This window comes from Pseudophryne corroboree, chromosome 5 (assembly GCF_028390025.1).
Source record: "Pseudophryne corroboree isolate aPseCor3 chromosome 5, aPseCor3.hap2, whole genome shotgun sequence".
NCBI lineage: Eukaryota > Metazoa > Chordata > Amphibia > Anura > Myobatrachidae > Pseudophryne > Pseudophryne corroboree.
The window spans coordinates 639,919,541-640,063,719 of NC_086448.1; the positions used below are offsets into that span (position 1 = coordinate 639,919,541).

The 144,179-nt window shown below is 45.1% G+C and overlaps 1 long non-coding RNA gene across 1 annotated transcript; it reads left to right on the plus strand.

Moving 5' to 3' along the window:
• Positions 1-10,276: 10,276 nt before the first annotated feature.
• Positions 10,277-71,766, plus strand: LOC134929285 (uncharacterized). The gene is made up of 4 exons (XR_010178443.1): positions 10,277-10,363; positions 10,638-10,736; positions 71,419-71,479; positions 71,572-71,766. It is a non-coding gene; the product is annotated as an uncharacterized LOC134929285 (long non-coding RNA).
• The last annotated feature ends 72,413 nt before the right edge of the window (positions 71,767-144,179 follow it).

Consider the following 144,179-nt stretch of genomic DNA (forward strand, 5'->3'; position numbering starts at 1 on the left):
CCAGGAGTACAATTATATTAATTAACAGTGCACACTTTTGCTGCAGGAGTGGTGACCAGTGCCTGACCACCAGTATAGTATTGTTGTATACTACTAATATCTCTTTAAATATCAACCAGTCTATATTAGCAGCAGACACAGTACAGTGCGGTAGTTCACGGCTGTGGCTACCTCTGTGTCGGCACACGGCAGGCAGTCCGTCCGACCAGAATTGTATTATTTATTATTATATACCTACCACCTAACCGTGGTTTTTTTTTTCATTCTTTATACCGTCATAGTGTCATCCTAATTGTTACGAGTATACTACTATCTCTTTATCAACCAGTGTACAGTGCGGTAGTTCACGGCTGTGGCTACCTCTGTGTCGGCACACGGCAGGCAGTCCGTCCGACCAGAATTGTATTATTTATTATTATATACCTACCACCTAACCGTGGTTTTTTTTTTCATTCTTTATACCGTCATAGTGTCATCCTAATTGTTACGAGTATACTACTATCTCTTTATCAACCAGTGTACAGTGCGGTAGTTCACGGCTGTGGCTACCTCTGTGTCGGCACACGGCAGGCAGTCCGTCCGACCAGAATTGTATTATTTATTATTATATACCTACCACCTAACCGTGGTTTTTTTTTCATTCTTTATACCGTCATAGTGTCATCCTAATTGTTACGAGTATACTACTATCTCTTTATCAACCAGTGTACAGTGCGGTAGTTCACGGCTGTGGCTACCTCTGTGTCGGCACACGGCAGGCAGTCCGTCCGACCAGAATTGTATTATTTATTATTATATACCTACCACCTAACCGTGGTTTTTTTTTCATTCTTTATACCGTCATAGTGTCATCCTAATTGTTACGAGTATACTACTATCTCTTTATCAACCAGTGTACAGTGCGGTAGTTCACGGCTGTGGCTACCTCTGTGTCGGCACACGGCAGGCAGTCCGTCCGACCAGAATTGTATTATTTATTATTATATACCTACCACCTAACCGTGGTTTTTTTTTTCATTCTTTATACCGTCATAGTGTCATCCTAATTGTTACGAGTATACTACTATCTCTTTATCAACCAGTGTACAGTGCGGTAGTTCACGGCTGTGGCTACCTCTGTGTCGGCACACGGCAGGCAGTCCGTCCGACCAGAATTGTATTATTTATTATTATATACCTACCACCTAACCGTGGTTTTTTTTTTCATTCTTTATACCGTCATAGTGTCATCCTAATTGTTACGAGTATACTACTATCTCTTTATCAACCAGTGTACAGTGCGGTAGTTCACGGCTGTGGCTACCTCTGTGTCGGCACACGGCAGGCAGTCCGTCCGACCAGAATTGTATTATTTATTATTATATACCTACCACCTAACCGTGGTTTTTTTTTTCATTCTTTATACCGTCATAGTGTCATCCTAATTGTTACGAGTATACTACTATCTCTTTATCAACCAGTGTACAGTGCGGTAGTTCACGGCTGTGGCTACCTCTGTGTCGGCACACGGCAGGCAGTCCGTCCGACCAGAATTGTATTATTTATTATTATATACCTACCACCTAACCGTGGTTTTTTTTTTCATTCTTTATACCGTCATAGTGTCATCCTAATTGTTACGAGTATACTACTATCTCTTTATCAACCAGTGTACAGTGCGGTAGTTCACGGCTGTGGCTACCTCTGTGTCGGCAGTCGGCAGGCAGTCCGTCCATCCATAATTGTATTATTATTATAATATATACCACCTAACCGTGGTTTTTTTTTCATTCTTTATACCGTCGTCATAGTGTCATACTAGTTGTTACGAGTATACTACTATCTCTTTATCAACCAGTGTACAGTGCGGTAGTTCACGGCTGTGGCTACCTCTGTGTCGGCAGTCGGCAGGCAGTCCGTCCATCCATAATTGTATTATTATTATAATATATACCACCTAACCGTGGTTTTTTTTTCATTCTTTATACCGTCGTCATAGTGTCATACTAGTTGTTACGAGTATACTACTATCTCTTTATCAACCAGTGTACAGTGCGGTAGTTCACGGCTGTGGCTACCTCTGTGTCGGCAGTCGGCAGGCAGTCCGTCCATCCATAATTGTATTATTATTATAATATATACCACCTAACCGTGGTTTTTTTTCCATTCTTTATACCGTCGTCATAGTGTCATACTAGTTGTTACGAGTATACTACTATCTCTTTATCAACCAGTGTACAGTGCGGTAGTTCACGGCTGTGGCTACCTCTGTGTCGGCAGTCGGCAGGCAGTCCGTCCATCCATAATTGTATTATTATTATAATATATACCACCTAACCGTGGTTTTTTTATACCACCTAACCGTGGCAGTCCGTCCATAATTGTATACTAGTATCCAATCCATCCATCTCCATTGTTTACCTGAGGTGCCTTTTAGTTCTGCCTATAAAATATGGAGAACAAAAAAGTTGAGGTTCCAAAATTAGGGAAAGATCAAGATCCACTTCCACCTCGTGCTGAAGCTGCTGCCACTAGTCATGGCCGAGACGATGAAATGCCAGCAACGTCGTCTGCCAAGGCCGATGCCCAATGTCATAGTACAGAGCATGTCAAATCCAAAACACCAAATATAAGAAAAAAAAGGACTCCAAAACCTAAAATAAAATTGTCGGAGGAGAAGCGTAAACTTGCCAATATGCCATTTACCACACGGAGTGGCAAGGAACGGCTGAGGCCCTGGCCTATGTTCATGGCTAGTGGTTCAGCTTCACATGAGGATGGAAGCACTCAGCCTCTCGCTAGAAAACTGAAAAGACTCAAGCTGGCAAAAGCACCGCAAAGAACTGTGCGTTCTTTGAAATCCCAAATCCACAAGGAGAGTCCAATTGTGTCGTTTGCGATGCCTGACCTTCCCAACACTGGACGTGAAGAGCATGCGCCTTCCACTATTTGCATGCCCCCTGCAAGTGCTGGAAGGAGCACCCGCAGTCCAGTTCCTGATAGTCAGATTGAAGATGTCAGTGTTGAAGTACACCAGGATGAGGAGGATATGGGTGTTGCTGGCGCTGGGGAGGAAATTGACCAGGAGGATTCTGATGGTGAGGTGGTTTGTTTAAGTCAGGCACCCGGGGAGACACCTGTTGTCCGTGGGAGGAATATAGCCGTTGACATGCCAGGTGAAAATACCAAAAAAATCAGCTCTTCGGTGTGGAGGTATTTCACCAGAAATGCGGACAACAGGTGTCAAGCCGTGTGTTCCCTTTGTCAAGCTGTAATAAGTAGGGGTAAGGACGTTAACCACCTCGGAACATCCTCCCTTATACGTCACCTGCAGCGCATTCATAATAAGTCAGTGACAAGTTCAAAAACTTTGGGTGACAGCGGAAGCAGTCCACTGACCAGTAAATCCCTTCCTCTTGTAACCAAGCTCACGCAAACCACCCCACCAACTCCCTCAGTGTCAATTTCCTCCTTCCCCAGGAATGCCAATAGTCCTGCAGGCCATGTCACTGGCAAGTCTGACGAGTCCTTTCCTGCCTGGGATTCCTCCGATGCATCCTTGCGTGTAACGCCTACTGCTGCTGGCGCTGCTGTTGTTGCCGCTGGGAGTCGATGGTCATCCCAGAGGGGAAGTCGTAAGCCCACTTGTACTACTTCCAGTAAGCAATTGACTGTTCAACAGTCCTTTGCGAGGAAGATGAAATATCACAGCAGTCATCCTACTGCAAAGCGGATAACTGAGTCCTTGACAACTATGTTGGTGTTAGACGTGCGTCCGGTATCCGCCGTTAGTTCACAGGGAACTAGACAATTTATTGAGGCAGTGTGCCCCCGTTACCAAATACCATCTAGGTTCCACTTCTCTAGGCAGGCGATACCGAGAATGTACACGGACGTCAGAAAAAGACTCACCAGTGTCCTAAAAAATGCAGTTGTACCCAATGTCCACTTAACCACGGACATGTGGACAAGTGGAGCAGGGCAGGGTCAGGACTATATGACTGTGACAGCCCACTGGGTAGATGTATGGACTCCCGCCGCAAGAACAGCAGCGGCGGCACCAGTAGCAGCATCTCGCAAACGCCAACTCTTTCCTAGGCAGGCTACGCTTTGTATCACCGCTTTCCAGAATACGCACACAGCTGAAAACCTCTTACGGCAACTGAGGAAGATCATCGCGGAATGGCTTACCCCAATTGGACTCTCCTGTGGATTTGTGGCATCGGACAACGCCAGCAATATTGTGTGTGCATTAAATATGGGCAAATTCCAGCACGTCCCATGTTTTGCACATACCTTGAATTTGGTGGTGCAGAATTTTTTAAAAAACGACAGGGGCGTGCAAGAGATGCTGTCGGTGGCCAGAAAAATTGCGGGACACTTTCGGCGTACAGGCACCACGTACAGAAGACTGGAGCACCACCAAAAACTACTGAACCTGCCCTGCCATCATCTGAAGCAAGAAGTGGTAACGAGGTGGAATTCAACCCTCTATATGCTTCAGAGGTTGGAGGAGCAGCAAAAGGCCATTCAAGCCTATACAATTGAGCACGATATAGGAGATGGAATGCACCTGTCTCAAGTGCAGTGGAGAATGATTTCAACGTTGTGCAAGGTTCTGATGCCCTTTGAACTTGCCACACGTGAAGTCAGTTCAGACACTGCCAGCCTGAGTCAGGTCATTCCCCTCATCAGGCTTTTGCAGAAGAAGCTGGAGGCATTGAAGAAGGAGCTAACACGGAGCGATTCCGCTAGGCATGTGGGACTTGTGGATGCAGCCCTTAATTCGCTTAACAAGGATTCACGGGTGGTCAATCTGTTGAAATCAGAGCACTACATTTTGGCCACCGTGCTCGATCCTAGATTTAAAGCCTACCTTGGATCTCTCTTTCCGGCAGACACAGGTCTGCTGGGGTTGAAAGACCTGCTGGTGACAAAATTGTCAAGTCAAGCGGAACGCGACCTGTCAACATCTCCTCCTTCACATTCTCCCGCAACTGGGGGTGCGAGGAAAAGGCTCAGAATTCCGAGCCCACCCGCTGGCGGTGATGCAGGGCAGTCTGGAGCGACTGCTGATGCTGACATCTGGTCCGGACTGAAGGACCTGACAACGATTACGGACATGTCGTCTACTGTCACTGCATATGATTCTCTCAACATTGATAGAATGGTAGAGGATTATATGAGTGACCGCATCCAAGTAGGCACGTCACACAGTCCGTACTTATACTGGCAGGAAAAAGAGGCAATTTGGAGGCCCTTGCACAAACTGGCTTTATTCTACCTAAGTTGCCCTCCCACAAGTGTGTACTCCGAAAGAGTGTTTAGTGCCGCCGCTCACCTTGTCAGCAATCGGCGTACGAGGTTACATCCAGAAAATGTGGAGAAGATGATGTTCATTAAAATGAATTATAATCAATTCCTCCGCGGAGACATTGACCAGCAGCAATTGCCTCCACAAAGTACACAGGGAGCTGAGATGGTGGATTCCAGTGGGGACGAATTGATAATCTGTGAGGAGGGGGATGTACACGGTGATATATCGGAGGGTGAAGATGAGGTGGACATCTTGCCTCTGTAGAGCCAGTTTGTGCAAGGAGAGATTAATTGCTTCTTTTTTGGGGGGGGTCCAAACCAACCCGTCATATCAGTCACAGTCGTGTGGCAGACCCTGTCACTGAAATGATGGGTTGGTTAAAGTGTGCATGTCCTGTTTTGTTTATACAACATAAGGGTGGGTGGGAGGGCCCAAGGATAATTCCATCTTGCACCTCTTTTTTCTTTTCTTTTTCTTTGCATCATGTGCTGATTGGGGAGGGTTTTTTGGAAGGGACATCCTGCGTGACACTGCAGTGCCACTCCTAGATGGGCCCGGTGTTTGTGTCGGCCACTAGGGTCGCTAATCTTACTCACACAGTCAGCTACCTCATTGCGCCTCTTTTTTTCTTTGCGTCATGTGCTGTTTGGGGAGGGTTTTTTGGAAGGGACATCCTGCGTGACACTGCAGTGCCACTCCTAGATGGGCCCGGTGTTTGTGTCGGCCACTAGGGTCGCTAATCTTACTCACACAGTCAGCTACCTCATTGCGCCTCTTTTTTTCTTTGCGTCATGTGCTGTTTGGGGAGGGTTTTTTGGAAGGGACATCCTGCGTGACACTGCAGTGCCACTCCTAGATGTGCCCGGTGTTTGTGTCGGCCACTAGGGTCGCTAATCTTACTCACACAGTCAGCTACCTCATTGCGCCTCTTTTTTTCTTTGCGTCATGTGCTGTTTGGGGAGGGTTTTTTGGAAGGGCCATCCTGCGTGACACTGCAGTGCCACTCCTAGATGGGCCCGGTGTTTGTGTCGGCCACTAGGGTCGCTTATCTTACTCACACAGCGACCTCGGTGCAAATTTTAGGACTAAAAATAATATTGTGAGGTGTGATGTGTTCAGAATAGGCTGAAAATGAGTGTAAATTATGTTTTTTGAGGTTAATAATACTTTGGGATCAAAATTACCCCCAAATTCTATGATTTAAGCTGTTTTTTAGGGTTTTTTGAAAAAAACACCCGAATCCAAAACACACCCGAATCCGACAAAAAAAATTCGGTGAGGTTTTGCCAAAACGCGGTCGAACCCAAAACACGGCCGCGGAACCGAACCCAAAACCAAAACACAAAACCCGAAAAATTTCCGGCGCTCATCTCTAGTTAAAACCCTTGGTATATTTGAAAGTTTCTATCATGTCCCCCTTTTCCCTTCTCTCCTCCAAACTATACATGTTAAGATCTTTTAGCCTTTCTGGGTAAGTTTTGTGATGTAGGCCATGCACCATTTTAGTTGCCCTTCTTTGTACACTCTCTAATGTATTCATATCCTTCTGGAGATATGGGGGGGGTCATTCCGAGTTGATCGCTAGCTGCCGTTCATCTCAGCGCATCGATCAGGCTAAAAATTGGCACCTCTGCGCATGCGTATGGTGCGCACGCGCGATGTACTTTCACATAAGCCGATGCAGTTTCACACAAGGTCTAGCGACGCTTTTCAGTCGCACTGCTGATCGTTGAGTGATTGACAGGAAGTGGGTATTTCTGGGTGGTAACGGACCGTTTTCGGGGAGTGTGTGAAAAAACGCAAGCGTGCCAGATAAAAACGCAGGCGTGCCTGGAAAAATGTAGGCATGGTTGGCCGAACGCAGGGCGTGTTTGTGACGTCAAAACAGGTACGAAATAGTCTGAAGTGATCGCAAGGTAGGAGTAGGTCTGGAGCTACTCTGAAACTGCACAATCTTTTTTTTGTAGCAGCGCTACGATCCTTTCGTTTGCACTTCTGCTAAGCTAAGATACACTCCTAGAGGGCGGCGGCTTAGCATTTGCACTGCTGCTAAAAGCAGCTAGCGAGCTAACAACTCGGAATGAGGGCCAAGGTCTCCAAATGAGGCTGCACCAATGACCTATACAGTGGCATTATTACTTCTTTTTTCCTGCTATTGATTCCTCTCCCTATGCAACCAAGCATCTGACTTGCCTTACTCATTGCTTTGTTGCATTGCTTCCCTGCCTTTAAGTCACTTGAAATAGTGACTTCGAAATCCCTTTCCTCCTCAGTAGTTTCCATTTTAGTATCCTTGATACTATATTTAGCCTGTGGGTTTTGAGACCCAAGTGCATGATTTTGCATTTTTTAGCATTAAACTGTAGTTGCCACATTCTTGACCATTTCTCAAGCTTAGCTAAGTCATCAATCATTTGTTTTACCCCTCCCGGTGTGTCTACCCTATTGCATATCTTTGTATCATCTGGAAAAAGGCATACTTTCCCTTCAATGCCATTTGCAGTGTCACCAACAAAGATATTAAAAAGAACTTGTCCAAGTACAGATCCCTGGGGTACTCCACTGGTAACATTTCCCTCCACAGATTGCACTCCATTTACTACAACTGTCTGTTTCTTATACTGCAACCAGGTTCTTATCCATTTAACTGTTTTATAGTCCACCCCCACGCTTTCAAGTTTATTTAGCAGTCTGCGATGTGGGACAGTGTCAAATGCCTTACTAAAGTCTAGATATGCTGCATCTACAGCTCCCCTTTGGTCTATTATTTTCATCACAGAGTCAAAAAGTCAATAAGATTTGTTTAGCATGATCTCCCACCAGTAAATCCATGCTGTTTTGTATCCTCTAAGTTGTTTGATTTAAGATATTCCACAACTCTTTCTTTTAATAGTTTTTCCATTACTTTCCCTACTACTGATGTAAGGCTTACTGGTCTGTAGTTACTTGCTTCTTCCTTGCTTCCACTTTTGTACAGTGGAACTACATTCGCTCTTTTCCAGTCCTCTGGAATGGCATCTGTATTTAGTGACTGGTTAAATAATTCTGTTAATGGTGCCACCAGAACATCTTTTAGCTCTTATAGTAACCTTGGGTGTATCCCATCTGGGCCCATTGATTTATTCACTTTTAGTTTTGAAAGTTCTGTTAGGACCTTCTTCTCTGTAAATGTACTTTCATCTACTTTATTTTTATAAATGTCCTTCCAACTTAACTGTGGCCCCTCCCCTTCTCATTCTGTAGTAAATACTGAGCAAAAATAATTATTTAGGTGATCTGCTATTGCCTTGTCTCCCTCCACCAAAATTCTCACTCTCTGTCTTAAATCTTATTATTCCTCCATTTGATTTTCTCCTTTCATTTATATACTTGCAAAAAGTTTTGACCCCTTTATCTACTGACTGGGCCAATTTGTCATCAGCTTCTGCCTCTGCACGTCTGATCACTTTCTTAGCTTCCTTCCATCTGTCAAGATACACCTCTTTGTCATAATTATTTTGAGTCTGTTTGTATTTCCTAAAAGTCCTCTTTATTGCTTTCACACTAGTTGATACTTCTTTTGTGAACCACACTGGCTTCCTTTTACTGGTGCTTTTCCTAACCCTTTTGATACAAAGGTCTGTTGCCCTTAGTATTGCACTTTTCAGTTTTTCCCACCTCTCCTGCACTCCTTCAAAGTTCCTCCAGTCCGCCAATGACTCACTTAAACATCTCAGCATTTCTAAACTCCAACACCTTTGTTTTTGTGTGACAGGAGTTGGATCCTGTCTGTATTCTAAACCATACTGCTTGATGATCACTGGATCCCAGGTGCTCACTCACATATATGTCTGATATCCTGTCACCATTTGTGAGAATTAAATCTAATATTGAGTCTTTGCGAGTGGGCTCCCTCACCAATTGCTTGAGAGATGCTCCCTGTAAGGAATTTAGAAATTTGCCACTTGTAGCTGAACTTGCAAAAGACCCCTTCTAATTTACATCAGGTAAATTAAAGTCTCCCATGATTATGACTTCTCCCTTTAAAGTCATTTTAGTGATGTCCATCAATAGGTTCCTGTCCAAATCCTATGCCTGGCCTGGTGGTCTATAGATCACCCCAATGTGAATTATGTCCTTCTCCCCGGTTTCTGTGGTGACCCAAAGGGCCTCAGTTTTGTCATCAATATTTTGTATTAAAGAGTAGCATTTATGCTTTTTTTCCACATACATTGCTACCCTTCCTCCTATTCTTCCCATTCTATCCTTCCTAAATAAATTGTATCCTGCTATAGCTATGTCCCAGTCATGATTCTCATTGCACAATGACTCTGTAATTGCCACAATGTCCAGGTTATCCCTTGACATTATCAGAATTAGCTCTGGAATTTTGTCTCCTAAGCTCCTAGCATTTGCACACATAGGGGGTAATTCCAAGTTGATCACAGCAGGAATTTTGTCAGCAGTTGGGCAAAACCATGTGCACTGCAGGGGAGGCAGATATAACATGTGCAGAAAAAGTTAGATTTGGGTGGGTTATTTTATTTCTGTGCAGGGTAAATACTGGCTGCTTTATTTTTACACTGCAATTTAGATTGCAGATTGAACACACCACACCCAAATCTAACTCTTTCTGCACATGTTAAATCTGCCTCCCCTGAAGTGCACATGGTTTTGCCCAACTGCTAACAAAAATCCTGCTGCGATCAACTTGGAATTACCCCCTTAGCTTTAAGAATTTTGTCTGTGCATCTGTTATTAGTAGCCATGTCCAGACAGTACAAAATAAATGACAAGTTTAAAGTTGAAATTACCTGTTTGGTGATGTTGCTCAGTGTTTGGTATTTTTTTTTTTTTTTACTAATCAGGAATCACACTCTGTCCTTTACACCACGACTACACCTCACTAAATGTAAAGATATAGTACACCTGACCACAATGGCCAAATTATCAAAATGAGGTAAACACCAGATAGCATGCAATAATAAACTATGTTTCACTGAGCAACTTCTCCACACATACAATGCCAATTACAAGCAAATCATTACATCAAAAAAGATTCATGAGTTTGCATAAGAGCGAACTGTAGTGAGTAGATTGGGGAAGTCTTTTCATAGTTTAAAAAGACAGATAATATGCATAAGATGAATTACATACTTTTGAGGCATTAAGGCAGTCCATATGTCATAGGTTTGGTGTGTTGATGTTTTCCTTCTGTTTACCTTTGGTTTAATGCAGGTATAACGCTAATATTATAATAACACTTATGTCAGCACTTCTTTGGAAGCACTACCAGGCGATGGCTACCAGCCTTATACTGAACTTTAAATAGTAAAAGTACCTTTTTAAAACAACCTGACAGGTGTCTACAGTCAGGCTTGCTGTTTCCTAGACTTGACCACACCGAATACCTGGCCTTGATTCTTTGCAATCACACCGTGCTGTTCTATATCCATGTCAGGTATGTTCATGCCAACCCTGTCACACTAGCTTTGTTCATTCTCTGCCTATGTTTATTTGGTTTTGATCTGCATTATCTTCTGTTCCATTAATCTGCAGAAACAATACCTCTATGTTCGGGTAGCAGATTTATTCCTACTAGGTTCAATACTATTGACACTGATTATGTTTCTTGAGTTTGCTTGTCACAACATGGCACATTTCTCTTCAAAGGCCTTTGAATTGTTTTGCATGTGGGTATTGCTTAAAGCCTTATTCATTTTCACTTATTCAACCTTCTGCTCCGTACACTGATACCAAATCACGACCTCCCATTCTACTCTGCCTTAAGGGGGGTACACACGGAGAGATCTGTGTTTAAAATGTAAGCAATATGACTTGATTGCTTAGATTTTAAGCACAGATCTGTCGTGTGTATGCCCCCCAGCGATAGCAATGCACGGCCCCGCGCATCACTATTGCCGGTGCTAGATTGAGCCTGCATGCAGGCTCAATCTAGCGGGTTGCTCACTTCAGCGCTGTGTGAAGTGAGCGGCCCCCCGTTCCCCCCCCTCGCTTAGCACACAACTTGATGTGTTGAGCGGGGGGAGAGATGTGTGCTGTGCTGAGCAGTCTGTGTTAAGATCGCTCAGCACACATCTCTCCCGTCAGTACTGGCCTTTACTTACTCTAATGTGACCATCAATGTTCTAGGCCCAGGATTTATGTTTGAATTTATCTTATACTTACCTGCTCTTATCCATCCTCCAGAACATAGTATGCCAAAGAGATTTGTTATATTTCCTCCTTCATTGCTTACTACTGTTACTATAATTGTGTCTCTGCTATTGGTCGTCCAAACTGTAATACATAGTGTCATACTCATTATGTTCACATGAAATCAAGGCTATATAAAGCCTTATTGTTTAGATCTCTGTTTAGATGTTAACCCCTGTATATATGACGTGAATACATTTTCACTGCAATTCAGTGGTGTTTGAAGTGTATACTTATGTTAGTATAGGAACTTGCAGAAAATGAGGAACCTTTAACGCTGGGCTGCAAGCTTAAATGTTTTTAGGCAAAATATGAACAAATTCCTCATGCTTTCATTTGCAAGATACAAACAGATTCCCATTGGTGGCTACAAGCTCTGACATCACTCGTATTTCTGTTTTACATTTACATAGACGTGTCCTTCCTTGATGCGCCTGCTGCATGCGTACACATTGCGGGTGCGATTATTCGTACCTGTGTGCATCTCAGCCGGAGGTCCATATGCATCATGGTTCGTGGGTGCATACGCAGTGCATGAGCGTATCCATGGGCACACTAGTCACGGCAAATGAGCCGCGAATATACGCAATCATTGTAAGATGAGGCATGTTCCATCTGTATATGGCATTACTGACTATGGGCCTGATTCTGAGTTTGTTGCAGCTTTGTCCACAGCTGCATCTTTTGCTGCTGTAATTCCCTTCTATTGTATACACCCATGCGTATGAATGTGAAAGGACTGAGACGCGCAATTTGAGTGTCTGTAGATACTGTCATACTGCTTGGTCTTCAGATGCCACCATCGTTCGCACCATTTAAACTTGCACCAGCCCTGTGGCAGGTGCAGATTTTCCATCTGAGTATGACCTCCAGTCTGAATGATGAAGCATCTGTGTATACCAGTGGTTCCTAAACAGTCCAGGAATTCTGGGGTGCTTTGGGACACTTTCTGGGAGTGCCCCGGACTGGTGGCCCAGAACCAAATCAAATTATTTATGGGCAAAGCAATAGGCAAAACCAGTGCTAATGGCTGCCAATCATAAATAGTTGTGGACAATTAGAACCACAACTACGGTATGTCCACCAGCGGCTATGGGTCGTTGGGTCAACTCAACTTAGGTCGACAGTCATTAGGTCGACCATGGAAGGTTGACATGCATTAGGTCGGCAGGCGCAATAGGTCGACATGGTCATTAGGTCAACATGTACTAGGTCAAAAGGTCGATATGGGTTTTTGGACTTTTTTTGGTGTTGTTTTCTTCGTAAAGTGACGGGAACCCCAATTAGTGCACCGAGTCCCCTCGCATGAACTTCAGGCAGGTTACCATTCCCAATTGTAGTCCACGTGGATCGTCAAGTATGAAAAAGTTCTAAAAATGGAAAAAAGTGAAAAATTCATGTCGACCTTTTGACCCATCGACCTAGTACATGTCGACCTAATGACCATGTCGACCTATTGACCATGTCGACCTAATACATGTCGACCTTCAGAGGTTGACCTAATGACTGTCTACTTAAGCTGTGTCGACCTAACGGCCGTATCCCCCACCAGCAACACCAACACCACATAACTGAACCTAAGCAGGACAGGTAGGCACAATTTTACTTAATTAAAAAAATGTAAAACAAAATTTCAATAAAGAACTTTTGACCTAGGGGTGCTTTGAATAAAATGCTGATACTGTAGGGTGCTGTGGGTCAAGAAAGTTTGTGTAACACTGCCATAATGCCCATAAGATGGACCATTTTCCCAGTCACCACCCAGGAACACTTTGCACTTTTCCAAAACATTTCTGATATCTACTGATACAGTCTCAATAGTAACTGCGCCTTTGTGCCTACAGACTGTGTAATGCATGTGCTGTATGAGTTATTAGGGATTTCCTGCATGTGCAGTAGCAAAACATTACTCAACTATGTAAAAATCGTCATTGCCGAGGAACATCAGCGACTCAGAAACAGGCCAAATAGATTGAATTTAATTCCCTGACACAATGTGCCATTCTGGAATATGCATAGCCAGGCATTATGGTGATGCCTGGTGGCATATCGTAAAATAACTGAGTTCTCCCTATGAGCAATAACTGTGCTTTACTGATAAGAGCGGTGTATTCTACAGCACACTTGTTTATCTTGATTCACTATTTACATATTGCATGCTTAAAAAACCCCCACATAAAATTATAGAATTTCAATTATTAGACAAGTTTTTTACTCTGATTGTCAGTGGAACATAACCTCATCTATACAGTATGTTATGACTGTAATTTATAACTGGCTTCATTTTCAAAGATTTTTAAGTAAATCTTGTTTTATTCTACTAACAGTTTGTGTGTCAAAATTCCATTGTTGATTTTTCCACCCCCAAAATCCATGATCCTCTGTCTACATGTTCCAGGACTGATGATAAAGAACTATGGGCCTAATTCAGACCTGACCGGTGCTGTGCGTTTTCGCACAGCAGCCGATCAGGTCTGAACTGCGCATGCACCGGCTGTCCCAGCCCTGTGATTGCCTCTGCCTGATTGACAGGCAGATGCGTTCGCTGGGCGGTATAAGTGGGCCGACGGCGTTTGGCCGCCGTCTTAAGAGAACGTTCCAGAGCTGCGCAGGTAGGGAGCTACAGTACTATTCAAGCACAAAAGTATCGCCACTGTGCAAAGCTTGTGTATGTACTTATGCGGGGTGGGGGTGGGGGGGGGGGGGGGTCGGGCCTGACATGCAGGGCGGACTAGCCATCCCCCTGCATGTCTGTGTGACTGGTCGTAGATGTGCTAAATTTAGCACATCTACAATCAGGTGTGAATTAGGCCCTGTGCTAACTATTTAGGGAGGTATATTAGCCTAAATCAATATATCGGCTGTAAGCTATCAGTAAAAAACCAACTTGCACCTTCTCACACATAAAGAAGGTGTGAGTTGGTGCCGCAACTTGGGAATGTAATAGCCTGAGAGTTTTTAAGCTGGAGGCCACTACACTGTGCAATGTAGGGTAAGTTTTTTAGTGGTTAACCTCGCACCTTCTAATGAAAATTGCATTACCAGATGCAATTTTTGACAGAAGCATTCACAGATCAGTGAGATGCTGTCTGTGGTCTGAAAAATTTCAGGACATTTTCGGCATTTACCAGCTGCATGCAGACTGCAGCGCCTGCAAGAACAGTTCAATCTTCCCTAACCACCAGCTGAAGCAAGAGGTAGTAATAAGGTGGAATACCACCCTTTACATGCTCCAGCAGATGGAGGAACAGTGGGGGTAATTCCAAGTTGATCGCAGCAGGACATTTTTTTGCAGTTGGGCAAAACCATGTGCACTGCAGGGGAGGCAGATATAACATTTGCAGAGAGAGTTAGATTTTTTTTTAAATTCAATATTTTTTATTGAGATTTTCAATTTTGCTTTAACACTTCACACATACAACACACAAACAGTATCCACACCCAACATGTGTGGAGACAACAGTACATGTATGCAGTTTATAGTATATTTAGTAAACATTATTACCCATAGAGCATAGATTCACATAGCAACGGGGTCTTAGCTCAACACATCCTAAACATAACAGTTCCCTTAAGCTTATAAACACATCAGAATTGTCACATTATGTTACAAATATCATAGCAAGGCAAGACCGGCCGCGGGGACTCCCCGCCCACACAACATCCCATACTGACACCCTGGGAAGAACCCGGGTCTAGCTATATCTCTCTTTGTAATATTTAGAGTCCATCCATCTACCCCATATTGTGGACCATTTCTTCTCCACCTTCCTAGCCAGAAATACAAATTTTTCATGCGCAATTGTTTCATTGACCAAGGATATCCAAGCCCCAGATGTCGGGGCCTCACTGGCCAGCCATAGCCGGGCAATACAGACTCTAGCTAGAGCGCATAGGTTAATAACATATCGCCTACTAGGTGGGTCTAAGGCTTCCTCGTCCACAATCAACAATGTACAAAGCGCAGGAGTACACACGAAGGAGGGAATACCTGTGTCGCACAAGATCCGTATTACCGCCGTCCAAAACACAGACACGCCAGGACACACCCACAGTAAATGCCAGAAGTCGGCATCCACGGCTCCACATCTAGGGCATTGCGAGTTGTGAGCACCCCCGATATGTGCTAATCTCACCGGGGTCATATACACCCTGTGTAGAATGTACAGTTGTATTTGCTGATATCTAACAGAGGAAGTGGAGATCCGATGGGCCCCTATGGCAGTATTCCATGCATCATCTGATAGCATGCCCACATCTGATTCCCACCTACCTCGAAGGGCCGTGAGAGGGTCACTGTGGTGCATTAGCAGGATACGACCATATATTCTAGAGACTAAGTGTCCCGAGTCTAGTGTTTGCAACATTGTTTTAACCGGGGAGTCAACTAAGACTGGAGGGCCATTTGGGAACTGGGCTGCCAGTGCATGTCTCAACCGTAGGAATTGAAAAAAGAACCCTGAGGGAATATTGTGTGCGTGTTGAAATTGTTGGAAAGAATTAAGAATCCCATCACTATATATATGGCCCATAGATGTTACTCCCCATCTTCCCCAAACTTCTCGGACCTGAAGATGACACAGTTCGGGTAACCCATATATGTTATCCAGAGGGGTGTCAGGGTCGACGCCGTGGCCCCGCATCACAGAATGCACCATTTTCCACACCAGGATGGCTTGCTTAATAAGCGGTATTGTGGACATTTTAACACTGCCACAGAGAAGTAGCTGTAATGGGGAGCCCCCCGGGTATTCGTGATGCAACATCAGTGAATGCAAAGCCAGGGGATCGAGATCATTAACCCACTCCCAGACATGTATTAATTGCGCCGCGTAGTAGTAGAAACGGAAATTGGGGAGGGCCAGACCCCCCATTTCACGTGTTCTGGTCATGGTATCTAGTTTTAAGCATGCACGTTTACTGGCCCACACCAGGGAGGAAAGCAACCCGTCTATTTGTTTAAAAATCTTCTGTGGAATATAGACGGGTGATTGCTGCAGGACATAGAGAAACTTGGGCAGGAAGACCATTTTAACCATATTAACCCTCCCCGTGACTGTTAAGGGCAACTTACCCCACGCCTGCACCCGGCCGCGGAGATATACTATTTGAGGAGTAACATTGAGAAGAGAGAATTTTTGAGGGTCATTAGACACCCAAACACCCAAATATTTGAATGATTCCACCCACTTCAATGGAAGAACCATCAACGGGGAGGCAGGGACTTCGCCCTTAAGTGGGATGATAGAGGATTTCTCCCAGTTTATCAGTAAGCCAGAGTATCGCCGAACCCTTCAATAATTTCAAAGATCCTAGGCATAGACTCAGCATAGCGATCCACAAACATCAGGATGTCATCAGCGTATAGGGCCACTCTGTCCTCCCGAGCACCCACTTTAAGTCCATAAATACCCGTATCAGTTCTCAGAAGACATGCAAGGGGTTCAACGGCCATAGCAAACAGGGTAGGGGACAAGGGACAACCCTGTCGCGTGCCTCTAGACAAGGGAAAGGAGTGAGATACGAAACCATTGACCGCCACCCTTGCCGAGGGAGAGGAGTACATCAGTCGGACATATTTAATAAATTTCGGGCCTATGCCAAATCTTCGCATAACTTCCCATAAATATTCCCACTCCACAGAGTCAAAAGCCTTAGCGGCATCCAGCGAAACAACAATGGAGGAGGAAGGGTCCGCCCGGGGGATTTGTAGGTAGGTAAACAAACGTCTGAGATTAATGGAGGTCGATTTATTAGGCATAAATCCCGTCTGATCCGGGTGTATAATGTGGGAAATAACTGTATTTAGTCTACCAGCCAATATCTTAGCCAAAATTTTAATGTCAGTGGGTAGGAGGGATATAGGACGGTAGGACTCCACTTTCTTAGGATCCTTGTCAGGTTTAGGGAGAACCACAATCACTGCCTCCGCCATAGACGGGGGAAGAGAATCCTGTATAAACATCTGGCCATATAACTCAAGTAGGTGGGGGACAAAAAAATCCAAGTTATGCTTATAAACCTCGGATGGTATTCCATCCAAGCCCGGGGCTTTACCACTAGGAGAGGCCTCAATCGCTGCTCTAACTTCATCGGGGGAAATGGGCGCCTCCAAAAGGTCGCAAGCCTCCCCGGACAAGGTGGGGAAGCAGACACCGTCTAAGTAATCATTTAATTGTGATGAGGTACAATCTAATTTAGAATCATATAAGCGACTATAGAAGGATACAAATTCAGCCGTCATCTGTGGAGTCTGGGTCAGGTGGACACCGTCAGCGCTCACAATCTCCACCACCACACTAGTAGGTCTGTCTCCCCGAGCCAGAGAGGCCAGATATGTCCCCGGCCTGTCCCCCGTTGCGTAAAAGGTATGGGATGAGAAAAGGAGTCTATGCTGAGTCTTTTCCATTAGGTTGTCTCTCCATTCCCTCTGAGCCGACAACCAGGCTGACCTGGAACTGATCAAGGAATCCTGCAAGTATTGTAGTTCTGCAGCGACAGTCCGGGCCTCCAACTCAGCCTCCCTTTTCCTATAGAAGGATTTTAGTTCAGACACCCGTTTAATCAAACTCCCCCGTAAAAAGGCCTTAAATGTGTCCCATAGGTTAGAGATAGACTGGTCGGTACTATTCAGCTCGAAGAACTCCCGCCATGCGGCCACCATTTCAGATCCGTCACCCATGTGAACGAGCCAAAATGGGTTAAATTTCCACACAGCTTGACCCCTATCACAATTAAAGTCTAAATTAAAGGTCAAGGGGGAGTGGTCTGATATACCTCTAGTCTCATATCTAATGTTACCGACGCGCGGAACCATGTCATTCGAGAGGAGGGCCAGGTCGATCCTAGAGAACGAAGAATGGGAGTGTGAGAAACACGAGTACTGTTTAAGAGAAGGGTGTCTCAGTCTCCATGGATCGACCAGGCCCAATCCCGACACCACATTTGCAAACCCAGACCGCCCAGGACCCGCAGCAGACGGAGACCTGGATAGCCTATCCATGACCACGTCCAGCACATTATTGAAATCCCCCAAGCAGATAACAGACACCCCGGGGGATAAGGCCATGAACCCAGCAACCCTCTTAAGTACATCGGGAGAGTATGGAGGGGGCACATAGACTGCCAGCCGGAGGACAGGAATATAAAATAACCTACATTTCAAAAACACATATCTCCCCCAGGGATCTGTTTGTATAGATTCCATTACAAAAGGGACGGTCCGTTTAATAAGGACTGAGACCCCGCGTGAGGCGGACGTGTGCATAGAGTGGTATGCCCAACCCACCCAGGGCCTCTTCAGTGAGAGAATCTTACTACCTACCAAATGTGTTTCCATAAGGCAAACAATATCAGCGGCGTAGTGTTTGAGCTGTCGGAGCACAAGAGACCTATTAACTTTATCATTGAGCCCTCTCACATTCCACGATACCACCTTAATCCCCGTCATAGTACAGTAGAGGTATAATCAGTGCATCGCCCCGCGGCCGGTCAGCCCCGTCACATACAAATTCTGTAACCAGACACCATTGCTTATAATGCACAGTTGTAGACCATGTACTTGCACTACATACATTTTCGCTCAAAAAATAAACATAACCCATCCCCCTCCCCTTCCCCCCACCCTGTATACCACCCCCAACATGCAGCATACCTGGATCCCAAAACTGAGTGTTCATACCGAAAGATTAAAATAAACCAAACTGTATTGCACCATCGGCCAGTGCAAACACTCCTTAATCGGGGCTTAGTTGGTGCAACCACACCTCGATCAGGGCCAAGAATATAATGACTCTCGGGAAAATAGAGATAGCCTCCAGCCACCAACCCCCCCCGAAAAAATATAGGAGGGGAAATCATAGACATCCACCCCCTGGGTCCGGTCACACCCACAATAAGCATACATGTATAACAAAGAGCCAATCATATCGACCCACAAACAAACCCCCCCCCCACCCCCCAGAAACAACAGGAGATAATATAAATCCGATAGCCTACCCGAAACATCAACGTAGGCAAACGAGTAGTCACATGCCCTGTCTAACCTGTGAGATCAGAGTAAAATAACTGGGATACAGAGGACATTGACCACAGAATATCACCCCCGCAGCCTATCACCACACATTAATTAACACGCATGTGCAGCCCACATAGTAAATAACAAGAGAAGCACACAAGGAGAGAAAAAAAAAACAACAACAAATAAAGCAAACAGGATAAAGTCAGCGTCAGGGGTAGCTGGAGACTCAGGGGTCTGCAAGGGCACGCCTCGCTGGGAATCGTCTATCCAGCCACGCCGCGGCCTCACGAGGAGTTGTGAAAAACTTTGTTTCCCCATCAGCCACCACTCGCAATCTAGATGGGAAGAGCATGGCATACGGCAGGTCAAGTTCACGGAGCCTCCTCTTAACAGACAGGAACTGAGCCCTATCCTTTTGTACATCCACGGCAAAGTCCAGGAAAACCGATATGGGCGATCCGTTCCATTTCAAAGGTCCTTTGGTGCGGGCCAGCCTTAGAACTGTGTCGCGGTCTCGGAAATGAAGGAATTTAGCAATAAAGGTGCGAGGTGGAGCCCCCGGAGGCAGCGGGCGCATCGGAACTCTATGGGCCCGTTCAACGGTAAAATAAGGCGAGAATTCCTCAGTCCCAAAAGCATCCCGGAGCCACTTTACAAGAAATTCTTCAGGAGTTGAGCCCTCTTCCTTTTCCAGCAGGCCAACGAAACGGACATTATTGCGCCGCAAGCGCCCCTCCATATCCGTCAGTTTTTTGCGCACCTCAGTCATTTGAGATTCCAAAGCATCAGTGCGACGACCCAGCGGCCCGACGGAGTCTTCAACATTGGATATACGGGTCTCAGCCTCTCCCACTCTCTCTCTCACTCGTTGAAGGTCTTGATGGATAATGGAGAGATCAGACTGCACTTGCCCAATCTTGTCCGCCAGACGTGCCTCACTGGCAGTCACCGCCTCTAATACTCTCTGCAGAGCAGCATCCGGATGATCTGAGGAAGCGGAACTATACGCAGGAGATGGCGGTGCTGTTTCAGAACCAGCGCTCTCACCCCCCCGCCGCTGAGAGCCAGGATTCCGGACAAACTTATCCATTGCGCCCGCCGCCGCATTACTTTGGCGGCCGCCGCGCACCATTTTAGACAACACGGTGTCGCTCTACTCAGCCGACCAGGTATATCAAAGCAAATATAGGCAAGCAGGAGGGGGGCGCCCACGCCGACACCCCACAGAAAGGCCAGTGGGTTCAAGGCAGGGTATAAATATATATAGCTAAGCAGCAGGGCCAGAGCCTCCTGATATAATGCAAAGTGACCGCCTGATGGAGCAGGGAATTAGGCAATGTCCCCCCTAATCAGAGCTGTGCGGTAAAGATAAACAGCCCCCAATGTTGACCTCCAGGCAAGGTGAGATCCGGAACGGTCAGCTAGAGATGTGCAGCAGGAGGAGAGGGGGGAAGGGTACAGACCGCCAGCCAGCTCAGTTAGGCCCCCACAGATTAACAATCCGCCCCGTATTAGTAGGTACCGATTTTCAGTCAGGATGGGAGGATGCAGCAGCAGATGGTCAGATCAGTGGACGCAGCGGCCGGCAGCCGAATATGGGCAGGATGAACTTCCAGGCTCCCCAGAGTGTCCAGGCGATACAGCGCCCCAGCCCCGCTCAAAAGTCCCGGTCGGCTGCAGCGGGCGGGGAGAGATCGCGGGAGCCGCACTTCCGGTCCCCCGGGCCCGCGGTGGTGCAGGATGGTGCAGGCAGCCTCAGACGCGCTCCGGGTCCCCCCAGCAGGCACACAGGGTGGCAGTCAAGCTCCCCTCGCTCCCCTCCTCAGAGAAGCGGGCGGCGGTGGAGAGCCGGAGCCGAACTTCCGGTCCTCCGGGCGGCACAGGTACGTGGCGGTGCAGGGCGCAAAGTGCTCCAGGCGCCACAGTCTCATCTCGGGTCCCTCAGCAGGCACACAGGGGCGGCAGACGAGCTTTCCTACTCCCCACCACAGAGACGCGGGTGGCGGCGGTGAGCGGGAGCCGAACTTCCGGTCGGAGGTGAGCGCGAGGCGGCAGCTCCAGCGCCGAGCAGGGCCCGCCGGGTAGATAGGGCTGCAGGAGCCAGAGGGACAACGGGATCCGGCCCAAATTCACACCATGGGGGCAGGAAGCATTCATGCAACGTTGACCCCAATATCAGACCCAGGGGGGGAGTCCAGGATGATGTTTCAGGATATATTGGCTGGAGAGCTGCACAGTACAAGTGCTACTCCATGCCCGTCCAGGCCACGCCCCCCGAGAGAGTTAGATTTGGGTGGGTTATTTTATTTCTGTGCAGGGTAAATACTGGCTGCTTTATTTTTACACTGCAAATTAGATTGCAGATTGAACACACCCCACCCAAATCTAACTCTCTCTGCACATGTTATAACTGCCTCCCCTGCAGTGCACATGGTTTTGCCCAATTGCTAACAGAATTCCTGCTGCGATCAACTTGGAATTACCCCCCGTGTCGGGGCAGGGCCATCTGTTTGTATGGGCTCAATGGGCACTTGCCCAAGGGCCCCAAGAGTATATGAGGGCCCCAGGCTGATAGCTAAGGGTCCCCCCTTTCCAGGGGTACCAGATTTTAAAAAATCGGACCTGAGGAACCAGAGATATCTGACTATGGTGGCCAATCCCGGGATCGGGATCGGCGGGATCCCGGGATTTAGGGCCAAAAATTGGAAGCTCCAATCCCGGGGGTTGAGGGATCAGCATTTAGCGTCCACAGGACGCTCAGACGCTGCCCAGCTTCCTTGTTCCGGCTCCTCAGTGCAGCGTGAGAGGTCATGCTGCGCCGTCAGCAGCTGCTGGGAGCCACCAGCAGCGATTAGAGGATCCGGGGCGGGGTGGGGCGAGGGGGCAGCCACATAGCTAAAAGCCCGGGATTGGCTTTCCTATATCTGACTTCAAAGCAAAAGTCCCTATCCAAGCCTGTTAATTTCTCCTCCCAGCCAGATATCTCAGGGTATGACTGACTTAGAGTTTGTCTGAGGGTATACTCCAAAACTGGAACTATCCCCTTTCGGGCTACACTGGCAGCTTGTCTCTACTCTGCCCAGAACCAGAGATATCATCCTTTCAGCAGCTGGTCCCTGCTCCAGCTCCACGTGCCTGAGATGCAGTTTTATATATTTGTCTAAGGATTACTCTGGCTCCTGAACTCTGATCCCCAAGTCCCCAGTACCTCCTGAAAGGTGAGACTCTCTAGTTTTTTATACTATTGAAAGCTCAAAAAATATATTTCCAGGAACTGGAGATAGCTACAGTCAAGCAAGCTGCCCTCCCATGTAAAATGATGAATAATAAGTCCATTCCACTATCCACCCCTCCCCAGCATATTAAACACCCCCTTCCACCCTGGAAGTCATGTATTGGAGCCCGTTCATTCAGCCTAATGTCCCCTTCTACAGTTTAGTGTTATCCCTCCCTCCCCATCTCCCACCATCTATGAGGTAAAGGTGTAATTAGTCCTACATGCTGAGTGGAAGACAGAACCCCCCTTACCGCCCGTGGGACATCAAAGCTGCTGCTGATAGCACCGCCCACCCCTACCGCTTTAGGATGGGTAGGGGCCCCAGTGCATTGCTTTGCTCAGGGGCCTACACTGCTGTTAAGACGGCCCTGAACGGGGATGCAGTCTGCAACCAGGGGTCACCCGCCGAAGGTGGGACACCGAATTGCCAACTCCTATTCAGTGACAGGAGCTGTGTGCTGCACTGTAATATTATGTGCAGCACCTGGCTCCTGTCACTGTGTAGGAGCCGACACTGCACTTACACTAGTCCCTGGGGGCAGCCTGCACCTCAGGGACCTACGGAGTGGTGAAACGAGGGTTTAGTCTGCGAGGTCATGCCCCGACCCATGAGGCCACATCCCTTACCCATGAGGCTATACCCCCTTTTTCTCAGCTATGCAATTTTACCACGAGCACTGTGTATCCCCTGCACTGGGTGTCACCACCATTAGTGATGCTTCTGCCTGCCAACTAATCACTTCCTCCCATTCCTGCCTCCAAGATTTTGCACGTGTTGCTGCCTATCTCTGGAATTCTCTACCTCTCCCTATCAGACTCTCCACCTCTTTACAGAACTTCAAGCGGACTCTCAGTACTCACTTCTTAATCAAGCCTAGCCATCTCTCGTCCCTTTTACATGTTCACTGTCTACCCCATCTGTGTCACCTTTGTCTGTCTGCCTCTCCAATTTAGAATGTAAGCTCTCATGAGCAGGGCCCTCTCCTCTCATGTGCTTTTCCTTCTCTTCAGGGCCGTAACCATGTGTGTGCTGAGTGGGCATTGCACACAGCGCACTTGTGATGGAGGCACAATGTGTGCTGACCCCCGAATTGGCTGCCCTGTTGTGCATTAAGGTGGCAGCACTGGCGAGTCCCCCCCTGGGCAGACGTGTGTTCCGCTGCGGGTGCGGGCACACCTGTCTGTGGAGTTAGCTGGGGGGGGAGAGGCAGCTGGCAGCAGCTCCGGAGCAGGTGAGCACTCTGGCTGGCCTGTGTCTGCTGTTTCTGTAACAGCGTGGGCAGACTGTAAAGGAGAGGGGGCGGGCTGCAGGAGGGGAAATGCTGCCGGACTCCGGTGTCTCACACCACCCACCAAGCAGACTTGCCTACCCGCGGGAGGCTCCCATATTTTGCCAGAGTGCCGAGCAACCCCCAGATTCCCACTGCACGCGGCTCCCCTCACCGTCCCCCTTCTCCCTTACCGGAATTAATGGAGGAGAAGCCAGCAGGACGGAGGGACCGAATGCTATATGTGGCCCCGCCCCCAGTAGCACGTCAGTCACCATGCTATACAGTATAGGCCGGCAGCTTCCAGAGGCCTGCAGTTTGGACGAATTTGTGGAGCTCCTCCAGTCACCAGTCCCCCCAGCATTGACTCAGAGTTGCCGGCACCACAATCAGTTACAGGCAGCAGAGTCACTGCGGTCCCATCAGCCCAAATTTCGGAAGACCCGCAAATCGCGGCATTTTGGGGTGGAGCCTAATCGAATGGTGCCTTGTCCTGACCTGGACGCAGCTGATCCCCTACTTGGTGAGTGGGGAGGTGTGTGTGTTATATATGTATGTGTGTATGGTATACTGATATGTGTGTGTGTGTGTGTGTGTGTGTGTGTGTGTGTACTATATATATATATATATATTATAAATATGTATATATGTGTGTGTAATCGTATGCACCACCCAAATAAATATCTTCACAGCCCCTAACCCCCCCTTCTCCATCCGTAGCACCCGACCCTCTGTCTCCCACCCAGATTCCCCTCTCCTGCGCTCTCTCTCTTCACATGTCTAATCGCCCCCCCCTTCTCCATCCATAACACCCCTGACCCCCTGTCCCCCACCCAGATTCCTCTCTTCTGCTGGCTCTCTCTCCTCACAGCTCCAACCCCCTCCTCCATCCGCGGCATCCCCACCCCCCTGCCCCCCACCCAGATTCCCCTCTCCTGCTCTCTCTCTTCACAGCTCTAACCCCCCCTTCTCTATTTCTCTATCCGTAGCACCCCCGACCAGTGCCGTAACTAGGTGTGTGCTAGCAGTGCGTTGCACACAGCGAATGTGCACTGGGAGCGCACCCGCTAGCACACACAGGAAGCGGGCAAGCAGGGTATTAGTATTTACCCTGTAGGCACCGCCATCCCCCGTCGCTGTCAGACAAATTTGGAAACAGCAGTGCCGTGCTGCGCTCCCTCCCAGCGTTTCAATCCGGGGATGCGCATGGCATTCTGGGAGCGGCAGCGGGAGAACAGAGAAGAGGAGCAGCCAGCAGCTCACTGCAGCAGCACATCTCGGCGTTGGGAGTGGCCACAAATGCCGCGGCGCTGCATCCCCCCCTTCCTGACTGCGCTCCTGAGAGAACTGCTGTGCGACCTTGCACTTGGCAGTGTCACACACATGGCTTGCCAGAGGAAGAGTCCAGCACAGGAGCGGAGGCAGCATGGGGTGAGTCACAGAGCGGGGTGGGGGTGGGGTGGTTACAGCTGGAAGTTGGGAACAAACACTTTGCTCAGCACCTCAACAGTCCACACTGATGTCCCTCACTGTTCATTACACCCACTCTCTGCTCCCCTCACTACTCCCTACTCTCACCCTCACTGATCCCTACACCCACTCTGTTACCCTCACTCACCCACCAACATTGCTCCCTACTCTGCGCTCTACGCTGTCTGCTGTAATGTGTAAAAAGAGGACTCTACCATAATGTGTAAAAAGGGGACGCTGTCTGCCTTAATGTGTAAAAAGGGGGACACTGTCTGCCGTAATGTGTAAAAAGCGGACGCTGTCTGCCGTAATGTGTAAAAAGGGGGACGCTGCTTGCCATAATGTGTAAAAAGGGGGACGCTGCCTGCCGTAATGTGTAAAAAGGGGGACGCTGCCTGCCGTAATGTGTAAAAAGGGGGACGCTGCTTGCCATAATGTGTAAAAAGGGGACGCTGCCTGCCGTAATGTGTAAAAAGGGGGACGCTGCCTGTGCAGCGTAATTTGAATAATGGAGACAACTGTGCACCGTAGTATGAGTTGGTATTATTTTGTGGCCACGCCCCTTCCCCACGAAGCCACGCCCCTATATATTTTTTGCGCGGCTGCCGCGCGCACTACCCCTGTCTTGCATGGGGGGCGCCAATGTCGTTCCTTGCACACAGCGCTAAAATGCCTAGTTACGGCACTGCTTCTCTTACTTAGACTATCTTTTACGCCATTCACCCTACATCGGCACCACGTCCTCAGCTTCAGTCACACTTTTGCTTTTTTCAGTATCATATCCCCTGATGCAGTAATGGTTATATACCTTGTACTTGTCCTACACTGTCTTGTACTCAAAGTCACTGTTTTCTTATTTTGCTCATTTGTGTTTGTAGTTTGTTAGGCGCTGTGGAACCCTTGTGGCATCATATGAGTTAAGGATAATATTAATAGCCTGTTCCCGCTTCTAGGAGCAGCCCGCCACTGGCTGGTGCCCTGCACTGGTACCTTTCAGGTGTGTTTTTGATGACATATTCCCCATGTAGTCATTGCAGCTCTCACCCACCAATCTCTAGTTGCATACTTCAACAGCCAGGGACAATGCTGTAAGTGCGGCAACGACAGCTGCAGCTGTCGAAATTGATAGCTGCAGTTGTCAAAACAATCTATGCCACTGCCTGTTCATAACTTGCCAAGCCAGATTGGCACCCAATCTAGGTATAGCGGCGCTGATAAAGACAAGGGACGCATGGTGCTCCCATCATCCTGATCATTTCCCTATACTATTACATGCAGGAAGTGATAACTGCAACATATAATGGGGGTCATTCTGAGTTGATCGTAGCTGTGCTAAATTTAGCGCAGCTACGATCGTAAACTCAGACATGCGGGGGGATGCCCAGCACAGGGCTAGTCCGCCCAGCATGTCAGTGCTGGCCCCCCCGCACAAATACAAAAGCATCGCACAGCGGCGATGCCTCTGTATTTGAGGAGTAACTCCTGGCCAGCGCAGCTCCTACGGCTGGCCGGGAGTTGCTCGTCGCTCCCGCTGGCCACAGCGGCTGCGTGACACGTCACGCAGCCGCCGCCCCCCGCCCCCCCAAAGGTACGGCCACGCCTGCGTTGGCCAGACCGCTCCCCCTAAACAGCGGCTTAACACCGCCGTTCAGCCCCCTCCCGCCTAGCGACCGCCTCTGTCTCAGAGGCGATCGCTAGGTAACGAAAGCTGCCATGCACCGGTGCACTGTGGCGCCGGCGCATGCGCAGTTCCGACCCGATCGCTGCGCTGCGAAAAACTGCAGCGAGTGATCGGGTCGCAATGACCCCCAATGTGTACAGTTACCAGACAGACAGGTAACACACCTTCATGCCTCCTGGTGAGCTGCATCCAACTGAACATATGCATGGAAATGTGCTTTTCATGACTCATAAGTAATGAGGTAAACCCTAAAATTGTCGAAATCACCTCCACATTTAGGGGAGTATTTATTAAAGCTTGGAGAGAGAAACAATTTTTAGAGGTAAAGTACCAATCAATCAGCTCCTCACTTTTATTTTTCAAACACAGCCTGCAAAATCTAAAGCGGAAGCTGATTAGTTAGTACTTTATCGCTCACAAATATTATATCTCTCCGAGCTTGGATAAATACCCCTTAGTAGTCTGAAATACCATTTCTTCATCTCCTGGGAGAAACATTCCACTTCCCGTCACTCAAGTCGGGAGGTTAAGATCATATTCAGATTATACCCAGATATTTATGGTATCTGGACTCTAGGTTGACACTGTCTAGGTGGACACACATTAGGTCGACACCTATTGGTCGACATTGAGTATGCAGACACAGGAAATAAGTCGACACATCCATTAGGGCAACATGAACCTTTTTTTTTTTTTAAACATTTTCATACTTTACGATCCACGTGGACTACAACTGGTAACGGTAACCTGTGCCGAGCGCAGCGGTAGTGGAGCGAGACACCTTGCCCGAAGCATGGCGAGTGAAGTGAGCCATGCGAGAAGACACGGTGCACTAATTGGGCTTCCCCGTCACTTTACGAAAAAAACGACACCAACAAAACATAAAAAACTCATGTCAACCTTTTTCCATGTCGACCTTGTTTATGTTGACCTAATTACGGCGTCGACCTATTTCCTATGTCGCCCTAGTCACTGTCGATCAATAGGTGTCAACCTAATGTGTGTCGACCTAGACACTGTCCACCCTGAGTCCCAAACCCATATTTATTGCACTGCCAGGCTTCCATAAGCATACCACCATACTTTGAGAGGTTGAATTAAGCTAATTAAAAAGATCCCTAGCACACCAGGAATTAGCAATGGTGGTGAGATGGACTATGGGGGTCATTCCTACCTGTTCGCACGCTGACGTTTTTTGCAGTGCAGCGATCAGGTCACTACTGTGCATGCGTATGCACCACAATGCGCAGGCGCGTCGTACGGGTACAAAGCGGATCGTTGCTGAGGGATGAATTTTACGAAGAATCCATTCGCACAGCCGATCGCAAGGAGATTGACAGGAAGAAGGCGTTTGTGGGTGTCAACTGACCGTTTTCTGGGAGTGTTTGGGAAAACGCAGGCGTGTCCAAGCGTTTGCAGGGCGGGTGTCTGATGTCAATCCGGGACCAGACAGGGTGAAGTGATCGCAAGGGCTGAGTAAGTTCAGACCTACTCAGAAACTGCACATAATGTTTTTGCAGAGCGCGGTTGCACAGGCGTTTGCACACTTGCAAAGCGAAAATATACTCCCCTAAAGGCGGCGACTATCTGATTGCAGCGCTGAAAAAAGTAGCTAGCGAGCGATCAACTCGGAATGAACCCCTATATCATTAAATCCACCACTCAAACGTGGACTTCAGAACTGGTCAGAAAGTTATTGTATTGTGTCATACATCCTCCTACCAGAACTAGGGGCGTATCTACCCATTGGCCAGGATGGCACTCGCCAGAGGCACCAGCAAAGGAGGGATGCTGCCTGGTGGTGCTACCCCGTGGCCAGGGGGTACATTTTTAGAGGCAGCCCTTGTGTGTGTGCCTCCCCCGACAGTGACACCCGGCAACATGCAGAGCTAGCAGCAGCAGTCACAGTTACTGGTGGCGGTGTCCGGTGTCCATACTGAAATCAAGAAACACTACATAAACTACAGCTCCCAGCAGCCCTTGAGAGCTCGGGTGCTTCCGGCAGCAAGGGCTGCTGGGAGCTGTAGTTTATATAGATTTTCATGATTTTAATGTGTTGCCGTGTCGGACACCTGTGGCTGCTACCAGCTCTACATATTGCCGGGCGACCCTGCGAGTGAGGCACTGCCTTGGGGGGGCATCTGATTTGCCTCCCGCTGTCCGCACTGCACCACACACCTCAAGCCTCCCAGTCCCCGCGTGGTGTCCACCTCCCACACGGCGCTGTCCCACTAGTGACTTTGTCCTGTTGAGTAATAGACACACACACACACACACACACACACACACACACACACACACACACACACACACACACACACACACACACACACACTCTCTCTCTCTCTCTCTCTCTCTCTCTCTCTCTCTTTCCTAAGAGGCTCTACCTGGTGCAGTGTGTATAAGGGGCTACGTGGCACAGTGTGTATAATGGGCTACCTGGCGCAGTGTGTATAATGGGCTACCTTGCACAGTGTGTTTAAGGGGACACCTGGCACCGTGTGTATAATGGTCTACCTGGTGCAGTGTGTATAAGGGGCTACCTGGCACCGTGTGTATAAGTGGCTACCTGGCACCATGTGTATAATGGACTACCTGGCACCGTGTGTATAATGGGATACTTGGTGCAGTGTGTATAAGGGGCTATGTGGCGCCAGTGTGTATAATGGGTTACCTTGCGCAGTGTGTATAAGTGGCTACCTGGCACCATGTGTATAATGGGCTACCTTGTGCAGTGTATAAGGGGCTACCTGGCACCGTGTGTATAATGGGCTACCTGGTGCAGTGTGTATAAGGGGCTATGTGGCACCATGTGTAAAAGGGACTACTTACTGCAGTGTGTATAAGGGGCTTCCTGGCACCATGGGTATAATGGGCTACCTGGTGCAGTGTGTATAAGCGGCTTCCTGGTGCAGTGTGTATAATGGGCTACCTGGCACACTGTGTATAAGGGGCTACCTGGCACTGTGTGTTTAAGTGGCTACCTGGCACCATGTGTATAATGGGCTACCTGGTACAGTGTGTATAAGGGGCTACTTGGCGCAGTGTGTATAAGGGGCTACCTGATGCAGTATGTATAAGGGGTTCTACCTGGTGCAATGTGTATAAGAGGCTACCTGGCGCAGTGTGTATAAGGGTCTCTACCTGGCGTAGTGTGTATAAGGGTCTCTACCCAGCGCAGTGTGTATAAGGGATCTGCTGTACTGTGGTGTAATGCGTGTAATGGGTTCTAGCATGGTATATTGTTTATAATGGTTACTACTGTGTAGCGTAATGTTAATAAGGGGCTCTAGCATGTGGCATAATGTATATAAGGAGTACTACTGTGTAGCATAATGTGAATAATGAACATTACTGTGCGGTGTAATGTGAGTAAGGGAGGCTACTGTGTGATGTAATTTGAATTGGGGGTACTATTGAGTGACCATGCCCCTTTTTACCTCACGTGCCTCACCTATTTCAAGTGTGTGTGTGTGTGTGTGTGTGTGTTAGGGCGTCAGTCCTTTACTTTGCCAGGGGTGCTCGGACACCTAGATACACCCCTGACCAGAACATATACATTATTATTGCATCAACAGAACAAATTATCTGCATTATAGAAGAAGAAAAGTGTCTGTATTTTTGTGTATGTGCGTCTGTTTGTGTTGGTGGGATGAGGTTGTTAATCGATTATACCCCAGCCCACACCAGGAGAAGACAGGTTATGGTTCTTTGCAAGTGGTTTAGGCTGTGGGGCTTTGCTTATACTGTCCCAGTCTTTACGTGGAAACCATTATTGAAATCAGTGTCCATGTTTCTGTAGTTTTAGTCCTATCATGAAAACTAACAAAGCTCACCAACCTATACTAGGTTGTCCCATAATGTAACATCACTGATCACTGCTGCCTGGTAAATGAAGATTGCAGTGTTTGCAGACATTGGCCATCTGAAGCTTTCTAAGAATGACCACCAGAACTCCTCTGCCGGTGTCCATTAATCATAGGCATGCGCAGGAGCCTTCTCGGTTTTGCCACTCTGGAACATCCTCCCCCCCGTGGCGTCACGGACAATCTTCTCCATCTCTTGCTCTGAAATATGGACTGCTCACCTGTTCCACCCATGTAAGCAGTCTATGTCCTGGAGAGGGGAGAGAGAGTACATGCAGCAAAGGGGGTAAGTCCCATAGTGGTATCCCTGTGTTGGCTCCTATGCACGCTTATGCCATTAATTCTACATTGACACGCCTTTGTTTTGTAGAACATTCCCCGTCGCTACCTCCGCCAAATGCTGCAATTATAACTGCGACTGCAAGTGATCTCACAGAAGGAGACCAGCTCATGTGCAGTACAGAGCCTGCGCATGTGTCAATCACTAACACTCGGACATGTTCCTAAACTATTGGGTTTGTGTATACCTGTATGTAACCCCTTCACTCTAAGCTGATAGTTATCTGGGGGTTACCGTTAAGTGAAAATAACTATGAATATCTTGTGCCTCCACCCAAACCAATTTGTAAACCCGGGCTTGTTTGGGTAAGCCCTGCCGTTAGCTAGTGTATGTATGTATGATCAGTATGTTGTGCTATTTATATACACTAGCATACCTTATACCTTTTTCTCCTTTTCCCTCTAGGTTCTTTGGATCCTTCTTTCACTTCGACTCAGTGATGGTAAGTATAACAGGTTTTATTTTGTTGCAAATGAATAGCATATGACCAATAACTCTTATGAAACACTCAATAACATGCAGTAGGGTTTTCCCCGCTAATCCCTCTCTATGGGCCTATACAAACAGATTTGCATGCAATACAAAAAACCAAAATAATAATAATACCATATATATGAGTGACCCGGGTACTCAGAGTTATTTAGTGCACTGGTGGGGCCCTGGTAAAATAGTTCACACTCTAACAGTGTTCTGGTTTACCTGGTAGTCTTGGTTTATTTGTATTATCCATCAGTCTTCTGCTCAACTTAACTATCTCCAGTAGTATAGCTGTGATATTTCCTCTGCGGTACACTAGTAAGCAAAACGATCACCTCTTGTAGTCAGTAGACTGATGATGTAAGTGATTACTTTGTCGCTAAGGCCAATTAAGGACACTCTTTCAGGGAGTACTTCACCACTGGGCTTCCAAGGTCATATAGTTCAAATTGTCTTAGTCAAATGACTACTTGGTGGGTCAGGGGTATAGTGGCGTCTATTCGCTAGAAGGGGATATCAATATAGGTGCGTTGTGATTCTAACTCACGCGGCTCAGAGAGTGGTTTTGCTAAAGTGGCACACCCCTCGTCCATCCATACAATTTCTGGCAGGGGGGGAGGAGATCCTTGTACCCTGAGGGGTTGGTTTCACTGACACTGAGCATTAATGTCCATCATACTCCCTTTCCTATCGACCTGTGACCAGTCGAGAGGGAGTAGTGCTCTCTTTCTACTCTGAGTAGTCAATAACTTATTAACATCTGTATATTTAGGCTGCAGCTCATAAATGACTTAGTCCTCTTCCTCCTGATATGACTTCCAGTAATGCATGTGTGTATACCGCTCAGTCTCCCTGTACTAATAGTATCACATTCAATATGTAAATGTTCAGAGTGCCATATCCAAATACGAGGCAAAACTACTTCTCCACTGCTATCACCGTTAGCAGCCTGTCCCCGTGCATAGAGGGCTATGAATTGGGCTACCAGGTATTAACTATAATCTGGTCCCCTATTGATGTACTTTATCCTTTGATCCTCCCCTCTTCTCCGCCTCTCTCTTTAGTGTCAGTCAATGTGTATATGTAAGTACTCCCCCGACTCTCTTCCTCCACACTAATCCTGACTTATCTGACGTGTTGTTCAGGGACACGGGCACTGAGCACAATCACCTCACCGACCTCCTCTGCAGGTGCGTTGCTACGGGTACCTGTCAGATACCTGACCTCACTGTACCGCTGCTGCCGCTGCCGTTCTCTTCTCCTTCAATACCACCACCGCCGGTGGTGTCTCCACGTATCCCTCTTTCTCTATCCGCCTGATCTGCTGCTGCTGCTGTGCTCTCTCTCAGCACTGCTGCTCACACCAACTGTCTTTTTCAGCCGTTACTTCGGGTCCCGTATGTAGTCCGTTTCTGCTGGCTCACGCTCCCTTCCCAGCAGGGAAAAGTCCCATTCCTCGAGACACCCCCGCTCTAGAAAGTTCTCCTGTTCCCTGCGTTGCATATCCATACTTTCTTGTTCAATATATCTATGCATGCATGTACATTATAACAATATCATATAGCACACTATCATTAAAGTTATATACATATTTGTATTTATAAGTCACACTTGTCTCTATATTTTAATATTGTTTTATTTATCTGGGCTACACTCTCCCCCTGGTGATCTATGCGACTTTGTCAAGCTAGATCACTACACACTAGTATTCTAATATTCCGTTGTCAGCTATATTTCCTTCAAAATACGGCCAAGAGAACACCATACCTAAATGATTAACTCGGGGAATTGTACAAGGGGTTCCTAACTGATCATACATAAATATCAAAGGAGCCCGTCTTTGTCTCTCTGGTCTGCTGTACTCCCCCTCAGTTGTGCTGTTAGAGTCACCTGCAGTATGATGCCTCCAGTTTCCCGGTACCTCCCTATCTTCTTCTACCAGGCCTATTCCCGGGCCATTCTCAATTACATCTTCCTCTATTATTTCCAACCCTTCCCCAGGAAAATCGCCATACTCAATATCAACGTGGTCTTTGTGATTTTCTTCTGCCTCCCTGATTGGATCCTTGTAGTAGTAACCCCCACTTTCTTCTTCTACCTCTGTATCTCCAACTCCATTTAGTTCATCCCTCTTTAGAGACTCTCCTTTTGTGATCCGAACCTCATTCTCCTCTGTTAATGAGTCCAAGCATACTTCCCGCCCAATAGGGAGCAGGTGTTGTCGATGATAAGTTAAAACGGCTCCTGATCCATCTTCCGGTTGTATTTTATATACTGGCAGATTTGGGAGCTTCTCGACCACCACATATGGCTGTTCTTTCCACCTATTGACAATTTTGAATTTCTTTGGTGTCCCTAACCTTCGGAGCAATACTCTGTCTCCCGGTGCTAATACTTGGTCCCTCACTTTCCGATCGTATCGGGTTTTGTTCTTGTTTCCTAGTTTGTTTGCAGTACTCTCGGCTAACTCGTATGCTCTCTTCAATTCTTCCCGTAATTTCTTCACATAACTTGTATGAGAGGAATAGGAACTTTCTCCTGAAGACACACCCATACTTACATCTATCGGGAGTTTAGCTTCCCTCCCAAACATGAGGTAATAAGGTGAATACCGAGTGGCTTCGCTCTGCGTGCAGTTGTACGCGTGTACTAACTGAGTAATATGCCTTTTCCAATGAACCTTACTTAGAGGACTTAAGGTCCCCAGCATATTAAGTAATGTCCTATTAAAACGTTCCGGCTGTGAGTCACCCTGGGGATGATAGGGCGTGGTTCGTGATTTTGTAATACCACAGCTCTTACATAGTTCCTTGATCAACTTGCTCTCAAAATCTCTGCCCTGGTCTGAGTGCAGCCTATTTGGGAGCCCATAGTGGGTAAAGAACTTGTTCCAGAGAGTATTCGCTACAGTGACCGCCTTTTGGTTGGGAGTTATGTATGCCTGGGCATATCGGGTGAAGTGATCTGTCACCACCAGAATATTACATTTGTTTCCCGATTCTACTTCTAGTGTCAAAAATCCATGCATACAAGATCCATAGGACCAGTACTCTTGAATGTCACCAATGGGGCTACTCTGGACGGTAATGTTTATCTCACTACACAGTTCCCACAATTTCTGCAATATCATTGGATCTCCCTGTTCATTCCTGGCCAATAGAATCGATCGGTCACTAGTTTTAGAGTCTTCTCATACCCCAGGTGCCCATGTTTATCATGAAGGGAATGCATGACTTTCAACCGGTGTTTCTTGGGTAGTACCAGTTGGTATCTTTCACTTCCATCATTCTGCTTAATACATCGATGTAATATTTCTCAAATGATAACCAAATTCTTCCTTTGCCTATTCAGGAGTCTAACTTTCTCTTCCACCTCGGGCTCAATAGAAGTGCCTCTACACTTTCCAGGCATTACATGTTTAATACTTGAATCCCTGAATTGGTCCTGTCGAATTTGACATTCTTTCAATTTGGGTAAACCTTCCAGATCCATCAAGCTGACCCAACAATACGATAGGGGTATGGCCTCCGGAGAAGCTCCCAGTGCACTTACTTGCATATTCTTCAGAGTGTTATCCACTCGCAGGATATGACACATACCCCGAATCTCTCCGGCAGGTACTTCAATCCACTCATCACTATCCTTCTTTTCCACTACCTGTCCAGGAATCCTGGATAAAGAATCTGCGTCAATGTTATTCACTCCTGGCCGGTACTTTAGAGATAACTCACACAAGGCCAAAGCTGCCAACCATCGGTGTCCAGTCGTGTCTAATTTCGCCGTGGTGTGTATGTAGGTGAGCGGGATGATATCGGTGTGAACCTCGAATTTTGCTCCATATAAATAATCATGGAACTTGTCCACAATGCACCACTTCAAGGCTAGAAATTCTAACTTATGTGTAGGATATCGCTTCTCACTATCAGACACTCCTCTACTGGCGAAAGACACTGGTTTTAGTTCATTCTGATGTCTCTGATACAGTACACCTCCAAGCCCTTCTATGGAGGCATCAATGTGTAGGACATAGGGCAAGTTAGGGTCCGCATAAGCCAGCACCGGAGCTTTTGTCAATTTCTCCTTTAAGCCTCTAAAAGCTTTCTCACATTCACTCGTCCACCTCTCTCCAAATGGCTCATTAGTCTTATAGACATTCTCTATTATTCCTGTCTTGAGTCTTTTTTTTCCTTTTACAGGTAAGTATCCCTTCGTTAGATCGGTTAGTGGTTTAGCAAGTGCAGAATAGTTTGAGACAAACCTGCGGTAATATCCACAGAATCCCAGAAACGATCTTAGTTCTCTTAGTTTGGTTGGTCGTGGCCAGTTCTCTACCGCTCTAACCTTCTCAGGGTCTGTGGCTACTCCGTCTTTACTCACGATATGCCCCAGATATTTAAAGCTCAGTTGACATAAGTGGCATTTATCTAATGATAGTTTTAGACCACCTTCAATCAATCTCTCTAGGACCTTTATGAGGCGACGGTTGTGTTCTTCAAGTGTGGCTCCAAATACGATTATATCGTCCAGATACACCAACACTTCTCGGTAATTCATATCACCGATAATCTTCTCCATTGTCCTCTGAAAAGTCGCTGGGGCCCCTTTCACTCCCAGTGGCATTTGGAGAAATTCATAAAATCCCAGTGGGCATATAAAAGCGGTTTTATTTCGGTCCTCTGGGCACATTGGTATCTGATAATAAGCATTCCTTAGGTCAAGGACTGAGAATAGAACACTTCCCTGCAAACAGTCTAGAGCCTCATCTATTCGGGGTACCGTATATTGATCGGTCACTGTCCTTTGGTTCAGCGTTCTATAGTCGATACACATCCGAATATTCCCGTTCTTTTTCCTAGCGATGACTATGGGGGAAGCATATGGGCTCTTAGATTCAATTATCACCTGGTTTTCTAATAACCCCTTCAAGTGTCTTCTCACATCCTCAAAGTCAGCTGGCGCTGTTCGTCGTGACCGCTCACGAAAAGGAGTGTCATCCGTTAACTTTATATGGTGTTCCACCCCTTTAGCCATTCCTAGATCCCACTCTCCAGTGGAGAAAGCTTGCCTTCGACAATCCAGTTCCTTGACCAAGCCATTCCTCTCTTCAGCTGTAAGTTCACTTCCAACAAAGCATACATCGAATTCACCAGTACTCTCCATTGGCTTTACCTCGGTATTTACACTGTAAGAATAGGAAGGCAGATCAGCACGTTCACTGTCCTGTTTTAGCCATTCTACTAGAATAGGGTATATTCTAGTGTTAGTCCCAATAATTACGTGGGGTTCGGTTCTTCCTGGGGGGACTTCCGGGCAAACCAGTGCAATCAGGGGCACACATGAACTCTCACTCTCTTCTCCTTCCCTTTGTTGAAGTTCCATTGTTATTTCCACATACCCCAAGTATGGATATTTTTCCACACTAAGGCCCCATATAACCAATCCTGACAATGGTTGGATTGGGACATCAGGGATATTGTTTCGGTACCAGTTCTCAAATATTATAGAGACTTGGGAACCACTATCAATTAGGATCGTACAGTGATGCACATTTATCCTAGCCGCCATAATTGGAGCATTTCCCATTAGTCCTTCGGGTAGGTCCCCGTTCCACCACGTGTTCCCCATTGCACATCATCCGACTTCTAGGAGGCCTGTGTGGTCCGCAGGTCTCCCTTGCCCATTTCCCTGGCTGGTATCTTCTCTATTAGCATTGGTGTTGGTTGTCCGGGATACATTGCGGTTGAGGTTGCACTCGAAAGCTCTATGGCCTGTCCTCCCACACTTAAAACATCCTCTGGTGGTAAAGTTATTTCTCCTTCCCGTATCCCTAATACCCACGTCGGAAGCAGCATTCTATGAAGAGGCGTTGGTACTCTGGGTGGTTATAAACTGGTCTATTTTTTTATTCTGTTCTTCTATCAGTTTTAGGATTTTATCTTCCAATAAATTAGTCTCAGTTGTGGATTGCACTACCTTAACCTTTTTGATGGTCCGCTCCCTCATCTCTATGAGTGCCTCCTCCTGCTTTACTTCTTTCAATAACTCATTAAAAGTTGGTGGGGGTTCTTTTGCCCCAGAACATCTCAGTTTTTGTGCCACCGAATCTGTTGTCAATGCTCCTCGTAAATGTTGTTTCATACGACTCTTGTCTACTTCTTCCTTACTTATTCCTCCTTTATCAACTATTTTATATAGTAATTTATCTACTCTTATTACATACGAGCTCAGTTTCTCTCCAGATTCTTGGAAAGTGTGGTATAGCCTGGACTTAAGGTCTACCACATCTTCCAGGGTGCCATAAGTATAATCTAAGGCATCTAAATAGTTCTCCAGGGTAGCATTTGGATTACTCCATCTAGCCGCCTGGACTATCCCCATGGCCGGCCCTCTTAAGCTCTCTACAACTCGTTGACATTTTATTTGATCAGGACACTGCCACTCCTCAGCCTGTTGCACAGCAGCCTCCTTCCAGTCTTCATAAGTTTCTTCTCCTGTAGGTACAGGCACAATGCCCGAGAAGATCCTTAGCCTCCGATAGCTTCCTTCGTAGTGCCATCGCTCTAACTGTGATACTACCCTATCCACTATTGTCTCAAATTGTCCTCCGGTCATATTAGTGTCCCCATTTCCCTGGCCCGAGGCTACTGGGACTCCTAAAACACGAGTATCCATTACTCCCTCCTCTTTCCTGACCGGCCATACAATACTCCATTTCTTTCCTGTTTCCTCATCAGCCATCATCATTGGTGGGATTAAACTGGTATCTGGTTCCTTCTCCATTTCTATCAATACAGCCACCATTCCTCCCACATCTCCCCTCAGTTTGTCCACTATCTTTGGTCTAGTGACTCCATATAGAGTGCTGATCCGGCTCAGTACCTCTTCTTCTGAATAACCTTCAAAGTCCCCCCATACTCCTATACATCTCCTAGGACTGGTCTCTTTTTTCTGACACCATGTATAAGTGCTATCTCCAGTTAACGTTTCCTTGGCACTTAATAGTTACAGAAGTGATGCTTGATCAACTATCTGGGTTCTAGCAGCGCTGCTCTACCCATCACAGTAGTGCCTCCACTTTGTAACCCCTTCACTCTAAGCTGATATTTATGTGGGGGTTACTGTTAAGTGAAAATAACTATGAATATCTTGTGCCTCCACCCAAACCAATTTGTAAACCCGGGCTTGTTTGGGTAAGCCCTGCCGTTAGCTAGTGTATGTATGTATGATCAGTATGTTGTGCTATTTATATACACTAGCATACCTTATACCTTTTTCTCCTTTTCCCTCTAGGTTCTTTGGATCCTTCTTTCACTTCGACTCAGTGATGGTAAGTATAACAGGTTTTATTTTGTTGCAAATGAATAGCATATGACCAATAACTCTTATGAAACACTCAATAACATGCAGTAGGGTTTTCCCCGCTAATCCCTCTCTATGGGCCTATACAAACAGATTTGCATGCAATACAAAAAACCAAAATAATAATAATACCATATATATGAGTGACCCGGGTACTCAGAGTTATTTAGTGCACTGGTGGGGCCCTGGTAAAATAGTTCACACTCTAACAGTGTTCTGGTTTACCTGGTAGTCTTGGTTTATTTGTATTATCCATCAGTCTTCTGCTCAACTTAACTATCTCCAGTAGTATAGCTGTGATATTTCCTCTGCGGTACACTAGTAAGCAAAACGATCACCTCTTGTAGTCAGTAGACTGATGATGTAAGTGATTACTTTGTCGCTAAGGCCAATTAAGGACACTCTTTCAGGGAGTACGTCACCACTGGGCTACCAAGGTCATATAGTTCAAATTGTCTTAGTCAAATGACTACTTGGTGGGTCAGGGGTATAGTGGCGTCTATTCGCTAGAAGGGGATATCAATATAGGTGCGTTGTGTTTCTACCTCACGCGGCTCGGAGAGTGGTGTTGCTAAAGTGGCACACCCCTCGTCCATCCATACAATTTCTGGCAGGGGGGAGGAGATCCTTGTACCCTGAGGGGTTGGTTTCACTGACACTGAGCATTAATGTCCATCATACTCCCTTTCCTATCGACCTGTGAACAGTCGAGAGGGAGTAGTGCTCTCTTTCTACTCTGAGTAGTCAATAACTTATTAACATCTGTATATTTAGGCTGCAGCTCATAAATGACTTAGTCCTCTTCCTCCTGATATGACTTCCAGTAATGCATGTGTGTATACCGCTCAGTCTCCCTGTACTAATAGTATCACATTCAATATGTAAATGTTCAGAGTGCCATATCCAAATACGAGGCAAAACTACTTCTCCACTGCTATCACCATTAGCAGCCTTTCCCCGTGCATAGAGGGCTATGAATTGGGCTACCAGGTATTAACTATAATCTGGTCCCCTATTGATGTACTTTATCCTTTGATCCTCCCCTCTTCTCCGCCTCTCTCTTTAGTGTCATTCAATGTGTATATGTAAGTACTCCCCCGACTCTCTTCCTCCACACTAGTCCTGACTTATCTGACGTGTAGTTCAGGGACACGGGCACTGAGCACAATCACCTCACCGACCTCCTCTGCAGGTGCGTTGCTACGGGTACCTGTCAGATACCTGACCTCACTGTACCGCTGCTGCCGCTGCCGTTCTCTTCTCCTTCAATACCACCACCGCCGGTGGTGTCTCCACGTATCCCTCTTTCTCTATCCGCCTGATCTGCTGCTGCTGCTGTTCTCTCTCTCAGCACTGCTGCTCGCACCAACTGTCTTTTTCAGCCGTTACTTCGGGTCCCGTATGTAGTCCGTTTCTGCTGGCTCACGCTCCCTTCCCAGCAGGGAAAAGTCCCATTCCTCGAGACACCCCTGCTCTAGAAAGTTCTCCTGTTCCCTGCGTTGCATATCCATACTTTCTTGTTCAATATATCTATGCATGCATGTACATTATAACAATATCATATAGCACACTATCATTAAAGTTATATACATATTTGTATTTATAAGTCACACTTGTCTCTATATTTTAATATTGTTTTATTTATCTGGGCTACATGTATCTTCAAATCAGGCCCATTGTCAGCTTGATTGTTGCCTGTAATTTTAGTACATTTTATAGATATTCTTGCCAAAATCATTATCATTTCCATTTGGCAAATGTGTAATCTAAGAAGTTATACTGTTTGCTGATTTATAATACATTTCCAATTTTGTGGCATGAATCATTTTACCAAATACAAAAACCTTTACCAATTATTCTGAGCTGCATAAAATAATTGATGGTAAAAGCCACAGTTGGAAACACTGCCTTAATTCATTCAGGAATAACTTATTGAAATCGTAAATTAAATGGGAAAAACAAACCATAGTGTCCATGTGAAATGGGCCATGTAAAACAGGTATGCTCAATGTGTATTTTCTAATGCAGGTAAATTTGTGAAGGGGCCATATATAAAGACTGCTCAGCAAGTAAAAAGGGAATTAGCAAATTATCAGAGCATTAAATCACAGTATCCCGCTGTAGATTGGTTTCATTAAGTTTTCCTTTAAAGTTCAAACCACACATTCTGGAAAGTAGATAATTAATATGCTAATTCATGATAAGAGCTTTGTTACTCAAATATATTGTACAAAGAATAAAATAGCAAATCATGATTAATGAAAATGCTGAAGCATTCAGCAACTTGCAGTACAAGATAAGACACATCTGTAGATTTAACTTAAAGGGCCAAAATAAATTTGTACAGACAGTCAGCAGTTAGAGAGAACTGCTGCAGATTAAATTGATTCAGAGTTTCATACTCATTTTCATCATCATCATCATCATCATCATGGTTTTCCATCCCAATCCCCCCCTGGGGCTAAGCACATATACTGTAAACATACATGTGAATATGTATGTAATATATGTGCTGGCAGTGTATCCAGGAGCGTCACTGCCGCTGTGTATCACAACTGCTATGCAGAACCCAGGATTTGCCATTAGTCTTCACTCTCCTAAACCATCCCCCCTGCGAAACTATCCAATGAAAATCTGGGGGTGGGCTTAGAAGAATAGTGAACCCTAATGTTTGTGATATACAGTGCTGCTGACAGATAACTGCCAGCACATTTATTACATACATCTTCACATGTATGTTTATAAGTGCTTAGCACCAGGGGTGAATTGGGATGGAAAACCAGCCGGGGACATTTTTTGGAAACAGTCCTAATAGGGGCAAGGTCTGCTGAGGGAGTAGGGTCTGTTGAGGGGCAAAATCCCTCCTCATAGGGCCTGATTCTTGTTGGAAACACTTGCAGCTTTCATACGACTTTTGCTACAGTTGCTTATTTATCGAAATTATTTTTACTAAAATAATGTAAAAAAGGATGTTTTAGTATCACCAGAATGTGCTAAAGGGCAATTGGAGGAAAATTACCAAAATTCTCATCCAAGCCCTTAAATTCACATTCCAGATTGCATTTCCATAATTGTAAAGGGGAAATGTGAACTGCCTGAATTTACAAAAAAATAAATAAATAAATAAAAACCAGATGGAGCCCTTTGATAACGTTATCTTGAGATATAATTTTCCACTGGTTTCCCTGCTCCTGCACAGCCTTCTCTGTCTACCTGGAAAATTTTGTAGATGTGGCCTGACATGGGCAGCACCAGAGGTATAACATGGCGTGCAGCCATGGCAGCATCACTGGATGGTACAGAGTTGATGTACTACAGAGATGGAATAACAGAATGAATGGGGGCAATGCAGTGTAATGTGTAGCCCACTGGCACACATTACACTGCATTGCCCCCATTCACTCTGTCATGTGGGGGGAGGGACCACATGTCAACAAACAAAACAGGCCTCGCGGACACATCGGCCCACCGGGAATCTTCCCTTGGGGGAGCTATCTGCCCCTGCCTAGCACCCCATCCCTGCACTAGGTAATCGGCGCTGGCCTGCAGCCTCCGCTGGTCATTGCTCATCCCATTTTTTTGATCTGTCATATTTCAACACAAAAGATAAAGGCTTAAACAAGAAGTTAACAATTTCACATCTCTTTTACCATCCTCTGGGAGTTGACTAAAACATATTCAAATCCATAAATTCAATCCTGTGTGTTTTAGGACTTAATTTTGTTTTTAAATAAGAATGGCTATTATTAAGGTTTTGTTTAAATTGTGGATTGGAGTACACCCTCCCTTGGTTTGGTGAAATTGATGCCCCTTGATGGGTTCAGTGTGTGAGGATTTTGGACTATTTCATGCATGTACTAAGTGTTCCTTGTACCTTACCTTCTGTTCTGCACATATTTCAGGATTTCTCTCAGCCTTGCAAGCTCCATGTAGACTTCATTTTCCAAGTTGCAGCATGTGTCTGTGTTACTGTCTCCTGATTAAGCCACCTGTGTAGGTTTCCCTTGTGTGAGACTGTGAGTAATCAGCAGTATTTTCTTCACAGCTTCTGGTATCTGTGTTCATTGTGTTCACAAGAAGTTCCAGCAGCCATGTTTCCTGATCAGCTGATCAGGCTATTCACCAGTAGGAGTGCTGGTTACTCTCAGCTGACTCCTTCCACCAATGGCAGTCTACCTAACGGTATAAAGCAGGCCTCCAGGAACAGGAAGGAGCCTGTGCAACTAGTTACATTGTGTATATGGTAAGTGAATCTCCTGTGCAGCATTACCAGGTCCAGTTTATACTTCAGCCAGTAACCAGTCCGGACCATTTTATGCTTCAGCCAGTAACCAGTCTGGTCTAGCTTTATACTTCAGCCGGTAACCAGTCCAGTCCAGCTTATACTTCAGCAGGTAACCAGTCTGGTCCAGCTTATACTTCACCAGTAACCAGTCCAGCTTATACTTCAGCAGGTAACCAGTCCGATCCAGCTTATGCTTCAGCCGGTAACCAGTCCGGTCCAACTTTAAACTTCAGCCAGTAACCGGTCTGGTCCAGCTTTAACCCTTCAGTCAGTAAACAGTCTGGTCCAGTTTTAACCCTTCAGCCTGTAAACAGTCCGGTTCAGCTTTAACCCTTCAGCCTGTAAACAGTCCGGTTCAGCTTTAACCCTTCAGCCCGTAACCATTCCAGTCCACATTAATTCTTCAGCTGGTAACCAGTCTGGTACAGAATCACTCAGTGGTCTACTACCAAAAATTCATACCAAATGAGAGTGTGCATTTGGTGTTATAGCACACTGGGCGCTGGGTATGGAGTACAAAATGTTTAAGAAAGTACTTGAAATTTTTTATAGCAAAAAAATGACATAGGAGCATAAAAAACATATATATACAACTAGGTGATTCATCGCGCCCAACGGGCGCTCTTCACACCGTCGTTAGGGGCTACGCCTTGTTAACCCCTGCACGCCTTTGAACATATGCAGGCCGGTAGATAACAGATCCAGGGCAGTATAGAGGGCATACAGAAATGGGGTCCGGTTGATAAAAAATAGAGAGGCGTGGGGGGGGGAGAAAGGGAATGTACAGAAACGCTGTGCGATCGGTAAAGGATAGGAAGAGGCAGGGTGGTAGGGAGAGGATAAAGAGAGGCAAGGTGTTAGACAGAAAATACCGTTGCAAGAGTCGTTAACCTCTGCACGGGCTTCAGCTGTGCTATAATTGTTATTATATGGAGTATTACGTGCAAAAAAGTTTATGCTATTGGGTAAATATTGCAAGAGGGAAGGGCATGCGATTGTCAAGGGGGCGTAGCCCTTTGTGAGGGCGTGAAGAGTGGCCATAGGGCACAATGAATAACATAGTGTAGTATATACTGCTAGTGTATGCAGCGCAGCTTATACACACAGTGGCCACAGGTATCAGAGCTGCATATACACACAATGGACACAGGTAGCTGAGCCGCTTATACACATAATGGCCACAGGTAACGGAGCCACGTATCCACACAGTGGCCAGAGGTAGCAGGGCAGCTTATACACACAATACCCACAGGTAGCAGAGCGGCTTATACACATAATACCCACAGGTAGCAGAGCCGCTTATACACACAATACCCACAGGTAGCAGAGCCGCTTATACACACAGGGCCCACAGGTAGCAGCGCAGCTTATACACACAGTGGCCACAGGTATCAGAGTACGTATCCACACAGTGGCCAGAGGTAGCAGGACAGCTTATACACACAATACCCACAGGTAGCAGAGCCGCTTATACACACAGCGCCCACAGGTAGCAGAGCCGCTTATACACACAGGGCCCACAGGTAGCAGAGCCGCTTATACACACAGTGCCCACAGGTAGCAGAGACGTTTGTACACAACGTGCTCACAGGTATCAAAGCAGTTTATACACACAATGACCACAGGTAGCAGTGGTGCTTATACACACAATGGCCCCCGGTAGCAGTGCCACTTCTACACACAATTCCCATAGGTAACAGAAGCGCTTATACACATAGTGGCCACAGGTAGCTGAGCCGCTTATACACACAATGGCCACAGGTAGCAGCACCACTTATACACACAATGGCCTCTTTTAGCAGCAGTGCTTATACACACAATGGCCACTGGTAGCAGTGTCACTTATACACACAATGGCCACAGGTAGCAGCACCACTTATACACACAATGGGGGTAATTCTGAGTTGATCGCAGCAGGAACTTTGTTAGCAGTTGGGCAAAACCATGTGCACTGCAGGGGAGGCAGATATAACATGTGCAGAGAGAGTTAGATTTGGGTGTGGTGAGTTCAATCTGCAATCTAAATTGCAGTGTAAAAATAAAGCAGCCAGTATTTACCCTGCAGAGAAACAAAATAACCCACCCAAATCTAACTCTCTGCAAATGTTATATCTGCCCCCCCCCCCTGCAGTGCACATGGTTTTGCCCAACTGCTAAAAAATTTCCTGCTGCGATCAACTTGGAATTACCCCCAATGGCCACAGGTAGCAGTGGCGCTTATACACACAATGGCCACAGGTAGCAGTGTCACTTATACACACAATGGCCACTGGTAGCAGAGCCGCGTATACACACAGTGCCCACAGGTAGCAGTGCCACTTATACACAATGGCCACAGATAGCAGTGTTGCTTAGACACATAATGGCCACAGTATTAGTTTTTTTATTAATCCAGTGTTCACTGGTAGCAACTATACTCACAGAAGTTCAGTGTGTGTATGTGGTGTTTGGAAAGGGGGTGGGTTCAGTGAGGTAGAGGTATAGACACTGAACCCACCCCGATTCAGGGAATCACTTGTAGCGGCTGCGGATGGTGTCCGAGGTGCTACGTGTGGTGGAGGGGTGGGTGTAGGAGGGGGTCCAGAGGTATTGCGGGTGGTGAAGGGGTGGGTGCAGTGGCATGGATGGCGTAAAGGGTGCAGAGGTGCTGTGGGTAGGGGAGGGGTGGGTGTGGAGGGGATATGGAAGGGGGTTTAGAGGTGCTGCGGGTGGGGGTGGGGGAGGTGCAGGTACGGGAGGGGAGTGTAGATGCTGTTGGTGGAGGAGGGGTGGGTGCGGGGGGCTGTGGATGAAGGAGGGGGTCTGGAGGTGGTGTGCATGGGGGAGGAGCGATGTAGTGGGGGGGTGTTTGGGGAGGTGGGGTTGCAGGGGGGGTGAGGTTGGGTGATAGGTTCTAGAAGTGCTGCGTGTGGAGGAGGGGTGGCTGCAGGGGAGCCGTGGATGAGGTCCGGAGGTGCTGTGGGAGGTGGTCCAGAGGTGCTGCGGGTGGGGGAGGTGTGGTAGGTCCACGAATGGGGGAAGGTGTCTATAGATGATGTGGGTGGGGGCCGGAGGTGCTGTGGTTGGGGGAGTGGCGGCTGCAGGGGTGTGGTGGGGGTCCGGATGCGCTGCAGGCCGGGGAGCGGGCGGGGGATGCTGCGGGTGTGGGTGCTACGGGTGGGGGAGGGAGCGGGAGTGTGGCGGGTGGGAGGGGGATGTGGATGCTGTGGGTGGGAGGGGAGGCGTGTGCCGTGGGTGGGGGGTTAATGTGGTGGATGCTGTTGGTGGCACGGGTGGGGGAGGGGTGGGTGGGGTGGAGGGTGCGGGGGTGTAGTGGGGGGGAGAGGTGGGTATGGGGGTGCTGGGGGTGGGGGAGAGGTGGTGTGTGCTGCGGGTGTGGGTGCTACGGGTGGGTGAGGGGCGTGTGCCGCGGGTGGGGGGCAGATGTGGTGGATGCTGTGGGTGCCGCGGGTGGGGGAGGTGCGGGTGGGGTGGAGAGTGTGGGGGGAGGTTGGTATGGGGGTGGGTTGGGGGAGGGTGCGGGGGTGTAGCGGGGGAGAGGTGGGTATGGGGGTGGGGGAGGTGCGGGGGTGCAGCAGGTGGGGGAGGGGCGGGGGGTTTAGTGGGTTGTGGGTGATACGGGTGGGGGAGGGGGTGGGAGTGCCGCAGGTAGGGGTGGGGATTGTGCCGGGTGTGGAGGACGGATGTGGTGGATGCTGCGGGTGTGGGAGGGGTGGGGGGTACTGCGGGTGGGGGCGGGAGTGCCGTGGGTGGGGGAGGGATGGGGGGAGCTGCGGGTGTGGGTGCTATGGGTTGGATAGGGGGCACGAGGCGGATGTGGTAGATGCCGCTGGTGGACGGCGGATGTGGTGGATACTGTGGGTGCTACGGGTGGGGGAGGTGCGGGGGTGCCGCGGGTGGGGGAGGGGCGGGTGGGGTGGAGGGTGCAGGGGTGTACAGGGGGGGAGTGGTGGTTATGGGGGTGGGGTGGAGGAGGGACGGGGGTGCAGCGGGTGGGGGAGGGGTGGGGGGTGCCGCGGGTTGTGGTTGCTTTGGGTGGGGGAGGGGGCCGTAGTGGATTGGGGACGGATGTGGTGGGTGCTGTGGGTGCCGTGGGTGGGGCAGAGGGTGCGGGGGTGTAGCGGGGGGAGAGGTGGGTATGGGGGTGGGGAGGTGCAGGGGTGCTGCGGGTGGAGGAGGGGCGGGGGGTGCTACGGGTGGGGGAGGGGCAGGAGTGCAGCGCATGGTGGAGGGGCGTGTGCCTTGGGTGGGGCCGGATGTGGTGGATGCTGTGGGTGCCACGGGTGGGGGAGGTGTGGGTGTGGTGGAGGGTGCGAGGGAGGGGGGAGAGGTGGGTATGGGGGTTGGGGAGGTGCGGCTGCAGGGGTGTGGTGGGGGTCTGGATGTGCTGTGGGGAGGGGAGGGGGTGCTGCGGATGTGGGTGCTATGGGTGGGGACGGGAGTACCGCGGGTGGGGGAGGGGCGTGTGCCACGGATGGGGGCAGATGTGGTGGTGCTGTGGGTGCCGCGGGGGAGGGAGGGGCGGTGGGATGGAGGGTGCAGGGCTGTGGGGGGGAGCGGTGGGTATGGGGGTGCGGGGGTGTCACGGGTGGGGGAGGGTGCTACAGGTGGGGGAGGTGCATGTGCCGCGGGGGGGGCAGATGTGATGGATGCTGTGGTTGCCGCGGTTGGGGGAGGGGCGGGCGGGGTGGAGGGTGCGGGGGAAGAGGTGGGTATGGGGGTGGGGTGGGGGAGGTGCGGGGGTGCTGCGGGTGGGGGAATGGGTGGTATGGGTGGGGGAGGGAGTGCAGTGGGCGGGGTAGGGGCATGTGCCGTGAGTGGGGGGCAGATTTGGTGGATGTTGTGGGTGCCGTGGGTGGGGGAGGGGCGGGGTGCTGCGGGTGTGGGTGCTACGGGTGGGGGAGGGGGCAGGAGTGCCGCGGGTGGGGGGCGGATGTGATGGATACTGTGGGTGCCGCGGGTGGGGGACGAACGGGTGGGGTGGAGGGTGCGGGCGTGTAGCGGGGGGAGAGGTGGGTATGGGGGTGGGGGAGGGGGTGCCGTGGGTGGGGGAGGGGTGGGCGGTGACGCGGTTTGTGGGTGCTACAGGTGGGGGATTGGGAGTAGTAGCATGGGTGGGGGAGGGGCATGTACCGTGGGTGGGGGACAGATGTGCTGGGTGCTGTGGGTGCCGCGGGTGGGGGTGGGGGCGGGAGTGCTGCGGGTGGGGAAGGGGGCAGGGGGGCTGCAGATGTGGGTGCTATGGATGGGGGAGGGGGCGGGAGTGCCGTGGGTGGGGGATGGTCGTGTGCCACGGGTGGGGGAGGGATGGGAGTGCCGCAGGTGGGGGTGGGGCAGGAGGTGCTGCAGGTGTGGGTGCAATGGGTGGGGGAGGGAGCGGGAGTGACGTGGGTGGGTGAGGGGCATCTACCGCAGGTGGGGGAGGGGTGGGAGTGCCACGGGTGGGGGGTGCTGCAGATGTGGGTGCTATGGGTGGGGGAGGGGGCGGGAGTGCCGCGGGTGGGGGAGGAATGGGGGGTGCTGCAGATGTGGGTGCGATGGGTGGGAGAGGGGCGGGAGTACCGCGGGTGGGGGAGGGGCAGGAGTGCCGCGGGTGGGGGTTGCTGCAGGTGTGGGTGGGAGGGTGCGGAGAGGAGCGGGGCATGTGCCGCGGGTGGGGGGCGGATGTTGTGAAGGCTGTGGGTGCCGCGGGTGGGAGGGTGGCGGGTGCGGCAGTCAGAGGTCGTCCTCGGCATTCTACTTCGGACTGTGCCGCAGCCGCAAAGACTCACCGGTTGCAGTGTCCACAGGTTGCAGGGAGTGTACGGGGAGGAGGGAAAGAGGGGACTGGGCGGAGATGGGTAGGGGACTGGGTGTGGATGGGCAGACTGAGGGAGGGGACTGTTTTTGGCCTGTATCCAGGCACCCAGATCTGTTACTGTGACTCCGCCCAGCGTTAGAACGCCAGGCACAGAGTCACAAGGCTATTAAATAGGAGATGATTAAAAATAGCAAAATATGTAAGCAAATAGGGTGTTATGCATACATCCAATTAATATTAATAGACATGCAACAAATTATTTTAATGATGCATATCCGGTGTATGGGATTGGAGCCACTGGGTATAAAGAGCGGGGTGTGCCCAAGGTGACACCCTGCTGAGCTCCAAAGTTTTTCACCAGTAGTGCAAAGGGTCCTTCCTGGTTGGTAAAACGTCATTCCTTCCTAGTGGTGCCGCCACCAATAACTCCCTATTTGCTTACATATTCCACTATTTTTTAATCATTGTATATATATATATATATATATATATATATATGTGTAACAGAAGATGATATTGCGCCACTTGTGGGGTAAAATCTCAGTAAAAAAGTGAGTTAAAAGAGCATTAGTATTGAAATTGAGTAAAAACACACACTTCCCTAGCTTAAAGGTGTCTGCCAACCCTTAAAAATGCAGTACCGGCACAATACTGCTAAAAGGATAAAGAACGGGGGGATATGGGTACCGGCGACTGGTGTTGTTTAGCTTTTAAAATAGGCAAGTGGGGTCACTACAGGGAACCCAACGCGTTTCGTCTCAATCAGACTTCTTCTGAAGAAGTCTGATTGAGACGAAACGCGTTGGGTTCCCTGTAGTGACCCCACTTGCCTATTTTAAAAGCTAAGTCCGAATTCCTTACCTTTTACAAAGTTTTTTATGCTTTTATCCTTACTTGTGAAATTTTCTGTATTTTATTCCACTTATATATTAAAAAACTTGTTTGTTGATTTTATATATTTTTTGGCTCATAAATCTTAGTCTTTTATTATTGTTTTGTTTTAAACAACACCAGTCGCCGGTACCCATATCCCCCCATTCTTTATATATATATATATATATATATATATATGTTTTTTATGTTCATATGTCATTAAAAAACTTCAAGTAATTTTTTTAAACATTTTGTACTCCATTCATATCCGGCGCCCAGTGGGCTATAAACACCAAACGCACGCTCTCTTATCTATAAAATAGGGATAACAGGAAAATCCCTTGGTTTTTCAGACCCCAGGCAGCTAAAGGTATGGAGTGCTCCTGGATTCTCACAAACCACATTCCTTGCTTCAATTCATGCCAAAGGCAGTTCTCACTGCTAACCAAATCTTATGTGAAATAGTTAGATTCAGCTCTCTCAATTCCAGCTACGAGTTGCAGCTGTAGGACTCCAGTCATCACCTAAAGCAGGTAACACTGTGACCCAACCCGTGACAGTTTGCACAGTCCAAATGGAAATGCAGGATTCCCAAGGTGCAGGGGCTATTCAAAACTTAACTTCCCGAATTGAGAAACAAAAAGCAACTCAGCAACAGTTGGTTCAACAACTAAAAGATTTTTACGTTCAGCTGCTGACTATCCAGAATACTTTGGCTTCTGTGACTTCATCGCCTCCAGTAGTTAGTTTAAGAAAAAGTTCCAGTTTTTGATTGGGGTCCTGAGACCAGAAGCCCTAAACCCACATCCGGGAACCAAAAGAGATTGTTTAAAGCTCTTATCTCGGGAGAAGCACCTGTTCCTATAGCTTTAAGGAAGTCACTGGTCTCTCTAGCCCCAAGCAAGATATTAGCATCTGAAGCTCAAGCCCAAGAAGGGGTATCTGTGTCTGCAGCCCAAGAAGGGGTGTCTGTCTCTGCAGCTCAAGAAGGGGAGTTTGTCTCTGCAGCCCAAGAAAAGGCGTTTGTCTCTGCAGCCCAAGAAGGGGGTCTGTCTCTGCAGCCCAAGAATGGGTGTCTGTCTATGTAGCCCAAGAAGGGGCAGCTGTCTCCACAGCCCAAGAAGTGGTATTTGATATTATATGATATTATATTATATGAAGGGTAGTCTAATGGTACAATTTCAAGAAAGGCGTTTGACTTGCTAGCCTCAGGTTAGGTAGCTGATGTTTTGACCCCAGGAAGGGTACCCGAAATGTCTTGAACAAACATTAGGAATCCAGTAGGATTCCTAGTGCCACTGATCTGGTTCCCTTTCAGCCACTTCTCAAGGGAGCTTCCATGTTGATTGTCAGCACAGAACAAGTCCAAGAAGGATCATCTGAACCTAAAGTACTATCTTCAATTTCAGAAGAATTTTTTAATCATTGTATATATATATATATATATATATATGTGTAACAGAAGATGATATTGCGCCACTTGTGGGGTAAAATCTCAGTAAAAAAGTGAGTTAAAAGAGCATTAGTATTGAAATTGAGTAAAAACACACACTTCCCTAGCTTAAAGGTATCTGCCAACCCTTAAAAATGCAGTACCGGCACAATACTGCTAAAAGGATAAAGAGTATAATCCAGTATTGATTCCTTCCAGTGATTTCAAAATTAATCCAATTCTATCTGAGGGTTCACCTAATGAACTTATTTCTTCTTGTGTCAGTGAAAGACTTCTGTTAGCTGCTCCAGAAGGGGGTTTCGATTCTACTACTGTAATGCAGTGTCAAGAGATCACAGTCTCAACAAGTGATACAGACATAGTAATTTCAGAGGAGTTACCTGGTGGCTTAAGTGTCTTACCACAGAACAGAGTTCTTAGTGTACTGCCAAAACCAACTGGGGACGTCTGCCAGTCAGTTCCAGAGATGACATCTTCTTATCAATCAGAGGTCTCTCAAACTAACCTTGCTTCCGCTTCTGTATGTCCGCCATCTGTCTCAACTTCAAAGAACTCATCTGAAGTACCAAAGCCTTTAAAAACAGAATTGTCTGTGGTTGTCTAATCCAAGGAAGTTCTAGGTTCAGCGACTTTAATCAAGTAACATTCTCCAGTGATGGGAGAGAATTATACTCAGCCTTCTGAAGTTAATTCAAGTGTTACAGAGCCAACTCTGGTTCCATCTGTTTGTCTGGCTAAAGGACAACCACCTGTCTGTTCCAGTAAAGGACTTCCATCTCCAAGTTCTGAAAATAGACTTCAGACTGCTTCCATTTCTGCTTCCTCATCTTAAATATGCTTGGTTATCACCGGCTTCAACTTATAAGCATTCTACTAAAGCTCTAAAGACTCCAGAATTGATCTTGTCAAAAGTTGACTCTCCAGATGAGGTTCCTGAATTTGCTATATTACCCAAGGTTAAAAGAGGTCTACAAGTAAACAGTAAGTCTGAAGACTTGTCAGTCAAATCTGTTTCCATGACCCTTGGCCGAGTTCTCTCCTGCTTCTGTGAGTTCATCTGTTGCTCCAGCATCCTCTTACTTTGACGGAGATCTAGCGCAATTCCATGCCCTGACACACTAATACCTCACTATTATGAAGGCTGAGACATCCATTGGCATTACTCCTGCTAATATAGTTAAATATATTTTCCTGGCATTCAGAGGGAAAGCCTGAGATTGGGCTAATCTGCTTATTGAGAATAAAGATCCTGTGCTCCAGGATTTACGGATCTTCAATGATGCTGTAATTAAAATATTTAGTCCAAAGACTTTGAATCGAATTCTTCTGAAAACACTTCATCTGTGAGAGCTGCATATACTACCTTGTCTCCATCCAAAAGCAGCTTCTCTGTAGGTACCGATACTCTGGGTTCGTTATTCACTCAATCTTCTGAAGATTCTTCTGATGTTCAATTCTTTGATTCATCGCTTTCTGTACAAGATAATGCTTTGATGAGGCAACTCCTCAGACCAGAGCCGGATTAAGGGGGGTGCCCCGGGGGTCAGTACCCCGGGCCCCCCTGTCTTAAGGGGCCCCCCAGCCAGAGCTCTGCACTGCTCTACAGGTTGCCGGGGCAGGAGGGATCTACGCTGTTCATGCGGCTTCCTCCTCTCGGGCAGCACTATCAGGCAATCTCCAGCCTTCGCTGCTGCCAGGAGAGATGCTGCTGGCGGCAGAGGCTGGAGATTACCCCGGCAGCCTGGTGTCTTCTCTTCTACCTCTGCTGCAGCGCGGCTCCCGTTGCCTGTGACCGCAGGAGGTGAGCAGTGGGGTGGAGGTGGGGGGGGGGTAACTGTGGGGGCTGGTGGGGCCCTGCTGTCTTGGGTGCCCTGGGCCCCCCGAGGGCTTAATCCGGCCCTGCCTCAGACAATGCAAAAATTGGAAAACTTCAAAGTCAATACAAAGACAGCAGACTTTCAATAATGCAGTGGTTAAAAATGTAGTCCAAAACCAAAATCTGACTCTACTAAGAACTCATGTTCCAAAAAGAATTTCAGTTCTTCTTCATTCAAACTACCACAGTCTGTTGGCCTCAGAATTGGCTATGCTTCCTGTAACTATATTTGATTCCTCACATAGTTCCAAACTTATGGAAACACAGGTGAACATGGATGCTATTTCTCCTAAAGGAAACTATTCTTGCTTAGATTTAGATTCAGATTCTGACTTTGATCCAGTTTATGACTCCACTCCCTTCCTAGGAGGGCCTATTTTTTCTGAAAATGTCTTCACCCAGGCATTACATCTGAGATATATGGGTTTCCAAAAGAATAGTCCACATTTTCATACAAGTTATCAATTAAATATTGGTGGATACACAGTTTCACAAACTAAACCTCTTTGTACTACAGTCCCAATGGAGCATTCCTACGCTATTGACTCAATAGACTTTCTAGATTCTACTTGCAGTGGTGATGAATGGTCCACTTGTTCAGAAGACAAAGATCTTTCTTCCGGAGATGAAAGCCGGGAAGACTTTTCAGGATTTTAGGTTGAGAGTGTGTTCCTAGTATTTACGTAAATCCTTCTCCAGTTCTTCTATATGACATTTTTCTTCAAGAATTCCCTAAGGTTTAAGATGGGTGTCTGGAGTTCACCCATGAAGAGGGGGGTACTGTCAGGATTTTGAACTATTTTATGCATATACCAAGTGTTCCATGTACCTTATCTTCTGTTCTGCATGGATATCAGGATTTCTCTCAGTCTTTCAAGCTCCTTCCAAGCTGCAGCATGTGTCTGTGTTACTCTCTCCTGATTAAGCCACCTGTGTAGGTTTCCTTTGTGTTAGTAATCAGCAGGATCTTGTGTACAGCTTCTGGTATCTCTGTTCATTGTGTTCACAAGAAGTTCCAGCAGCCATGTTTCCTGGTCAGCTGATCAGACTATTCATCAATAGGAGTGCTGGTTACTCTCAGCTGACTCCTTCCACCAATGGCAGTCTACCTAAGGGTATAAAACGGATCTCCAGGAACAGGAAGGGGCCTGTGCAACTAGTTACATTGTTTGTGTGACAAGTGAACCTGCATTTAGTCTCCTGTGCAGCAGTATCAGGTCCAGTTTATACTTTAGCCAGTAACCAGTCTGGACCAGCTTCTGTTTCAGCTGGTAACAAGTCCGGTCCAGCTTTATACTTTAGCCGGTAAACAGTCTGGACCATCTTAGACTTCAGCCGGTAACCAGTTTGGTCCAGCTTTTACTTCAGCCTGTAACCAGTCTGGTCCAGCTTTATACTTCAGCCGGTAACCAGTCCAGTCCAGCTTTATACTTCAGTCAGTAACCAGTCCAGTCCAGATTTAACCCTTCAGCTGGAAGCTAGTTCAGTCCAGCTTTAACCCTTCAGTCGGTAAACAGTCCAGTCCAGCTTATGCTTCAGTCAGTAACCAGTCCGGTCAAGCTTTATACTTCAGCTGGTAACCAGTCCGGTCCAGTTTTAACCCTTCAGTCGGTAACCAGTCCAGTCCAGCTTAATTCTTCAGCCAGTAACCACTCCGATACAGACCCACTTAGTGGTCTACTACCAACAATTCATTCCAAAGGCAGTTCTCAATGCTAACCAAATCACATGCAAAAGAATTACATTCAGCTCTCTCGATTCCAGCCATGAGTTGCAGCTGTAGGACTTCAGTTATCAATTGGAGCAGGTAACACTGTGACCTGACCCATGACACAGTGACACTGTCGTTCTGGATGGGTACACTATAAGTCACTTCTAAGGGATTGTTGTTCACCAACTAATCTTTTCATAGGAGTGTGATGTTTGTCACCAATCTTTCATTTGGCACTATACTCTGTTATACTTTTATCCCCTCTTCCATTTTTTGTCATTAAAACCTAGACAGCTTTTTTTCACCAATATCTCTGTGTGTGTATGTATTTCATTAAAGTTTTATGGTAAAGTTTAAGGGTCAAATAGGTATCAGTATGCATGGGTTTGGATAATCGACTGTTAGGGCAGTTACTTCTTTTTGCTAACTATTATTGCCAAGTCATGAAGAATACTCTTTGATGATTGTGGTAACCACTCTGGCAGAAATAGAGTTAACCTTTACAACCCCTCCCCTAAAGCAAAGCTTGCATTCTTCAGCTTCAACTTTCCCTTCCACTTTATTATTACAGCATCCAAATCTAGATTAAGGGGTGAGAATACATGATTGGGTTAAGTTGAAGCAATGCTGATTAGATGCTGAACTGAAAAAAAACACATTATCCTCAGAGAGTCCAATGCCTCCCACCTGCATAACAAGGGGTTTTAAATCAGGGGGAGTGAGTATTGTAAGAAAATCCTAAGGGGATCTCCTTTGTGTCCATACTCTCTGTGATGTGAACAGTGTCACTTATCTCCATGGCTGCTTGCCCTGAGTGTTTTATGTGCACATGTTCAGGACCATATCCCTGATGTCATCGCACCTCTATTTTACCAAGCCTGCATTTTTGGTCAGTGCTTGAGTAGCACAGTCTGATTGTTGGTTGCCTGACCGTATCTACTATTATACTGAACTAGGTGATCATCGTGCCCTACTGGCGCTCTTCATACCGTCGTAAGGAGCTATGCCCCTTTAACTCTTGCATGCCCTTGGGTGCGTAGGCCCTTGCAGTAAACAGGGCATGATGAATCACCTAGTAGGTGCTGTGGTTGGGGGAGTGGCAGGTGTGAGGGAGGGGCAGAGGGGCGGTTGCACGTGAGCTTCAGTTGTTAGGTTGGTTGAGTTGGCATTGCGGTCGGGGTAGGGGTTGAGAAGGCGTTGTGGGTGGGTGTTTGTTGGGAATGGGGCGGGGGATTTGGGTGGGCTGGGATTTGGGTAGGGAGCATGACTGTTTGTGTTGTGGAAGGGGTGGCAGGAGTGGAGCTGCGGATGGGGTGAAGAGGGTGTAGGGGTAGTGTTTGGTGGAGGGGCAGGTGTGAGGGTGTTGCCGCGGTGTGAGGTGCGGGTGCTGTGGGTGGGGTAGGGGTGTGTGGATTGGTGCCTCAGGTGGGTGAGTGATGTGTGGGACAGTGTTGAGGGTGGTGGAGGAGATGGGTAATAGGTGCAGCAGGGTGTGGAAAGTCAAATAGTGTGCTTAGAGGTTCAGAGTCATTGAGACTCTGGCAACAGTGACTTGATGAGTCTGGCGTCCATAGGGCGGGACGCACTAACTTTTTTATGCTGTTGAAATAGTTCTTCTCCTCCTGACCGGTGCAGGTCCTTGCTCCCAGGTCCGGTATTTTGTCCTGTTGCGGCTCCTCTCCGCCGTGGTCACTGTGAGCTGTGCGGTGTCACTGGAGCATGCGCATCTCACCCAACCTCCCTCCAGCGTCTCACAGACCTACATGTGCATGACGGGATCTTGTATGATATGCGCATGCGCCGTAGAGATGAAAGTGGCGATGTGGAGGCAAATCGCGAGAAGGGGAAACGACGTGGACTGTTAGCGAAGGGAAGCGCTGGGCAATCAGAGGTGCAGAGAGGGCAGCAGAAGAGGTTATTACATGTGCACTGGTGACAGGTCCATCCTTGGCGGCCAGCCTCAGCGGTATAAGGGTACATGAGCTAACGTCCCTTGGCCAGCCATGTGCCATGGTTACCTCCCTATCTCCTATATATTCTCCCTGATCTGTCACTCTGTGACTGTGTCTGCTGCTGGCACTGGTGTATCTCCCTGCAGATGCTGTCTCCGCCCATTGCTGTGACTCCCCCCAGCATTAGCCACACAGTCACAGAGTGACAGATCTCGGAGAATATATAGGAGATTACTGTGTACCAGCCTGGCTTTTTTGACTATATATATATTTGCTTATGATCCTGACCCTTGATGATGTTATTTATTAATGATACAATTTTTTAACCAGCACTGTCAGTCCCTGATTTTGGATTATATTCTGTTTATGCACCTGGGCTACAGGACAAACCTTGCATTATAACAATAGATGTATAGATATTCAAGTGCGCTGTCAACAGCAGCTGGTATGGGAATGGGTGTGAGGTCCCCTATAAAGTATTATAGATACACAGACACACAAAAAGAGGGGAATACCAGTGCTGGCTATGAAGAAATGAGTAGGACGGCTTGTATGAATAAAAAGACAATTTATTATTATAAAAATATATCCATTAAAAACAGGTGAAAAGACTTTTGCCACATATTCTATACATAAAGTCAATGATTAGTACAACCACTGAGTTCCATAAAAGATTCAAATTGCTTGGCTAGAACACTCTCAGGATAATAATAATAATAATAATAATAACAACAACACTTAGTAGGCAGAAGTTACCAAGGATAAGTAGCAGTCTCCGTACGATTCGTCCCTTTGAAAGATATTTTGGAGGCCACGTGTTGGTCCTGGCAATAAACGCTGCAGTGGAAAATCCATGAGGATAGCAGTGTCCAAAGGTAGGTTTACCAAGGCTTGATGCAAACAGGCGTTGAGCGGAATGCTGCTCAACACGTTTCGCTAGAAAGAGTCTCCAGCTTTCTCAAGAGCATGTGGTTCCGGTTGTACTGGGGTCTCCTTATATACCCCTATAGAATACTTGAAGTAGTGGCTCAATTAGTGTCACCTGTATTGATCTTTACTTTAAAAAAATACAAACTGTCCTGAAAAACAATATAATAATAAATAGTAGGTATCCTACCTGGTCCCATAGCTGAAGAATTATACTCAATTGAAGAAACAGGTTTAAATAGACATAATATGATTTTATAAAAATATTCAGATGGTCTATATGTTCCGGTCACGTGATTGGGTCCGATCACGTGGTGGGATGTAGTAATAGCCACACAGCAAGCTGATTCGTTGTTTGAGTGACCTCTGATGAAGTAAGGTATCCAGAAGTGTCATGTATATACTCAATCACATGACTCTTGGCAACAGTATGAGACGGATCACGTGGTGCACGCTGATGTCATTGCACTCATCACATTTTTCACTGGCAGGCATCCCAAATGTTCGGGGAAACCCACCAGTTTGCTGTCGTGGAGAGTCTCCTCCCATGGTTGTCATAGTAAAAATAAACAGTATGGCATCCTATAAGAGACTAATCCAATGCATTTTATCACATAGATCACTGTATTTTAAAAGGGGAAATCGCATATAAAGAGACATAAAGTGAGATTAGAAATGTCTAAAAACAAAGTAGCAGAGACAGATTTCATAATCATGTCAGTTCTCTGAGTTTACATTTACAGTATTCCTTTACAGAAATAAGAAACAGAGCATATATAATATCCACAATAATGATAATAATTAAGTATTAGATGGTGATATACTTCTAATTAAACACTAATAATATGGTAGAATGATATATCCCTAATAATTAAAAAAAAATAGAAATTCAGAAGATCCATATTCATACATGAGAGTTACACCTAAAGAGTAATAGGTATGTGACTATACCTCTATTGATGAGGACACTTATTCATATATATGCAACATTATTGAATTACCGAGTTCAGTTCCATAGTTTCATTAAGACAATCATGGTATAATGCATTAAACCTAAACATCCTATATACTTTGCGACTGCAAAGTCTATTGAATCAATCACCACCTCTTGGAGTTGGAGCTATAAATTCCAAACATATTATAGAAAGACAGGAGGGATCACCTGAATGTTTAAGAGAATAGTGTCTGGATACACTATATTTCTGGTATTCATTAAGAAAATTACGTCGGTATTCCATAAAACGAATTAGTAAAGGTCTTATTGTTCTCGACACATATCTTAAGTTGCACCCACAGGTAAGTAGATAAATAACAAAACAAATTTCACAATTTGTGAATGATTTCAAAAAATATTTTTTTTTTGCCATGTGGAATCACATGGTACATCTCGGTTTACCACACTTATAGAAACCTGTAGGTTTTGTAGTCAGACAGTAATGTCCATCAGAAGGTGTATCCTCTTTCAGGACTTTAAGATGGCTGGGAGCTAAGAATGTTTTTAGAGACTGATTTTTCCTATATGTCACCAAGGGTTTCATTGGTAGAAGACCACCAAGAATATTATCCTGTTTTAACACTCTGTAGTTTCTATCAATTATAGATCTAATTTCTTTAGCACAAGAATTATATTTGCAAATAAAAGCAAATTCTCTCCCATTATTCATATTAGTATTAGTGGAGAATCGTTTCTTATGAAGGAGGGTTTGTCTATCCATGATGGAAACTTCATCAAAAGCCCATTTCAGTAGTGTTTCAGGATATCCCCTTTGTCTCAGAGAGTCTAATAGTTCCCTAGCCTGTAGAGAAAACGTCTCAACAACCGTACAGTTACGCCTGAGTCTCATTAATTGGCCCTTAGGGATGTTATGTTTCCATGATGTATGATGGGCACACTTGAAATGTAGGTAAGAATGTGTATTGACCGGTTTTGTATAATTGGAAATAACAATTAGTTTTTCGACAAAGGAAGTCACAGAAGTAAGAGCCCCATCCCCATCCCAAATAATAAAAAGATCATCTATGTAATGGCCATAGAAGACCAGGTTCATCAACCAGTCACCACCCCACACATGCGCATCCTCAAAGTCACCCATGTAGAGGTTGACATAACTGGGGACGAACTTGGTCCCCATAACCACTCCCATCACCTGTAAATAATAAGTGTTATGAAAAAGAAAGTAATTTTATGAAAGAATAAAAAAAAGAAATTAATTGAAGGAGGAAAGAGGTGTGTTCCACATTGAGATCTCCATCCAGATTGAGTCGTCTGGCTATGATATTATGTCTTTTGCAGTGTGGAATATGAGTATATAGCGCTGTAACATATAGCATTAGAAAGGCATATGTTTCCTTCCATTCATTTGAATAAATTGTGGTCACAAAGTCCATGTTATCCCTAAGATGGGATCTCAGTGTGGGAACACAGGGTTAGAGGTAAGTGTCAGTATAATAGGAAAGGTTGGAAGTGAGGGAGATAACACCAGGGGAGATAACACCAGAGATAATTGGACAACAAGGTGGTGAGGTAAAGGATCTGTGAATTTTAGGGAGAAAGTAAAAAGTGGGTGTGGTAGGAAAAAAAATCTGAGTAGGAGCTCTGTCAAGAATTTGATAAAAATTGTTATCTCCCAGCTGTTTATGTGCCTCACTAATGTAGTAGGATCGATTCACAATGACCAGCCCCATCCCCCCTCCTTTTATCGGCCTCTTTTATAATTATAGATGTGTCTTGTGTAAGGTCCTAAGAGCCCTTTTTTCCTGTCTGGTTAGATTGAAGGGAACTTTAGAGTTACTATTGTGGTTCACAACAAGTTCTTTAAAGTCCTCAAGGGTGATTTTATAAAATGACTCTATACAACTACTTTTTGCAGAAATAGGAAAAAACTCTGATTTACGTTTGAATCTGTTTGAGGGCCAAAACCTGTGGATTCCCTGCAGTGAAGACCACCTTTCTCACCATTGGGGATCCTAATTAAATCCTGCGTTCCCACAAAATATCCACCGCGCAGGTTTAGCTTGTGTTGGTTGAAAGTGTGACTTCATAAAATGGATAAAAGTCTGTTTTACAACAGCTCTGAAGCCAAGATTATGGATCACTTAATGTGGCTGAAAGATGACCACACATACAGCATTTCCCAACTGCATTGGGTAACATGTTAATTTGGGGCCAAACACCCCGCAGCTTAATATTACTGTAGGTGGAAAGGGAAGTCTCTAACTGCAGAATAATTATGGTAACTGATGAATCTCATTGTGCTTCATTGGACTGATGAACAGCCAGCTGGATATAATTACTTGCTAAGCAGAAGTCTGAGAATGTGATTCTGCTATAGGAACACATTTAAGGCTAATCATTTGTCTACTGCCTGCATGTACTGGAGGTGAATTGTTCACTGTAACAGCATGATAAATGTTAACTTATTTTTGCCTTGGTTACATTGCTAATCTGGTAGTGTGTTGTTGTAATAAACATTCCTGCAGAGCATTGCAATATATGTTATATATGTTATTTCGTTATAATAATATATAGAAATATATCCTGTTTATAGAGATAATCACTTCAATTAGCAAAACCCCAAAATGAAATTCAGCTGCTATTCCCAATGACAGTGACAATAACTTGCGGGGAAAAAAAGGATATCCCAAAACCAAAATATAAAAGCAAATTTTCAAAATACAAAAATCTAAGATAAGATAAGCACAGTGACTATTATTTCACGTTCATCACAATTCTTTTTATACACATTTATTTGTTTACACTGAGAGCTTTGTGTACAATATCAGTATTCTGTGTTAAACGGGTGCAACAGAAAATGTGTATACTTTTCCAAAGGCATTGTCTACTTTCATAAAGCAGACTGGCTTTACATGTCAGTATATTTCCATGGCAGTTTTGTTGTTTGAGCCATTAACCAGGGACCAGGATGCCCCCCTGGGTATTGCTATAAGAGAAACAGCAGATGTCTAAGCCCTGAGGCAGATTCCCTTTCTGTTACTCACCCTTTGGAATTAACTAAGACATACAGTACAGTTTCTCACTGGCACTCAGTGATCTTTAGCTAGTTGCATGTGTATACACAGCATTGAGATATAGCAACAGAAACCACAATATAACACAGTAATCAAATGCACGTAGAGACACAGTCAAAAGTTTTTCTCATAACATGGAATTTCTGACACATTAGAAATACATAAAATATCATAATGTAGAAATATAAATAGTAGTAATAGCAATAGTAGACGTAACATCACGTTAAATTTGAAAAATAAATTAATTCTGCAACACATAAAAGCGAAGGGCCTTATTCAGATTGGCTGGTACGGCTTTGCGATCACAATGGGATGGAGTTTGCAGCAGTGCGTGCGCTCAGTTCCCGATCTGCATGTGCGCGGTCTATGAATGCCTCTGTCTGATTGACAGGCAGAAGCATTCGAGTGGTGGTCAGGGGCATCGTCACGGCGTTATGGGGGCGGTGATGGAGCATGGGGCGGGTGCAGTGGTGGAAACAGGGGAAACAAGCTACTGGGGGCATTACTACATAGGGCAAACTACTGGGGACAAACTACATGGGGCAAATCTACAGGGGCGCATTACTACTGAGGGCATAACTACAGGGGCACATTACTAGTGTGGGCATAAATACAGGGGCACATTACTACTGGGGGTATAACTACAGGGGCACATTACTAGTGGGTGCATAACTACAGGGGCATTACTACTGGGGGCTAAACTACTGGGGGCAAACTACATGGGGAAAACCTACGGGGGCGCATTACTACTGAGGGCATAACTACAGGGGCACATTACTAGTGGGGGCATAACTACAGGGTCTCATTACTACTGGGGGTATAACTACAGGGGCATTACTACTGGGGGCATTACTACTGGGGGCATTACTACTTGGGGCAAGATACTGGGGGCATTACTACTGGGGGCAAACTACATGGGGCAAACCTACAGGGGCACATTACTACTGGGGGCATAACTACTGGGGCGCATTACTACTGGGGGTATAACTACGGGGACATTACTACTGGGGGCTAAACTACTGGGGGCATTACTACTTGGTGAAAACTACTGGGGGAAAAACTACATGAGGCTAAACTACAGGGACACATTACTACTGGGGTCATAACTACAGGGACACATTACTACTGGGGTCATAACTACAGGGGCACATTACTACTGGTGGCATAACTACAGGGGAATTATTAGGGGCAATCTACTGGGGGCAAACTACATTGGGCTAAACTACAGGGGCGCATTACTACTAGGGGCAAACTACATTGGCTAATCGACTGGGGACATTACTGCAGGCGACATTACTACTGGGGGCAATACTACACAGGGGCATTACCATTAAGGGCATTACTAATGGGGGCACTACTAATGAGGGCATTGTAAAGGGGGCACTTCATAAGGGGCATCACTCCTGGGGACATAAGGGGCACTACTACTGGGGGCATTGCATAAGGGGCACCACTACTATGGGCTCTATATAAGGGGCACTACCACTGTGGGCACTACCAGTACAGCGGACATTGCATAAGAAGCACTAGTAGTGTGGGCATTGCAAAAGGCGCGCTACTGCTGTGGGCATTGTGTATCACGGGGTGCTACTACTGTCGTTATTATGTGCATTGGGGGTGCTACTACTGTGGGCATTATTACTATTGTGTGACCACGCCCCTTTCTTTTTAGACCATGCCCCTTTCTGTAGGCGCGTCCGCAATATCTTTATTGCATGGGCGCCGGGGGGGGGGGATGAGTTTCACCTCCTCTCTACGACCACTTTAAGCACTGCTTATGAGGTGATTTGTGATGTCTGAAATTTTGCTCAGTTATTTAATACAGTATACCTCAATTTATGCTTTTACCCCTGCAAAAGTACAAAATCAATCAAAATTAGTTTATTTGATATAAAAAATATGTGTCCTAGTGCTTTCTATCTAAGAGTCTATGTACTAAGCTTTGGATAGAGATAAAGCAGTGAGATAAAGTACCAGTCAATCAGCTCCGAACCAATGTAGCTCCTGGCAACAGACTGAGGACTGTAAAGAGCTGTACTAATCATCAGGGGTAGTGCGGTCAGTGCCACCGCACAGAACGTGGTATGCCCTGGGGACAGATTTGTCCACCTACGAAAACTGCCATGTGCCGCAACATTGTTGCCCCGGGAGTATGGGACAGTTTCCAATGCTTACTACAGCTTCTAGCTTTCTCCCCCCGCCAGATGATTCATGCTGGCTGCTGGGCTTCTGGGATTTGCGTTTCAACAGGGATGTGCGGTGAGCTAAATGGCTCAGGAGGCACTAGCTGGCCCCTGAGCCAGATTTACACACAATATATGAGCCAAAGGGTACATCTGGGCATTATACACAGGTGCAGCAGTATAAACTCCTGAAAATTTGGTGCACTTTGATCAGAGATAAACGGAAAAGATAGATAAGTGAGGCACTGCCTCACCTGCCATAGACTTTTTACTCCAGAGTTTTGATTATAAAAATTATTAGAATAATGCAAAGAAGATATTTCAAACATATTCTTTGTATTTATCATATACTTTACACAGTCAAAACACTGGCACAAACGTAAGTATGACAGGAAGGGCTCTGCCTCACTTGACTTACCCGACCGCACGTCACTGCGTTCCACTGTGGAATGCAACCCGGAAGCTGTCATCTACTCTAGCTAGTGGGCACTTCTGGGTGCCATTAGATTGGAGATGGACTAACTGAGAAACCTGACATGTTGGTCCTTTGTGGGGGGCTGTAACATACAATGTGGCGGCTAATGTGTTTTAGTTTTACCTTGGGGGCTAATGTGTTTTCTATTTTCCCGTGGGGGCTATTGTTTTAAATTTTTTTGTCATGGTTCAATGTGTTTGTCTTTTCATGTGTAGGCCAATGTGTTTGTCTTGTACTGTGGGTGTCAGTGTGTTTATTTTTTTTCTTGTGTGATGGATTTTTACTGTGCATGTATCTGAGTTGCACCATGCATTCATCCCAGTGGTGTTCACACAGAGTTACAGTATAGATTTAGTTGCATGCACAAAGAAATGTATTAGAAATGTGTTGTTCATTCCTGGCTGTTGTGCAGGTGGTTGGATAATCTTGCACAGATGTAACGTAGCATGGGCATGATATGTACATATGGTCATGTTAGTATGGGAGTGGAGACACTAGGTACTGTAACCCACCCAGAGCCAAGCTGCCGCCAGCTCTTGTGGGTACACGACAGTGCAGCCACCCCCCTCCCCGCTAGAGAGCACAATTGATATTTGTCATGATCATTATTGGGATTCATATATAATGAAAAAGGTAGTTAACAGCACATTGAGTGTCAAGGTGTACAATACTTTACAAACAGTCAGGGCAGGACTGGCCATCTGGAAGTTTTGACAAATGTCAGATGGGCCGACATCCCCTAACATGGTCCCTCCATGAACGGCACACTGCCTGTCTGCTGTCATGTAAGTTTCTCAGCAAGGCCATGTACTCAGCTTAGCCCCCTATATTTATAACATTAATAGGGTGATATTTATAATGCTCATAGGGTGTTTCAGAGATGGACGCAGTTGCAGTACAGGCTCTGTACCTGTGACAAACTCCATCCTGTTGTTGCTACAGCCTACGATCCACAATTCTTAAACTTTAAAAAGTTGAACATTGCTTATTCGTTTTCTAATGCAAATAGGTTGGTACTCTTGTATAATATCCTGAGCAGGGCTGGATTTGCCATATGGCTCTTCTGGCAAATGCCAGAAGGACCGATGACCTGATGGGCCTTTCCAGCCACAAAGAGAGACCAGGGGTGGCTGAGCAGTGCACTTGCCCAGCGCTCTGCTCGGTCACCCTGCATACAGAAAAATGGTGAAATTCAGTATAGCCAGGTCCCTGTGACTTGCAGCACGCCCCTGTGAACGGTGACCATGTCCCCTTATCATCCACATATGCACACAGTAATATGTCAGGACAGATGTAGAGCCCCAGTCTGTCCCTGATCCTGTAGTTGCACCAACATGCCCTCACGGAACTTTGCCTATGGGAGATTGCTTTGTTACATCCCAGTTTTGTCTCTTTAATGTAGATGAAAAATGCATACCTCTGTGCTGCACTCATACTAATGTGCACTTTGTTCCAGGGCATGCGCAGCGCTAAAATGCAAGATACACTCAGCCTGCAAATGTATGTTCAACTCTGCATCAAGCTAGGGATGCTAATGTTTTGGATTTTGGACCCTCATAACGGCATCGGGCAACTAGGTTTGGGACGTAGAATTGTCCCGGTTCATGGTGGGGCTAGGCCCTGGCGGGTGGAAGGATAGCTGGGGCCAAGTACTGGAGGGCTGAAGAGGAGGTGTGGAGATGGACACCATCTTCTTCCCTCCAGCCGCAGTGTGCAGGCTGTCTGCACGGAGATAGCAAAGTATACACAGAATTTGCTTTGTTTGTAGATCTTTGAGTACCAGTATGTGCTATATGGTGCACTTTTGTTAGTCTAAACTTGTCAAACCAATTGTTATAAAGCAATCTCCATTTTTGAGCTTTAATTTGCTTCTGAAACTGTGATTGCAAGAAACACAATAGCTTATTGAATCATAATTACTCCTTGTATGGCAACTAAGTCACAAACAAGGAGAACTTTTCTATTTAGGGTGGTTAATTAATATAATTAACATTAGACTTCACTGGTCCTTTACCATATTACTGGTCTTGAGTGTTTATATATATATATATATATATATATATATATACATACATACATACAATATAGACCTAATTCTGCGCTATATGTAAGCTCCACCCTGGGAGGTACTCTCTGTTAGATAGAGTACAGGTAGATGTGCACACAAAAATGGATTCCCAGGGGAGCTAGATAAACTGAGCAGGATAACTATATCCTATCTTCAAGTTATGACCCACAGTTTATAATAATCATTTATTTATTAATCTGGCAATAAAACACAAAATGTACAATTTTTGTAAAATATTTACATCAATATTAAAAGCTTAATACTTTAAAACATAAATTATGTGTTATATGTGGTATTTCTTAATCCAATGACCACTCAAAAGCTGTTTTGATGATCTCACAACCGTGAGTAAACCAACGCGTTTCGTCCTACCGGACTTCATCAGGGGTCTTAAACATCTAAAAACTACAGAAATACATAATGTACACAACTTTCTTAATATAATAACTAAAATCGATTGGGATCATCCATCTCAGCATAGATTGTACAGGGGTTAAATGTAAAAGCACATCAGTTAGTTTAATAAATGAAATATTAAAAGGTCGTACACATCTATTAGGATTTTCATAAAGTTTTTGTCAAATATCAGTAGAATCACTGTAATTAGAAATAGGATAGGTAGATTTAATAAGTTAATAAGTTAAATCAATTACAATGTTAGTGGACTTATATAATGGTCCTGAATTAATTAGGATCAATTAGTCACTTTAATGCAACTTTAGAGTTAAATGGAATATCATATGGCACTAAATTAGCATACCCTCAATAAGGTAATGTATTATTTATTGTTAATATACTTAAATTAGTTTAATGTATAAATAGATTTAATAGATGTTTGAAAATTGATATTAATTTTATAAAGGTAGGTTAGAGTTAATTAGCATCACATTATAGATATAATTAATAAATTACATGGGAATAAAACTTATTAATATACAATTAAGGGAGTAAAAACCACATAGGTATAAAATATATTAGGTAGTATGGGGGGATTTAATTTAGCTGTATCACGGTTTGGGAAATTTAGGAAGATGCGGTGGAACTTCACATAGGTCCGTGTTGTGGAACGCAAGTGGCACGCACGGCACCTTGTAAATGTGATCCCATCTAATGAAGCACCATCTGGAAAGTTAAAGATGGCCGCTGGATTCTTCTCTACATGGAACGCACGCACAGTCGTATGGAACGCATCGCAGCTAGAGTCCCCTAGAATCAGGTGACCTGAAGCAACATGCATGGAATGCACGCATAGACGTATGTAACGCATCGCCACCAGAGCCCCCTAGAATCATGGGACCGGAAGCGATGTGTATGGAATGCACGCGCCGCTGTATGGAACACATTCAATACTGAGTACATCCACTAATGGCGGGGAACTTATTACCATTAGGTCCGCGACCGGAAATTACAGATTTGGAATGCACGTGCTGTACAGTGGAACGCATTTAAGAATATATGCGTACACAAACAGCGTGGAACAAAGTTTAAGAAAGCCCTTTTCTAGGGTACTAAGGATGTCCATCAATATATATTGTATAGGAAATTAGACCCTATAATACACCTATAGAAATAGGTTTATAGGCTTTACACTTAACTGTGGTCACAGGATATGAGGTAAGAGCCCATAGGGTATTTAAATCTCTCATTTGGCAGCAGGCACTACTGCTGCTCAGAGGTGCTATGGTCCATGCAGATAAGTAAGTGTTATGGAATTTTGGGGGTTAAGATGCCGGGTTGTTGCATTCATATTTTTTCATAAGTAGCTGATTGCTACCAAAGGGTCATTATGACCACATTGTATATGTTTGAATCTGTTTTTGTTAAGGGTTATTAGTAGAAAGATACCATTATATGATATACAGGTTGAGTATCCCTTATCCAAAATGCTTGGGACCAGAAGTATCTTGGATATTGGATTTTTCCGGATTTTGGAATAATTGCATACCATAATGAGATATCATAGTGATGGGACCCAAGTCTAAGCACAGAATGCATTTATGTTTCATATACACCATATACACACAGCCTGAAGGTAAATTTAGCCAATATTTTTAACAACTTAGTGCATTAAACAAAGTGTGTGTACATTCACACAATTCATTTATGTTTCATATACACCTTATACACACAGCCTGAAGGTCATTTAATACAATATTTTTAATAAATTTGTGTATTGAACAAAGTTTGTGTACATTGAGCCATCAGAAAACAAAGGTTTCACTATTTCACTCTCACTCAAAAAATGCCGTATTTCGGAATATTCCGTATTTTGGAATATTTGGATATGGGATACTCAACCTGTATTTACATCAAGGCAATTGACATATATAATTGAATCAGGCCCCAAAATTAAAATTATAAAATTATAAACACTGCTGGTCTCCGTGAAGCGTATTGCAACACAATAGAGGTGTTCGCGACATTAAAGGTTTTAATAAACCATTTAATTTTGGGTTGTACTGTAATGGATATATAAATGGATATGTCTTTTGGATGATAATAACAATTTGATAACCACAGAGAAATGATCTTAAACATCAGGTGCATTTTTATGTAGATATGTACACTGCTCAAAAAAATAAAGGGAACACTAAAATAACACATCCTAGATCTGAATGAATGAAATATTCTTATTAAATACTTTGTTCTTTACATAGTTGAATGTGCTGACAACAAAATCACACAAAAATTATCAATGGAAATCAAATTTATTAACCCATGGAGGTCTGGATTTGGAGTCACCCTCAAAATTAAAGTGGAAAAACACACTACAGGCTGATCCAACTTTGATGTAATGTCCTTAAAACAAGTCAAAATGAGGCTCAGTAGTGTCTGTGGCCTTCTCGTGCCTGTATGACCTCCCTACAATGCCTGGGCATGCTCCTGATGAGGTGGCGGATGGTCTCCTGAGGGATCTCCTCCCAGACCTGGACTAAAGCATCCGCCAACTCCTGAACAGTCTGTGGTGCAACGTGGCATTGGTGGATGGAGCGAACATGATGTCCCAGATGTGCTCAATTGGATTCAGGTCTGGGGAATGGGCGGGCCAGTCTATAGCATCAATGCCTTCGTCTTGTAGGAACTGCTGACACACTCCAGCCACATGAGGTCTAGCATTGTCTTGCATTAGGAGGAACCCAGGGCCAACCGCACCAGCATATGGTCTCACAAGGGGTCTGAGGATCTCATCTCAGTACCTAATGGCAGTCAGGCTACCTCTGGCGAGCACATGGAGGGCTGTGTGGCCCCCCAAAGAAATGCCACCCCACACCATTACTGACCCACTGCCAAACCGGTCATGCTGGAGGATGTTGCAGGCAGCAGAACATTCTCCTTGGCGTCACGTCTGTCACATGTGCTCAGTGAGAACCTGCTTTCATCTGTGAAGAGCACAGGGCGCCAGTGGCGAATTTGCCAATCTTGGTGTTCTCTGGCAAATGCCAAACATCCTGCACAGTGTTGGGCTGTAAGCACAACCCCCACCTGTAGGTGTCGGGTCCTCATACCACCCTCATGGAGTCTGTTTCTGATCGTTTGATTAGACACATGCACATTTGTGGCTTGCTGGAGGTCATTTTGCAGGGCTCTGACAGTGCTCCTCCTGTTCCTCCTTGCACAAAGGCGGAGGTAGCGGTCCTGCTGCTGGGTTGTTGCCCCCCTACGGCCTCCTCCATGTCTCCTGATGTACTTGCCTGTCTCCTGGTAGCGCCTCCATGCTCTGGACACTACGCTGACAGACACAGCAAACCTTGTGTGGGTTGTAGGGAGGTCATACAGGCATGTGGAGGCCACACACACTACTGAGCCTCATTTTGACTTGTTTTAAGGACATCACATCAAAGTTGGATCAGCATGTAGTGTGTTTTTCCACTTTAATTTTGAGGGTGACTCTAAATCCAGACCTCCATGGGGTAATAAATTTGATTTCCATTGATATATTTTGTGTGATTTTGTTGTCAGCACATCCAGCTATGTAAAGAACAAAGTATTTAATAAGAGTATTTCAATCATTCAGATCTAGGATGTGTTATTTTAGTGTTCCCTTTATTTTTTTGAGCAGTGTATATATATATATATATATATATACATGTGTAAATATGATAAATGATTATAAAGTCGGATATATATGTTATTCTTTCTGTTATAGGCTCTGTATAATTGCTGTCTTGAGTAGACTTCACTTCACTGTTTATATCATTGCTTCTTTGTACTGGTATGTATGATAAGACTGGGCCTTCCAGATAGTTCATTCTTCTTCTCTAATTCTTTGTACTCCCCTCTGTCCATTTATATATATATATATATATATATATATATATTCTTCTTGAAATTAACCATGTATCACACATTTGTAGGTTAATATTAATATATTGAATCAAGGTATACCTATGGAACATATGGGCATTAAAATATCAATATACTGTATATACTGTACAGCCCACAATTCCACTTGAATTTAGTGGGTTTATTTAATATGGATATTATAGATGTATCTTCCCTCCTCTTGCTATCTCATAAAGTGATATGTTTTTTTCAGAGAATCATTGAGACCACCATCGCCATATCGTTTTATTGTACAAGGTTATTCAATATCTTTGGTATGTATGTAAATCCTCCAGTATCTTTGACCTTTGAATTTGGTTATTATATTAAGAAAGTTGTGTACATTATGTATTTCTGTCATTTTTAGATGTTTAAGACCCCTGATGAAGTCCAGTAGGACGAAACGCGTTGGATTACTCATGGTTGTGAGATCATCAAAACAGCTTTTGAGTGGTCATTGGATTAAGAAATACCACATATAACACATCATTTATGTTTTAAAGTATTAAGCTTTTAATATTGATGTAAATATTTTACAAAAATTGTACATTTTGTGTTTTATTGCCAGATTAATGAATAAATGATTATTATAAACTGTGGGTCATAACTTGAAGATAGGATATAGTTAACCCACTCAGTTATCAGGTCCCTGTAAGGAGGCAAACAAACAACAGCCGTGAAGGGCCCAACTCTATACTGGTGTAACACACTACACTAACTATAATGGCAGAGCCCTCAAACTAGCTCTGTGTGTGTGGTGCAACAAACTAGACACAAACTATTAGCAAACTTGGCCGTGCACGGAAACATCATTCATCACAAAACACAGTGCAATCCAAGTATATACAACTGTGCTGTCCCTTTAAGTTCCTATCTGTCTTAGATAACTGGGGAGTGGGCGCCGTACAGCCTACCCACCTCCCATACACTTACTTGGGTCTACTGCTCCCTCCCCTACTGCTCCCTCCCTTCCGCGGCCTCAGGAACTCCCTCCACGGCGTCCTCTTCTTCCTGGCACCGCCTGACTCTTCTCCGCTCTTCAGCGCAGCATCCCGTCTTCTCCTCCTGGTAGCGTCTGACGTCACTCACCGTGGACGGGGCCTATGATGCACCAAGCGCCGATTGGCTCGCCGCACCGTACCTTCACTGGTACTGGTTACAGACACACCGCCCCAGCGCTGGCCACTTCCGCGCCTTGCAGGGGACGCAGATCTCCTGCACTCCGCCGCTGCACTGATGTGCCCTGTGATACAGGGCACATCTCCACAGATTCTATCAGCCTGTGGCACTGCTGAGGTGTTACGGAAGACCAGGATGCTTCAGTAGCAGCCTTCAGCTCTTGTTCGGTCTCATGTCTCTCATATTTCTCTTGGCAATGCCCCATAGATTCTCTTTATTCTTTAGCCCAGGTAAGACGCAGTAAGCCACAATCATTAAAATAAAGGCTTGAAATATATCACTTTGCATGCTATTAGTCTATATAATATATTAGTTTCACCTTTTAAGTTCAATTACTGAAATAAATGAACTTTTGCACAATATTCTAATTTTCTGAGTTTCGCCTGTAATACACCAGTTTGTTTTCTCCTCTGATGAAATCGCAGAACAGTGATGAAATGCGATAGGATGAAGTATTATAGTTTCAATATCTTGCAATTGGATGGGATTAAACGGGCAGAAAATAAATCTTTACAGATATTCACAGCAAATTGAAATAACACAACAGTAGTGCAAAAAGATGACAGCATGTCTAAGAAAACCTGGAAGCCCAGCACTAGATGGCAAGACAGCAGACCTAGGGCCAAACAAATGTAATCTAGTGAGAGTTTTAAAAAGTGAGAGATTTGGTATGATTTTGCAGTTTTTATTAAAGTGGCAATCATTTACACAACAAGATCAACCTGGTTTTGCAGTGAAAATGATTGCCACTTTAAAAAAAAACGGAAAAACGTTACCAAATTTCTCACTTTCTGAAACTCTCACTCTATTACATTTGGGTGGTCATTCCGAGTTGATTTCTAGCTGCATTTGTTTGCAGCTCAGCGATCAGGCTAAAAAACGGCTGTTCTGCACATACGTAAACTGCGCAATGCGCTTATGCGTCGTACGAGTACAATGAACTATGTAGTTTTGCACAGTGTCTAGCAAAGCATTTCAGCTGCACTGGTGGCCGCAGTGTAATTGACATGAAGGGGGCGTTTCTGGTTGTCAACTGACCGTTTTCTGGGAGTGTTTGGAAAAACACAGGCGTGGCAGGAAAAACGCAGGCGTGGCTGGGCAGGTTTGTGACATCAAAACAGGAACTGAACAGTCTGAAGTGATCGCATGCGCTGAGTAGGTTTTGAGCTACTCTGAAACTGCACAAAAAAACTTTGTAACCGCTCTGCGATATATTCTTTCTTATTTCTGCTAAGCTAAAATACACTCCCGGTGGGCGGCAGCATAGCGTTTGCATGGCTGCTAAAAACTGCTAGCGAGCGATCAACTCGGAATGACCCCCTTGGCCCCTTATGTAAAGATCTCAGCATATCGGGACTTCAGTAGTGGTAAGAAATATCTTTGGTCATCATAAAGCCTAAAGATTTATTTAGGAACTGATGTTCCTATAAAAATATTCTTTCCCCTAAATAACCTGGAACATTGACAGTTTAAATGGTGTGTTCTGTGACCTCTAGTAATAACATTTGTACATGCAGCATATCATGCCATGGTTTTGCCTATTAGAGGAATATTTTGCTTTTGCAATCAACCTTTAATTAGGCCCACTGTCAGTAGTGCGACAGAATCAACTTTGGGAGTCATTCCGACCCGATCGCACGCTAGCTTTTTTTCGCAGCATTGCGATCATTTCAAAACTCGGCAAAACTGCGCATCCGTATGCACTGCAATGCGCAGGCGTGTTGTATGGGTACAAAGTAGGTCGGTGCTGGGCGATGGATTTAACAAAGAATCTATCTGCATAGCCGATCGCAAGAAGATTGACAGGAAGAAGGCATTTATGGGTGTCAACTGACCGTTGTCATGGAGTGTTTGGAAAAACGCTGGTGTGTCCAAGCGTTTGTATGGCGGGTGTCTGACGTCAATTCCGGCACCAGACAGGCTGAAGTGATCACAGGAGCTGAGTAAGTTCAGACCTACTCAGAAACTGCACAAAACGTTTTTGTACTGCTCGGCTGCACAAGCGTTCGCACACTTGCAAAGTGAAAATACACTCCCCCATAGGCAGCGACTATCTGATCGCAGCGCTGCAAAAAATAGCTAGCATGCAATTAGGTCAGAATGACCCCCTTTGTTCTTCTGTTGACACAGGTTTGTCCTGTTGTACACAGGTTTCCTCTCTGTGAGCTGCTCCATACCCTGGGGTATATTTACTAAGATTCGTAATTGTCGGGATTTGGAGGGAGATTAAATACGAATAACATTGAATGGGGTATATTTACTAAGCTCCCGATTTTGACCGAGATGCCATTTTTTCTTCAAAGTGTCATCTCGGTTAATCTCGGTCATTTACTAAACACTAATCACGGCAGTGATGAGGGCATTCGTAATTTTTTGCTAGTTCAGGTAAAAAATTACGAATGAATACACCATCGGTCAAATTACGCCTGTTTAGATATGAATCTCGGTCATTTACTAAGAAGTGCAAAGCAAAAAAACACAAAACACTGCCGTGAAAAATTACAACTCGTAAAAAAGTCCTAAAAAAAAACAGACCTGCTTTTTTTTTCCGTGATTTGAGATGCATGCAGGGATCCATGAGATCCGTGCATGTATATCAGTGGGAAGGGGTGGGAAAGTGCTTATTTTTGCCAAAAAAATTGCGTGGGGTCCCCCCTCCTAAGCATAACCAGCCTCGGGCTCTTTGAGCCGATCCTGGTTGCAGAAATATGGGGAAAAAAATGACAGGGGTTCCCCCATATTTAAGCAACCAGCATCGGGCTCTGCGCCTGGTCCTGGTCCCAAAAATACGGGGGACAAAAAGAGTAGGGGTCCCCCGTATTTTTAAAACCAGCACCGGGCTCCACTAGCTGGACAGATAATGCCACAGCCGGGGGTCACTTTTATACAGCGCCCTGCGGCCGTGGCATCAAAAATCCAACTAGTCACCCCTGGCCGGGGTACCCTGGGGGAGTGGGAACCCCTTCAATCAAGGGGTCCCCCCCCCCAGCCACCCAAGGGCCAGGGGTGAAGCCCGAGGCTGTCCCCCCCCATCCAATGGGCTGCGGATGGGAGGGCTGATAGCCTTTGTTGTAAAATAAAAGATATTGTTTTTAGTAGCAGTACTACAAGTCCCAGCAAGCCTCCCCCGCATGCTGGTACTTGGAGAACCACAAGTACCAGCTTGCGGCGGAAAAACGGGCCCGCTGGTACCTGTAGTACTACCACTAAAAAAATACCCAAAAAAACACAAGACACACACACCGTGAAAGTATAATTTTATTACATACATACACACATACATACATACTTACCTTATGTTCTCACGCAGGTCGGTCCTCTTCTCCAGTAGAATCCAAGGGCTACCTGTTGAAGAAATTCTACTCACCAGATCCATGGGTCAAGGCTCCTCGGCAAATCCAGGGTTAATCCACGTACTTGAATAAAAAAAAAAAACGGTGTCCCGACCACGAACTGAAAGGGGACCCATGTTTGCACATGGGTCACCTTCCCACGAATGCCAGAAACCCACTTTGACTTCTGTCTAAGTGGGTTTCTTCAGCCAATCAGGGAGTGCCACGTTGTAGCACTCTCCTGATCAGCTGTGTGCTGCTGTCCTCACTGACAGGCGGCACACGGCAGTGTTACAATGTAGCGCCTATGCGCTCCATTGTAACCAATGCTGGGAACTTTCTGCTCAGCGGTGACGTCACTTTAGGTCAACCGCAGGGCAGAAAGTTCCCATCATTGGTTACAATGTAGCGCATAGGCGCTACATTGTAACACTGCCGCGTGCTGCCTGTCAGTGAGGACAGCAGCACACAGCTGATCAGGAGAGTGCTACAACGTGGCACTCCCTGATTGGCTGAAGAAACCCACTTAGACAGAAGTCAAAGTGGGTTTCTGGCATTCGTGGGAAGGTGACCCATGTGCAAACATGGGTCCCCTTTCAGTTCGTGGTCGGGACACCGTTTTTTTTTATTTATTCAAGTACGTGGATTAACCCTGGATTTGCCGAGGAGCCTGGACCCATGGATCTGGTGAGTAGAATTTCTTCAACAGGTAGCCCTTGGATTCTACTGGAGAAGAGGACCGACCTGCGTGAGAACATAAGGTAAGTATGTATGTATGTGTGTATGTATGTAATAAAATTATACTTTCACGGTGTGTGTGTCTTGTGTTTTTTTGGGTATTTTTTTAGTGGTAGTACTACAGGTACCAGCGGGCCCGTTTTTCCGCCGCATGCTGGTACTTGTGGTTCTCCAAGTACCAGCATGCGGGGGAGGCTTGCTGGGACTTGTAGTACTGCTACTAAAAACAATATCTTTTCATTATCACAAATGGCTATCAGCCTCCCCATCCGCAGCCCATTGGATGGGGGGGGACAGCCTCGGGCTTCACCCCTGGCCCTTGGGTGGCTGGGGGGGGGGGGACCCCTTGATTGAAGGGGTCCCCACTCCCCCAGGGTACCCCGACCAGGGGTGACTAGTTGGATTTTTGATGCCACGGCCGCAGGGCGCTGTATAAAAGTGACCCCCGGCTGTGGCATTATCTGTCCAGCTAGTGGAGCCCGGTGCTGGTTTTAAAAATACGGGGGACCCCTACTCTTTTTGTCCCCCGTATTTTTGGAACCAGGACCAGGCGCAGAGCCCGATGCTGGTTGCTTAAATATGGGGGAACCCCTGTCAATTTTTTCCCCATATTTCTGCAACCAGGATCGGCTCAAAGAGCCCGAGGCTGGTTATGCTTAGGAGGGGGGACCCCACGCATTTTTTTTTGGGATTTTACATTGTTTAATTAAAAAAAAAAAAAATAAGAACCCCAGCACGGATCACACAGATCCGGCCGAGATTGATTGTAAAAAAAAAACGGCAGTGTTTTGCTAATCACTGCCGTAAAAATAGGTAAAAAAAAACGAATGACATCGACATCGGAAGCAAAGAAAAATACGAATACGACAGCTTAGTAAATCCATCGTAATCAATTCAAAAAGTTGCAGTTTTACACTGTCGATGTCATTCGTGATTGAACTTTGACCTATTTTCGGAAATTACGAATCTTAGTAAATATACCCCAATGTGTGAATTTGCAACTTTTTACATTTTTTACACCTCATTTACTATGCTGTCGTATTCTGCATTTTCCTATTTTCCGATGTCGATGTCATTCATAATTTCGGGCAGTGTTTTACGGGAGTGATTAGTTAAACACTGCCAAACTTAACACAATGAATCCCAGCCGGATCTGTGAGATCCGTGCAGGGCTTCATTGTGTACCTTAAAAGTAGTGTATAAAGTGTTGAAAATCCTGAAAACAATTTTCGTGGGGTCCCCCCTCCTAAGTATAACCAGCCTCGGGCTCTTTGAGCCGGTCCTGGTTGTATAAATACAGGAAAAAAATTGACAGGGGTTCCCCCATATTTTAACAACAAGCACCGGGCTCTGCGCCTGGTCCTGGTGCAAACAATATGGGGGACAAAAGACGTAGGGGTCCCCTGTATTTTTAACACCAGCACCGGGCTCCACTAGTCAGAGAGATAATGCCACAGCCGGGGGACATTTTTATAATGGTCCCTTCGGCCCAGGCTTTAAATCACCAACTAGTCACCCCTGGCCAGGATACCCTGGAGGAGTGGGGACCTCTTAAATCAAGGGGTCCCCCCCTCCAGCCACCCAAGTACCAGGGGTAAAGCCCGAGGCTGTCCCCCCATCCAAGGGCGGCGGATGGGAGGCTGATAGCCTTTTGTGTAAAAAAAAGAATATTGTTTTTTGTAGCAGAACTACAAGTCCCAGCAAGCCTCCCCACAAGCTGGTACTTGGAGAACCACAAGTACCAGCATACTGGAAAAAAATGGGCCCGCTGGTACCTGTAGTTCTACTACAAAAAATACCCAAATAAAAATAAAACACACACACCGTGAAAGTAAAATTTTATTAAACATACATGCACACTTACATACATACATACCTATGTTGACACGAAGCAGTAGGTCCTCTTGTCCAGTAGAATCCAGGGGTACCTGTAAATAAAATGATACTTACAAAGAATCCGGGGTAGATCGGTCCTCTTCTTATAAGTTATAATCCAGGGACATGGTAAAATAAAAAATCGGAATACCCGAACCACACACTGAAAGGGGATCCATGTTTACACATGGATCCCCTTTCCCCGACTGGCGGGACCCCCCGTGACTGCTGTCAAAGAGGGTCCCTTCAGCCAATCAGCGAGCGCCACGTCATGGCTGTGCGCTCCTGAACTGTCAGTCAGGCTGCGCACTGTAGATACAATGTAGCGCAGAGGTGCTACATTATATCCAATGGTGGGAACTTTACGGTCTGCGGTAGACCGCGAGGTTAAGTGGGGCCAATCACAAGAGTGACCCCACTTAACCTCGCGGTCTACCGCAGACCGCAATGTTCCCACCATTGGATATAATGTAGCGCTTCTGCACTACATTGTATCTACAGTGCACAGCCTAACTGACAGTTCAGGAGCGTACAGCCAATCAGGAGAGTGCCATGACGTGGCGCTCCCTGATTGGCTGAAGGGACCCTCTTTGACAGCAGTCACGGGTGGTCCTGCCAGTCGGGGAAAGGGGATCCATGTGTAAACATGGATCCCCTTTCAGTGCGTGGTTCAGGTATTCCGATTTTTCATTTTACCAAGTCCCTGGATTATAACTGTTAAGAAGAGGACCGATCTACCCCGGATTCTTTATAAGTATCGTTTTATTTACAGGTACTCCTGGATTCTACTGGACAAGAGGACCTACTGCTTTGTGTCAACATAGGTAAGTATGTATGTAAGTGTGCATGTATGTTTAATAAAATGTTACTTTCACGGTGTGTGTGTTTTGTTTTTATTTGGGTATTTTTTTGTAGTAGAACTACAGGTACCAGTGGGCCTGTTTCTCCCCCGCATGCTGGTACTTGTGGTTCTCCAAGTACCAGCTTGCGGGGGAGGCTTGCTGGGACTTTTAGTTCTGCTACAAAAAACAATATTCTTTTTTTTACACAAAAGGCTTTCAGCCTCCCATCCGCCGCCCTTGGATGGGAGGGACAGCCTGGGGCTTTACCCCTGGTCCTTGGGGGACCCATTGATTTAAGGGGTTCCCACTCCTCCAGGATACCCCGGCCAGGGGTGACTAGTTGGTGATTTAATGCCAGGGCCGCAGGGACCAATATAAAAGTGTCCCCCAGCTGTAGCATTATCTCTCTGACTAGTAGAGCCCGGAGCTGGTGTTAAAAATACAGGGGACCCCTACGTCTTTTGTCCCTTGTATTTTTTGCACCAGGACCGGGCGCAGAGCCCGGTGCTGGTTGTTAAAATATGAAGGAACCCCTGTCAATTTCCCCCCCGTATTTTTACAACCAGGATCAGCTCAAAGAGCCCGAGGCTGGTTATGCTTAGGAGGGGGGACCCCACGCAATTTTTTTTTTCTGATTTTTAACCATTTCACACCCCTTCCCACTGATAAACATGCACTGATCTCACGGATCCGTGCATGCCTATCAGAGCACGGTAAAATAAAAGCAGGTCTATTTGAAAACTGCTTTTTTTATGATTTGTATTTTTTCACGGCATTGTTTGGCTATTGCCGGCAGTGATTGTGAATTTCGAATTATTAGTAAATTACCGAGTTGTATAAAATAACAGGCATGTTTGACCGATGGTGTATTCATTCGTATTTTTTTTCTTTGCCTTCAAAAAAAATACGAATACCCTCATCACTGCCGAGATTTGTGTTTAGTAAATTCCCGAGATTACACTTTGAGGAAAAAACACCAAATCGGTCAAAAATCGGGAGCTTAGTAAATATACCCCCCTGTGTCCAATTATTACAAATGTCTTTGAATAACAAGTGCGGTGCTTAAAACTGGTATCTAATGTTCTATAATACACCAGTCCTCATTGTTGTACCAACCATTGTGCTATAAAAGGATAGATGACAAAACAAAATGGTTCAACTGGGTGTGAGCTATAAATAATAAATGTTAATGATGTTACATGTGCAAATTCATTTTGTTTGCTGTTAATGAGCAAATGTCAGCTTGATTAGTACTGTATGTGTTTTTATTGGCATGGCATCTGATTTTTGCTTAGATTCTATTCTATTGAAGGTATATTATCATAGATGTTGATGGCAGATTAGAACAATTTGGCCCATATAGTCTGCAAAAAGTGAATTCAACCGAACAGACAAATTATACAAAGTCAAGTAGAGAGAGACCCCTCATTTATTAGGGATGCAGTTAAAATACCGACGCCGGAATACCGTCAGCCGGTGAAATACCACCGGCTGGAATCCTGGCCTACGTGTGGTACTCACACTCGATTGGTTGGTCCTCGGCACAAACCGAGTGGCACTATAACCTGTGGTGAGCAAAGCGAACCACAGGGCCCGAAACATGGCGAGTGCTGCGAGCCCACGAGGGGACTCTCTGCCTCGCAGCTGGAATTCCGACAGACAGGATGACACTGTCGGTATACTGACAGCCGTTATCCCGTCTTCCGGTAAATCATACCAATTCCATTTATTATAATTATTTCAATAGGCAGATCAAATATAAGGGTTGCAACCACAGACAAAATATAAATTCACGATAAAGAGGGGAGGAAAGGAAAGAATTGTCCTTATGTGGCTCATCCATTTTCATATCAATTCTTTGTGTTAAAACCGGCGAAATAAATATTTTTGGAAAAAAATTATGACTACCCTTGTGCTTTTTTCTCTTTTATATGTATATGATGTTTTTATATCACTATTATATCATCGTATTGGTGAATAATTGATGTTGTTGTTATACAGATTAAATAATGAACAGCCTCCTGTTAATCATGTAAATAGAGATTATGACCCCCTTAAAACAATAGTAGACTATCAATGATTGCACACTAACACTAAGATGCGAATAAGCAGCAATAGTGAGAGGATAGGAATTATGTTTATTAAAAAAAAAAAGTTATATTATATGAGGTTTTTGATATACACTACATGAGGACAATTCCTTCCTTTCCTTCCCTCAGTACCCATCTAGTCTGCCCTAAAAACATGTATATGCACACACTAACATTACTTTTTGTGGGTGCCAATTAACCTACCAGTATATTTTTAGATTGTGGGAGGAAACCGGAGTGCCTAGAGGAAACCCAGTGTTACAATCGCAAGGTCTTCGTCTCTGCAATGGATGGCTCGCTAAGGATCTTCTGGACAATGATCCTTGTATACCCAAAGCTGAGACTCATAGCGGGTCTTCATGCCTATAACAGTTGCTTTTCCCATAAGGATGAGTGCGCCTACTGGTACTGGGATGCCGCAAGGACTAACACCGCTGGTGTATAGGCATTTCTATCAGTGACGTGCGGTGGGGTGAGGCAGGTGAGGCAGAGCCTTTCCTGGTATACTTACATTTTAACCAGAGTTTTGACTGAATAAAGTATATAAAAAATACTAATAATTTGTTTGAAATATCTTCTTTGCATTATTCTAATAATTTTTATAGCCCAAACTCTGGAGGAAAAAGTCTATGGCAGGTGAGGCAGTGCCTCACCTCTGTATCCTTTCCTCACATCTCTAATCAAAACTAACCAGATTTCCAGGAGTTTATAATGCTGCACCTGTGTATAATGCCCAGATGTACCCTTTGGCTCATATATTGCATGTAAATCTGGCTCTGGGGTTAGCCAGTGCCTCCTGAGCCATTTAGCTCACCGCACGTCCCTGATTTCTATAGTGGATGCAGTATGTGCAGTGCACACGGGCCCCTATGGGTGCAGACATACTGCACCTATAGAGTATACTTGCCCCTCCGGAGTCCCATGGCGGCTCTGCAATGCTGGCATAAATCACTTGGAAAATGGCCACCACAGCCACTTCCAAGTGACTTGTGCATGCATAATGGAGGTGTCCCTGGGAACAAAGCGCGGGCGTCATGTTCCCAGAAACCTGCGCATGTGCAGTAGGCTCTGGCTTTAAGCCTGAGTCTACTAGCTGCCGGAGAGGAGTGGGCCCACGACGGAGGCTGCACGCGGGTCCCCTCCTCTCTTAAAATGTCCTTGCGGTGGTGGTATTCAAGCTCAACCCTGAGTGACCTGGATGAATGCGGGTAGAGAGAACGAGTATGAAAGCAAGAGAGGAGTTGGGAAGAGTGAGGCAAAGGGAAAGCAATTTATGGAGATAGGGTTCAGACTGAGGTGTGAGAGAAGGGGCGAAGGTGATGGACTGGGAGGAGGTAGAGACTGAGAAGATATAAACAAAAGAATCCCTGCCAGGATGCTGCCTCCAGACTGGAAGGAGCAATTACTTATACTAAGTGCTTGTGCACAGGTGTACAAGAGAGAAGTATAACGTAAGCTAAATACAAAAGTTTGCTAGCATACACTGGTGCTGCATGGAGACTTGACACAGGAACGCTGTTCACAGATGGGAACAAACAAACAAGAGAGGAGGTCCATAAACTGATAATTTGAACCCAGCGACAGGCGCTCCCACAGCAACCTGTAACTATGACCAGCAAAATGTGAGAGACAGCCCAGGAATATAAAGGGAGCAGCAACCAATCAGCATACCAATAGGAACAAGCCTCCCTTTAACATTAATAGTTAACAGCTGTCTCACTGCACGTCCCCTCGCCCTGTGAGTGCCTGGCGTCTATGTAGCGAGGCAACTCAATTCGCCCGCCGCACTGGCTAAGTGTTCCCTTTGCTATGGAGCCAGCAGCTGGGAATGGAAGGATGCAAGTGTCCCGGTCACCCGGCAACAACAGGACACTGCCAGTGACGCGGGCCACCGCTCGTAACACCCACACAAGCACAGGGAGAATGTACAAACTTCACTCAGTTAAGGCCATGGTGTATTGCAGTTATACCTGGAAAATTATTTTAGCTCAAGTACTATCATATAATAGAGACTCAGTAATACCCCTTTTCCACTTCTGCAATAACCTGGGTAGCGACCAGAAAAATGCCTGGATAACGCTGTAGTGTAAGCGGGTGACCCGAGTCATCCGCCCTGGGTCCTGTAACAAGCCTATGGGGAGCTGGATAACAAGCGCTTGGAGATAATGGTATCTGCAAGCACTGGCAAAACAGAAAAGACCACACATGGGTGCAGTGTGAAAGGGGCTGACCCGGGAATAACCCGGTTGGAGCAGAATCATTTATAAGATCAGCTAGTTCAAAAACCCGGTCAGAGCCAGGATTTAGGGAATGAGTGGCATAAATATAATGGGTGCAGGGGGCATGGTGCACTTGGCCAATTGCAGAGAGGCCAACACTGCACATTCTGCACATCCCCATCTCAGTTACTATACTTCCCTCATGCCCACCCTGCTGCCACTTCTGCTATTATTCTGTTGATATCTTTGGAAATACTGCCCAGGTGCCTTATTTCTGAAGCAATCTGCAGATATAAAGCCCCAGCACCATCTTTTCAAAGATAATTCCAGATTTTTGCGCATGCACAAAGAATGTAGCACAGTGCCAGTCTGTGATAATCTGTGCATGTGCCAGTGTCATGTTATTTTTTCAGAGTGAGTGAACATACAGACATTTGTACACCCGCACCCTCCAGTCTTAAAAAAACGGCTCGGATCTAAGTAGACTTTGAACACAAAATTCATCATGCCATGATCATTTAGTTTAATTATAATGTATCGTTTTTGCATTTTAAATAATCTTCAATAAATATTACGTTGCAAGGTCCAGCAAATAAGTCAGTAGCTAGAATTGCATATAACATGTAGTAACTTTATATAGGGCAGTTGATCCATATTGAAAAACAAAAACAGTTCTAGGGCAAAAAGTAAGACAGTTCACAACTATAGTGTTTTTGATAATATAAAGCTTTATAGGAAATTCACATTTTGTTTCAACAAAGCTCAGCATGGGTGGTAATGACATCACTGTCCGTGTAGTATATTAGCTTACCCCTCCAGAGTCCCGCGCCAACGTCAGCAGTGCTGTTAAAACTCTGTGAAAGTGGTGCAGTGGCCATTTTCACAAACTTCTGCGCAGAAGAGAAATCACTGGGAAAATGTCCACCGAGTTCTATCCATGCGCAGTAGAGTCTGAGCCCTCTAGTGCTCAGACTGTCAGCGCTGCCGGCAGAGAGGAGGGGGTCCGAATGTAGGAGTCTGCAAACGGGCCTCCTCCTCTCTTAAAGCACCCCTGCTCCAGCACAGTGCACTTTCTCCCTATGCTTCTCTAGCTGTGCCATCATTCCGGTGATAAATTCGGGAAGATGGGAGCAATGACAGAAGAGAGCAAATATTCTGGCACAGTGCCAGAGTCTTGCTTTCAATGTGTTGCACCATCTTATCACTGGAAATATGGCACCATCTGCAGAAAGACCCACTGAGGACAGGCTCGGCAGTAGTGTATGGAATGCTTAGGATGCAGAGTGCAGGGTGCGCAGTAGTGAGCCCCCCTGGAACCAGGAGGCTGTGTGCACTGCACACCCTGCACCCACTATAAATATGCCTAAGAGTAAGGTTACTATAATGCATTGATTTTAACGATATCCATGCTTAAGCACAGATAATTTAATTAGTACCCCAGTATAGTTTGATTATACCATCTGTGCACAAGCATGGATATTTTGTAATCCTGGACTATTGGGGTGTCTTGAGGGCTGAGTATGGGAACCAATGGTAAAATGTGTTGGATTCCATAAGGTAACATGTTGGTACTATGGGAGGGATGCATCAAGCATTACATTTTGCATGTGATGCACCCCGACACTGATCACAATCATAGCCGTGTTTAGTAACGCTGTCCTTTGTGATATAAGTACTTCCGGGTTTATGATCCAAAAGTCCTGCACATACGTGAGCTGCGGGAGACACTGGGAGGGATCCTATTGGATCCGTCTCAGGAAACATTGTGAAAAGAAGTCCACAGGCTTCTATTAGGCAATGGGTCCAAGTTTTGCTTTTTGGTGCTTGGTACATATAGGGAATGCCTTTAACCCTCAGAAAATGGCATTTTGGTAAGTTAACATCATTTTTTACATGAATGCATCCCATCCTATGACTGTTAATGATATTTTCATTTTTGAACAGTATTCAGATCATTGTCCCATTGGAGTGCCTATACGCGCTTACTTGGTAACTGTGGAATGCTCAGCATGAAAGCTCCATCACTTGGTACACTTGGCACTCTGCAAGCTGCAGTATAACTTTGCTCAGTTTAGCATCATCGAAAGGGAATGTCCACCCACTATCTGTCTGTCTGCTGTCTGTTGCTAAATCAGCTTAGAACTTTCGTCCAAACAAGTTGAACTTTTCAGATTCTAACACATTATACACTGAGAACAACAGTGAAGTTAAAAATCTAAGAAATTAATTAGAATAATTTAGAAGACAAGCGCAACGGAATATGCTGCGCTATATAGGAAACTGTTAATAAATAAATAAATAAAATAAGTCATGCAGTCCTAACATTGGCTTCTCGCTGTGGTTAGGTGGTCACTATCCATTAGCCTAGAGACACCCTATTGTCCTATGGATACAAATCAGCAGCTTTCCCAGGGCATCAAAAGCTGTTGTTTCCGGCTTATTATTACTATTGTTATATGACCCTCCGCCTTTGCTCTTTGACACGTTATACCAATATTTATATGCGTCGTAGAGGGCAAACAGAAGCTGGGCCAACTGATGTATTATTATTATTATTATTATTATCCTTTATATGGCGCCACAAGGGTTCCGCAGCACCCAATTACAGAGTACATAAACAAATAATCAAACAGGAAAACAGCAACTTACAGTTGACGACAATATAGGACAAGTACAGGGTAAATAAACATTAGCTACATCAGCAGATGACACTGGAATAAGTATCAGGTGGCAGAAGACTGCTGGATTTGGTGCAGCTGAAGATTATTAAAGTAAGAAAAGGGTGAGCACATGAGGGAAGAGGGCCCTGCTCGTGAGAGCTTACATTCTAAAGGGGAGGGGTAGACAGACAGGGGTGAGACAGATGGGGTACATAGAGAGCGTGGAACATGTATATAACAATTTAGGCTTAGCAATGTAACTGGTCTCTTCCCCCCAAGCTCACAGCCTGGTTCTATTTATATTCCTCTTGTATTACCTTTGTAATATAAAATAATTTCATTTATGCTTTTGCAGATACTTTTACGTAGAAAAACATATATGACCGGAAAATGTTTCTATTCCTTACAATATAAATATATATTTTATTATAATCTAATTACAATTAAGTTAGAAATGTCTGTGAATGCTGTCTCCCCTTCCTTGTCTCAGTATGTGCAACCTGTTTATCATCAAAAGATACTCAAACTAGAGATCCCCAGAGCTAAATATTCAAAAGTGACAGGAGAATTTCTAGTGGCACAGCAGCCCGCAGATATATATTTATGAGAACATCACTTTCTATTTCTTTACTTTATTATTTACAGGCTTCCTGATTGCTTGAAGCCATGCCACATCAAATTCATTACCACTCCCACATTTATTTCAGTCCAGTTCACTTTTTATCTTTGTTGATAGCTGGTAGAAAGTTTGATATTATTATATAAATGGCATTGTTGGAGTAGGGTGGTTATTATATTGCTTCAAGAGTGCAAAATCTCAATTCATATAGGGTAAAAAAACATGTGTGAGCCACAAAAGTGTTGTTTGATGTCCTCTTTCTTATAATTTTAATAATTAGAATATTTTCTTGCATGTGTGTAGCTTCTGAGCATTATGAAAACTGATCCTCTGTTAATGTAGGTATTTATATTGTATGTGGTTTGCAAACTGCCATACTGAATGTAGTTGTCAGAACCAATCCAAAGAATTTACTAACCTGTGGTTTGGAAGGTGAAAACTGAAACCGGATTCAGTGTAGGTTACATAGTTTCCAAACCCTAAACCGTGTGCCTTTTAGGAAAAATTACTGGGTAAAAGCAGATACGCCACTATTTCAGGCGCACTAGTTTTCACATATTTAAAGAAATTATAATAAAACAAATCCCTACAACTGGAATTCATAAGTATAAATTTAGGGGCCAATTTATTAACGAGTGATAATACTCATTGTGGGTGATAAAACTCGTTGCATATGATAAATGATGCTCCAGCCTGGCCTGGAGCACCATTTTTCATATGCAATGAGTTTTGCTTATGATATGATCACATAATTTGGGCCTTGTTTTGTTCCTAGAGTATTATTATCCTCAATAACAATAATTTCCATTCATTTCCAGTCAGTTTTGACTACCTCACAGCTCACAATATTGTTTCTGCTTTAGGCCAAAGGCTACAGCAAGCTGGCTTGTTACTAACCGACAGAGCAGCGGTACAAACACACAGCAGTTTATAGTACATCTAAGAAACATTGCCACACTACAGTGGCAGAATTGAAAAGTGGTGCAATATGGAATCATCCTTTGGCTCTCCCATCCACCCTTAAATTCGGATATATGAAAGGACATACACATTTTACAGACCAAGCATTTCAGTGACAGTGACTGCCACTTTTGTGGCTGAAGGGCTTGGTTTGTTTGAGCCCCCACAAAACATCTTTTTGGATGGACTAACTCTGATGGCTAATGAGGTGGGTGATTTTGAGGGTGTTAATTATATTATGATCTTATAAATTAAATATCATGAACTCGCTACAAATGACGCAACATGCAGGAGGCGCTTATATGGCTAACGTCCCTGCCTCTAATAACTTTGGACTCACAAATGAAGAAGATGCCTTCACAAATGTTGTCAGGATTTGGGTACAAATAATTCTACACCCAAGAGGTGTCTTTTTTGATCTTATGCTCAGGCATCACAATGGCTTTCATTTTTATCACAGGCAAGAACTGCAGCCATCATCAACATCCTCATCCTCAGTGTCAAATAGTAGTAGAACACACATATCCCCCTCACCCTGTTCCATTTCCACACAAGCATCCTCAATTTCTGTTATGTCCTCATCACCATCTTTACATGTAATGCTCCCCACATGTGCAGATAGGGCAGAAATAGTGGAAGGAGGCAAAAGGATAGCTAACGTGGACATTCCTAGACTCTACTCAGGGATGTGTGACATGCTGAACACACAGTTTGTTTTACTGCCTTAGTGATTTTTATTTTTTTGACACCTCTTCTAGACTCTGAGTGATAAGTTCTTGTATTGTTATGACAGGCAGAAGAAGATGCCTCACTGACAGTTGCAGAACCAGCACTCATAAATAAAGGCCATGGCCTGAGTCTTTCCCTGTTACTGTGTGTGGTGAATGGCATGTTTTGGCAATTTTGTTTTTCTGCACCAATCTTTACATTTATTAGAGGTGTGCTTTTCTTTTCCACTGTATATTTGTTTTTACATTTTAGATGCCCTAACTTAGACACTCTGTGCCCTTGAGCATCAGGTTTAGTACATGATATTGAAGGAATAGCTTATTCATCATGACTGTTGGCAGCAGCTGCAGCGCTAGTATTTGGTTGCTCTTCTCTAAACTGATTGTTACAATTTTTACATTCGCAGATCACTTCGTGGTTTCATAGGGCTTATACAGTATATGCACATGAACAAAGCACACTAGTGTAAAGCACACCAAACAGTACAAACAATATATATATATATATATATTTATATATATATTTTGCAGCTCAAATCAAATTTTGTGGAGTCACTGTTAGGGTCTCCTGCCCTGTGCTGCCACGTCGTCATGGCAACCGGGAGACAAGTGCTAGCGGAGTAACCTGAGCGCAGCTGATACTCCGGTTCGGGTCTTTTGCTGTGCAGTGGTTATAGGCTCTGTGCATGGCAGGGGATCCGGTGCTGGTTTTTGTGCTCACAGTCTGTGAGGTCTGAGTGGGGCGTGGACAGCACCCGCTTTATAAGGCCTCTTTTCAGGGTAAGCAGATGCTGCTGAATCTTTGTTGGTTAGTCAGTTTCTGAAAGTTAGCCAGTACTGTGTAGCTTTGTATTTGTTTGTTGCTTACTGCAAATAGGCCTGGGGATTTGGTATTACACTCTGCCAATCCAGACCTAGCAGTAAGACTGGAGTCAGTCGTTTAGCTTGCTGGGGTTCTGTTACTACTCTGTGAACTTAGCAAGTTTGCGGCTGTATTCTAAGACTTGCCTGTCTAATCCTGTCTCACTGTGCTAGGTGTCAGGGGTCAGTTTAGTGGCAGTAAACCGAACCTGTGCACTGCAAGTGAGAATTAGGATTGTGGAGAATCTCCTTGTGTCTATCATTCCATCTCTGACCAAGGAGTTTACTGCCACACCCGTTGGTAACCCTTTAGGGTTTTGCTGTTGCCCTTAGCAACAGCATTTCGGGTTTTCTATGTATTAAAACACAACATCTTGCTTTTCACATCTGAGCAGTTCTAATACAAGGGAGATACCCAGTTCCTTAGCCTCTGGGCTTCTCTGTTCACGTTGTGTGTATTTTGTTACCCTACCACCTTCTGTGTACGTTATGTCATATTCCCTAGTCTGTCTGTGAGTCCATTTGTTTTGCATAACAGTTCAAACACCAGTACATTCCTGCAGGCACTGGAGTGCATAACAGTCCTGACACCAGTACTTTCCTGCAGGCACTGGTGTGCATAACATATTCAGCAGCCCAATACTCCTGTTGAAATTTTGTGGGAATATGGAGCATACCCCTCAAAATACGTTGCAACAGGTGGTTGATCAGGTGCAGGTCCTGACTCAAAAATGTAATGATTTGTCCATTAAAATGCACACCTCCCAGGCTGCTGGCGGAGCTCCCGCAGCAGCAGCACCTGCAGGGGTTAAGGAGCCGAAAGTAAATCTCCCGGATCGTTTTTCTGGAGATCGCTCGCAGTTCTTTTGTTTCAAGGAGAGCTGCAAGCTATACTTCCGGCTTAGGCCTCAGTCTTCTGGGTCGGAGATTCAGCGGGTGGGCATAGTGATTTCCTTGCTACAAGGAGACCCACAGGTCTGGGCATATGGGTTGCAGCCTGACTGTCCGTCGCTTAAAAGTGTTGATGCTTTTTTTACGGCACTGGGCATGTTGTATGATGACCCTGACAAGACGGCCTCAGCCGAGGCTCAGATTTCGATCCTTAAGCAAGGGCGAAGGCCAGTTGAGGTTTACTGTACGGAGTTTCGGAGGTTGGCCCATGATACCCAGTGGAATGACCCAGCCCTGAGACACCAGTACCGAAGAGGTCTTTCTAACCAGATAAAGGACCAACTGGTACAACATCCCTTGCCTGATAGCTTGGATCAGCTCATGCAGTTATCCATCCGGGTGGATAGACGGCTGAGAGAGCGTAGGCTTGAAAGGGAGACTGAGATTTCCTTCCTTACCAAGGGAACCTCAGACTCTGAGGAATTTTCCGAGGAGCCTATGCAGATTGGGGCTACCCGCCTCTCCTCGCGTGAGAAGATGCGGAGGAGACAGCAGGGGTTGTGTTTGTACTGTGGGAATAAAGGTCATGTGGTAGTATCATGCCCAGAAAAGCCGGAAAACTTCAGGGCCTGAGGGTGATGGGAAATATCCTGTCAGGCCAGAAGTCAGAATTTCCCAAGAAGACTTTTATCATTCCGGTGACCTTGAAGATCCTCGGTCAAACTGTCAAGACTGAGGCCTTTGTGGACAGTGGGGCCGACGGGGTTTTTATGGACCGCCAATTCGCCCTGAAACACTCTGTTCCCTTAGTACCCTTGGCATCGGAAATTGAGATTTGTGGGTTAAACGGGGAACCATTATCCCAAGGTAAAATTACCTCTTGCACTAGCCAGATTTCTTTGTTTATTGGAGCCACACACTCTGAAAAATTGTCCTTTTATGTGACTGTCTGTACTTTTGCCCCATTGGTGTTGGGGTTACCCTGGTTAAGGGCCCACAATCCTCAATTTGACTGGGTCTCTGGGGAGATTCTTAGTTGGAGTACTGATTGTTTCAGGAGTTGCTTGAGCCTTCCAGTCAGGTTCTCGCAGCTAAGTTTGCCAGGATTGCCAGGGTGTTATGCAGATTTTGCGGACGTGTTCTCCAAAAAAGTTGCAGAGGTACTACCTCCCCATCGCTCCTATGACTGTGCCATTGATTTGTTGCCAAATGCTAAGCTTCCCAAGAGCAGGTTGTACTCCCTGTCACGTCCTGAGACTCAGGCTATGGCAGAGTACATTCAGGAGAACTTGGCTAAGGGATTTATCAGACCTTCACAGTCTCCAGTTGGGTCGGGGTTCTTCTTCGTGGGTAAAAAGGACGGTTCGTTGCGACCCTGCATCGACTTCAGGGAATTGAACCGTATCACGATTAAAAACTCATACCCACTGCCTCTCATTTCGGTCTTGTTTGACCAGCTTCGTACTGCCACCATTTTTTCTAAGATTGACCTACGCGGTGCGTACAATCTAATCCGAATAAGAGAGGGGGATGAATGGAAGACTGCCTTTAATACCCACTCGGGGCATTATGAATATTTGGTGATGCCTTTTGGGCTCTGTAATGCCCCGGCAGTCTTCCAGGATTTCATGAATGATGTGCTCAGGGAATATTTGGATAGATTCTTAGTTGTATACTTAGATGACATCCTAATCTTCTCCCATTCCCTGGAGGAACATCGGAAGCATGTACGCTTAGTCCTCCAGAAACTCAGAGACCACCGGCTTGGGGCGAAGCTGGAGAAGTGCGAATTTGAAGTTCAGCAAATCGCATTTCTAGGATATATTATCTCCCCAGAAGGTTTCCAAATGGAGGGTTCCAAGGTACAGGCAGTCCTGGATTGGGTGCAGCCCACTAGTTTGAAGGCGCTTCAGCGTTTCCTGGGCTTTGCGAATTTTTATAGACGATTTATCGCTGGATTTTCGTCTATAGTGGCGCCCTTGGTGGCACTCACTAAGAAAGGGGCGGATGTTGCTCACTGGTCTTGTGAGGCTAAAGCGGCTTTTGCCCGTCTCAAAAGGGCATTTGTTTCGGCCAAGGTGCTGCGACACCCAGATCCAGAGCGTCCTTTTGTGGTGGAGGTGGATGCCTCTGAGATGGGTATTGGGGCAGTGCTTTCTCAGATGGGAGTGTCAGATAATCGCCTTCATCCCTGTGCTTACTTTTCCCGTAAATTTTCGCCTGCCGAGATGAATTATGACGTGGGTAACCGGGAATTGTTGGCTATTAAGGATGCACTCGAGGAGTGGAGACACTGGCTTGAGGGGGCTAAGTTTGTGGTCTCAATTCTCACTGACCATAAGAATCTGGCATATTTAGAGTCAGCGAAGCGTCTCAATGCCAGGCAGGCACGATGGGCTTTGTTTTTTGCTCGCTTTAATTTTTTGATAACATATCGCCCTGGGTCAAAAAACATCAAGGCTGATGCGCTCTCGCAGAGTTTTGCTCCAATCCAGGAGACCACCGAGGAGCCGTTGCCCATTGTTTCCCCATCATGTATTAAAGTGGGCATTACCCAGGACCTCTTATCATTAGTCCTTAGAGCACAGGAGCAGGCTCCTCCAGACCTTCCGGTAGGTCTTTTGTTTGTGCCTCCTAGGTTAAGACAGCGAGTGTTCCTGGAATTCCATGCCAAGAAGTCTGCAGGTCACCCGGGTATTGCCAGAACTCGGGAGTTGCTATCTAGGGCGGTGTGGTGGCCCTCGGTGGCTAAGGATGTGGATCAGTGGGTTCGGGCATGTGACATCTGTGCCCGAAATAAGACTCCTAGAGGGGTTCCTGTTGGCCCACTACATCCACTCTCTATCCCATCTAAGCCATGGACCCACATTTCAATGGATTTTGTGGTGGACTTGCCCAAATCCTCGGGGATGACAGCCATCTGGGATGTCGTTGACAGGTTTTCGAAGATGGCGCACTTCGTTCCACTGGTTGGGCTGCCATCGGCCAGACGCCTGTCTGAATTATTTATGCTGCATGTTGTGCGTCTCCACGGGTTGCCACTTGATGTGGTCTCTGACCGCGGATCCCAGTTTGTGGCCAAATTCTGGAGGGCATTTTGTTCCGATCTCCAGATTTCTGTCAGCTTGTCGTCGGGCTACCATCCGCAGTCTAATGGGCAGACTGAAAGGGTGAACCAGTCCTTGGAGCAGTTCCTCAGGTGTTATGTCTCCAAGTGTCAGACTGACTGGGTTGCTCATCTGTCCATGGCGGAGTTTGCCTATAACAACGCGGCTCACTCTGCTACAGGGATCTCTCCCTTCCTTTGTGTGTATGGGCATCATCCTAAGGCCAATTCTTTTGACCCCCTGGACTCCACGCCTGGTGGTTCCTCTGTGGTTTCGGTCCTTAGAGGTATTTGGCGGAAAGTGAAGAAAGCCCTTGTGTCTGTGTCATTAGTGACCAAAAGGGTTTTTGATAAGCGGAAAAGACCCTGCAGCTTCAAATTAGGAGACTTCGTCTGGTTGTCTACCAAGAATTTGAAGTTGAGACAGCCATCTCATAAGTTAGGCCCCCGGTTCATCGGCCCTTATAAGATCACCAGGGTTATCAATCCGGTGGCATTTCAGTTAGATCTGCCCCGTTCTTTGGGTATCAATAAAACATTTCATTGTTCCCTTTTAAAACGGGCGATTAGTAATCCTTCTTCCAGTGGAAGACCTTCCCCTCTTCTGATACGTGGCCAGAGGGAGTTTGTTGTTGAAAGGATTCTTGACTCCAAGGTGGTTCGGGGTCGGCTGTCATTTTTGGTGCACTGGAAGGGGTATGGCCCGGAGGAGCGGTCGTGGGTGCGCAGTTGTGATCTTCATGCCCCCAGACTGATACGCTCTTTCTTCTCGCAGTTCCCCGATAAACCCGGTGGTAGGGGTTCTTTGACCCCTCGTCAGAGGGGGGGTACTGTTAGGGTCTCCTGCCCTGTGCTGCCACGTCGTCATGGCAACCGGGAGACAAGTGCTAGCGGAGTAACCTGAGCGCAGCTGATACTCCGGTTCGGGTCTTTTGCTGTGCAGTGGTTATAGGCTCTGTGCATGGCAGGGGATCCGGTGCTGGTTTTTGTGCTCACAGTCTGTGAGGTCTGAGTGGGGCGTGGACAGCACCCGCTTTATAAGGCCTCTTTTCAGGGTAAGCAGATGCTGCTGAATCTTTGTTGGTTAGTCAGTTTCTGAAAGTTAGCCAGTACTGTGTAGCTTTGTATTTGTTTGTTGCTTACTGCAAATAGGCCTGGGGATTTGGTATTACACTCTGCCAATCCAGACCTAGCAGTAAGACTGGAGTCAGTCGTTTAGCTTGCTGGGGTTCTGTTACTACTCTGTGAACTTAGCAAGTTTGCGGCTGTATTCTAAGACTTGCCTGTCTAATCCTGTCTCACTGTGCTAGGTGTCAGGGGTCAGTTTAGTGGCAGTAAACCGAACCTGTGCACTGCAAGTGAGAATTAGGATTGTGGAGAATCTCCTTGTGTCTATCATTCCATCTCTGACCAAGGAGTTTACTGCCACACCCGTTGGTAACCCTTTAGGGTTTTGCTGTTGCCCTTAGCAACAGCATTTCGGGTTTTCTATGTATTAAAACACAACATCTTGCTTTTCACATCTGAGCAGTTCTAATACAAGGGAGATACCCAGTTCCTTAGCCTCTGGGCTTCTCTGTTCACGTTGTGTGTATTTTGTTACCCTACCACCTTCTGTGTACGTTATGTCATATTCCCTAGTCTGTCTGTGAGTCCATTTGTTTTGCATAACAGTTCAAACACCAGTACATTCCTGCAGGCACTGGAGTGCATAACAGTCCTGACACCAGTACTTTCCTGCAGGCACTGGTGTGCATAACAGTCACATGGCTTTGAACAAAGCACACTAGGGTAAGGTGCATTGAACAGTACAAACAACAGAACTTTACTACTGTATATATTTTTTTCTTTGTCAACTCACAGCTTGGTTCACACTGCATGGAGTCACAGGGCTTTCGAACAAAGTGCACTAAAGTAAAGAACACCAAACAGTTCAAACAATAGAAGACTGTATTTATTTTTCACTTTGCAGCTCAACTCTCACTGTGGCAAATAAAGGGCTTTTATTTTATTTACGTGAATAATAAAGGTACAGGGGTACAGCGCACACAGATTGTGCAAACTTAAAATAATTAATTTGTTAAAACTGTAATTGTTGTTTAATTTTTTTTATTGAACTTTATTCACAACTGTTAATGTCAATACACCTTCAGTGCTGCTTGTGAACATACAACTACTTTAGATGGACACAGTACAGCCAATTTAATCAGCAGAGTGAAGCACAGCACACAGCAATGTGCCTCTTGTATACACTGACTATACACACAGCTCAGCCAATTTACAGCAGAGTACAGTGCAGCACACAGCAGCATGCACCTTGTATACACTGACTATACACACATCTCAGCCAATTTACAGCAGTGTACAGCGCAGCACACAGCAATGTGTCCCTTGTATACTCTGACTATACATACAGCAAAGGGGACAAAGTTCATTGGTCTCAGGCCACTATTGTTTGACAGACAGGCCATTTACAGCCTATCAGTGACCTGTTACCTTGACAGTGCAGGCTGATTGGCTAGCGGATATACAAATAATGGAACAGGGTGGGTTCCTTTACTTGCGGAGTGGAGCTATATGTGTATATATATCTATGTACACAAAAGTGATTGGACACTGACAGCAAATAGATCAATGAGACTTTATTGAAGTCAGTACTTTGTAGGTCCACCACATGCAGTGATTACTGCAGACCCCTTTAATGGTAAACTGTCCACAAGTTCACAGCCCCACAGCATAACACCACCACCTCCATGCTTTACTGTGGGTACTGTGCACTCTGGCATTAGACGTTCTCATGACAATTGCCAAACCCAAACACGTCCATCTGAGCTGAAACATGTAAAGCATGATTCGTCACTCCATAACACTTGCTGCCATTTTTCCACTGTCCAGTTTTTGCACACTTTTCACGATTGTAAGCGCTGGGCTGCGTTCTTCTTTGTGATGAGAGGTTAATGAGTAGCTGCTTGCCCATAATATGCAAGTTCATGGGCCTTCCTATGAAGTGTTCTTGCCGAAACTGGCACTCTACCTGTATTATACCGTCACAAACACGGATCTGCTGCGGAAGCACATCATTTTGCTTGCACGGGGTTCTCTAATCACTTATGTCTACATACTGTAGCTTCTCTATGTCCAGATGAATTGGGTCTTTCGCTTTTTTATTTTTAATGGCTCAGAATGCTACTGGAATAGGGGAATGACCTGCACAAGGCTAGGTGAGCATGTTATTGTCTTTTTCCATGTAGCTGGATTCTACTAGAGAAGAGGACCCACCAGCAACAGGGACAAGGTGACCATATGTGCGTGTGAGTGGATTCAAGTTTTACTTTCTAAGGTTTGTGTTTACTGTTGTTATTTTAATATTTCATTTATGGGGGGACTATAGGTACCAGCAGCTCCTTAAAGACCTGCATGTTGGATCTTGTGGTTCTCCAAGTTGTGGCATGTGGGGAGGCTTGCTGGAACCTTTTGTCCTCCTGTAAAAGACAATATTACTTGAATCTAACTTTAATTGATTGCAATCTCTGTATTTCCAGCACCAGGACTGTTTCACTCAGAGCTGGAACTAGACTTTTTGGAGCCCTGTGCCAGAGAGAGAATTAGCGCCTGCCCATTTTTCCAGTAGGGTCATAAGGCGCATGCCTCATGCGGAAGGGGCATGACAAGATTGATCCCAGAGAAAGACCATGCTATGATGCCCCTTCCCCAGGGCCGGTGTCAGGTTTTCCGGCACCCTAGGCAAAACTTAAGCCTAACCCCCCCCCCACCCCCCATATTTACGTTACGTCACAGTAGTGCCTCTTATTGATGTTTCATCACACAGTAGTGTCCCGTATTCACGTTACACTACAGTAGAGCCCATTTACATTAAACCACACAGTAGAGCACATCCATGTTACGCCACTCAGTAGTACTCCCTGCAATGTGCTTTGATGGCTCCCAGGGTACACATTATACATAACAATAAAACTACATTACATAGGTATTATATATACATATATATATATATGAATCCAACCTTTTTATAATACAATATATCCTTTTCATGAAACCCAGTGAGTGCCTATTATGTTTCCTTCTGTAATTATAGTTGCAAATGCTAGTCACTCCCCTTCGTGTATGTATATTTATTGATTCTGTGCCCCATATCCCCTTTCCTGTTTATAAAAAATAAAATATATATATATTGTTGAAGTTCAGAACATGGGACCCTGGGATAGCATTACGAAACTGTTTCAGAACAGTAAAACGTACCCTTGCTCACCACGGGTGTAGTACTGCTGACCGGTGGTCAGGAGACCGCCGGTCAGCTTACCGAGGCCGGGATCCCGGCAGCATACCGACGCCGGGATCCCGGCGGGGAGGGGCGAGTGCAGCAAGCCCCTTGCGGGCTCGGTGGCGACCGTTCTATTCCCACTCTGTGTGTGTCGTGGACACCCACGAGTGGAAATAGTCCCCGTTGGTCGGCATGCTGACAATCGGGATAGTGACCCGTCGGGATGGTGGCGGAGGTCATGTGACTGTCGGTCACATGAATACCACCCCTCACCACAGGTTACTATTCCTATTACATGTCCACGTGGATAGTGAAACTGATAGCTCAGTATTAATTTCAGTGTCTTTCTCTATACTCTCGTCTCCAGCCTCCTCTGCACTTCTGCCTGCCTGGCACTGTTGGGGTGAGGTAAATTGTCACTGGCTTGTGGGAGTTGGAAACTTCTTGGTGGACACGCTAACACAACGGGGGTTGATCGCTCGCTAGCTACTTTTAGCAGCAGTGCAAACGTATAGTCACCGCCTATAGGGGGAGTGTATTTTCGCTTTGCAAGTGTGTGAACGTCTGTGCAGCCGAGCTCTGCAAAAACATTTTGTGCAGTTTGAGTAGCTCTGGACTTACTCAGTCCTTTCGATCACTTCAGTCTTTTTGTTCCCGCAATTGACGTCAGACACCCAGCCTGCAAACGCTTGGACACACCTGCGTTTTTCCAAACACTCCCAGAAAACGGTCAGCTGACACCCACATACGCCTTCTTCCTGTCAATCTCCTTGCGATCGGCTGTGCAAACGGATTCTTCGTTAAATCCATCGCTCAGCAACGATCCAGTTTGTACCCGTATGACGCGCCTGCACGCATACGCATGCGCAGTTTTGACTTTTTTTACCTGATGGCTGCGCTGCAAAAATCAACAGCGAGTGATCAACTCAGAACATACTTGCCTACCTGGCCCTCTCCATGAGGGAGAAAATGCTCTGTTCCAGGACTTTGCTGGTAATGTATGATTGCCATCACCTGTGGTGAGCTAGTTAATTGATAAGAAAGGTGTTTCACCACAGGTGATGGCAATCACACATTACCAGGAAAGTCCAGGAACAGAGCATTTTCTCCCTCATGGAGAGGGTCAGGTAGGTAAGTATGACTCAGAATGACCCCCAAGATTCTCCTGCTGCTAACAGGGTGGTGACATAAGGAAGGGAGTAATCTAGGTGAGGTGCTGACAATGGGTCGCACTGTGTCACATCAACAAGAATTGTACCTTCTAATACAGTTCACAAAGTGGTGTGTGAGTAACAGGTACCAGCAATGTCCCTGCTTACTTGTGTTGAGCCTCCTCTGGAATGGACACCAGAATCCCATTAGAGCTCTCTCTGGATGCTGACTCAGCAGGGCTTTCTCTTCCAGGCTCACCCCGTGTGCAGCTGCTTGCTCTTTCCCTTATATGGGCGGGCTGAGGTCACTCCAAAGCCCTGTTCTCTGCGGAGCATTCTCTTCCTCCCCTGCCAGGGATTCCCTCACTGACGCTGCCCATACACTCCTTATATGGGCAGGAGGGTCACAGGTCATCTCTGCTCCCGATGCTCTCTCTCTCTCTCACAGGGGAAATCCCCGCTGTCACTGCAGACAGTGCCACTGATACAAAGGCTGCCAGAGCACTCCGGGGCTGACACACAGGACTTCAGCCTCTGCTGTCTGCCTCAGTTGAACGGAGCCGATCAGCGCTACTCACAGATCCTCCTGTCACAGCACTGAGCACACTCTCCCCAGAGAGTCCCCTTCCTCCGCGCACACTGCATTTTAACCCCTCGCCTCAGGAGTCCCCGGATGTTTCCCCGCGCTGACTCTCCCCCCAGTGGATGTACAACCATGTAGGAGGGGTGGTCCCTTTTACACTGCTTGTTGCAGTAAGGATTTCAGAAGGAGGGGGGAAGGAGGATAAGGCTGCGGGCTGCGTTTTTTGTGTAGATGGCAGCACAGGGTCACACTGCTGCCATTTAACAGGATTCAGGAGGAGCATGCCGCCCTCTAGTGGCTGCCGTCCATAGGCAGCTGCCTAAAGCTGCCTAATGGTAGCGCCGGCCCTGCCCTTCCCACATTATTTATACAATAAACACACATTTATAGACCACTGAAAGAAAATGGATTTGGACACAAATCCTCTTTATACAACATTCATGCACTTAAATTGAGAGCTTGTTGTTATAAAGTTACAATACTGGCTTGGTTGTGAGGGCTGTACCTGTTGTTAAATGAGTAGCAGCTATGGAGAAAGAAGGGACTCCACTAGCCCTATGAGTACATATGTGTCTAAAAGGGTTTTAATCCCAGTGCTTAGTCTTAAACAACAAGATAATGAAAAATAATGCGTGTAGTTATAATAAATTCATTATTTAGAAAGCTGCAACTGAAAGTAAATAAAACAGATAATTGACAAGTGCTGCCAACAGTGCCCCCTACCCTGCAGCGCTATGTGCGGTGCCTCCTCCGCACACACCTAGTTACGGCCCAGGTCTCAAGAGCCGGATGCTGATTCATTGAAATAATGGGGACACCTATGCCATTTGTTCCCTGTATTTCCTGATCCAGTACTGGTTTTAAAAGCCTAGTGCTGGTTATGCTTTGGGAGCAGGACCCTATGCCTCCCCCCCTATTTTTAACACTTTTTTTTACATTATCACACACACTCAAGCCTGCATGGAAATCATTGATCTGTGCAGGCTTCAGCAAACACAACTGAATACTCCCACTTTTAAAAACAATTAAACACTATAACATACACCATCGGAAAACACAATTATGTGAAAGCACGAATCATAGTAAACTTCCTTGTTTGACTAATGGAAATTCACCGATGTCTGATTGATCACCAACAGTTTTAACCTCAGGCAAACTCGGGCCAATTACGATTCTTAGTAAATTTACCCTCTAGAATCAGTCTAGTCAGATCTGCACCATTAGGCATTTCTGTCCCATTGAGCACAGGGGCTGTCTCCAAGTCTTATGCAAATAATAGTAGGAACTTATTTCAGAACCAAATATAGCACAAAATTTATTGGAGACATCATCACAATATAGCATTGTGAACAGTAACACAGATATTCTCATAGTTCTGGAATAAAGTCTGGATGGTAGTCTGGCAGTGTCCATGGAATAGTCACAAGCCAATCAAGTTGTCAGATGTCATGATCTTGCAAGAAAAATATAAAAGGACTTTATGGGACATGATCTTAGGTCCTCTAAATTTTGAAGTAGTGTTTCTGAGCCAGAGCTGAAGCTGTTTGCCTAAGCTCCTATTCAAAATAATCCTTATAAAAAAATGCCTGGAGCACCAAAACGCGATAAAATGACCTGGGGATATAGTAATTGTTTATCTTTCCAGTATGTTTGGTCTCATGGAGTCTGGAGCATGAGAAAGTCCCGGGATTCCACCTTCTCAAGACTATTGACTGGGGGTCTATTCATGAAGCAAAGAAAAGAGTGGAGAAGTGAGGCAGTGGAGAAGTTGCCCATGGCAATAAAACCTACTTTGGTTTGGAGTCAACGTGTGGACTAACCTCCTTGCTCATATCCACTATATGCCTACCAACTTGTAGGCTTCTGCCAATAATTAAGTAATATTCACATGAAACGCCTTCAAATTAAGAATCTGTACTACATGGAAATCGAGAGTCCAAGACAGGAAAATGGAAGCTTTCCATGCAACCAGAGTGTTAAAGTCAGTGTGCTCCTCAACCAAGTTGGGATTGCAGAAACCAAAGGTGCTTCAACAATCATGGATTTTGTCATAATAATAGGGAAGAGAAAATGCCTGATGGTGCTCACAAAGTAGACTCCAATGGACAGAGTTATGAAAAAACACACTACAACTCAAGGATGAGAATCTGAACTCATCAAGGGCAAAGTCAGCAACAAGAGCAGTACTAAAAGACAGATAACTCTTGCACAGTATTTCAATTTATGCATGATGCACAGACAGAGAGATGCACATGAATTTATGAGGATGCTGGTGTATAATTAGTGGTATATAATTAGTGTAGGCACAACAAAGTCTAATAAAGTACAGCTCCTGGTACACTTGTAGGAAATATAAGGTGCAGAAAGTTTAAGCAGTAGTCTAGTTGCTGGACACCTGTCTAGTTGCTTGTACTCTTGACCTCAATATCAGATACAGAAGGGTTGAGAAGTTTCATAATGTAAACACATTCCAAGGTCCTTGTGGTTAGAATAAGCCGCAGTATAGGAGAGTATATGCAAAAGTGGGGTACAAAGCATCAATATTGGTACACCGGAATTACAGTCAGGAAGGCACTATATTGTGCACTAGTGCTAGACATTAAGCTGTAAACTATCAAGGCTTTCTAGGTCTGGACATCCTGAAAGCACAAATAGAAGTCAGCAATTCTGCATATGCACAGATTGTATCTGCTGATATTGCATCCTGGTGTTGAGTCACTGTACTCCGCAGTCTCTGGGCAATGATGGTAGTAGCGAGTGGCATGTTTGGCATGAGTGGCATGATGCTGCAGTCTGGATGGAAAACCCTGACAGAACAAATCTTTTTAAAGCTGGAAGAATAAGATTATCTTCTAAATAAGCAATGGAGCATTGTTTATATACTGTACTGTAACAAAAAGAACATATTTAGATAGTGCAGCCACAATTGGAATTCTTTGTAGATATATGAGTGAACCTCAGTTGGATTGTATTTGGTTGGAATGCAGTTACAAGATTATGCAATATATTCAACAAGCTCAAGAAATGAACCTGATCCCATCAGAAAAAGATAAACTTATAATGTAAGGCTATGTTTTCATGGAATCGGTTGGTGATTCCAGTGATTGCAAGCCAACAAGTGGATACTTTTTGAAGTTATGGGAGAGCTCAATCTCCTGGTCCAGCAAAATCAAGTTGCATTGCATTATCATTAACAGAGCAGAATATGTTTGAGCAGTTTATGTTAGCCAATATGTGATATTGTTGTAACAACTCTTAGAGGATCTCAAGACAGGTAAAAGGTCAACAAAGTTTGACAAATAAATACAACAGAGGTCATATCAATCTTGTAAAAGGAAATATCAGTTTCAGGTAGAAACATATTGATACCTAACACACACAATCTACTGTACATGACCTAGAAAAACCTGACATGATTGTGTTTCCGGGTGTCTGAAAACATGATAACTAATGCTTTGACCAACTGAGAACCAAGGGCTAATCCAATGCTATTTGAACTGTACATGTTCAGGACCCGTACTGCGCATGTGGCCCTGCGTCATCAGATGCAGTGCTCCCTAAGCTGCAACTTGATTAACAGATTGCAGCCATTTAGGGGACGGGACTGTGATAGGAGGCATTACCCAAAACGGACACGTGTCGCTTCTGTTTTGTGAGATGACCAAAGCCTATGTCTGCGTTTTAGACGCAGATTTACTGGCCTCTACAGCGTGAATTCCCTAACCATCCTGAGTAACCTGAGGGTTACTCAGATGACCTATGGTCACAGAGTGATCCAGTGCTGCATATATACGGACACAGCAGTGGATCACACAAGCATGCAGGAGGCGTCAATTAACACAAGATGCCTACTGCAGCATAAGCTTATTTACGCTCAGCAGCTGCATCCAATGACAGCAATCAGTTGTATTTTGCTGCAATATTGCTGCATTAATAGAAGTACTGTAGTTTATAACATTTGCTTTGTAATAAAACCAATTGTTATAACTTCAACAAGTCTAGGACATGCCTAGAAATTTTACAGATTATCTCCTGTTAAAATAACACCATAGAGCAAGTCATCATTCTGTAAAAAGTAGCTAACACTCAATATACTAAACTTCATATTATTATATAATTTTGGCTTTGATTAGAGGGGGTGTACCACAATTCACCGACTCTCGGGATCCCGGCGCCCAGCATATTGGCGCCGGAATCCCGACCGCTGTGGGCATGGTGGCGCGCTGCGTGTGCCATGCTATTTATTTTCCCTCCAGGGGTGTCGTGGACACCCCAAGAGGGAAAATAGTTGTCGTATCCTGGTGGTCGGTATCCCGGCGCTCGGTATCCCGGCAGTGGGGATCCCGGTGGTGATATGCTGAGCTCCTGGATCCCGGCAGCTGGGAGATCGAGTGCCACCCGATTAGAGGAAGTGGACAAACTGACCGGTGATATGACAAGTGCAGAATAAAATTACATTTATTGAGCCAATGCATAAAAAGTCTGATGAGATAACAACATATTGGCTGGGTATAAACTTATACAGCTAATGAAGATAATGGCAATGGGAGAAAAAATACAAGTTTATGCAAGCCAGTCCAACAGATGAAATGTCAGTCAAAATGAAATGTATGGTTTGGGCATTTTGAACAGTGGGGAAACAGTACAGAAATATACTGCACTGCAATATATTGTGAGCCACTCACGGGTTAACTAAGTTGGATAAAGAAAAAACATAGGCATAATAGTTTGACGTATGCAGATGAAGATTAGAATTGTTAGAGCCTAATCACATAAAGCCCATGTCGCAACTAACAAACACTTATAGTAGCACTGATGGAGGTTTTCCCCTAGAAAACACAGCGAACAGTGAGTGCCAAAGAGTCATTCTAAGGACATTTATTGGTCATTGCTTATTGGCCTCGCTATGTTCCATACACTGTTGCCTGGGTCTTCAGTTGTCAAATTGAAGAGAAACCAAGGGAACTGATTCACCTATTTTTAGATTTGTGAGCTGCTTCACTAAACTACTTTATTAGCCTACTGTGTACTATTTGCTTATGATTTTGACTATTGGCTTTCTGTTCTACATGTTCTAGCCTTTGGGCTGTACGCTTAGCTATAACAGCCCTTACCTAGAACTGTATCTACCATTCAACCCCTCCATCAGCTGTTGCATAGCAAGACTACTGTTTCTTGTCACAAACCACCTTTGTGTTCCCTATGGCAAATTCAACACTGCCTTATGGGTTGACTCTAGTGAAACTTGAGTTATCTTTAGATTTTGTACCCAGGACTTGACTAGATTATCCAGTAGCATAGTGGTTCCACATATGGATGCACTATAAGATGAAATTTCTCAATTTCTATGAAATGTTTTCTCTTCTTCATTATCTTATATTTAATGAGATTGACCAAGCAACCCAAGCAACCAATCAGTGCACTTCTGAATGCAAGACAGGAACACATTTGATTGATTGTGATTTATCGGAATGAGATGATCAAATGAAGATATCTAACAAAAGGTAAGTACATTATCTACTAAAGATGGTAAAGCCCAATTATCTATGAAGCAAAGGTCCTGTTCCTATGCCTCAATAATAACTACATCAATGGGTCATACATTCCTCCAGGGCTGCGCAGCTAGGTTCACCTGTTCAAAATTGTCCTCCTGGTCAACGCTTTTTGAGTCTGTGGACTCTTTTTCAAGGCTTGGAGGGATGCAGTTCTGTCTGATATTTATAGTGAAACTCATTGCAGTCAAATATGTATATGACTAGTCTTAATGATTATTGAATTGCACACTACTTTTCTGTTTATATCCCGGATCCATGGACCGGAAATGGAAATGCCGCCATCTTTGACTGTAATGAGTTTCACTTTAAATTTGAGATCCTCCAAGCCTTGAAAAAGAGTCCACAGACTCGAAACGCATTGGCCAGGAGTACAATTTGAACAGTTGGACCCACTTGTGCAGCCCTGGAGGAAGGTATGACCCATTTTTTTTTATTTATTATGGAGACATAAGAACCAGATCTTTGCTTCACAGATAATTGGGCTTTACAACTTCTGGATCACTACACAACTCCCCCGGGAAAAAGTTTTTTTAATCAATTGTTGTTTTTTAATGTCATCAGTGTTGTGTCCATTAAAAACCAGACTTCACAAGGGCACTGAATCAACAAAAAGAAACCATTATATGATGATTTACACGTCATCTAACGTGAGTAATGGTGCGCACAACACCTATCTAAAAGAAACCTAGATGCACTTCCATATATTGTGTAACGTGTAACTGAGGTGTGTCATTACACACAAAACCTCTAATGAATTCTCTGTGAATATTTAAAAGAAACTGTTACGTGCTTCACTGCACCTTTTGATAGTGTGAGGTATGCCACCTCATAAAGCAAGTTATCATTGTAATTGGAGATAATCCTTTAGTTTGCACAAACAAAAGGAGAATTTGTTAACACACAAACATTGGAATTTATTACACAAAATTCTCTTGTACTTCCTATCTTTCATGTACCATACGAACCATCCGAATATGGAACAAGAGATATAATAACAAGATATAATAACAACGATACTAAATTCATCCTTCTAGATAAGTATACCTATCCATTGTTTCTATATCTATCCTTTACCTTCTCCATTCCAGCAAACAATGCCATCTTCTTCACTTACCCAATCTCTATCCATATACAATTTGGATAGGTGCATTAGTGTAGGCTGCAAAGTTTTCCTGTGAAGCGCCAAAAGACTCCCTCTACCATTTTTGTTATCACATTACCTACCAACTGTATTTATGCCCTTGTATCTGGACAGTGCAAATATCTAGATTTTGATTATGGGTTAATAAATATGTTCAGTCCATTTTGTCATTTAAGGCTGATGTTATATCTCTACTAAACCTCTCCAGCTTGAGGCTAAGTATGTTAGAATATCTAATCTTTGTTCAACAACTCTTCCCTCACACTGATTCGATGCTAGATAGAATCATGCAAACTGACATTAGATTAAGAATATCTCCTAACAGAAATTCTCTTATTTTTGGGTGAAAAAGCAATTGTTCTTGTATTGCATTGTTATTATTTCTGTCACACATTACACATGTGCGTTCCTGGAGAGTTGTACAATGGGGGTATACATACAAAAAATGTTTTCCTTGCTATTATGAATATTATCCATATGTACATTATTTATTTTTTTTTGCCATATACAATTCAAATGTGTCATTATTTAGGTACAATGTTAATAAAAAGCACAAAAAACTATCATACTAGTAAATAAAATGAAACATCTTTGTTTTGCTAGTCCTTTAACAAAACACAACAATAAAGAGTAAATTTACTAAAGGTTCTAAAAATTTAAAGTGATGTTGCCCATAGCAACCCATCATATTCTGTCTATCATTTTATACGATGCAATAGAGAAATGATAGACAGAATCTGATTGGTTGCTATCGGCAACATCACCACTTTTTATTTTTACAACCTTTAGTAAATTTACCCTTAAGTGTACAGCCAATAAAATAACATGTAATGTAATTTTTATACCAGAAACAATTCTTGATAACACTGGTCAACAATCATTACAGTATACCGCAAAGGTTTTGATAGGTGTTTTAAATATACTTTTTATGCTGAGGTTCCAGTACCAAATCCCCTATAGCATGTACCTTTGACCTGGAGCTCATCTCAAGGAAAAAAAAGAAGACAATTCTGATTCAGCATTCTAGGCCAACCTTTGTTCCAACGAACTACATTCATACTGTAGTCAGAAAGAGATCTGAATGACCTTGTTTGTCATTTGAGTTTATGTAAGTGTTATGCACACCAGTGCCTGCAGAAAAGTACTGGTGTCAGAACTGTTATGCACTCCAGTGTCTGCAGGAATGTACTGGTGTTTGAACTGTTATGCAAAACAGATGGACTCACAGACAAACTGAGGGATATGACATAATGTACACAGAAGGTGATAGGGTAACAAAATACACACAAAGTGAACAGAGAAGCCCAGAGGCTAAGGAACTGGGTATCTCCCTTGTATGAGAACTGCTCAGATGGAAAAGCAAGATGTTGTGTTTTAATACGTAGAGAACCCGAAATGCTGTTGCTAAGGGCAACAGCAAAACCCTAAAGGGTTACCAACGGGTGTGGCAGTAAACTCCTTGGTCAGAGATGGAATGATAGACACAAGGAGAATCTCCACAATCCTAATTCTCACTTGCAGTGCACAGGTTTTAGCTTACTGCCACTAAACTGACCCCTGACACCTAGCACAGTGAGACAGGATTAGACAGGCAAGTCTTAGAATACAGCCGCAAACTTGCTAAGTTCACAGAGTAGTAACAGAACCCCAGCAAGCTAAACGACTGACTCCAGTCTTACTGCTAGGTCTGGATTGGCAGAGTGTAATACCAAATCCCGAGGCCTATTTGCAGTAAGCAACAAACAAATACAAAGCTACACAGTACTGGCTAACTTTCATGAACTGACTAACCAACAAAGATTCAGCAGCATCTGCTTACCCTGAAAAGAGGCCTTATAAAGCAGGTGCTGTCCACGCCCCACTCAGACCTCACAGACTGTGAGCACAAAAACCAGCACCGGATCCCCTGCCGTGCACAGAGCCTATAACCACTGCACAGCAAAAGACCCGAACCGGAGTATCAGCTGCGCTCAGGTTACTCCACTAGCACTTGTCTCCCGGTTGCCATGACGACGTGGCAGCACAGGGCAGGAGACCCTAACAGTACCCCCCCTCTGACGAGGGGTCAAAGAACCCCTACCACCGGGTTTATCGGGGAACTGCGAGAAGAAAGAGCGTATCAGTCTGAGGGCATGAAGATCACAACTGCGCACCCACGACCGCTCCTCCGGGCCATACCCCTTCCAGTGCACCAAAAATGACAGCCGACCCCGAACCACCTTGGAGTCAAGAATCCTTTCAACAACAAACTCCCTCTGGCCACGTATCAGAAGAGGGGAAGGTCTTCCACTGGAAGAAGGATTACTAATCGCCCGTTTTAAAAGGGAACAATGAAATGTTTTATTGATACCCAAAGAACGGGGCAGATCTAACTGAAATGCCACCGGATTGATAACCCTGGTGATCTTATAAGGGCCGATGAACCGGGGCCCTAACTTATGAGATGGCTGTCTCAACTTCAAATTCTTGGTAGACAACCAGACGAACTCTCCTAATTTGAAGCTGCAGGGTCTTTTCCGCTTATCAAAAACCCTTTTGGTCACTAATGACACAGACACAAGGGCTTTCTTCACTTTCTGCCAAATACCTCTAAGGACCGAAACCACAGAGGAACCACCAGGCGTGGAGTCCAGGGGGTCAAAAGAATTGGCCTTAGGATGATGCCCATACACACAAAGGAAGGGAGAGATCCCTGTAGCAGAGTGAGCCGCGTTGTTATAGGCAAACTCCGCCATGGACAGATGAGCAACCCAGTCAGTCTGACACTTGGAGACATAGGGGTATATGCAATTGCGGTCGAATTCGCGGCAATTATCGCCGTTTTTTAATTCGACCAAATTCGCCAGGTGAATCCCGGCAGGTGCCTGCCGGGATTCACCATATTCAATGAAAAACGGATTCGCCAGAATCGCGGGCGAAAATCGGCCGATTTGGCGGATTTTGCCGCGATTTTAAAAAACGGGAAAAAAACGTGAAAAACCCGAAAAAAAAATGGCGTGGGGTCCCCCCTCCAAAGCATAACCAGCCTCGGGCTCTTTGAGCTGGTCCTGGTTCTAAAAATGCAGGGGAAAAATTGGCCAGGGATCCCCCGTATTTTTTAAAACCAGCACCGGGCTCTGCGCCTGATGCTGGTGCCAAAAATACGGGGGACAAAAAGAGTAGGGGTCCCCCGTATTTTTAACACCAGCATCGGGCTCCACTAGCTGGACAGATAATGCCACAGCCGGGGGTCACTTTTATGCCGTGCCCTGCGGCCGTGGCATCAAATATCCAACTAGTCACCCCTGGCCGGGGTACCCTGGGGGAGTGGGGACCCCTTCAATCAAGGGGTCCCCCCCAGCCACCCAAGGGCCAGGGGTGAAGCCCGAGGCTGTCCCCCCCCATCCAATGGGCTGCGGATGGGGGGGCTGATAGCCTTTGTGATAATAAAAAGATATTGTTTTTTCCATTAGTACTACAAGTCCCAGCAAGCCTCCCCCGCAAGCTGGTACTTGGAGAACCACAAGTACCAGCATGCGGGAGAAAAACGGGCCCGCTGGTACCTGTAGTACTACTGGAAAAAAAATACCCAAATAAAAACAGGACACAGACACCGTGACTTGTACAACTTTATTACATACTGCCGACACACACATACTTACCTATGTTGACACGCCGACTGCCACGGTCGCCGACGATCCGAGGGTACCTGTGAAAAAATTATACTCACCTTCCAGCATCCAGAGGTACATCCACGTCCAGAGGTAAATCCACGTTCTTGGCAAAAAAACAAACCGAACACCGATCCATACCGGACTAGAAAGGGGTCCAATGTTTTCACATCAGACCCCTTTCTCCCGAATGCCGGGACATCACGTGACTCCTGTCACTGACGTCCCTTCAGCCAATCAGGAAGCGCTACTTCCGTGGCGCTCACCTGATTGGCTGTCCGCTGTCTGTACTGTGACAGCGCATCGCAAAGCCGCTCCATTACTTTCAATGGTGGGAACTTTGCGGGTAGCGGTGGGGTCACCCGCCGGTCAGCCGCTGACCGGCGGGTGACCTCACCGCTAGCCGCTAAGTTCCCACCATTGAATATAATGGAGGGAGCTGTGCGATGCGCTGTCACAGTGCAGACAGCGCTCAGCCAATCAGGTGAGCGCAACGAAGTTGCGCTTCCTGATTGGCTTAGAGACCTGTCAGTGACAGCTGTCACTGACAGGTCTCATTCGTGGAAAGGTGTCCCATGTGTCAGCATGGGACCCCTTTCAGTCCGTTTTTGGTGCGGGTATTTGCGTTTTCTTATTTTGCCAAGTCCGTGGATTTATCTCTGGACCATGGTTGAGGTGAGTATTTTGAACTTTTCTTTACAGGTATCCGTGGATTCTACATGGAGAAGAGGACCGATGTCGGCGTGTGAACATAGGTAAGTATGTGTGTGTCGACGTATGAAATAAAGTTTTACTGTCGACGGTGTGTGTGTCCTGTTTTTATTTGGGTATTTTTTTCCCAGTAGTACTACAGGTACCAGCGGGCCCGTTTTTCTCCCGCATGCTGGTACTTGTGGTTCTCCAAGTACCAGCTTGCGGGGGAGGCTTGCTGGGACTTGTAGTACTATTGGAAAAAACAATATCTTTTTATTATCACAAAGGCTATCAGCCCCCCCATCCGCAGCCCATTGGATGGGGGGGGACAGCCTCGGGCTTCACCCCTGGCCCTTGGGTGGCTGGGGGGACGGGACCCCTTGATTGAAGGGGTCCCCACTCCCCCAGGGTACCCCGGCCAGGGGTGACTAGTTGGATATTTGATGCCACGGCCGCAGGGCACGGCATAAAAGTGACCCCCGGCTGTGGCATTATCTGTCCAGCTAGTGGAGCCCGATGCTGGTGTTAAAAATACGGGGGACCCCTACTCTTTTTGTCCCCCGTATTTTTGGCACCAGCACCAGGCGCAGAGCCCGGTGCTGGTTTTAAAAATACGGGGGATCCCCTGTCAATTTTTTCCCCGCATTTTTAGAACCAGGACCAGCTCAATGAGCCCGAGGCTGGTTATGCTTTGGAGGGGGGACCCCACGCCATTTTTTTTTATGATTTTACCCTTCCAGCATAAAAAAAAATAAAAATAAAAAAAATAATATTTTAAAAAATATATAAATAATATTTGTGCCTCCCAAAAAAAAAAAAAAAAGTACCTAATCCCTTCTAATATAAATAGATCTGCTATTCCCAAAAAAAAAAACACCAAAAAAAACATGTTTAAATTTTTTTTATTTGTTTTCACCCTCCAAGGTGTGGCGGATTGAAAATGACGAATTTGCTGTCTAAAAGCACTGCTGTCGAATTTCAAAACTTGAATTGAATATGCTTTGGTCGAATTGCAGCACTTGTATCATTGCAGAAAAGTCGAATTTGCAAAAATTCGAATTTCAAAAAGTCGAATTTTGAAAGTCCGTTTTTTGGTCGGAAAGCACTGGATTGCATAGGGGAATTTTTTTTTTTGGTCGAAAATGACCCGAAATTCGACAATTTCGGGAATTCGACCACAATTGCATATACCCCATAACACCTGAGGAACTGCTCCAAGGACTGGTTCACCCTTTCAGTCTGCCCATTAGACTGCGGATGGTAGCCTGACGACAAGCTGACAGAAATCTGGAGATCGGAACAAAATGCCCTCCAGAATTTGGCCACAAACTGGGATCCGCGGTCAGAGACCACATCAAGTGGCAACCCGTGGAGACGCACAACATGCAGCATAAATAATTCAGACAGGCGTCTGGCTGATGGCAGCCCAACCAGTGGAACGAAGTGCGCCATCTTCGAAAACCTGTCAACGACAACCCAGATGGCTGTCATCCCCGAGGATTTGGGCAAGTCCACCACAAAATCCATTGAAATGTGGGTCCATGGCTTAGATGGGATAGAGAGTGGATGTAATGGGCCAACAGGAACCCCTCTAGGAGTCTTATTTCGGGCACAGATGTCACATGCCCGAACCCACTGATCCACATCCTTAGCCACCGAGGGCCACCACACCGCCCTAGATAGCAACTCCCGAGTTCTGGCAATACCCGGGTGACCTGCCGACTTCTTGGCATGGAATTCCAGAAACACTCGCTGTCTTAACCTAGGAGGCACAAACAAAAGACCTACCGGAAGGTCTGGAGGAGCCTGCTCCTGTGCTCTAAGGACTAATGATAAGAGGTCCTGGGTAATGCCCACTTTAATACATGATGGGGAAACAATGGGCAACGGCTCCTCGGTGGTCTCCTGGATTGGAGCAAAACTCAGCGAGAGCGCATCAGCCTTGATGTTTTTTGACCCAGGGCGATATGTTATCAAAAAATTAAAGCGAGCAAAAAACAAAGCCCATCGTGCCTGCCTGGCATTGAGACGCTTCGCTGACTCTAAATATGCCAGATTCTTATGGTCAGTGAGAATTGAGACCACAAACTTAGCCCCCTCAAGCCAGTGTCTCCACTCCTCGAGTGCATCCTTAATAGCCAACAATTCCCGGTTACCCACGTCATAATTCATCTCGGCAGGCGAAAATTTACGGGAAAAGTAAGAACAGGGATGAAGGCGATTATCAGACACTCCCATCTGAGAAAGCACTGCCCCAATACCCATCTCAGAGGCATCCACCTCCACCACAAAAGGACGCTCTGGATCTGGGTGTCGCAGCACCTTGGCCGAAACAAATGCCCTTTTGAGACGGGCAAAAGCCGCTTTAGCCTCACAAGACCAGTGAGCAACATCCGCCCCTTTCTTAGTGAGTGCCACCAAGGGCGCTACTATAGACGAAAATCCAGCGATAAATCGTCTATAAAAATTCGCAAAGCCCAGGAAACGCTGAAGCGCCTTCAAACTAGTGGGCTGCACCCAATCCAGGACTGCCTGTACCTTGGAACCCTCCATTTGGAAACCTTCTGGGGAGATAATATATCCTAGAAATGCGATTTGCTGAACTTCAAATTCGCACTTCTCCAGCTTCGCCCCAAGCCGGTGGTCTCTGAGTTTCTGGAGGACTAAGCGTACATGCTTCCGATGTTCCTCCAGGGAATGGGAGAAGATTAGGATGTCATCTAAGTATACAACTAAGAATCTATCCAAATATTCCCTGAGCACATCATTCATGAAATCCTGGAAGACTGCCGGGGCATTACAGAGCCCAAAAGGCATCACCAAATATTCATAATGCCCTGAGTGGGTATTAAAGGCAGTCTTCCATTCATCCCCCTCTCTTATTCGGATTAGATTGTACGCACCGCGTAGGTCAATCTTTGAAAAAATGGTGGCAGTACGAAGCTGGTCAAACAAGACCGAAATGAGAGGCAGTGGGTATGAGTTTTTAATCGTGATACGGTTCAATTCCCTGAAGTCAATGCAGGGTCGCAACGAACCGTCCTTTTTACCCACGAAGAAGAACCCCGACCCAACTGGAGACTGTGAAGGTCTGATAAATCCCTTAGCCAAGTTCTCCTGAATGTACTCTGCCATAGCCTGAGTCTCAGGACGTGACAGGGAGTACAACCTGCTCTTGGGAAGCTTAGCATTTGGCAACAAATCAATGGCACAGTCATAGGGGCGATGGGGAGGTAGTACCTCTGCAACTTTTTTGGAGAACACGTCCGCAAAATCTGCATAACACCCTGGCAATCCTGGCAAACTTAGCTGCGAGAGCCTGACTGGAAGGCTCAAGCAACTCCTGAAACAATCAGTACCCCAACTAAGAATCTCCCCAGAGACCCAGTCAAATTGAGGATTGTGGGCCCTTAACCAGGGTAACCCCAACACCAATGGGGCAAAAGTACAAACAGTCACATAAAAGGACAATTTTTCAGAGTGTGTGGCTCCAATAAACAAAGAAATCTGGCTAGTGCAAGAGGTAATTTTACCCTGGGATAATGGTTCCCCGTTTAACCCACAAATCTCAATTTCCGATGCCAAGGGTACTAAGGGAACAGAGTGTTTCAGGGCGAATTGGCGGTCCATAAAAACCCCGTCGGCCCCACTGTCCACAAAGGCCTCAGTCTTGACAGTTTGACCGAGGATCTTCAAGGTCACCGGAATGAGTCTTCCCAAGTCTTCTTGGGAAATTCCGACTTCTGACCTGACAGGATATTTCCCATCACCCTCAGGCCCTGAAGTTTTCCGGCTTTTCTGGGCATGATACTACCACATGACCTTTATTCCCACAGTACAAACACAACCCCTGCTGTCTCCTCCGCGTCTTCTCACGCGAGGAGAGGCGGGTAGCCCCAATCTGCATAGGCTCCTCAGAAAATTCCTCAGAGTCTGAGGTTCCCTTGGGAAGAAAGGAAATCTCAGTCTCCCTTTCAAGCCTACGCTCTCTCAGCCGTCTATCCACCCGGATGGATAACTGCATGAGCTGATCCAAGCTATCAGGCAAGGGATATTGTACCAGTTGGTCCTTTATCTGGTTAGAAAGACCTCTTCGGTACTGGTGTCTCAGGGCTGGGTCATTCCACTGGGTATCATGGGCCAACCTCCGAAACTCCGTACAGTAAACCTCAACTGGCCTTCGCCCTTGCTTAAGGATCGAAATCTGAGCCTCGGCTGAGGCCGTCTTGTCAGGGTCATCATACAACATGCCCAGTGCCGTAAAAAAAGCATCAACACTTTTAAGCGACGGACAGTCAGGCTGCAACCCATATGCCCAGACCTGTGGGTCTCCTTGTAGCAAGGAAATCACTATGCCCACCCGCTGAATCTCCGACCCAGAAGACTGAGGCCTAAGCCGGAAGTATAGCTTGCAGCTCTCCTTGAAACAAAAGAACTGCGAGCGATCTCCAGAAAAACGATCCGGGAGATTTACTTTCGGCTCCTTAACCCCTGCAGGTGCTGCTGCTGCGGGAGCTCCGCCAGCAGCCTGGGAGGTGTGCATTTTAATGGACAAATCATTAAATTGTCGAGTCAGGACCTGCACCTGATCGACCACCTGTTGCAACGTATTTTGAGGGGTATGCTCCATATTCCCACAAAATTTCAACAGGAGTATTAGGCTGCTGAATATGTTATGCACACCAGTGCCTGCAGAAAAGTACTGGTGTCAGAACTGTTATGCACTCCAGTGTCTGCAGGAATGTACTGGTGTTTGAACTGTTATGCAAAACAGATGGACTCACAGACAAACTGGGGGATATGACATAATGTACACAGAAGGTGATAGGGTAACAAAATACACACAAAGTGAACAGAGAAGCCCAGAGGCTAAGGAACTGGGTATCTCCCTTGTATGAGAACTGCTCAGATGGAAAAGCAAGATGTTGTGTTTTAATACGTAGAGAACCCGAAATGCTGTTGCTAAGGGCAACAGCAAAACCCTAAAGGGTTACCAACGGGTGTGGCAGTAAACTCCTTGGTCAGAGATGGAATAATAGACACAAGGAGAATCTCCACAATCCTAATTCTCACTTGCAGTGCACAGGTTTTAGCTTACTGCCACTAAACTGACCCCTGACACCTAGCACAGTGAGACAGGATTAGACAGGCAAGTCTTAGAATACAGCCGCAAACTTGCTAAGTTCACAGAGTAGTAACAGAACCCCAGCAAGCTAAACGACTGACTCCAGTCTTACTGCTAGGTCTGGATTGGCAGAGTGTAATACCAAATCCCCAGGCCTATTTGCAGTAAGCAACAAACAAATACAAAGCTACACAGTACTGGCTAACTTTCATGAACTGACTAACCAACAAAGATTCAGCAGCATCTGCTTACCCTGAAAAGAGGCCTTATAAAGCAGGTGCTGTCCACGCCCCACTCAGACCTCACAGACTGTGAGCACAAAAACCAGCACCGGATCCCCTGCCGTGCACAGAGCCTATAACCACTGCACAGCAAAAGACCCGAACCGGAGTATCAGCTGCGCTCAGGTTACTCCACTAGCACTTGTCTCCCGGTTGCCATGACGACGTGGCAGCACAGGGCAGGAGACCCTAACAGTAAGAAGCAGGCTAAACTTTTAGGTTTAAGATTAAAGGGTTCTAATCTGCTGCAGCTTGATACCAAAGTTTTTTCCGTGGCAGCTGCCATGATGAATTTAAAGAAAACTACAAACAATAAGATGCACTAGTGTTTTGTAAATATGTAATTCAATCATGGTGGCTCTTGGTCATGGACACAGCATGGATGAGTGGTACTTGTTTGTTGATGACTAAAATGTCAGCTTAAAAGCAGTCCCTCATAACAGAAATAAACATCCTTCTGTATCATTTTCAGTATCAGAAATATAAGTGGAGTATCTGTGGATATCTAAAGGTCAGTGAACTCTTGCTACAGTTGCAGCTAGGTAAACCAAGTACTGTTGCTTTTTACATTAGTGGGACAGTAGGGTCAAGCAAAACCACTACGTTCAGTCTGATTGGTCAAAATGTACCTCACTTATTCTAGGCAAGAAAAATGTTTTGAACAGTTCACCTGTTGACCCTGATTAAGTGTATCTTCCTTCTTTAGCAAATCAAGCTTAGACATCAGAAACACAATGTGTACAAGGCAAACTGGAGCCACATACTTGAGAAATAAGTTTGTAGATCCGCCGATCAGAATATTTTTAAGATATGGGAGGTTTGAACAGAGCCGGCCCTAACCAATATGATGACCTAGGCAAGATTTTGGCTAGTGCCCCCTTGCACAGACACTAGTTCCACCTCTGACCCTGTACCCCTTTCCCAGCACGTCACCCCTCACCCATAGCAGTCCACATTTTGGTCCTCCTAGCCCCTATGTGGCACTATCCTGTGGTGTTCCCACTGCAGCACAGGCCCATGCCTAGCAACGCAGCACTGCATAGGTTAACTATCCCCTAACTTTTAGTGATGTCAGCAGGAGCTGACATGGGGGGCACTAGGACCCAGGGGAGTCAAGTCTAGAACCAGAGGAGCCCAACTGTCACAGCCAGAGAGCTGGGAGAAAAGTACCCTGCGATTGGCTGACCCCATGACGTTTACAGAGCGGGAAGCTGAGGAGTCAGGGTTACTGCTCTGAGGAGTGTGTGTGAGGCTGCAGTGTGGAGAGTTGTCGTCCAGAGAGCCCTAAAAGGGGTGACCAGCGGCGAAAGGTGAGCGGTCGCAAGTGGAGCCGTCTGCGCCCGACAATTGAGTGAGACGCTAGGGAAGGAAGCGTCGCAGCTGCTGAGAGAGAAGTGCTGACAGGAATCATATCAGCGTGCGAGCCGCAAGTGAAGCAGCATGGAGTCTCTGTCATCACAGCTGGGAAGCACTGAAGAGGTTGCCCGACAGTGAGAGGATGGAGTGCAGCTGCGGGGAACAGTGAGTAACCTTGCCCCTTCACATTGTGTCTGTAACAGTGCCTCAGCACAGCCAGCCATACCTCAGTGACAGTGCCTCAGCACAGCCAGCCATACCCCAGTGACAGTCAGAACCACTTTTTGTGTCATTCTCCAGTCAGCCCTGTTTAAGTCTGTCAGCACAGCCTAAGACCCCTGTCACCCATCACCTGAGGCTGCCAGGGTCAGACAGACAGTTAGAGGTGTTGTCAGTCAGTGAGGCCATTTCAGCAGCAGCTCAACTTGACAGCCAGCCAACCCTTGCCAACTCAGCCAGGCGCTTCCCTCATGCAGCAATATTCCCATTTGTTACTACAGACAGAGAGGGGAAGAGCCCTGAGATATATGACACCTGTCAGCCAACCAGTACCGCAGCAGCACAGCCGTGTCCGACAGGCAGAGCCCAGGGGGAGAATTTGATGCTTTTAATCTACGCAAGGTCACCCGGGGACAGCGACAGTGTTGTGTTCAAGGAATGAGAAAAAGAGGTTACTGCCTATTAGGAGTTACCTTAAAGAAGGTGATATTAGTTAGCACTAGTACCGACAGAACCAGCCCGTGCAAACAGTATTGATCCCCCCTTACCCTAGATAGTGAGTGGCTATCTGACAGAATTGCATCCAGTTATTTTAGTCCGTATTTACCTCAGGATTTGTACTGAAAGCCTTCCTATAAGATATCTGAGATAATATACAAAACTCAGTTACTAGTCACTGCCGGATTGTACTCCTACACCCTCTAGTGGACACTTGAGATACTGTAAGGAACACTACGGTTAATAGTAATTCTACAGCCACCGTGTGGACACTTGGGACACTAATTTGGACACCGTTCCTGGTTACTTGCTGCCAGTCAATTGGTAGACATTTAAGGTTATGGTTAATAGTGACGTAATAGTATACGATAAATAATTTGTGAGAAGTTCATTTACGAGTATATTGAAGAAATACTTGCAATTGTGAGTTCTCCTAAAAGCCGTGAATTTGTTATATGTAACTAAAATGTTTAATGCTTGACTATATTACCTGTGATACCATATGATCTCGAACTGCTGATCTGCATATTGATCTGTTCCTATATATAGTGACATTACTTAATTTCAATTCTACCCTACTAAACCGTTTAACACAATAGCAGTGACACCTTATTGGTGATAATAAAATACCAGTCACTGTCCAAAAGTGTGGTGACTTGTTTGTCTGGGGTCTGTTTGGGGGTCCTCATCCTTCTGCTGGGTATCCAGAGGTGACAAGAAAGCAAAGTCCAAGAAGACTGGGACCGACATCATCAGGGGAAATTAAGGTACGAAACACCGCCACTTCACCACCCGGTGGCCTGTGACACCTATATTTTTCACAGCCCAAAACGGTGCATGTTCTTGCTCGGAAGGGGCATGGCCACACAATAATACCCCCAGTTGAAATTACACCACAAAGTACTGCACCTTTATTCACATTATATCATGCAATAGTGTCTCTTATTCATGTTACATCACACAGTAGTACTACGTTACTCCTCACAGTAGTGCCCCTTATTCACATTATACCACACCATATTGCTCTTTATTCACATTAGCCCACACAGTAGTGCCCTTTCTATACGTTATGCCACAAAGTACTGTAGTACACCTTATAAATGTAATGCCGCACATTAGTAGTGCAGTTCGTACGCAGATAGAGCCGCAGTCACATACAGAATAAAGGCATACTGCATATCATTTTAATCAGCAGAAGCTGCTTGTGCACCTAGACATTCCAAATGCCCTAGGCATTTGCCTAGTTTGCCTATGCCTAGGTCCGGCTCTGGGTTGAAAGAGAGTTGAATGATGTCTTTTGGGAATGACAAGGCCAAAAACGATCCTAAAATAAAGGTTAATTTCTTGTACTCTCACTTAAACTTTTTCCAAAAAACATGGTGAGTGAGCAGCGAACATGGTGAGTGCTCTCATACACACACATATCACACGCATACATGTCACACTCAAACACACACATACATGTCACAATCAAGCAATCACACACCCCTTCTAAGACCAGCTGATTCTCCCGGCAGCACGGAACACAGCCCCCTCCCGGTAACGGAGCGCAGCCCCCATCCTGACAGCACTGTGTGCAGCCTACTACCAGCAGCCCCGTCCCCTCCCGGTAACAGAGCGCAGCCCCATCCTGACAGCTATGTATACAGCCCACTCCCGGCAGTCCCTCCTCCACCTGGTAATGGGGCGCAGCCCCTTCTCTGCAGTACAGAGTGCATCCCCCTCCCAGTAATGGAGCACAGCCCCCTCCCTGTAAGGGCGCGTAGCCTTTCCTGACAACACTGAGTGCAGCCACCTCCTGATAGCCCCGCCCCCCAAGCATCCCCGAACAGCCTATCCGAGGCTTCTAAGGGCGACCCAGGAGTAAAATCCCTGGTCACAATAGTCACACTTAACCCGGGTTGTTTACCCAGTTTGAATATCCCGGTAAAAACCCTGGTAAATTGCAACCTGTTCCCGGGGAATGCGTTCAACATACTGCCCAATGGGATCCCGGCAATTGCAATACCAACACAGAAATCATGACAGGGTTACAATGCCATCGCCATAATACAGTTGAGGTAGGTGATTCTCCCTCTGTTGGTGTCCATGACACCCATAGAGAATAGAACCTGTGGCAAGCAAATCGAGCCACTGTGCCTGCAGCATGGTGAGCGCAGCCAGACTGCAAGGGGATTTGATGTGCTCACATCCTGTATGCTGGGATCCCATACTAATCTCATTCCCGGGTTGGTGCCTTTCAGACATATGAGAAAACCTGAGGTGGATGCGCGTTCATGTGCAAAATCCCAGGATTTTCAAGTATGTCTGAAAGGCATAAGAGTCATTCCTGAGGCAAAGTACAGTAGAATATCAAATAAAGCTACTTTTAAACTAGAATCTTGTCTTCCTGAACAGATGTTTAATAAGTATGTAAATGCTGTATATGGGTTTTAAAAAATAAATTTCATGCCACTCCAAAAACTTACCTGATAAAGAAATTTTGCAAACATATTTGAATTCAGCACAAAAATAAGAATCAGGTATTTTCAAGTATAATGGAGATTTAGAGTGATCATGTATGCAAAGAACAGCAGCACACATAAAAACTAACATTTAAGGTAAAACAGATCAGTATCAATATTGCCTGCAACATAAGGGTACAGCATCACTGGTACAGCAGCAGGGAGCAGTCTAGCAGCAGCTTGCGCAGCTCTGTCTATGGATCTCCCACCTTCTAACTCCAGCTGGTTCTCATTTCCCGATCACTGGGTGACACCATGGTGTTGTGACATTGCTGAGTTACGCCCCAAAGTGTTTCATCATATAGACTTCATCAGTGGATAATGAATTCTATATGACAAAATGCCTTTAGGGTGCGACAAATTCTATATGACAAAACGTGTGGGAAACAAAGTCTGTATGTGCCATATTACAATGCTACAGATTTCCCTTTTATAGCATGACCAACCCAGTATGTCAGACTCATAACCTAGTGCCGGATGAGCCTCTTGTGGGGAACTGACATGCTGTTTGTGCGCTCCCAGTTAATGCTCAGTTTAAGGTAGCTCTTGTTGGGATTACAATTTTGGAGGACAAGGGGGCAGCACACTTTTTTTTTTTTAATAATGATTTGTTTACAGATTTATTTTACGTCAATCACCATCATTAAGTTGATGATGATGAATACGTTTTGAGTACTGTACAGTAAGTTACAAATCAGGAAATTGTATCTCGATGCACCTTACTTCTTGGGGATGCATTTATGTGTTTATTTGGAAGTGCAATATTATAAAATATGGGCCTCCCAAAATAAACATGTAAATACATTTTAATTTTATGACTGGGCTTTGGACACAAATCAGCCTCTCTATATACTTATCATTATCCTCAGTTATTCAAAACAGTGCAGTACTTTTATTTTCCCCCAGATGTCATTGTTGTAACTGTAGTCACTAGAAAGAATTCAACCAAAATCAGGATTTCTCGGTATACAGTGCATCTGGAAAGTATCCACATCGCTTCACTTTTTCCACATTTTGTTATGTTACAGCCTTATTCCAAAATGGAATAAATTAATTTTTCCCCTCAAAATTCTACACACTACCCCATAATGACAACGTGAAATTTTTTTTTGTAGATTTTTGCAAATTTATTAAAAGTAAAAAACTAAGAAATCACATGTACATAAGTATTCACAGCCTTTGCTTAATACTTTGTTGATGAACCTTTGGCAGCAATTATAGCCTCAAGTCTTTTTGAATATGATGCTACAAGCTTGACAAACGAACAGTATTTTTGGGCAGCTTCGCCCATTCCTCTTTGCAGCACCTCTCAAGCTCCATCAGGTTGGATGGGAAGCGTCAGTGCACAGCCATTTTCTGATCTCTCCAGAGATGTTCAATCAGATTCAAGTCTGGGCTCTGGCTGGGCCACTCAAGGACATTCACAGAGCTGTCCTGAAGCCACTCCTTTGATATCTTGGCTGTGTGCTTAGGGTTGTTGTCCTGCTAAAAGGTCAAAAGCGCTCTGGAGCAGGTTTTCATCCATGATGTCTGTACATTTCTGCATTCATCTTTCCCTCTATCCTGACTAGTCTCCCAGTTCCTGCCACTGAAAAACATCCCCACAGCATGATGCTGCCACCACCATGCTTCACTGTAGGGATGGTATTGACCTGGTGATGAGTGGTGCCTCGTTTCTTTCAAACATAACACCTGGCATTCACACCAAAGAGTTCAATCTTTGTCTCATCAGACCAGAGAATTTTGTTTCTCGTGGTCTGAGAGTCCTTCAGGAGCATTTTGGCAAACCCCAGGTGGGCTGCTATGTGCTTTTTACTAAGGAGTGGCTTCCGTCTGTCCACTCTACTGTACAGGCCTGATTGGTGGATTGTTGCAGAGATGGTTGTCCTTCTGAAACGATCTCCTCTCTCCACAGAGGAATGCTGTAGCTCTGATAGAGTGACCATCGGGTTCTTAGTCACCTCCCTGACTAGGGCCCTTCTCCCCCGATTGCTCAGTTTAGACTGCCGGCCAGCTCTAGGAAGAGTACTGGTGCTTCCAAACTTCTTCCATTTACAGATGCTGGAGGCCACTGTGCTCATTGGGACCTACAAAGCAGCAGATATTTTTCTGTATCCTTCCCCAGATTTGTGCCTCAAGACAATCCTGTCTCGAAGGGCTACAGAAAATTCCTTTGACTTCATGTTTGGTTTGTGCTCAGACATGCACTGTCAAGTGTGGGACCTTTTCTAGACAGGTGTGTGCTTTTCCAAATCATGTCCAATCAACTGATTTTACCCAATTAATCTGTAGGAACATCTCAAGGATGATCAGTGTAAACAGGATGCACCTGAGCTCAAGTTTGAGCTTCATGGCAAAGGCTGTGAATACTTATGTACATGTGATTTCTTCGTTTTTTATTTTTAATAACTCAAAAAAACTTTTCCATGTTGTCATTATGGGGTATTGTGTGTAGAATTTTGAGGAGAAAAATGAATTTATTCCATTTTGGAATAAGGCAGTAACATAACAAAATGTGGAAAAAGTGAAATGATGTGAATACTTTCCGGATGTACTGTACTGTAGAGTGGAATGAACACTGACGCCTGTGGTCTACAATAAAAAGTGTGTTATAAATGTTACAGCTCAAAAAAAAAATGCCTATGAGACCAAAGAGGATGCGTATTATTTTCAAGGCAGTTGTAAAACCCATTTCTGGTGAGAAATCTGAAAATATTGTCTTGTTTTCTTTTCTCTCTGAGGTACTGTAGTATCTATAATAAAGTTTACCGTGAAGGACTAGTAAGGTGAAACTATAGAATCCAATTGTATTGTGATATAACAAAGTTTTGATTTCCATTTTTTATTTGCTGTTTTTTGTTTGTTTGTTACCAAAAACAATGGCAATATTTTCTAATAGATATTTGTTTTGTACACCTTATGGGTTGGAGACATTAATTTCTCAATGTCAATGATATATTAGGCAATTATTTATGTTATCTTAAATAATTTATATTGATAAAATGAAGTTACCAATGCCTAATAACATACAGGACAATTTTGTGATGAATTGCTTATTTAATGCATTTTTTGATACAATAATATCTCTCATATCCAACATCAGGGATGAACTGGGGATCTATAATGGCCCTGACACTGTAGTTGCCAGCCCCTGTCTCTAGACATGCTGGGCAGAGTGCTCAGAGCTGTGCTGCCAGATAGCCAGTCCAGCCCTGTCCAAAATGCTTGGGACCAGAAGTATCTTGGATATCGGATTTTTCTGTCTTTTGGAATATTTGCATACCATAATGAGATATCTTGGGGATGGGACCCAAGTCTAAACACAAATTAATTTATGTTTTACAGTATATGTAGCTAAGCTTATACACATAGCCTGAAGGTACTTTTGTACAATATTTTAACTAATTTTGTGCACTAAACAAAGTTTGTGTATATTGAATCAGAAAGCAAAGCTGTCATGCTCCAAAAAAATCTATCTATCTATCTATCTATCTATCTATCTATCTATCTATCTATCTATCTATCTATCTGTCTGTCTGTCTGTCTGTCTGTCTGTCTGTCTATCTATCTATCCATTTGCCTGCCACCTACTGTCTGAAAACTTTATGACAATTTACATATATCATATCTATTTTCAGTGAGGTGTTTATATTGTCGAAGTAAAAAAAAAATTGACACTTAGAGAACATACAAACTACACACATATAAGTCACTATGCTTGCAAATACGCTCAGCAAGCACAGCAATATATGGTAAGACACGCATTTACATGGACATGCCACAGAGATGGATTCAACACTTATTTCATACAGTACATAATTATAGTGATATCAAGCGCCAGACATCATGGTGATTTAAAATTATATGTAATGGAGTGGTGTCATGTATGTGTATTATTTGAATGAAACCAGATACACCTGTCATATTTACTATTAAAACAACCAGCTTAATGTGTAGATTAATTTGATACTTGTTATTAAGTTGTAGGACATTGCAGCGGATAATTATGACTGAATGTATAAAAGCTAAAATCACTTTTATTAGAACAATAGATATTCCAAACAGGAAACTCAGGCCAGCTCTTTGGACGTCCCAAGGGCTGAGCCTGTTCAGCATATACAAAGGAACTGGTGACTCATCATGAGTCCCCTCCCCCAGAAACTAGATAACACATAAGCTGACCACACAGGAGGTCAGTTACTTGCTTTTTGGTCTCAGAGGATGATGGAGGAGTTGCTGGCATTTCAGTTCCTGTATTTATTTACAGAGAGAGGGAGACATAAGCTGCATTGGAGGGAATGGTAATTGTATCGCTGGCATGTAACTGAAACTGTATGTAATGGCATATAACTGTATGTAATTGTATGTTCTAACTGCTTACTGTGTGAGTGTAACCATGTAACTATAGGTATACTGTACTTTGTAATATATATTGAATCCATATCCTTTTCAATAACAAATATATACATCAATGAGCTTTGGAACTCAGATAATGTGTGGGTGTATTGTTTTCTCTTATGGGATACAGTGTTTTGCGATGTACAGCGCACTTTTATCGTATATGGTAATAAGATGCACCTGGCGTCTGCAATATATATTAGAGCGGGCATTTTAAATATTTGTGAGAAATCAATTTGGCATTCTTAGATGGGGGCTGGTCCGCGATATCACGTTCTTAATGATGCACTGTACATTACAAACGCGGATGTAATTGACCGGCTCCAATGGACGCATTGAGAAGCTGATGAAAATAACATCCACGTTAATGTATTGTTGTGTTATCAGTAAGCCAATGATATGAAATTCAAGGGACAATGCATTTCTCATAATATTTAAGATGCTAAAATGTATTTTTATTGTTGCAAAACAAGGTTCAAATAAGTCATATTGTGTTTGATTCAGATTGGATTGCTTATCTGTTAAGTAGGGTTAAAAGTACATTTAAAAGTTGCTGCATAGCCTTGATATAGTTTTTTTTTAACTCAGGCCTAAAATAACTTCTGGTGCTTGTATGGTGTGTGATTTCTTTGTGACAAAGGAAGCCGCATGGTCTGTTCTCCATTTTGGACTAATTACATGGCCTGTCCACCATTTTGTGTAACCCTCATGGATGTGGAATGGGGAGGAGCAGCGGCCATTTTCTAAATGGCTGATTTTCACTGCTCAGAATAATCAGCTCTCCTTGGTCACATCAAACACCATTTATGAGTTACCAATGCATTTATTTAACCCATGCCATAGTCAATTACAAATAGTTTCAGCTGGGCCTAGTGAAAGTTAATAGTGAGATGAATACTTAGTGTAAGAATTACACACAGATATAAAAAAAGTTTTGTTTTTTTCTTTTACCTCTAGGATTCAGTTAACTCTGCTTGCTAGTTTAGGATAGCCATTGAAATGTTAATTAACCTGTCTCACTACCCTCTTGAACAGGCATATGAACCTCTGTTGATATGCAAATTAGAAGCACTGAATGGGTAAATGAGTCTCATAGGAGACCAGTGAATGGTACATATATATAATATTATTATAATTATGTGTATATTTATATCAGTGTATGTTCTGCAAGAAAGCTATCCAATCTGAATCATATCATTTAAATTACTGATTATTGCTAGAGTCATTATAGATCTGTGTGAAATAGGATACATTTGTTGCTATATAGGTAAATTTATAGGTAAATTTAAAATAAATGTTTAAGGAAGTAAGTGTAAAGCACAAATGCAGTCTGGCCCAGTCGTAATAGGGTTAAACGGAACAAGTGTGTGTTGTGTTTAGTGGGCAATAGTAGTTTTTATTGCTCACATTTATCGAAGTTGTGTGAGTTGTTTTATTGCGGACGCAGGGTTTTGTACACGTGTCTCGGACAAAGTAAAGGACTGCGCACGCAGCGTAAGAGACACGCACAGTCGCGTGTTTGCGCAAAGTGCGTAAGAATGCGGGCGCTGAGTACAAATTATACAATAGTGTCGTTTATTTCAAAGGTGGGATAGTAGACATTTAATACAATAGCACATAACAATCAGATTTTAAAAGCAGGTTACTCTAAATTTAGTTTAAAAAAACTGTATTGCCTCTGGGGTAAAGCTGCCTATCTGAATGAATCCAAATTTTCTGTACAGAAAAACAAAGTATATTTGAGTGAGCGAGCGTAAGAGTGAACGTGTTGAACTCCGGAAATCGGGTCCCGTGGTACATCAAGTAAGTAGAGGCTTGGTGGCGTGAGGCGGCTGACTCACGTTAGTATAAGGTTTAATACGTAAGTCGCGAGGAGTCTTACACAAGAGCATGGTAGGGAATTGTGAATTGTGTTGTGACCCATATAGTTTTTTTTTTATATGCTCCGGCTGAGGTTTCGCAGCTTGTGATTCGATTCCAGTGGTCGTACGGCAGATAAGTAACAAGTACCTATATGCTGTGCGATTGGACCGCGCGTTTGTGGGTGCGATATATAGCGCAATGCGATATCCTTTTTACGAGCTTTTGCGTAAAATCGCGGTATCATTAGCGCTGTATAGAGCATACGCAAGCGTGATTTGTGTATAATAAAGTGCATAGGGAGTTTTCGCTGGTCTCTCTCAGGAAAATCTCCAACGACCAATACTTTACTGGAAAGGGTAAGTTATTCTTAAAAACTTCCATTAAATATAGGTTAGATAGGGCCCTAGGTTGTGTACATTGCCTTCGCTATTGACAGTGTATGATAGTACTGGCCAACGTGGGCGAAGAGCGGGTGGAAGCGCTCGGAGAACTTTCACTGTCACCTTATATTGAGTATTTTGGTGTTTTTGGGAAAAGGCCCACAATTATGGGAGCCAGTTGCTCAAGTAAGGGACGTTTAACCAGGGTTCAGGTTGAAGAGCCGCGGCCCAGGGGGTCAGCGAAGTTTAAAGGAAAAAGTATTATGTGTGGGAAATATGGTCCACACGCTGAAGACTTTTTGTCTGAATGGGAACGTATGACTGACAAAGATAGGGTACCATTCCCTAAGGTGAGCAGCTTTGAACCAGAGGTATTGCAGAACTTAAGGATAAGAATATGTCTGATAAAATCCCGAAACCAAAGGGTCAGACATACAAATTGTTTAAACCTGTGGCAGCAAGAGGGGTTGTCGAGTTTGATCCTAAGGTATTGCAGGTGGTATGTCTAACCGAAGTCATATAAGACAAGAATGGAAATATAAGAACTGTTTGAACTTGTAGCAACAATAACCAAGTAGGAAGAAAAAAAAAGAGAATGCAAGTACACCGCCTTATGTAGATGTGGAAGCAGTTACGGCCAGCATACAAACTATAGAAAATAATAAAAATATGAAAAATATGACTGTAACCTATATATGTACTAATGAATGTTGAAGTTTTATTTAGGAGGAGAAGGTGACCTGATCATTTTCAGCCATTTCTCAGGCTCCCAGAGGAGTATCCAACCGGTAAAAGAAGAGCAGTAGCCTGTGGGGGAAGTGGCTGATACCAGTGGAACAGGTAAGTATGGTATTATTCGTGTACATATATAGTAAAAAAATAAAAATAAAATAAAAATTAAAAAAATTAAGAAAGTAACGTCAGAGATGGAGAAAAAAAACCTGTCTGCACATTAGTATTTGCCAGTAGGAAAGCGGACAGAGACAAGGTAACCCCTGGGTATTTCTTTCAGTTACCATGTAAGAAGTATTCATTCCTAGTAATGCCCCTAGTAAAGATGAGCTTGGGAATGTTTGTTGGACCATGTACAGACCCTTAGTACGGGATGAGAAGGATTGAATGAAATACTTCGCATGACCTAGAAGCTTGTTAAACTTTTTTTGTTTTTGTCTCTTGCAGAAATAGAAAAACTCTCCATCTGGATAAGATCACTGGTAAACACTAATTCGGCAAATGGGAGGTGGCTGTCTCTGTGCAAATGGACGAGCTCAATAAGGCATTGAGTGTCAGGGTGCAGACTTCCTTGCAAAATTGGAAAGGGGTCACAGTAGCTAATCTTAGATAGTGTGCTATTGAACATCACCAGAATAGTGCTAGGCGCAGAGTACAACAGGTGGAGAGGTTGAGGATGGTAAGTAAACTGGCACATACAGGAAAGACCCATCAGTCCAAACCCCAGATCCCTAATGGTCTATAATATGTTACACTTGTAGGAAGGAGGGGCATTTTGCCAGAGATTGTAGGAGTAGTAGGACACATAGTCAATATAGATCCCCTAGACAGAAAACACAAGCCACATTATTAAACACATAGACGGGACCAAGGGACATATAGTAAGGAATCATAAGCCATATAGAAAACACAGATTCCGGCTAATGGGAAGAACAAAATAAATGCAACATTACCCTTTGACAAAACTTGAAGACTAATGTCACATTCTACTGTTCTAGATGCATGTCCATCACAGGTAGAGGAAATTATCTCACAGATACCGGGTTCCCTATGAACTTAGGATGGACAGGACACTGGGTTGATGGCTGGGATAGTCCCAATAGCAATACGATAAACACAGATTTTTTTTAAGGGGAGTAGACCAAGTAGAGAATCACTTCCCCGTAGTGCCCAATCCAGTTGTCAAATTTTTATAAAATCTTCTCCACCGCTACAAACTCATCTGTCACCAACCTCTATTCTGTTTCTCTACAGTTTTCCTCTTCATCTTTTGCGTTCACACAGGGTGGTACAATACATGGACCCAAGTACAGTTCAAACTCCACATGCCTAGGTCCTTCAGAGTTCTGCCCAAACCCAGTATATCTCAACAGCACGATGACACCAGTATTACTGCAGTGTGCCTTGTCATGCACAAAGGGTGGAGAATGGGAATACTGGTGAAGGGAAATTTTGTATAGACACTGATATGCCTGTTGGTGAATGGCAAACCTGACATTTTCTTTTTCATTTTCTTCTTCCTTCTCTCCTCTAGAGATGTTTCTTTTTTCTTTTTTTGAGTTATGCTCATGGTACTCTACATTGCAAACACACGATAGTTAAATTAAGATACAAAAATATGTGTTCCCTGCAGGAAGAGGCAGTCTGGAGGACAAAGGGGTATGGCCAGGAGTCCTCAGGACTGTGGGCAGGTGAACACGGTAAGCCAGTAGCCCCCAGAGCATACCTTCCAAGTCTAGCTGAGGTGGCACACGGTCTGACTCATCTAGGCAAAGAGGGTAGGTGCAGGCTGATGAGAGCCTACTGGTGTGCCCCAGGATTCTATTCTCATGCAGGTAAGAGAGCAATGACCTGTCTTACTTGCTTGAGGAAGAATATTGGTAAAGCAATACCAACAGAGCCATCCCATATCCCTCCTGCAGACGGATCTTTTCAGGAAATACAAATCGACTTCGTACAGTTAACACCCTTTAGGAATTATTGTTATGTATTGGTGTGCACTGATTTTTTCTCAAACTGGGTAGAGGCATTTCCTGCCGCCACGGATACTACTGTGTTTACCGCAAAGAAAAATTGCACAGAAATTTGTGTGTAGATAATGGTACCCCTAGAAGTAGGAGCAAAGCCTGAAATTGTACTATTGTGATCATAGATACTGCCACTAGTATTATGTGTCTTCGGAACCACTTCCAGATCTTCACTTAATGAATCACCCTCTTCGAAATTTGTTTTGTTTTTGTTTTGGTATTTGTGTTTTTTGGTTGTTTTTGGAAGACAACTCATGTCATGATTAATCCGCACAATGATCAGAAATACACCAATGAGGGGACAGTACAGTACCTTATTGAGATGAGCCAGCATTTGAGAACTTGACAAAAGAACTTGACACTGTTGATTGCTGGTATGCCAAATGCTAACTGTCTTGATTATGAACCAAGAAACTGTGTGATTGCCCTTACACTTAGGTTGCCTAATAGACAGGTGGAAAGACCATACCAAGATTTGTTGACAGCACGAAAGGTCGCCGAAAGAAAGATTTGGGTCCACTCGTCCCACTGCAAGAAGGTCGCTGACCTGGAGAGAACTCGTGACAAAGTAGTTTATTGCTCACATTCATCGAGTTTGTGTGTTCAAAGTGAACTGTGTGTTCAAAGAGCAAGGTGGAGAGCAAAGTGAACTGTGTGTTCCAAGTGAATTGTGTTTTCAAAGAGCAAGGCAAAGAGATCGCAAAAGTATCACCAGAGACTCTGTTCCGTGAAAACTGAGAGGCGGCACTGTTGAACACTACCTGAGTGTACTAAAGGACTGCAGAAAGACCAGTCATTGTAATTGATTTGTTATGAACAAGAGTTGTTTTGTTCTATTTCTCTTTTCTCTCTCTCCCACTGACAAACATTTTCTTTCAGGATATTCTATTTTTGCGAGGTTTTTTTTTATGAGGAGTCGAGTGTGGGACTGGAACTGGTTCTGTAGGAAGGAGTGATCTCCTTATAGGATCCCAGGATTAGCCGATCAGTTTGTTAAAATCAGAGAAAAATCAAAGGTCTAGTAGTTATGGAGTTCAGAGGTAATCAGAAATAAAAATCAGACAATGGCTATTCACACATTGCAGATAAATATATGTGGAAGAAAGGTTTATGAGTGCCTCTCCCCGAACTCTGAAGGTTTATGTTATTTAGGAAGGACACTACTTATAACCCTTGTTCAATTACTAAACAGACCTAGCATACGTTCCAGAAATGGAAACAATGTTCAGAAAATGATAGAAATATGTAGATCATGAAAATTGTATGTCACTGTCACAATTTGTTTGTGTCTTCTTCACTTACCCAGCAGAACCTCAATCGAATCCAAACATCAGTGTACAAAGACGTAGGTACATGTATGTGTGAAATGTTTGTCGCAAATCAGACATTATAGGCCAAAGCACTGTCCCAGCATACTCTATAGGTTGAATGTTGTCCCACACCCAACCAGTGGTCCCGTGACCGCCGAGTGCATATAGAGTATGTCTCGTCCTCCTCCCTGTCTTCCCAAAATATAGGCAAGTGTCTGATTTGCGAAATGCATACATACTTGTGTCTAGGTCACCGATTATAGTATGAAATATTTTTTTCTTATGTTAATAATTGATGGCAGTTATTGTTTACTGCCAAAGGGTGGACTGTCGAAGTAAAAAAAAATTACATAAAAAGAACATACAAACTACACACATATAAGTCGCTATACTTGCAAATACGCGCAGTGAGCACAGCAATATATGGTAAGACACGCATTTACACGGACATGCCACAGAGATGGATTCGACACTTATTTCATACAGTACACAATTATAGTGATATCAAGCGCCAGACATCATGGTGATTTAAAATTATATGTAATGGAGTGGTGTCATGTATGTGTATTATTTGAACTAAACCAGATACACCTGTCATATTTACTATTAAAACAACCAGCTTAATGTGTAGATTAATTTGATACTTGTTATTAGGTTGTAGGACATTGCAGCGGATAATTATGATTGAATGTATAAAAGCTAAAATCACTTTTATTAGAACAATAGATATTCCAAACAGGAAACTCAGGCCAGCCCTTTGGACGTCCCCAGGGATGAGCTTGTTCAGCATATACAAAGGAACTGGTGACTCATCTTGAGTCCCCTCCCCCACAAACTAGATAACACATAAACTGACCACACAGGAGGTCAGTTACTTGCTTTTTGGTCTCAGAGGATGATGGAGGAGTTGCTGGCAGTTCAGTTCCTGTATTTATTTACAGAGAGAGGGAGACATAAGCTGCATTGGAGGGAATGGTAATTGTATCGCTGGCATGTAACTGAAACTGTATGTAATGGCATATAACTGTATGTAATTGTATGTTCTAACTGCTTACTGTGGGAGTGTAACCATGTAACTATAGGTATACTGTACTTTGTAATATATATTGAATCCATATCCTTTTCAATAACAAATATATACATCAATGAGCTTTGGAACTCAGATAATGTGTGGGTGTATTGTTTTCTCTTATGGGATACAGTGTTTTGCGATGTACAGCACACTTTTATCGTATATGGTAATAAGATGCGCCTGGCGTCTGCAATATATATTAGAGCGGGCATTTTAAATATTTGTGAGAAATCAATTTGGCATTCTTAGATGGGGGCTGGTCCGCGATATCACGTTCTTAATGATGCACTGTACATTACAAACGCGGCTGTAATTGACCGGCTCCAATGGACGCATTGAGAAGCTGATGAAAATAACATCCACGTTAATGTATTGTTGTGTTATCAGTAAGCCAATGATATGAAATTCAAGGGACAATGCATTTCTCATAATATTTAAGATGCTAAAATGTATTTTTATTGTTGCAAAACAAGGTTCAAATAAGTCATATTGTGTTTGATTCAGATTGGATTGCTTATCTGTTAAGTAGGGTTAAAAGTACATTTAAAAGTTGCTGCATAGCCTTGATATAGTTTTTTTTAACTCAGGCCTAAAATAACTTCTGGTGCTTGTATGGTGTGTGATTTATTTGTGACAAAGGAAGCCGCATGGTCTGTTCTCCATTTTTGACTAACCACATGGCCTGTCCACCATTTTGTGTAACCCTCATGGATGTGGAATGGGGAGGAGCAGCGGCCATTTTGGGAAGGTCATTTTCTAAATGGCTGATTTTCACTGCTCAGAATAATAAGCTCTCCTTGGTCACATCAAACACCATTTATGAGTTACCAATGCATTTATTTAACCCATGCCATAGTCAATTACAAATAGTTTCAGCTGGGCCTAGTGAAAGTTAATAGTGAGATGAATACTTAGTGTAAGAATTACACACAGATATAAAAAAAGTTTTGTTTTTTTCTTTTACCTCTAGGATTCAGTTAACTCTGCTTGCTAGTTTAGGATAGCCATTGAAATGTTAATTAACCTGTCCCACTACCCTCTTGAACAGGCATATGAACCTCTGTTGATATGCAAATTAGAAGCACTGAATGGGTAAATGAGTCTCATAGGAGACCAGTGAATGGTACATATATATAATATTATTATAATTATGTGTATATTTATATCAGTGTATGTTCTGCAAGATAGCTATCCAATCTGAATCATATCATTTAAATTATTGATTATTGCTAGAGTCATTATAGATCTGTGTGAAATAGGATACATTTGTTGCTATATAGGTAAATTTATAGGTAAATTTAAAATAAATGTTTAAGGAAGTAAGTGTAAAGCACAAATGCAGTCTGGCCCAGTCGTAATAGGGTTAAACGGAACAAGTGTGTGTTGTGTTTAGTGGGCAATAGTAGTTTTTATTGCTCACATTTATAGAAGTTGTGTGAGTTGTTTTATTGCGGACGCAGGGTTTTGTACACATGTCTCGGACAAAGTAAAGGACTGCGCACGCAGCGTAAGAGACACGCATGGTCGCGTGTTTGCGCAAAGTGCGTAAGAATGCGGGCACTGAGTACAAATTATACAATAGTGTCGTTTAGTTCAAAGGTGGGATAGTAGACATTTAATACAATAGCACATAACTATCAGATTTCAAAAGCAGGTTACTCTAAATTTAGTTTAAAAAAACTGTATTGCCTCTGGGGTAAAGCTGCCTATCTGAATGAATCCAAATTTTCTGTACAGAAAAACAAAGTATATTTGAGTGAGCGAGCGTAAGAGTGAACGTATTGAACTCCAGAAATCGGGTCCCGTGGTACATCAAGTAAGTAGAGGCTTGGTGGCGTGAGGCGGCTGACTCACTTTAGTATAAGGTTTAATACGTAAGTCGTGAGGAGACTTACACAGGAGCATGGTAGGGAATTGTGAATTGTGTTGTGACCCATATAGGTTTTTTTTATATGCTCCGGCTGAGGTTTCGCAGCTTGTGATTCGATTCCAGTGGTCGTACGGCAGATAAGCAGCAAGTACCTATATGCTGTGCGATTGGACCGCGCGTTTGTGGGTGCGATATATAGCGCAACGTGATATCCTTTTTACGAGCTTTTGCGTAAAATCGCGGTATCATTAGCGCTGTATAGAGCATACGCAAGCGTGATTTTTGTATAATAAAGTGCATAGGGAGTTTTCGCTGGTCTCTCTCAGGAGAATCTCCAACGACCAATACTTTACTGGAAAGGGTAAGTTATTCCTAAAAACTTCCATTAAATATAGGTCAGATAGGGCCCTAGGTTGTGTACATTGCCTTCGCTAACGACAGTGTATGATAGTACTGGCCAACGTGGGCGAAGAGCAGGTGGAAGCGCTCGGAGAACTTTCACTGTCACCTTATATTGAGTATTTTGGTGTTTGTGGGAAAAGGCCCACAATTATGGGAGCCAGTTGCTCAAGTAAGGGACGTTTAACCAGGGTTCAGGTTGAAGAGCCACGGCCCAGGGGGTCAGCAAAGTTTAAAGGAAAAAGTATTATGTGTGGGAAATATGGTCCACACGCTGAAGACTTTTTGTCTGAATGGGAACGTATAACTGACAAAGATAGGGTACCATTCCCTAAGGTGAGCAGCTTTGAACCAGAGGTATTGCAGAACTTAAGGATAAGAATATGTCTGATAAAATCCCGAAACCAAAGGGTCAGACATACAAATTGTTTAAACCTGTGACAGCAAGGCCAGCATACAAACTATAGAAAAATAATAAAAATATGAAAAATATGACTGTAACCTATATATGTACTAATGAATGTTGAAGTTTTATTTAGGTGGAGAAGGTGACCTGATCGTTTTCAGCCATTTCTCAGGCACCCAGAGGAGTATCCAACCGGTAAAAGAAGAGCAGTAGCCTGTGGGGGAAGTGGCTGAGACCAGTGGAACAGGTAAGTATGGTATAATTCGTGTACATATATAGTAAAAAAATAAAAATAAAAAAAAACATCAGTGTACAAAGACATAGGTACATGTATGTGTGAAATGTTCGTCGCAAATCAGACATTATAGGCCAAAGCACTGTCTCAGCATACTCTATAGGTTGAATGTTGTCCCACACCCAACCAGTGGTCCCGTGACCGCCGAGTGCATATAGAGGATGTCTCGTCCTCCTCCCTGTATTCCCCAAATATAGGCAGGTGTCTGATTTGCGAAATGCATACATACTTGTGTCTAAGTCACCGATTGTAGTATGATATATTTTTTTCTTATGTTAATAATTGATGGCAGTTATTGTTTACTGCCAAAGGGTGGACTGTCGAAGTAAAAAAAAAAATACATAAAGAGAACATACAAACTACACACATATAAGTCACTATACTTTCAAATATGCGCAGCGAGCACAGTAATATATGGTAAGATACGCATTTACACGGACATGCCACAGAGATGGATTCGACACTTATTTCATACAGTACATAATTATAGTGATATCAAGCGCCAGACATCATGGTGATTTAAAATTACATGTAATGGAGTGGTGTCATGTATGTGTATTATTTTAACGAAACCAGATACACCTGTCATATTTACTATTAAAACAACCAGCTTAATGTGTAGATTAATTTGATACTTGTTATTAAGTTGTAGGACATTGCAGCGGATAATTATGATTGAATGTATAAAAGCTAAAATCACTTTTATTAGAACAATAGATATTCCAAACAGGAAACTCAGGCCAGCCCTTTGGATGTCCCAAGGGCTGAGCCTGTTCAACATATACAAAGGAACTGGTGACTCATCATGAGTCCCCTCCCCCAGAAACTAGATAACACATAAGCTGACCACACAGGAGGTCAGTTACTTGCTTTTTGGTCTCAGAGGATGATGGAGGAGTTGCTGGCAGTTCAGTTCCTGTATTTATTTACAGAGAGAGGGAGACATAAGCTGCATTGGAGGGAATGGTAATTGTCCTCCTCCCTGTCTTCCCCAAATATAGGCAAGTGTCTGATTTGCGAAATGCATACATACTTGTGTCTAGGTCACCGATTGTAGTTAGATATATTTTTTTCTTATGTTAATAATTGATGGCAGTTATTGTTTACTGAAAAAGGGTGGACTGTCGAAGTAAAAAAATTACATAAAGAGAACATACAAACTACACACATATAAGTCGCTATACTTGCAAATACGCGCAGCGAGCACAGCAATATATGTTAAGACACGCATTTACACGGACATGCCACAGAGATGGATTCAACACTTATTTCATACAGTAAATAATTATAGTGATATCAAGCGCCAGACATCATGGTGATTTAAAATTACATGTGATGGAGTGGTGTCATGTATGTGTATTATTTGAACGAAACCAGATACATCTGTCATATTTACTATTAAAACAACCAGCTTAATGTGTAGATTAATTTGATACTTGTTATTAGGTTGTAGGACATTGCAGCGGATAATTATGATTGAATGTAAAAAAGCTAAAATCACTTTTATTAGAACAATAGATATTCCAAACAGGAAACTCAGGCCAGCCCTTTGGACGTCCCCAGGGCTGAGCCTGATCAGCATATACAAAGGAACTGGTGACTCATCATGAGTCCCCTCCCCCAGAAACTAGATAACACATAAGCTGACCACACAGGAGGTCAGTTACTTGCTTTTTGGTCTCAGAGGATGATGGAGGAGTTGCTGGCAGTTCAGTTCCTGTATTTATTTACAGAGAGAGGGAGACATAAGCTGCATTGGAGGGAATGGTAATTGTATCGCTGGCATGTAACTGAAACTGTATGTAATGGCATATAACTGTATGTAATTGTATGTTCTAACTGCTTACTGTGTGAGTGTAACCATGTAACTATAGGTATACTGTACTTTGTAATATATATTGAATCCATATCCTTTTCAATAACAAATATATACATCAATGAGCTTTGGAACTCAGATAATGTGTGGGTGTATTGTTTTCTCTTATGGGATACAGTGTTTTGCGATGTACAGCGCACTTTTATCGTATATGGTAATAAGATGCACCTGGCGTCTGCAATATATATTAGAGCGGGCATTTTAAATATTTGTGAGAAATCAATTTGGCATTCTTAATATGCAATAAACTATGAGGGAGTTTGTGGCTGAAAACCATTAGTATGGGAAGAATATTTGCATTTTTGTGTTGTGCTAATGTGGCTAGTCCATCAGGGACCAATTTATTACACTAGAGCTGTTAGAAATTTACCTGGAAAGGCTGTGTCCACACTATGGGCCTAATTCAGACCTGATCGCAGCAGCAAATATAACCATAGTTGCCTACCCTCCCTCATTCTTTAGGAGACTCCCTGAAATAGCAGCAATCTCCCTCACTCCCTGAATAGGCCAGCAGTCTCCCCGATTGCACCTTAACCCCATTGTGCAGTTGCTACATTCTTGGGGGAAATATAGAAATCAGAGATACATACATTCAAATGGGATCGTCAGTGCCATTTCCCTGCATTGGTTATAAGGCACAATGATCCCTATAGCTACATGCGTTTTAAATAAGGTTTCTCGTGGCCACTTACAATATATGGAACCTCTTGTGAAACACAATAACCGAACAAATTCTGTAAAATATCAGTCTCTTTTCTTCAACTAATAGATGTTACCAACTTTGGGGCTCATTTCCATTTGGATGTAAGTAATTTTCATGACATGCCTGTCTGATGTAGCAGTATGCAACCACGCTGATAGGTGGTACTTTCCCAATCTCGCTGAAATGCTTTTTCAAAAGTAGGCAAGTATGGATATAACATGTGCAGAGAGAGTTAGATTTGGATGGGGTGTGCTCAAACTGAAATCTAAATTGTAGTGTATAAGTAAAGCAGCCAGTATTTACCCTGCACAGAAACAATATAACCCACCCAAATCTAACTCTCTCTGCAAATGTTATATCTGCCTCCCTGCACTGCACATGGTTTTGCCCATTTGCTGCTGCGATCAGGTCTGAAGTAGGCCCTATGGGGGTCATTCCGACCTGTTCGCTCTCTGCGTTTTAACGCAGCAGAGCAAACGGATCCCTGCTGCGCATGCGCTGGTGCCGTAGTGCGCCTGCACCTGTGGGACGGCCGGAGGCCGTAACAGGATAGCGATCACCTTTGCCTGATTGACAGGCAGAGGCGATCGATGGGCGGGAGGGGGCGAAATGGCGGCGTTTGGCCGCCGTTTCGTAGGTGTGGTCCGGCCAACGCAGGCGTGGCCGGACCGAACGGGGGGTGGGCTGCAGTGGCTGCGTGACATCACATGCAGCCGCTGCGGGCCAAGGAGCGAGGAGTAGCTCCCGGCCAGCACGCTAAAGCCGAGCTGGCCGGGTGTTACTCCTGAAGTGCAAAGGCATCGCCGCTGTGCGATGCCTTTACACTTCTGCAAGGGGGGCCGGACTGACAAGCGGGGCGGACTAGCCCCGTGCTGGGCGTCCCCCTGCATGTCAGGAAAGATGATTGTAGCTGTGCAAAATTTTGCACAGCTATGATCAACTCGGAATGACCCCCAATATCTCCTATGTTAAGAAAAATTCGGCTGCATGTGACTGTCCCACGTGATCACTGATGCTCCTTGCCTGTTTTACATATGTACATACAGTAAATAAACCTTTTTATGTGTGTCTTTTCCTTCGTATATTTGGAGCGCATATGTGTCCACCAGGGATTTCATAATGATTAAAAGAATATTTTTATAACACATTCTAAATATCTGCTTTGTATTATTCTGATAATTTTTACATGAAAATGCAGCCAAATTTCTTTAGGAGGCAACGAGAGCTCTGCGGCCCACTGACAGTAATAAAGTGGCTGAAGCGGGTGGAGTGGCCAAGCTCCGGGAAGTAAAAGTCCATTAAAAAAATCTGCTGCAAAGTAGCAACTGTACATCTGCTTCACTGACGTGCCCTCAGCCCACATCAAAGCATGCTCCTGTCAGTCAGACAGAGTGATTGGACAGCGGCAGGGGTGGGCTGAGCTCCGAGGCGGATTGGCCATAGGGTTTACAGGGAAGATTCCCGCCGGGCCGACGCACCCGTGGGGCCTGTTTTGTTTGAGGACATGTGGTCCTTGTTATAGACATAATGAATAAGATGCAAAATAATTTGCATATATGAAAATGACTTTGCCACTTAACCTGTGATTGCAGATGATCTAGTGTATACTCTGTCTGCCTGCTTGGCTGACATATAAGATTGAGTGAATAGTGATTGGGATACGGTTGGTGTAATAAGCAAGAAAATATATCTTTCTAAAGAATGATATAGTTTCCTAAATTCTGAAGGTGTATCATATAATGTGCTCATAACATTTAACTTTATTTCCTTTTAACTTCCCCCTTGATGCTGGACATGCCCACTATCTGGAAAGTCTTGGGGGAAGGGTGCTGCTGCCATGGCCCATGGCTAGACCTTACACCTCTGGTGCTGCCCATGTGGGGCCACTAGTACACATTTTTCCAGGGCCGCTTTTTGTTCCCAATCCGCCCCTGGCTGAGCTGGAGGGGCGGCACCCCAGGCCAGCTGCATTTTCAGTACCTGGAGTGCTCTTTCTTCTATGAACCTTCAGTACAGAGTGACAAAGAGGCTCGAGGCACTACCAGACCAGCATTCCCTTCAGGAGTGAGTGACATTCTGTCATCTGCCAGTCCTGCATGCTGGCGCAGCTCAACCACAGAGCTTCCGCAACTTCTTAGACCCAGCGCAGCTGGACCTGCAGCTGCTTAATTGCTCTCCCCTCCGGCTCTACAGACGTGACCCCCTCTACTCCTCTCCGGCTGACAGCTCCCTGCAGCTGTGGGTGTCCCTCTGCTTGCACAATTGTGGGCAGCAGAGTAACTGTGGTGCTAGGCTAGTGGAGCAATGAGGGAAAGGGCAAAGCGGTGGATCTTCTGGCTCAGGATGCAGACATTGTGTGCCACTGCCAGGTGAGTCCAGGGCATCATGTTCTGTAGCACTAGCTGTGCTGGTTATGAGCAGTGTGAGTGTGGTTAGTAGCTGGGGATTTCCTGCTTTGCAGTGAGTGAGGACATGTGCCCAGCAGCGACATGCGGGGGGCAGCAAACCAGTATTATTCATCTGCCTCTTGGGTTACATTAGACAGCATGGTTCCTTTATTATTAAATATTCTGAGCGGGGCTGATTGCAGACACAGATCATGTTTATGTCTCCATTATAGGCATGTACTGTAGGTGTCATTCCCGGGCCTAGTATAACACCTCCTGTCATAGCTACTAAGAGAAATGTCACCTCTGTGGCCGACCCGAAAAATAACTTCCCCATCTCTGTGTATATACATGTGCTGCTGCACAGGGACATGCGTTGAGATCAGAGGCGGATTTCCCACCAAGCAACGCAAGCGGGTGCTTAGGGCCCGATGGGTCCTTGGGGCCTGCAGAAAGGCTGCAAAGTCTCTCTGCATACCAAATAACCTGGCACCGCCAGTCATTTCAGCACCTGATTTATGGGACAGCAGCAACTCTCCTCTCCAGCCTGTAGGTGCCGCTCTGTCTCACGTGCTGCGTGTGACTTGCTACATCACATGCAGAGGGAAGAGCTGAGGAGGAAGGGGGAAGCTGATGTGCGCATAGCGCTGCCATTGAATGTAAACGGTGCTTCGCTGCGGCCCTGTCTTGCAGTTACTGCAGTGCTGTGCTGTGGCTCTGATTACTGTAAAGGGGAGTGGGCAGGGGGAGCGGTGATTTGTGCGGTCACCGCAGTGCTGTGCTCTGGCTCGGATTACTGTGAAGGGGCGGGGCAATGGGAGCGGTATTTTTGCAGGGGGAGAGTCCAAAGTAGAGGCAGGTTAGTGTCATGGCAGTGGTGACTGGGTGGAGGACACTGGAAGGGGGTGATAATCACTTGTGTCCATGTCATGTGACCTCCTCTGGTCACACAGTGCTGGCTGAAGGGGATCTTAGCTTGATCTCTTGTTACTGGGTCGAGACTGGCTGTTGGAGAATGACATGTCCCAGCATGCAGCCACAGGTTCCCTTCCATTCAACTTTCCTAGGACTGCCATCTTCCTGTTATGATGTGTGGTAACAGATGGTTACTGCAGGCATGTCCAAACTGCGGCCCTCCAGCTGTTGAGAAACTACACATCCCAGCATGCCCTGACACAGCTTTAGCATTATCTGACAGCAAAACTGTGTCTGGGCATGCTGGGATATGTAGTTTCACAACAGCTGGAGGGCCGAAGTTTGGACATACCTGGGTTACTGTATATTGGTCCTTGGTTCTGTATCTTGCACATAATGGGCTTTATTCTGTATTTATGTTCTATTTACAAAAGTAGAACAGGATTTGGGCGTTGCCTGTGGGCTCCGGAGGTCACTTGTCCTCCTCATCTGTCACTGAAACCCTACTAGCACAGAGTTTTCTCTGTTATTATACCATTCCCTGTATACTAGGGAGCTGTATAGTATGTATAAGGGATGATGTCATTGCATAGTGGTAGGGGAAGACGCTGTAAACATATTTTGCTTTGGGTATTTCAGCATTTTAGACCCCTTGATGGATGCCTAGTGGTTGTCAGTTTATTAAAATTTTTCATTTTATTTTCAAGACCTTTTTTTGATCAGTTGCTGCTTGTATGATTCCAATCGCTCTCAGAATGTGCTTTTTTACTTTATAACTATTCATAGTAGACATGTAGATGCATTTGTGCATTTTTTCACAGCGAGGGACTGCCTGCTATGGGTGCAGTATGATACACTGGCAGACGGGATGCTGGCTGCCAGTATTCCAACAGCGGCATCCCGCCTACCCGTATACCGGCAGTGAGTCCCCTTGCGGGCTCGCTGCACTCGCCATGCTTCATGCCCAATGGCTTCGCTCGCTACAGGTTCTATTCCCACTCGGTTGGTGGCGTGAACCCACCAACTGAGTGGCAATTACAGGGGGAGCGGGATTCCGCACACCGGTAAAATGTTGGATGTCAGGATTCCGGTGTCAGTCTCCTGAACGCCGGGAACCGGACCGCCGGCATTTTGAATGCATCCCCCTGCTACAATCAGCCAGTCTTGGGGGAGCACACGCTGAGGATTCTATGAGCAAGAGTGGCCCCAAATCTGTGTTTAGCTTAGAGCCCCATAAGATCTATATCCAGCTGTGCAAGTAGAAAAAAATGTCTTATAGGCACTGTGTGCGCGCACGCCAAAATGGGTGTGACCAAATGCCACAAGGGGCATGGTCAATGAAAATGGGGGCGTGATACACATATGGGGGAGGGACATATACACATATGACCCCAAAAGTGCCAGATACACAATGCCCCACAGTGCCAGATATACATTGCCCCACAGTGCCAGATATACTTTGCCCCACAGTGCCAGATACACATTGCCTCACTGTGCCAGATACACAAATGCCCCCAGAGTACCAGATATACATTGCCCCATAGTGCCAGATACACATTACCCCATAGTGCCAGATACACAAATTGCCCCAGAGTGCCAGATATACATTGCCTCACAGTGCCAGATACACATTGCCCCACAGTGCCAGATGCACAAATGCCCCCAGAGTGCCAGATATACATAGCCTCACAGTGCCAGATACACAAATGCCCCCAGAGTGCCAGATATACATTGCCTCACAGTGCCAGATACACAAATGCCCCCACTGTGTCAGATATACATTGCCCCCCAGTGCCAGATACAGAAATGCCCCCACAGTGCCAGATATGCCCCCAGTGCCAGATACACATGGCCTCAGTGGCAGATATGCCCCCAGTGCCAGATACACATGTCCCAGCAATGCCAGATATGGCCACAGTGCCAGGTATACATTTCCCCCCAGTGCCAGATATGCCCCCAGTGCCAGATACACATGTCCCCACAGTGCCAGATATGGCCACTGTGCCAGATACACATGTCCACCCAGTGCCAGATATACATGTCCCCCCCAGTGCCAGATATACATATCCCCCCCAGTGCCAGATATACATGTCCCCCCCAGTGCCAGATACACATATCCCCCCCAGTGCCAGATATTCCCTCAGTGTCAGATATGCCCCCAGTGCCAGATACACATTTGCCCCGCAGTGCCAGATATGACCACAGTGCCAGATACACATGTCCCCCCAGTACCAGATATACCCCAGTGAAAGATACACATGTCTCCCCAGTGCCAGATATGCCCCCAATGCCAGGTATACATGCCCCCCCACCCTCCCCTGCTGTTCACCGCTGCTGCTGCTGTCCTGTGTGTGTGAGGGGAGGAGAGTGCAGCGTGCACCTCTCCTGCCCTTCAGTCTGTGCGGGTGTCTTTCTTCAACTAAGCGCCGATCCGTGAGCCAATCAAAGCTCGCGGCCCGGCAGCCTTGGCTGCCAGTCTGCGGGCTCTGTTTGTATCATGAACCGGCTCTGAATTGAAGGAAGACACTGAGGGGCAGGAGAGCGAACGCTGCACTTTCCTCCGCTTGCAGCAGCAGTGGTGATCAGTGGCGGTGATCAGCGGAGGGAGAGAGGGAGCGAGCGGCGAGTAGTGGCAGCCCGTCATGGGTAGGGCGTACCCACGGCTAAATTCTTAAAGGTATGCCATACCTGCCCACTTGCACCGCTGTCTATATCCGCGTCTGGTTGAGGTACATGGCTCAGGAGACACTGACTAGTATGAGAGACAGATTTACACACAATATATGAGCCAAAGGGTACACTTGGGCGTTATACAAGATAAGATGCAGCAGTACACTGTACTTTATAAACTGCTGGGAATTTGGTGAGTTTTGATCAGAGATGTGTGGAAAGATAGGCAGGGGATGCAGTGCTTCACCTGCCATAGACTTTTCACTCCACAGTTTTGACTGTAAAAATGATTGGAATAATACAAAGAAGATATTTTATTACGTGGTCAAAACTCTGACTTATACGTCAGTATAACCGGTAAGGTTCTGCCTAACCTCACTGCATGTCACTGCACCGCACATCACGGGTATCCACTTCTAAATAAGTGCCACAATGAACAACACGTTAAGAGTTAGATTCAATACATAGACTTACAACTAGCTTGGTGGACAAGATAATAGTATAATATCAGGGACAAAGGGGGCATTCCGAGTA